At 38.6% G+C, this 144,179-nt stretch overlaps 5 protein-coding genes across 14 annotated transcripts in view; 3 read left to right on the top strand and 2 right to left on the bottom strand.

The window, feature by feature from the left end:
- FGF6 (fibroblast growth factor 6) overlaps positions 1-2,205 on the bottom strand; it is a gene marked incomplete at its 3' end in the record, with an annotated part of 3,583 nt that extends 1,378 nt beyond the window's left edge. Inside the window, exons 1-2 of the mRNA XM_084298289.1 lie at positions 1,825-2,205; positions 933-1,036 (exon numbers count right to left, since the gene is read on the bottom strand). Coding sequence (XP_084154415.1) covers positions 933-1,036; positions 1,825-2,164 — 444 coding nt within the window. The 5' untranslated portion in view covers positions 2,165-2,205. The remainder of the gene's footprint in view (positions 1-932; positions 1,037-1,824) is intronic.
- A 23,511-nt stretch (positions 2,206-25,716) lies between these two features.
- FERRY3 (FERRY endosomal RAB5 effector complex subunit 3) lies at positions 25,717-48,041 on the bottom strand. 7 transcript variants are annotated; one of them, XM_084285350.1, is made up of 14 exons: positions 47,965-48,041; positions 47,448-47,645; positions 47,025-47,170; positions 45,617-45,798; positions 42,553-42,652; positions 42,338-42,459; positions 40,832-40,938; positions 40,012-40,209; positions 36,350-36,478; positions 35,165-35,233; positions 33,423-33,625; positions 28,274-28,331; positions 26,980-27,047; positions 25,717-25,955 (listed from the first exon to the last, which is right to left on the bottom strand). In XM_084285350.1, the coding sequence occupies exons 2-14, from the start codon at positions 47,623-47,625 to the stop codon at positions 25,863-25,865; spliced, it is 1,653 nt and encodes a 550-aa protein (XP_084141476.1). In that variant the 5' UTR covers positions 47,626-47,645; positions 47,965-48,041; the 3' UTR covers positions 25,717-25,862. The 7 variants fall into 7 exon arrangements, with proteins under 7 accessions (XP_084141476.1, XP_084141478.1, XP_084141477.1 ...); XM_084285352.1 differs by having other exon boundaries at positions 36,371-36,478; XM_084285351.1 differs by lacking the exon at positions 47,965-48,041 and adding an exon at positions 47,860-47,905.
- Positions 48,042-48,076: 35 nt separating this feature from the next.
- RAD51AP1 (RAD51 associated protein 1) lies at positions 48,077-60,656 on the top strand. 4 transcript variants are annotated; one of them, XR_014618675.1, is made up of 10 exons: positions 48,077-48,116; positions 48,536-48,579; positions 50,021-50,162; positions 50,951-51,060; positions 51,382-51,462; positions 52,911-53,063; positions 54,380-54,535; positions 55,457-55,597; positions 56,519-58,128; positions 58,220-60,656. XR_014618675.1 is itself a non-coding variant. In XM_084291330.1 (9 exons), the coding sequence occupies exons 1-9, from the start codon at positions 48,085-48,087 to the stop codon at positions 56,644-56,646; spliced, it is 987 nt and encodes a 328-aa protein (XP_084147456.1). In that variant the 5' UTR covers positions 48,077-48,084; the 3' UTR covers positions 56,647-60,656. The 4 variants fall into 4 exon arrangements, 1 of the variants encoding a protein (XP_084147456.1); XR_014618676.1 differs by having other exon boundaries at positions 56,519-58,911; positions 59,861-60,656; XR_014618677.1 differs by having other exon boundaries at positions 56,519-57,664; positions 58,861-58,891.
- Positions 60,657-77,323: 16,667 nt separating this feature from the next.
- Positions 77,324-104,864, top strand: DYRK4 (dual specificity tyrosine phosphorylation regulated kinase 4; the record flags this gene model as incomplete). The annotated part of the gene is made up of 14 exons (XM_084290429.1): positions 77,324-77,347; positions 80,495-80,578; positions 81,850-81,999; positions 86,213-86,348; positions 88,049-88,212; positions 88,566-88,702; positions 91,840-91,980; positions 93,807-93,945; positions 96,262-96,343; positions 97,915-98,087; positions 99,238-99,298; positions 99,844-99,973; positions 104,015-104,169; positions 104,626-104,864. The coding sequence occupies 14 exons, from the start codon at positions 77,324-77,326 to the stop codon at positions 104,862-104,864; spliced, it is 1,815 nt and encodes a 604-aa protein (XP_084146555.1).
- Positions 104,865-108,423: 3,559 nt separating this feature from the next.
- Positions 108,424-129,579, top strand: LOC311218155 (putative DBH-like monooxygenase protein 2; the record flags this gene model as incomplete). The annotated part of the gene is made up of 15 exons (XM_084300670.1): positions 108,424-108,549; positions 113,057-113,269; positions 115,692-115,838; positions 116,799-116,960; positions 117,462-117,545; positions 118,744-118,911; positions 119,878-119,980; positions 120,313-120,479; positions 122,190-122,281; positions 124,641-124,737; positions 124,935-124,994; positions 125,865-125,995; positions 126,245-126,359; positions 127,089-127,217; positions 129,523-129,579. The coding sequence occupies 15 exons, from the start codon at positions 108,424-108,426 to the stop codon at positions 129,577-129,579; spliced, it is 1,851 nt and encodes a 616-aa protein (XP_084156796.1).
- Positions 129,580-144,179: the final 14,600 nt, after the last annotated feature.

The following is a 144,179-nucleotide window of genomic DNA, read 5'->3' as shown; positions in this document are numbered from 1 at the left end:
AAAAAAAAAAAAAAAAAAAAAGGTGAGTTCTGTCAGTACAATTCATTATTGTGAGATGAGCTGGTTTGCTTATTGCCCAGAGTCAGACTCTTTCAAATGAGCTTCCTGACAGGTACCTTTTCTACTCCGTGTTGAGACTGAGGACGCCTTGCTCAGGTCTCAGAGATTAAATTGCATTTAAAAAGCATAGCTAGCACTTTCTGGAGGAAGATGATTGTGATGATGTTTCGGTATGACTTGCATACCATTATTACTAGCTATTACTGTTTCTTCGTTCCTTGGGATTGATCCCACAAAACCGATCCTTAAAATAGCCCCAGTCACATATGTGGGCGTTGTAGGGTAGACTTCCTATTTATTCTCCATGCTGTGTTTGTTTTTAGTAGGGAGAGGCATGTTGTCATGATTTTACTAACAGCAGCTAGCACTGATATAGCTCTAATTCTCTCTCTCTTACATGCTTATGTATGCACATGATCACATACACACACTTTAGGTTCTAGCAGTTTTTCCAAAGCACACCCTTTCATTTTAAGTGTAATGAAGTGTTGGCATCAGTAGGATTCACTCTTACTACAACGTTTGCAGTGCTGAGCCCTTAGAAGAAGGTATCTAATTAATCTGTACTATTTGCAAAATGCATTAATTTTCCTGGGGTGCTTTCTGTACAGTGTTATTGGAAAGCTTTAAAATAACAGTCCACCAACAGACACAACACTTGTTGCACTGAATAACACTGATGACTTCAGGCCGGGTACATTCCCTGTAATTGAAAGTCTGTTTTCTCTGCTTGAAAGTAGAGATTTTCAAGACGAAAAAATAAAACAAACAAAAAAACAAAACAGCAAAACTCAGGACCTTTTAAGTTTTTGTTTAAGTCTTGAATTATTTAATTTATTTTAATTATTAAAATTATTTGCACTTGTACTCACTGTTCCATACAGCTTCCCCTTGTTGTTCATTGCAATGAAGAGAGCACTTTTCACACCAAACAGGCTAACAACACCTCTCTCTACAGTGGATATTTCAAAGAGACCTAAAAAATAAGAAGTTAATAGAAACATTATCACAGAATTTGTAGCTAATCAAAGGCAAATCAGATATGACTACTTTAAAACCTTAATGAACATACCTTAATTTTTATTAGAACTATGTCCCTAGTTGGGCATAATAAAAGTACACAGAGAAAATGATGTTTTTTCTATATGCCAAAGGATCTTATAATAATTCTTCCAGAATCATATTCACATCATATAGAATCCTTTTGCTCTTGTATCTGTCAAATTCTCTTAGACTTTTTAATATGCAACTTATTTTTACATTACTGTTACTGTCTTCTATGAAAAAAATCAAGTCCAAAGGACTAAAGCTTTTCCTTTAATCTTATAGTTAAAGAACAACAGCCATAAGAGCAACTACACCAGGAACAGCAAGCCCCTTCCAGTACTGAGTGTCCCAAATGTAGGATTCCAAAATCATTCTTTGGCTCTGTGAGCTTGGTGACAACCTCCCAGATTCAAAAGGTAAATGAGAAGGTGAGGAGTGAGCAAATGCAGCAGAGAGAAAGTTTTCAACCTGTTTTGTCTTTTCTCATCTGTGCGGTAAAGCAAAGTAAAAATAAATTGTATCTAAATTTGTCTAAGCATTTGTGACATGTTTCAGCCTGTAGGTTTCTAATGTTTATTGATCCCAGAGACTTTTAAAAGGCAACAGATGTAGCACAGATTAACAATAACAAGTAATAACATTTGCATTCTATGAAGGGTAATTACTAGAGTTCACAGCAATTAAGTGACATCTATTTCATTTCTGGATGCAACTCACTGTATTGGTTTTCATTGTGAACTCCGCTTATCCTTCCGTCTGGGAGGATTTGAAGGTGAAACCCGATGCCCACGTTGCAATAAAGCCTCCGCTGCCTCTTGATTCCTAGCAAATAGTCACTCTCCCAGTTCACATCTGACTTCTCCCCTGACATCCCAGCAATGGACCTGGACAACAGAGATTGCCATCCTCTTTCCAGCAATGTGCCATTAGTTCTGCTTACAACTGGATATGTTGAAGCAATCCCAGCTAAAAAAAACAGGAGAATGAAAGCAGACAACGTCCGATGAATGCTGGCTTTGGAGAACATAGTGATGAGAAGTCTTTGTGCAGTGGTCATCCGGTTCACCTCCTGGGCACGTGGTCAGAATTAATGGCCCTAAAAATACCGCCCTTCTTGTTTTTCTCCCTTCAGCATGGTGGCAGAAGCTTATTTTTGGAAAGCAAATAGAGATTGCTGACATGAAACTAAAGCCTGAGAGCAGTTGAGTTGGAAGCAGAGACAGGCCAACAGGACTCAAACTGGTGGGGACCATGTTTTGGAGGTCCTGCTCTCTGGTGGGCAGCCTCGGCTGTATTTGATTGACCCATCTTTATAGTGCAGAGGCTGTCCCTCCCCACATCATCACTCTGACATCAACAGCTTGCCAGAGGTAAGCTTGCCATGGCTGTAACACTAACCTGCCGTCCTCCCAGGCTGGCTGGGGTTTGATGAGTGCTGTCATCCAAGACCAGAGGCAGGAGTGAGGTTTCATTGGCTGCGCAAAGCAAAGGAATCAAATTGGTTGGGCAGTCAGAGGCCTCGCAGGCAGCTTCCTTATTTAGAGAAGAAGGTGTAAAAACAGTCATGGACCTCATCAGAGAGCAATGAAAACTGTGCAGTCACTTCCTTAGCTGCATGATCGCTGGGTGTATATCAGGGTAGCTCAGCATTTGGGGAGAATTGGCTTGAAGTGGCTGTTTCTCTTTTAGTGCATGCCCAGCAAATCCAGGGCACCTCTTACGATAGCGGCCCATGCGCTAACAGCTTTTCTGTGCCTCTAAAAGGAGTGTTCCTGGTCTGTTAACACAGAGGTAAGCCATGTGAAAGGTGGGGCTTGTTCCTACCATTTATACTCAAACATGCTTCTGCTGTTTGCAGTTGCAGTTCTGCTAAGCTAGGCATGCAGGCACAAGCATTGAGCTTGCTGTTGCTGGTACCAAGGGGACATTGCTAATGTTCTTAAGTGTTTGTGGTTTCCACTGAGGTGACTGCCAAGTGATCCCATTTATATGGGAAGGACATGTCTTAATACAGTGAACAAACCTGGGATCTGTGCTGCTCTAGAATACATTTGCAGGTGTGCAATTGTATTTGCAAGACAAAGGCTTTGGCAATGCATTAAAGAGAGAGGGAAATGGCCACTCCTCCCTACCTTTTCACTGTCTCTTTTCCTCAAGCCCAAGTGCTCCTTTACTTTTATTATTTACTTTTGTAAATGACAAGCATCTTCATTTTCCTCTTCTTCCTCAGACTGCCTTACTTATTTCCCCTCATTTTGCACTATTGTTGTTTTCTTCTTTTCTTTCTTCTTTCAAGTCTAGCACATCAGTTTTTTATCTTAATTAGTTTCATGGAGCTTATTAATACACCAGGTGGTGGAAAATGGCTGAGATATCTGCAAATATTTTTGCCAATATGCCTGGCAGCTTTTCACAGCACAGAACTGTTGTGTTGTCCGTGTCATTTGAGATGCCTGCACGCTAGTAAGGAGAGTACCTGGAAGCGCAGTGGAACTGAGCACATCAGGCATGACACACAGTTTCACATTCACAGGGCTGTAATATGAGGCCATGGACACAGCAAACACTCAAGCAGAGGCACTGTGAGCAATGGGGAGGAGATGGTAGCCTTGAAGCAGGTGAGCAGATACATTCAGTGACGTGTGAAATACTGATTACTCTCTTGAGAGGAGCTCAGCTATAAAAAGACTGGGAATCACTGGACTAGTACCCCAGCTTGTGCCAGGTGGCATTTCAGAAGCTCTATGTCTTGGTCAAAGCAACATTCAGGGTATCTTCTGCCTTTTGTTCATGATGAATTTTTTTTTTTTTATCAATTTCTTTGCTGCTGTCTACTTTATCTCATGATTTTCCGCAGTGTGAACTGCATATATAATTTTTAGCAATTACCTGCATTTTTCACCCTCTCGGCACAGCTGCAGTGTCTCTGTGGGAGGCCAGTGCTGACAGGAAAAAAGGCTCATAGTTATAGGGATGTTACAGGGATGAAGCACCGACTTCCTAGATTGTTTTGTAGTGCAGTCTGAAGTCCTGCTCATTCCCAATGCATGTGACTCCAAGAGAAAAGCTGAATCTCTCAGAACCATCCCTGTCTCTAAAATAAGCATTGTAATATTCACTTCCCAAGTGTAGTTTTCTTCTCCCTAATAAATGTTTGAAGTGTAATTTTGCAGTTTGCTTGTGATCAGTGTCCTAAGAGGAAAAGCAGAATACAGCTGTCAATCATCAGGCAAAACAGCAGTTGGTGGTTTCACGGGTTGAGGGAGAAGGATGCAGAGCTGGCTTTCCATCGCCAGCTTTCAGTCACTTTTGACTTATTTGTCAGTTTTCTCACAGCAGGGCCAAGGCATGGGCTAAAACAGCTTCTCTAATTTTTCCTGGCGTATCTGCTACTGCCACTTTTGCTTGATCTGGAAACTAAAACAATAGCTAAAAATTGACACTTCACTGGGATGTCTGACAGTCCTCAGAGACAGAGTTTTGGTACCCAGCCTAAGACCAAATAGTGAATGGTGTGCAGCTGAGAGATGAGGTGTATACTATAGTCTTGTAGTACTTGGCAGTTCTGCATCAGAGCTGAAATGAGTCTTGAACCACCTCTCAGTCTGATCATAGCCAGCAGGTTGCTGAGTTTTGGTGTATTGGGAAAGGTGTCTGAAGACAAACTTTTGTGTAAGTTCTAGAGTTTCTGATTCAAATAATCCTTTTCTCCTTTACAATGTATTTTGTTGGGTTAAACTTTTCTTGGCCTGTGAATTAACTGTCTCCAGAAAATTGACTGAAATCTTTTTGATTTTTCAGATAGCACATTGTTCTGGCATCATGTGTCCTGCAGAATTTTCAAGGTGTCAAGGGAGGTAGCAGTAAAAAAATATAAAATAGAAATTTACAGTAAAATAAATCCCATGAACTCCATAATGGTAAAAATTTATCTCAGCAATCAACCTCTTCTTACTCAAAGTCGTAAGACCCAGGATGATGGGGGTTACCACCTAATTAAAGTAACAGGTTTTCATTGTCAGTATTTCAGTGCAATATTAAAATAAGGCCCCTCTGGAACACAGCAATACAGATCCACTTTCAGATAGTCTAGGAAAAGCCAGGCAGCTGAGCAGTAACGTGATACAGATTCAGAGCAAGTCTTTCAAAAATGCACGATGACCTAGGCTCCAGGGTTCCATTTTCAAATCTCTTAAAAGTCTCTCCCTATTTTAAGGCATGGAAGGAGCCGTCCCTCGTTCGGAAGCAGAGTCAGACTAAAATTGTTCACCTTGCCTGTGCTGAAGATCCAGGCTGGTGGTGGAACAGGGGAGGAAGGAGATTGCTGGGTCACAGATCGGACTGCTATGGCAGGGTATTGCAGGCTCTGGATATCTCACACAGGACTGTTAGCCCCAGTATGAACACAGAGCCCCATCAGACCATCTTCAGGCACAGGGGGTTTGCTGAAATGAGTTGGCCAGCATGGAGAGAATTGTAACAGAAATGCTATTATGAATGAAAGACATAAATCACAGAATGTGTGTATGAAAGCAAAACCAAAAGAAAATATAGCAAGGGTTATGAAAATGACTTGTATTGATACCCAAGGACCCAGCTAACAAAAATAAAACTGGTAAACCCTGGGTGTGTTGCTGACATTAAGATCAGACAGCCCACATTGGATAGGGCTACAGCACATGTGACTAATCAATAGAAGACCAGAATGCTGGTGGCAAGACAATGACAAAGAGGGCTATAGCACGCTGCATTTCTTCCCGTTATCCCACTGGGAAGGCAGATGTGTAGCCATTTATACCCAGAGTGAGTAAGCAAGAAAATAGACAGCAGCCTTGCATAAGACACTTAGAGGCTGAAGCAAACAAGCTTCTGAAACAAAAGTATCACCTTGTTACAGCTGCTGACTACTGAAGCATGTAAAAGGCATATTCAAAAACCAGTTTATCATCACCAGTCAAAGTGAAAGCAAGACATAGACTGAGGATGTAACAGCTAGCCTCCCTCATCTTCCATGTCACAAGCAGTGATCCTGTCCAGGACACTTGGACACATATGTCTTGGTGCATGTGAACATGTGGGTAGGAGAAAACTTAGAGATTTGTTTATAATAAATATCACCTTCCCATTCCACCACAAGGCCTCTCATTGAGGTTTTACATGCTACTTTCCTACAGACAGGTACAAATGACAGAACACCTTCCTGGCATTTTTTTCCGAGAAAGTAGAGGAAAAGATCCACTCCCAAAGGAAGCCATAGAAGAGTCAGAAATATATAAGTATTATAACTTACTGGGAAAATTTTGGTTTACAGATCATTCAAGATAAATTCATATTCATAATCCAAAGAGGGCATGTCAAACATAGATATGCCAAGCCGATTAGTATTTTTCTCCCAAGGCATTAGCACAGAAGTTAGTTCATAGGGACACAGAGTAACTTTGCTGTGTTTGCACACAGACAGAATTATGGGCAAATCTTGCTCTTTATGACATGAACACAAATTCCTTCTTGCAACAGAGTTGTTCTTCATGTACCATGATGTAACTTGCACCTTACCTTTATAGTTTTCCACACAAGAGCTGTCCTAGGCTTATCCTAGTTTAAAGCTTGGCATGGAAACCCAGAGCCTGGAAGACTTCTGGGAAAAGAAATTGTATTTCAACTTCTCCTCTGTTCTAGGGGCTGTGAGGAGAAGGTAGCCCACATAGGCTGCAGATGTGGTTGGTGTTGAGTAGGAAATGGAGTGGCCAAAGCAGCTGGTGATTGCACTGGCTCCCCTGTAGACCTCTTGCTGGTACAGCTTGGAGGACACTTGAAGATTTGTGACTGCTCTCTGGAAGCACAGGAAAAGACTTCTGTGATGCAGAGTTGTCAGTAAGAGATGTATTTTTGTGCAGCTGGCCTGGTCCTTCTCTACATTCCTGGGCACAATAAAATCCCACCACCAACAGCTTTGAGGTGGCTAAATCTGCCTCGCCATATCTTATAGAGATTGAAATGTCTTTCAGAAGACAGACCAGTGAATCTATGGTGAACCTTTTGCTTCCCAAGCCAGTGCTCTGCACACCAACCCACTGCCTCTCTCATCACCTCCTCAGCTGTTCCCACTCTGCAAGTACAGGCAGTCCGAGGGCAAAATGCTGAGCTTAAAAAAGTGACAGCCACCAGCCCCCACAGAGATCTCTTCAGTGTTATTTATTAGAAGAGCAGAATGATGTGGGACATGTTTAATTTGGTTTTAGTTTATTACACCCAGGGTTTTATCATTACAGCAGGAACAAGGACAGTGCAGGGATAGGGACACTAAATGGACCATTCAGGTAGCATCATCAATAGGAAAGCAAAAATAACAATTTTTTATTGGTGGTAGTGTTGATGTTTTGTACAAGAGGCCAAGTGACAAAGTCTTTGGGCTATTCCTGACTGTGGAAGCCATTCAGATGATTTGAAGTAATCCAGTTTTGAAGGTTGAAGGCAATTTCTTCCACGTGCCAGGTAAATGTGTCTTCCTTGTTTTGTGTTCCATTAGTTCAGGTGAGGGCTTTCTCTTGCATGTCAATTCTGTATCTCTTGGTCTTGATCCCTCATGTTTTGGGGAACAAATATGAATCATGGGGCCTTTGTGGGGCCATCTGAACTCTTTCCTGGTTTCTTGCAAGCTGGGCAACACTGAAGGTGTAAAGCTTGGAACCCAACTTTGATAATAGTTACAATTTGTTGCTGAATTTCACCAGGAAAGGAACCTGCCTTTGAGTTCTCCTCCTGCTTTCTTCCCTTTTTTTCCATTGTCATTGCCGTGTTGTTGGGGGGAGAAAAGGTACTCACCACATCTGAGGATTTCAAAATCCTGTAAGAAATACAGGTGTGTAACCCTTGTCATGTTGCTCATTCACAGGGGAAGGCTGAATTAGTTAGAGTGAGTCCTGGAAGGGGTCAAAATCCAGGGCCTCGAAGTGCAAGAGGAGAGCAGAAGAGAAACCCATTCTGGCAAGAGTTCCTGGGCCATTTTGGGTGAGCAACTGCTCTGTGTTCATATGTGGGTGTAAAGGTACCTACACTACAGTGAATCCATGTGCTCCAAGGGTCTAAGCTTGCAGTACATTCTGGGGGTGTCTAGTTAACACAGTCAAGGAGTGCAGAAACAGCTCACCAGCCAGGAGGTGTCTTCTCCAGGGTGAGCTGAAGCCTTCTCAGGACTCCACTACCTTCATTGACAAGGTCTTCATGTAACAGGAGCTGAGGCATGCACACATTGACACTTAAATGGAAGTTTTTTAATGTGGAGATGAATCCCCTCCCTGGTGCCCAGCAACCAGCCCAGGAACAGAGCAGCAGACAGACTGCAAGTAAATGTGTGTGAGCTGGTCACAACCAGGATATGTTGTGTTTGATCCAGCAGCATTTGCAGTGATGGTGTCTGCTTGGAAATCTTTTGCACTTTTCTCCCAACTGCACAGACATGTTTCTTCACTGAGCTCTGAAAAGCTATCTCAAGCCTATTATCTGAAGTCCTACAGAGTCTTCACACATACTTGTGTCAGGAGTGTGTCTCAGCCACAGGCTGCAGTGTACAGGATGCTCCGGGTATATTCAAAGACCACAGGACTTTGTTTTGTGCTACAGTATTTGCACATTCCCAGCTACATAAGAGTGGGTGGAGAGTTGCTGCACAGGGTGTCCCTTTAACATCCCTCTTTCTTCCAGATCTACACTTGGGTGAAATTTTCTAAGGGCATCAAAACTCCAGACTGATCTAAGTGACTCAGGCAGGGTTTCAGAAACCCCTGGCTTCTGGTGTCAGCTGCATGTGCTTTCCACATGATTAGGCCTCCTAGAGCTACCTAGCTATAAGGAGGTCAGGGACACAAGTCTCACCAGCCAACTCACAAATGGTGGCTCATGCTCTGAATATGTTGTGGAATAAGAGCAAGAAAAACAGATTCTCCAAGTTCTTTATGCTTCTGAAATTAAATCACAGCAGCCATGGGATGCCAGTTCCCTTTAACTGCCCCTCTTATGCCCTTGGCAGACTTTTCAGACTAAGCCTTACCCCACCCATGGAAGAAACTCCTTGTTTCTTCCTTAGGTGTTTCTTTTATTTGATCTCAGTGTTGTTCCACAGTGTTCCTATCATGTTATTGCATGTACAAAAAGAGCAATAATTTAATACCTCACATAAGGAGGAAATCTGGTGTGCCAGTGATATTACTAAGATCTTAACAAGTTTTCTCCTGCCCTTTCTCACTAAACTTTTCTCTGTTTCTCTGACCCCCTGAGTGAGTCACAGAGTCATTGAAACATGTATATTAGAAGGGACCTAGGGAGTCCGAGTTCAGCTTCCTGCTCTAAGTAGTACTAACTCCAATGCAAGAGCAGCCTGACCAGTCAAATACTTAACATTATTAGGCAGCAGCAAGAAGGGAAAGGAAGGCAGCAGCTGAGGAAGGCTGCAGCATGGGCTTGGTCTGTGCCTTCAGTGTTGTGCCAAGGATAAATAATTTTTCCTTATGACACACTGTCCTCAAAAATGTCCAAAAGATAGTAGATAGAATGCTCCGCCTTCAAGCTCTGGGAATATAAATCAGACAGCTGTCAGCTTGAACTATTTGATTGCTTGAAAACGTCATTTGTGCTGAAAGATGGAGCTAGTATTTTCCTTTCATGTTGTTCTTTATGTGAAGCTCTAAGAAATAAGAAAATGAAGGTAAGAGATCAAGGGATTTGTCCTTCTTTTTATTTCTTTGTTATTTAATATAAATTAATCAGTTCCTGGGACTAATTGAAAGGGGCCTGCACTTGAACTAGATCTATAGGAGTAACTGAAGATTTTTCATTCACTCTTTAAAAATGTGCATCTAAAACTATTTCTTGCTCTCCTCATCAGGGGTCTAGTAAAGCTCAAGACTGCATTCTTAGACAGCTATCTAGATGGGTAGCCAAAATTCAGCCACCAGAAATTCATCCAAACAGAAAGTTCATCAGCTAAATTGGGACATTTTGGAAGTGATCTATGCTCTGTCTGGTCAGATTTGCAGACTAAAACAAGCCAAATGAATTTTTCATGCACAATTGCAATAATTCAGTTTTTGTTCCTATAGCTCCTTTTCTGAACAGGAGATAGTGAACAGGATATCCTTTGGCTTCTCAACACAGGACAAATGGTACAGAAAAGAGGGTTCAAACTATGTCAGAGTCTGCTGAGAAGCTCAAAATTTGTATAGAACTTGAAAGGATCGGGAACGCACAATGGGAGAGTTGGTACGAGCCCTCACTGAGTTCAACTACGCAGATCAATATGATTGTAACACAGATGCTTTCATTGCCAAGGGTGAAGAAAGAAAAAGATTGATTTCATTGACGGGTGAAGAAAGAAAAAGACGAATCATCCTATGGTTTTGTAGAGAGAAGAGTGCTTTTGGTTGGCACTGCATGGGAAGTGCTCTGTGATAAGTAGGCCACTGTTTCTGTGAGATTTTCATTTTAGCTTCTTCCCAAGGCTCAAGCCAGTTGTTTGTTATAGAATTGCTAGCTATTCATTTAGGCCTATAACTAGATTCTAACTTGAACAATAAATTAGTCTGGTAAAGGTAAAGCTTTATTCTAGGCAGAAGCATGAGTGCTTGCACACAAAAAGCAAGGAGCAGGGAAAGTAAGCAAGGTCTCACTACTCATCCATTTGGTTAGCATGTGGCAGAACATTTGTTTATCTCATCTGAACTATTGTCCAGCAGAGCTCTTTATCCAGAGAACAGCTAAATGAAATGATGTTACTGAACTTTAAACAGGACTTACAAAAGAAGGAGTGGAAGACACTGAATTAGAATACAAGAATAGATTAAAAAATGAGCTACTGTAACACAGATTTTTTGTACATTTTGCATCATTAATAAAGAGTCAGATATACAGAACTTGCTATTATAGTCTTTGTAGGAATGGGATAATCAATTTTTACTCTGAATAAATCCTTACCCAATTATTACAGAGAATACCCAAGTTGGAAGGAACCCACAAGGATCATCAAGTCCAACATTTTTTTCAGAAGATTGATCTCTGAGAACAGGATCCATACAGCTCTCAGTGAAGGAAAAAAAAAAAGAGAGAAAGAGAGAGGGAGTATTAAAATTGTTGACTAGTAAGGAACAGGTAAAAGTTGTTATAATTTTGGAGATACCATGATGTAATCTCCAGGGACTTCCTTTCTACTGTTTAAGGCCCTGTAAATGGTAAGATTTAGTTCTACAAGGACACTTTGGTAGGAAAGATGAGAAGGTGGAAATAATTCTCTCTGGGAAGTGGAGAAGAAAGGAAAAGAGCAAAATCACATCCATTTGAGACAGAAAGGTGATGAAGTGGTATTTACATATACCAACATATCTGGAATGAATTTTGTGTGTATATGTGGATATTTGTTTTAGAAATAGTGGGAAGCATATCAGATCTGCAGGGGCATACAGGAAAAAAATATAAAAGGATGGAAGGTGGAGCAAACACTAATAAAACATTAGGCTGAACAGGTAGCTAATAGGTGTTGTGGCTTACATTATTAAGGACCAAAGACATGCAGCAGGTGGCTGGTATCAACCAGTAGATAACTCTGAGCAAGTTTCAATTCTTAAGTCTGTGGTCTTTGTTTCCTGTAGACCCTTGGACTGTTCATGCACCCAAAACTAGGCATATGCTACTGCAGATGGCTGAACTGGCCTGATTTACAGTAGTAAATGTAGGTACATGTAGAAGTAGTTTGAAGATCAGAGCATTAATGAGCAGAGGGTGCAAAATAAGCAGAGTCAGTGAACATTTCTTCAGTGTTAGATAAGACGTGATAGATATGGAGTGGCCTGTACCTCCACGGTATAAGAGGTTATAAAAGAAACATGGAAAAAAAAATGGAATTCAAAAAAGTAGAATTGGACCAGAATTTGAGCTCTGGTCATTCTCTGAGACCTATACCTCTCCTGTGGAGAGCTACTAGAATTGGATTCCATTGGTTTCTTCTTTGCTTGAAACAAACATTTATTACACACACGCAGCATTCAAATTTTGTGAATTCTCCATGGGATGACAGAATGATTTCATGGATAATATCCAGGACCCTATTCAAAAAGCATCTGTCTGAGAAAAATGGAAACGTTTTTACTTTGCTAGAAGGCTAAAGCTCAAAAAAGCTACAGATAGCTGAGCAGTTACCTTGATCCTTGGTATGTTGCCGACAACACCCTCAGCCTCTCCTTGAACATCAAGCGCTTCAGCCCCCTGCGAATCCTAGTGGTTTCCCATTGTACTCTCTCTAATCTGTTGACCTCTCTTTTGTGCTCAGACGCCCCAAACTGGATTTAGCACACCAGATGTGCCCTCACCAGTGCCAGTTACAGGGAAATAATTGTTTCCCTTGAACTCTAGGCTACATTCTTGCTAATGCAGTGGGGTATAGCTGTCCTTCCTCACCACAACTGCTGCCTCAAATTCGTCTTGCTCTCTACCAGGATCCCCAGCCCCTTCTAAAAGTGAAGCTGCACCCCCATCAGTCAGTGCCCAGACTATACTGTTGTGAGAAATTAGGTCTTGCCAGGGGGCAGGTCTTTTCATTTGTTAATGTTGAACTGCATGAGAGACCTGTCAATCCACTCCTCCACCTTTTCAGTGTCCTATCCTATTTGTATCAACTCTTACCATGCTTTGTTGTCAACTGCAAACATCTGAGTCAGTGAAAAGAAACTAACATGGTGCTAGTGGTGGATTCTTCTATTGATGTGTCATGTTGTTTATTTTCTCCAAATTAATGCATTGTGATTGAACACTATGTAGTACTCACAGGAAAGGAAAGGAAAGGAAAGGAAAGGAAAGGAAAGGAAAGGAAAGGAAAGGAAAGGAAAGGAAAGGAGAGGAGAGGAGAGGAGAGGAGAGGAGAGGAGAGGAGAGGAGAGGAGAGGAGAGGAGAGGAGAGGAGAGGAGAGGAGAGGAGAGGAGAGGAGAGGAGAGGAGAGGAGAGGAGAGGAGAGGAGAGGAGAGGAGAGGGAAGGGAAGGGAAGGGAAGGGAAGGGAAGGGAAGGGAAGGGAAGGGAAGGGAAGGGAAGGGAAGGGAAGGGAAGGGAAGGGAAGGGAAGGGAAGGGAAGGGAAGGGAAGGGAAGGGAAGGGAAGGGAAGGGAAGGGAAGGGAAGGAAAGGAAAGGAAAGGAAAGGAAAGGAAAGGAAAGGAAAGGAAAGGAAAGGAAAGGAAAGGAAAGGAAAGGAAAGGAAAGGAAAGGAAAGGAAAGGAAAGGAAAGGAAAGGAAAGGAAAGGAAAGGAAAGGAAAGGAAAGGAAAGGAAAGAAGTTTTTTTTTTTTTTCTCTTACTTTTAACATGTTATTTTTAATGTGCATTATTCTAGATGTATTGCTACTAAACCATGATTGTACTATACAGTTAGACTGACTGAAGCACAACCCAATGACAAGCTGAGATTAGTAAACCCAGAGTTTTAATCTGGTTGATTACCATAATCATCATGTAATATTCTTAAAGTCTACAAGTCCCATTTTTCAGAAAGGAAACCATTTATTTTTGTCAAAATATCCTCTGCTCCCAGTGCATTGAGGGTCCTAAATACAAGTACCATTTTTCACAGTGAAGCCTCAGAGTTTTTGAAGAGCTGGCTGTGAGTAATGGGAACATTGGTGCCATCTCTCCAAACAACATGCAGGTTTGCAAGGTTATCTGGCTCAAGACTGCCTCCTTGCTCACCTTGAAACGATCATTTCTGATACCTACTCTGATAAGAGTAGCAAATCTGAACATAAAATAAACGCTTTGTATTTCAGGCTGCAGCCACCTTGTTATATCTTTCTCAGGAGCCACAATGCAAGGTATTTGTTGTGATGGTTTTTAACATATGGAAGATCAAGATCAGATTCCTAAAATATTCTGAAAACCAGTTATAGCTTTAACACTGACTGTGGTTAAATATAAAACCCAAGCAATTTGTTCTATTAAAAAGCCGGAGTCTTATTTTTATCAAGCGATGTTATGAGGGCATGTTCTAAATCAGCCAGAAGCTCTTGAAGTTATAAGAGCTTCACTTTTGAAATTTTTAACAGCCCAGTTAAGTTGGTGTAGGTTCTTAGTGCATTTTGTCAGCACAGGATTCTTCCTCTGACACTGACCAGATCAGAGTAGCTCCAGAAGATTAAACATTTAAAGACACAGACAAGGGAAATACAAGAACTGAATTTAATTTTCCTCTGCAAAGATGATTCTCATTTGGACAGGGTCAGGTTATGGTGGGAAAACAGGACTAAGAAATAAAAACACACATTTAATGCATTCATACAACACCTCTCCTCTTGACATCCCTCTTCCTGCTATCATGCACTTTTCCATATGCATGAGCCCAGTTTAAGATTGTTCTAATAATGATGATATGCAACTATTCCAAGCATCTTTTAACAGAATGTGTATTCCATGCAGGATTAGAGAACAGTTTGTCTGATGCACACTAGACAGGCGGTATGGAGCAGGGTCAAGGCAAGCATGTAGCAGAGCTCTGAAATTTCCTTTTTGATCAAGCAAGTAGTCAGCATATGTTCGCAGCTGGAATGTGTGCTCAACTTACTTTAGTGAAGTTTCAGCACTGACCTTTTGCTGCATTCCTCCAGCAGCAGTAAAATGGTTCTGCTTAAGTAAACTGACATATACCAAGTGCAAGTCCAGCTGTCTCCTCCAGCCCACCATTTCTCCTACTGTTACAAAAAGCTTGAAGGCATGGGAATGCTGTCATATAATGTGTAATAACTAATCATGAAAATAGTGTTGTGTAAAATAATTGTGTTGATGGCACAATGAAAGCCTCTTATACATCTCCTGCTGAATCATGTTGCTGTGTCCAGCTTGACTGATCCCTAACTCTCTTTGGTTGTGTTTGCCACCTTTGTTCTTGTTCTGCTTGTTTTTAAGTGTCTAGGTCTGGCTTGTGTATGACTCTAAAGTAAAAATTAAGATAGTTTATGCAGCAAGTAGGTAATCAAGCAGGCACATATTACTCTGCAAAATGCTTTTTACAGAGAACAATTTCGTTCACAGAGCTTCTCATGACAGCAAGCACTGCCACTGGTGTGAACACTGCACAGGTGACAGCCAGATTTTGTTCTCTTGTTTCATTTGCACTGTGTGCAGGCCAAGACTTTCCCAGATGACTTGTTATTCCAATTACCCCTATTTTTGAGACATATTAAACTTTAGATGCATGGGCTTGGCTTTCAGAAAGTGCTGAATATCCCATTTGAAAGCCAGCCTGTTCAATCTGCCTTAGTTTGTGTACTCAGAAATGAAGACATTACCTGGCATTTGGATAGACAGGGAAGAGCTTTCCTTTATGTGCATTGGCTGAGGTTCCTGAAAGTCACATCTGAATGTGTCTTTCCCTATAAAAATGCAGCAAATTTAAAGGTGATAAGGAGCCAGCATGTACTGTATACAGCCTGCATTGTCACATTCTTGCTGACTTCTTTCTTTTCTTGCTGATTTCTTTCTTTTGGAAGCTGGTGAAAAATACTGATGAACAGCACTAGCAGTCAGGAAAGATTCAAAGATCTCTTTTTTCCCCCCTTCTCATAGGAATTAAGGTGCTGTCTCCATTACCCTCCTCAAATAAATATCTCAGCCTTGATCGAGTTTTCTTCCCACTGCCATGACATCAGCTGAAAGATTATCACCTCCTGCTGCTCCTTGCTGCTGCCTTTCACTCAAACTGTGGTGGGTCAGTTAACACAGGGCAACTGAGGGGCTCTTCTGACCCAATTCTTTCTGCCTACAGAGCTCAAATTGCATTTTGAGGAGCGTTTCACCCAGTGGAGGTAGAGATGGGGGTGGTGACCTTCAGCAGGGCAGGATGGCCAGCTGGTGGAAGTTACCCTTTCAGTGAGCAGGCAGAGAATGGAGAGAGTCCTGAGCTCCTCCAGTTTTCCAGCCTCCCTAGATCAAGCCTCCTTTCCTCCTGATGCATTCACTCAGGCCTGTGCCCACAAACCCTAAATTTGCTGCTGCAGCTCCTTGCCCCCAGGTCCAGCAGGGCTGAGTGTGTATTTCCAGCAGGCACACATGCACACAATTCAAACGTACATCTCTACATGGCTGATCCTACAGATCAGCTCAGACAGAAAACACAGCAGGCAAGGAAACACAATCAGTGCCAATGGGTTCATCCTGTTACCTTCTCAGACTGATTGGAGAGTGGAAAATATGTCATTATCAGGGGGTGTAGTGATAGGACAAGAAGTAATGGTTCTAAACTAAAAGAGGGTAAATTTAGATTAAACATTAGGAAGAAATTCTTCACTCAGAGGGTGGTGAGGCACTGGAACAGGTTGCCTAAAGACGTTGTGGATGCCTCATCCATGGAAGTGTTCAAAGCCAGGTTGAATGGGACTTTGAGCAACCTTGGTGTGGTTGGAGGTGTCCCTGCCTATGGCAGCGGGGTTGGAATTATGTAATCTTTGAGGTCCCTTCCAACCAAAACTAATCTATGATTTTACATGTATGTATGTATATGTATGCATGTATATGTACGTAATACAATATGTATCCTTCCAGTGGCTGATGTGCTCTTATACACACTATCTGTCCTGTAACTTCCCCACAATCTTGCATCTCTCCAGTGGCTGGCATTTGGACATATTAGCCCCACAGGCCTGCAAACCCACTTCAGCTACTTCCTTGCACACGTACAGAAACACATGCCTTATGGACATTGTTTCCCTGCAAATTATTTCCCACTGCCAGCCAGAAGTAAAATACATGTATGCTGTTGTTGTCTAAAGCATGATGTACAAAGATAAAGAATCAACATGATGGAAACTTCCTTTCTTCAAGCTCTTTCTATAGGAATAGTTGAAATGAGCTCTGCACATCTCAAATATTAAAAAATAAATAAGATGGTACCTTTAATTGCAATATAGGCATGAGATCATACTATCATAGAAATGTTTGTTGGAAGGGAACTCTGGAAGTCATCTAGTTTAACCTCCCACTTCAAGTGGGAGTGTTGCCAGCTCTAGAAAAGATCAAGTCGTGGCTGACCTTCATGCCATATTTCTAGCTGTAGAAAGATACCCATCTAACTTAACGTTTGAAGATTACTATAGGGCTAAGAATACTTCTCTGACTAAGGTGCTCTTTTGAATAAACTGGATGGTATCTGACCTTTTGCAGTGGATTTTTTTCTTCTATTTTTTTCCTTTTTTAATAACTGCACTTTCAGAGTTCAAATATTCATAGCTTTCCCTTTTTCTTCAAGGAACTAGATCTCATGAAAATTTGAATAGCATCTGAATAGCATTACTGATATGAATGCAACGTGTAAAAGTTTGTTCATTTTTTTGCTTTTTCATGAGGTTTACACTACCTACACCAATACACCATAAAAGGGAACGTAGTGAAGCATATACTTGAATGGTGAGGAGCTGTATATATTGTTACCAGAAAACCATGTGTCTACATGACCTTTAAGCATATTATGACATTCATCCAGCAAGCTTTTGCTGTGTATCTCCGTTTTGCATTGCTGAGTTTCATAACTCATAGTTTTAAAATGAAGGAGCTGAAAGGGGATATGTTCGCAAAATATGCCATGAGGCACTGGTGACACTGAGGTCTCCAGTCCAGATTTCGAGCTGTTAGATTTGGCTTCTAGACATCTTTTGTTTAGAAGAGTCACAAATATTTGATGTATTACACATTTTGCACCCATTCCTCTTACTTAACCACTGTGTGTTTCTAGAGCTATATTGGGAAGTGACATTCTGGCCTTATTGAAGTCAATACCAAAACTTTGTCAAAGTTCATCAAGGCAAGGATTTAACATTACTGTTGCATATGAAAGCCCTACATTTGACTTGAGCATGCAACTGAGTGGAGAAGACTAACTGCAAACTCAGCATGTACAATGCATCCAGCAAAGATCCATCATGTGAAGGCTTTGTGCTTTAGCTTTCCAAATTCTGTGGTTTCAGTGTAAACAGCTTTGATAGTGCTCTTTACAGAGGAACGAAATTTAAACAGATTTTCTAGGAATAGTCGGGTAAGATTGTTCTCTGACTTCATCACTCCACATTAAGTAAAGGCTACTTGAAAGTCTTCCCTTAGCATTTTGAGTCATCCTCTTGAACATAGTATTTTATTTTTTATATGCATTATTCAGCTGATCAGCAATCAGCAGAGAATTTTCATGTCTTCACAAGGTTTTTTTTAAGAGGGAAATTAATCTTAAATTAAACTCCCCTTTTAAATTCCCCTAGATTGTATTTCATGTATGTCAGAATTAAGACAGGCTCATGAACTGAACTGTAGTTAATCTGGTAGGTCAGAGATAATAGTCATGACAGCACAAATAAGCAATTCAGGTTCAAATCTTGCTCTTTCTAGGGGGAGAGAGAATGGCTGCTTAAGTACATGGTTTGACTGGAAGTCTCTTGCAAAGGTCTTGCTTCTGGTATGGGACTGCAATTATATGTAATTAGCTTAATTTGTCCTGTAGGTGCTACTATTCTTTTCTGAGGCCTTATCAGAGTTTGGACATGTTACTTACTCCACTGCAGGCCACAATGGCCTAAACACCAGTGATAGCTGTTGCTTTTTGCTACACAGGCATAAAGGCCAAGGTTGTGAGGAAAGTTTGGCTAGACTGAAATGTATTTATTAATAAAGGTATGCTATTTCTCTACTGAGAATTTTGATTTTGCTCTGGAGTCATTGGCTTTTCATTTTCACTAATTCCAGTGCCCTTTGAGTGAGTACTTTGGTGTCCCAGAACATGTAATGGACTCTACTGTCACAGAATGTGGTGTCCAGCAGACAGTGAATTAAACATTAGAAACAACCAACTAACCAACCAACCAACCAATCCAGAAGCAACAGGCAAGCTTCCTTCCTGCTCAGAGTACCTGCGATGTGGTTGACATGAATGTAAGGCTCATGAGAAGGCTGTGGAAATGAAGAATGGCCTCTAAGTTTCACAGAGAGAAAAATGCTCTTATCTCTGTATGACATCTAGTCCATTGGCTATGTGATTTTTAATGCCCAGGTGATTTTAAATAATTTTAACTTTTCTATAGCCTGATAGTATTCCCAGGCAGTAAAGTTTTCCTGGTAGGCTACATTTTGTCCTCAAATAATTTATTCTACCATTACCTGGCACACAGTATGTAGTTTCAGTGCCAAAAATGAACCCTTAAAGTCTGCTGCCTGTCTTCTGTGTGACTGTCAACTAAATATCATTCAATCACTTGAGTCCTCATTAAAAAAAAAAAAAAAAAAAATCAATTTAGTAGAATAATTTGCTTGACCCAAGCTTTACAAGGAGTAGATAATTTGACATGTAGGGAGTTTGACTTCCATGGGTCTACATCCATCACTTAGCTTTGCTTGCACACCATCATCTTGGTTGGGATTCATGATAACTTCCAGCTATCAAGTGACTCACAGGCAGGAAGGACACAGGACTTTGCCTTTCATGAGGACTCCAGGTAGTGCCCGTTATTAAAGGCAGAAATGAAGAATCAGTAGACTGATCTGCACAGCAATTCCATCTGCTGAAGCACAGCAGAAACTGACACTAGTAAAAGCATGTGCACCAAGGAAAGTTAAATATCCTGTATTTTTAGGTGGCACTTCCCTGAATTATTGTGAAGGTTTAGAAATCAAGTGAATCTTGGAGAGATGCAGCAATTGTCAACAATTTTTATCTGCATATTTTATCTCTTAACGGGAAAGTTCAGTAAACAGAGCTGAACAGGGCTACCTATCAACACAAGGGTGGTATGTACCATTTTCTATTTAGTAACATGAGTTTGCAAGACTTGCCCATGATTTATGGACTGCTTAAAAGAAAGAACAACTTCCACAGGCAGGGAGAATTGCCCAAAATTGCTAAAAACATATCCAAGATAACAACTGGTTGTCAGACAGTGGTTTCCAAACAACTACTCAACAGAAGCACTCACATCCTCTTGTATAGCTTGTCAAGCTTGAGGGAAAGCTCATGTCATTGACCCACTGCAATTTCCACCTTATATTGTTGAATGAGGAAAGATTCATTTCTCAAAAAAGGAGGCTTGGCTGGCTTGTGCTGGTAGGGTTTCCGCTTTGGAAATAGGCATGCAGAAGACTGATAATGTGGATGCTGCACACAAAGCATGGCGGAAGGAAGCGGGCCCCTGTTTGTGGAGTGATGCTATTTCTGCCTGGATTTAAAAGTGTTCATTGGAACAAAGTCGAAACAGTCACTATAAATTACTTGTATGAGTGAGTACAGAGCATTTTGGAGGATTATAATTTATGCCGGGCAGATGCTGTTATGGTTCAGTTTAAGGCACTTAAAATAAGACTTTTGGGAGCCAACCAAACCAGCTTCAAGTCTGGTAACTTCCCAGTTCAAGACACTAAATTTATACGTACAGGGTCCATTCCTGCACAAGGGCCATAAGCCCTGAACTCCTATTGAAACTACCAGGTTTCAAAGATGCTCTGACAATATTTGATGCAAATGAACTAATGCCCATTAGGAAAGAGCCAACAACGTCATGTAGCATGTGACTTTTCTTGTCTGAACCTGAATTAATCCAACTAAGTGATTTGCTCTCCAGCATTTTGTCTTTCACAGGAAGTATGTCTTGAAAGAGTGGGGAATTTTTCTCCATGGCATGCTTCTTCACACACATTTGAAATGAGCTGGCATATTCAGCCAACTGGGACCAGACAATATCTGCTGGATCCAGATGGTTATGCATGTGTTTCCCAAAGATGGAATGGCAGGAGGAAGAAATCGGTTTCATCTGAGCAGTCAGAAAGGCAGACATGAAGCCCCATTTTGGCCTCTCACAGGCAGCTTAAGAGTACATTTTAACATAACAGCATAGCTGCAGCCTCACGTCATTTTGTAAATTATAGTGGATGTCACTCCATTCACTGACAAATTTTTATAAATTATGAGACTGATGTCTAAGTTTTTTAGAAATATTACTTCCACAATTCTTATGTATTTTTCTTTGCTCAATTTTATCCCTGTAGGCTAAGTTAAAACCCTTCTTGGAATACGTAGTACAACCCCGCCTCCTCTTTAATCTTTGCACCCGTTAAATATTTACAGATGGTTTTCATATTCCCCTTCAGTTGTCATTTAGACAGTGTTACTCTGTATCTGCTCAAACTTAGCACCCTTGGAAGGGCACACAAGGCCAAATTCTGCTCTCAGTTGCATCTGTGTAATTTTGGAGTAAGTCAGTGAACTTTAGTAGACTTAATTTACACCAGGAAAACACAGAGCAGAGGGTGACTCCTAAATAAAGGTGACTGCTAAATAAAAACTAGGAAGAATATTAAAGTTAACATCATATCCAGGCCCTCCCTGGACTGCAGCAGCTTTTGTATGACAATAACTTTTGCTGTATTTCCAGTGATTGGAATGAAGATTTAGGAGACATGAACTGCAACAGCCATCTGAAAGATGTCAGTACCAACTATAGCTCTTCAAAGTGCAGATATAGTGCATTAGTAGATTAGTAGTCTGTTTTGAGTTATTTCATGATTTAGTGCTGCTAACTTTTTTTTTTTTTTTTTTATGTTGCAGATAATATTTAATACTAGTTATATCCATAGCTATATGTTACAAATATGACACAAGAACCTTGTTTTGTTCTGGCACTTATTTTCCCCAGGTGGTATTGATACTTATGCACACTAGAGAAAATTTATCAGACTTTTCTCAAAATTGTATAAGACTTGTTGAATGCACTGTTCCATGTCTATTCTGAAAGTCAAGAAACTGATGACACAAAACCCATGTATCACATACTTTAGTCATTTTCTGATTTAAAATAAATAAATATTAAAATATTATATTAAAATAAATAAATGAACATATATATAAATCTACATGGGGAGAATGTACCCAGAGGAAGATTGGCTTGCTAACTTGTTTTTTGTTTGTTTGTTTTTCATCCGTTGCTTATAGAGGTAATATCTGTAGGTTCACCTTTCTTTTCCCAGAATCTGGACTAATCTCCAGGACGTAATCTTGGAAAGAGCTTTGGAGGCTTCTTATGGGTTCCTCTATAACCTAAAGTCACCAGGGCAGCCTGGACCACGTGCAAAGTTAGTACATTCCAACTTGGAAATAAGTTGTAATTTATACGCCTGCTTCAGAAGATGAGACTCTACCATCCATGCTTAGCTGCTACCCATCTACAGAAATATTTGGGAATGTAAATTTTACCAGGAACTTAAAAGCACCACTTATGAGTATTCATAAATCAATCTTAATTTCAAGAATAACAAGCTCGTAGTCTATTGGTTATCTCTGAGCTGATTCACATCATCAGCTGGGTTGTCTTCACCACACATGCTCTCTGGGGCCCAATCTGGTTCATGTGGTGAGACTTCGACAAAGATCCTGACAAACATGGTCACTGTTTAAAGATTCCCACAAAATATAAAAGCACTTGCTTGCCCTGTTCAAGACTCAATTCATTTTTTGTTTATTAATATCATTTATTTATTACCTGTAGGAATTCAAAGTCACATTTCCTATCAAGCTACAGACTTCACCAATCTAGGGGTATTACCCCATTCTTCTTGTTGGAACTGTTTGTTGCTAAAAATGAGTAAGGTTCTTTTGCCAACAGAACGCAGCTTATGACAGATGAACTGAACCCACCTGCCTGATGCTGCTAACTGTAATTACAATGCTTCTTTGCCTTCAGGGTTTAGCTGAGCTTTCCAAAGTATTGAACTATTGTAGAAGGAAAGACCTCTGATGTAATTCTTATCCCTCTGGGCAGTACCAACACTTACATCTCTAGCAGTGTAAAAAATATATATATTTTACAGAAGTGTAAAAGAAGTCTGGTCTGAATTACAACTCTAAATCTGTTCCTCAACTGCCTGCATTCTTTGCCTTGATTGTCATCAGTGATCTTGTAAGCAAACTGCTCCAGATTGTATAGCTGAAGACAATGGATATGAAAGTCAGCTAGGGATGTTCTTGACAAACTAAGACTTTAAACCTCGGTTCAGATTTTGCTAAGGGTATCTGCAGTTTATTTCAACCACCATAAGCACATTCAAATACCTGTACAATATCATGTCTTCCACATTTCTCTTCAAAGCAATTTACTTAATACAAGCACAGCCACATACACAATTTTATACATCTTTAAGGTATTCAGCACTGTCATCCTTCCAAGGAATGCTGCTGTGCATATACAAATAGAAAACCTCATGCTGATTGAGTCATTTTCCTCTTAATCTCAAATAGCTTCTCACAGCCCCAGTAGCATTTCTCAGATGGCTTTATTTCATAAATTGCAGTCTGTATACTACTGGTCTGTACAGTTGCCAGGTACAGATCAAATAGAAAGGACAGCCGAGGTCATCTCAGCTCTGTATTCTGTTTTTCTACAAAGAATGACAGCTAAAACTTGCTGTTAACACTACTTCCTGGAAACAGATATGAAAAGCAGGAATAATAGATGATGTATCAAGAATTCTTTTGACAAAGTCTGGCAAGCCCATTCAGTGCTTATTAGGGCCAAGCTTCAGAACAAGTTAATCATAAATAATAGTTTAGTACCATTTCTTCCCTTTATACTTTCCAAAACCTCACCCCTGGAGTTTATTTGCTCATTTTTGTATCAAAGAGGAACTGGTTATTAGGGTGAAAAGCTCATATATAATCCACTATCTGAGGACTGAAAAAACACAGCCTCAAAAAATGAAAGGCAGCAGGACTTACCACAAAAAGTAAATAATTATTTTTTTTTTGACATTATTTGCAGTTTTACACAAGTGTTACTAAATTAGATATGTCCTGAGGTTTTGTCATAATAAAAGTATTTGTGTGGTATTTTTATTAAAAGTCTGAAAGTATCAGACAGATAACTTGTTCAAGGATTTTTGGTGTTCCACGGGTTACTTCGTGGTAGATGTACTGACTGGGGGGGCAGGGGGAGGAGGCAATTATGTAACACACATCTCTCTTATAAAACAGATCAAGTCTTACAACTTAAAAAAAGGAGTATTTGTGCTACCACATCTTTCACAAACAGAATCTTGGTTAGAGCACTTGATTTTCTAGGACTAGAGTTTAACTTCATCTTAGGAGTAGCAATGAGCTTTAACAGGATTAATCCAGATCATTCTAGATTAATTTACATCCTTCTATTCTGGAACACCAAACAAGGTCACATTGCTTTCATGATTCTTCTTTAGAAGCTGCTGGCACAGGAAAAGAAAGCATTTGACAGTTCAGCAATAGATAGTTGCTGTGTCACTTAGGTGGATTCTGTACAGCATGAAGGATTCAGTAAAAGTATTAACTTCAGAGTTTATGCCATTTATAAACATCACGAGCTTATTAATATTGATTCTCCAAGAATTTTAAATTATAGTTATAATTCATATTTAATTTTTATATAAATTATAGCTATAATTTTTAAATTAGAGTTTCCCCAATACAAAGCTTTACACTCTTCGCATTCATCAAACTAAATAAAACAATAATAAAGTCACAATGAAGCTAGTAAATCATCTAATTTTTAGCTGGTTTTCAAGCGCAAAACTTGGGCAATCTCTAGAAATATATAGAGTCAAACCCATCTCTGCCAGGATCCCAGTGTATCCTACAGAACAGAACTGTGGGCTTCTAAAAGCTCCCTGGGACTTTCACTACCTCAGCTACTTTCTCGTGAGCCTAACTCTTCTGGGAACACCGAGAATACCAGCTTCAGACAGGACTTTCCCTGTGACTGGTCTCTACACTGATTGCTTACAGCCTCTTGTGCCCACAGACATGTTCAAAAAGCTTGACTGTCCAAGATGGGATAAAAGCAGTTTCTTTCCTAGTTTCCCATCACTAGGAGGCAGAAGGTTATGAGATTTGAGTGGATTCAAGTTTGGCCTAAGAAATTTCACACAAGCATCTTGATTACTGATAAAGACCCTTTAGCGATAAAACATTTTGACAATAAGCAGCAAAATATACCTGTGCAACAGATTTCAGAACATTATAACGTTCCTACTAAGTTGTACATGAGACTTGTCAATGTGAAATCTTCAAAGAAAGCAGAAAGATAACATAGTAAAAAGGTAGTAATTAAAAGAACACCTAATCATTTTCACAGATACATTAGCTTGATTCTTTTTCAATACTTCCAGTGGTTTACAAAATGCAATATGGTAAAGGATTCTCTCACGTTTTTCATTTTATTACAGTTAATTGGTAAAACGAGGCATTATTACATTTTATTTTGCAGTCACTGTGAGCTTGGAAAGACAACTGAGAATAATTTTGATATAATTTGTCAAAGGAGACATGTAACATCTTTTTCTTTTTTCCTTTAAATGTCACCAAGCCAATTCAGAAAATGTTTCTAAAACTAAGTAATCTGAAGCCCCTCACTCCCCCCGATCCTAATTCTACCGTAAGTCTTATTCCTACCAAACTATGTGAATCATTTCTGTGGATTACATAAGACTAGTTACATTTCATGTCTTTCAGAAAAAGATGAGGAATTCAACATAAATGCTGTGCTGAAACAGAGAGAGACAAAAATAAAATGCTAACAACCAAATGCAGACAGCATGTATCTTTTATTAAGATGACATTATTCTTGAAATTGCAACAAATGCCAACTCAGGGTCATCAGGCCTTGGAAAAGAGACATTTCCATAAAGAATCTCCATAGCTTCTTCCTCTGTCAACAAGGTATGTCTTACTGCTGCACAGAATTCAGTGCTTAGAGGTTAGAGTCAATGTAGAGGACACTCGGAAGATTTGGGGAAGCATGTTACTCAGTTGGTAAAACATTTCCTCAGAAATTGTCTGGGGGGAGGAGAGAAAAAGAAAACAATAAAGAGATACACCAGTAAGCTTTAGCTTTTTGCTGTAGTTTGGAAGAACTAAATCTGTTTAAACTATGTTTTTTAACATTTAAAAGAGTGTTGCAGTTTTTCAGAAGGCCAAGAAGATTGTTTTCAAAATGTACATTATAATTCTATTTAATTCAATCAAAAGAAAAAGATTGACCTAAAAATCATGTTTGTATATTTATGGGATATATCTCTTTCCAGTACATTTCCTGTTCTAATAATTGATCAGTTCTGGTAAGCAGAATCAGGACAGTGCTGTTCATTATCTACAGGACTTCTGCTGTCTGAATTCCAACGTTAGAGTCATCTTCAATTTATTTATTCTTTGCTTCCTCCTTGCTCAGCAGTTTAGTACTTTGTCAACAAGTATTTGCTATTTCTTTCATACCACAATTCTGATTTTTTACAGAACTTCTAGCACCACTTTTTAGAATAAAAACAAACCAAAAAAATAACAGCACAAAAACCGCCTCAGTGTTGGTCACATTTGCAAAATTTCCTGTTTCTGCAAATCAGTTAGAACTCCAAGTTAAATCATTCCAGAATCTTTATTACAATTAACTTGAAACATCTAGAGTAATCAATTGTTTTGTGGAAGCATGACTGAACTCAGTACATTGCAATTTTCCAAGATGCTCAACAGTATGACTAACAAAAAACTAACGTTATATAATGCAATGTTAGTCCCAACTCTTCAGAGAAAATAGGAGAAAAAGAAAGAGTATCTTCTTTTAAGGTTATGTATTAACCATTCATAAAGGTGAACTTCCCAGTTTGCATTTTCAGCATCCTCAGAAGATATTACAGGATACCCAAAAATATAAAACCCTTTTATTCCTGTTTTGTAAGCAAGGGATGAAACTAACAGCAATTAGGTTTAAGCTCAAACTAAAAAACAGGGCACAAATCTAGATCTGCTGACATTTAACTTCTTGTTCCCAGTCTCCCAGTTTAGATACAAACTTGATTTAACCTACCTGCGGTACCAAGAATTGTACAGTCCGAGAAATTCCTCCATCCCATGAAGCCATTTCCATCATGAAACCTAAAAACCAGCACTCATATTATATTCATTATATATGTACACTCCTCCCTCAATTACACTGTTATCAAGCAATGAGGAAGTTTTCACATACAATTAGGATTTTAACCGCCTTAACTAGGGATATCGTTAGTCACATTTAAATCAGGCTTGACTGATCAACTGACTGAAATCTGATTTAACTGGAAAATCTAATGAGGAATTATTGAGAAAATTGGAATACCCTTAAAGAGCAAAATAACCAGGTCTATGGTACAGCAGAGTACTAGCCAGCGGAAGTGAGAACTTTCTCCGAATATGATTATTAGGAGTTTTTTCAATAGCTTGCTTTCATTGAGAAGCAGCTTTTTTCTTTTGCTCTGATGTGATCACATCCAGATGAATGAGTGCAAGACAATATCCAGTTGCCAAAAGGGTTTTGGCCATCTGGCAGGAACAGAAACTACTTGGACTTACTTACATAGAAAATGCTTAATGCTCAGTGCTCAACTTATCATCATTTGGCATTTTTATGCTAGCATTTCCTAACTATAACCAATGAACTACAAGGTCCACAGAAATACATTAGTGACAAATAAAGATGCTTGGAAAAATACTTGTATAATGAAAATGGTTACATGGATGATATTTCATTGTGAACCGCTGAAGTTCACAACAGCAAGAGGTTTCTTAAGTAGGTGGTAGAAAGAACATAACTACTAGCATTTTAAATACTCTAAATGACTGTTGCGAGTGTTTAAGTGCAGGACACAAGAATGCAGTAAGCAGTAACACAGTTGGGAAATATAGGAAATGACAGTCAAATCATGATGACTTTCAAGCAAAAAGGCGAATTAGCGTATAAACTAGCATTGAAAATGTATAGGGAATTGTCACTGAGGAAATTAAAATACAACAGACACTGGGAAGTATACTGTAGAGAACCACCTTCTCCTGCCCTCCTTCAGAGATTGCTCAAATGCAGTAAGGGCTTTTTCTTTCACTGTCTTTGTAACAGTTGTGAAGATACTTTCAAAACACTTTTAGTTTCCATTCTAGTGTGAGATTATTTCCTGATGCTTAAAATAGTCCCACAATAATAGTTAATATTTTTAAAGAGAAAGCATAAGTGTTTTAACAAGTAGTAAGTTACTAAAATGACTTGTTTTGGGGAAAACATACAGCTTGACTTAAGACTGGATGTCATCAAATGCAACACTGGAAATGAGCTGAAGCATTTACTAACATACCTTTAACACACTTGAACACAAGCTCTGCTCTCTTTAAGCACCATGGAATGGTCATTTCCTAAAAATAAATAAATAAATGAAAAAGGTCCAATGCCCATGGATCTACCATCAAGAGAAAAAAGGAAAATTATTAAAAATAATAAGTTATTACCACAAAACCATATTTTCCCACCAGGTATCCAAGCAGCATTACAGGCCATGATGAGGGATTCAGTTTTCTGAAGTACTCTAGACAGGTGGTGTGTGTATACGTGTATGGATACATAAACACACGACCCATATATACAAATATATTTTTTATATATATATTTATATACATGTATATGAGACCATAAAAGCACAGCCACTGCTTATTGGTATGAGAGCCTAGTGTCTGAACAGCCTATATATTTTTGAGATCTTGAAAAACAAACACACACCACCATACTGTTGATAATAATCCTATTAATGTCACTGGAAAATGGGTCTACTTAATTCCTCTGTGGAACTTCAGAAAAATGTGCAATAACCAATTGTAACTATCAGATTTGTGCTTCAGTTAGCTGAAGAGAGGCTCCTGACCATGTCTTAACAGCAGTAGCTGATGATTAACAGCTATTTTTGATGACTCTGGTTTAGGCTTATTGGCATACCCATACACCTTCAGTAAAATATCTCTAATACTGAAATTGGTAGAAATAATTTTATCCTAGAGGTGCATTTTTATTAAGAACTAAAACAAACAAAATCCGGCTTCATCCGATGGGACAGGTTTCAGATATGACCAGACAGCAAATTCTTACCTGAAGTTAAACACCAAGATGGTATATGAAAAGCACCTGTATAAACTACCTTACTGTATGGCAAACAGGCCCTGGTCTAAAGAATTTAAGTAACAGTTCAAATGCATTAGTACATCAAGCATTCTTCAGCTGTAAACTATAAAATGAATTATATTAAGATGAACATTCCTAGTTAGAGGCAGAAGGAATGTCATTGTAAACACTTCTCAGGAAGAAAATAAAATTTGTTCTGATGTGCCCTCCAACATCAAAAAGTGCACTTTCTAGTATGAACATAGGAATATACACATGGAATCAAATTTATCATTCCATGTACCTTTTAAAATTTATGCTTTACATAATTTTGTATTCAGTAAAGCCAGCATTTATTTTGCTATGTCAAGCAGTGTGCAAGCTGTCATTTTCAAAAAGCTTAATTTCAGGATTTAACAAGATTATTTGAGAAGCAAGGTTGTCCAAGAATGCTGACTGATAATGTTGAGTCAATATATTGAATGTCTCTACACTAAGCAACAACTAAAAGCTTAATTTTTTTCTTAGGTGGGAGCATCTCCCTATATTCTCCCATACCTGAAATAGTAACAGCCTTATAGTAACATAAAAACAGCCTAAGTTAGAATAACTTTACAGACGTTTTTTTTTTTTCATGAGGTAAATTCTTGCATCAATAGATGCTGCTTTTAGACTATACAACATGTGAATCAGAAACAACAATATTGGACAATTTATTTTTTTTATTTTCTAACCTTTCTGGAAGAAATAGCTGGTCTTTGTTATAATTTATCTGCCCACATTTGCATTCTGTCACAAGCAATGTAGGAGTTTATTGCTACTTTTGATCACTGTTTTGGCTTAGGTTAAAAATGAATACCTAAAAAGAACGGTCCTGTCGCTCTGAAGGCAACTTACGAGCACATTATATAATCAATAAAAGAAACTAGCCTTAAAAGGACTGATTGAGACAGCAGGATATGACTCTACTCCTCAGACTATTTCAGAGAAACATAGATGTTAAATCTTGTGGTCACTCAAGGAAATAACAGGTTGAATCTACAATGTCAGTGCATGCAAGCCACAAGAACAGAGAATGACGCAGTAATGATTTGATTTTAATTCATCTTTAAAAACTTAAGTTATCATGATCTTGACACGTTGTCAGGACTTTTCCCTATATGTAAATTAAGTAACAGTTGTGGAAATTAATAGCCAGATAAGTGCCAATTCAAAACACAGCACAGGAGACAGGAAAATAACAAACACCCCATCAGATATGGTAAGTTTTCATTAACAGCATTCTAGCAAGTAAAAAAAGCGCCTGTGACTTTTGGTTTCTATTCACTACAGAAAGCACACACCATTCCTTTTCAGGATGAATAGATCTTTTGTTAGATTAACATTCCTTTAGCTGATAAAAATAAAAAAGGCCAATCACTGAAATTTGTGACAGAGTCACTGCATGGAGTTGCTGCTTTTTTGAATCTAGAAGACCATCCTTAAGTCTCTGCAGAACCGTGTCATAACCAGGTAATGAAAACACTAAGTCCATACACTTCTTATGGGACAAAGGTTTCAAACCGAAATTCAATGGTTAATTTCAGTAAGTTAAGAATTAGCAAGGTGTTTATTTAAAGTATATCTATGCATGTTTCACGGTATGAAACAGTAAGAGAAAAACTGAAGGTTAATACATTCTTTGATAATCTCTCTACAAGTATAAATGACATTCACAAATATTTGCTGCACACCTTATATTCCCTTAATATCAACTTTTTTCAAACATTTTTTTTCTTAACTTATCATCACATAGGCAGCTGCCTGAGAGCTCTCAAGAGGTCTGTTTTCTTCCACATTGCTATATGGATGGCAGCATACGATACCCCTTATGTTGAAACTACCAAGGAAGTATGCCAACTCCAGCATTTTTAATGATTCCATGTAACCATTTCATTCCCCAGTTCAGTTTATGTTAGATTCAGTGCAATGATCAGACATTAGGACCTCAGTTGTCCTAAATTTGAACTTGTCTATTTTTGTCTTTCTCAAATATCAAACACAGTTTCCTTCCTTTACTGAAATTAATGATCAGAACAGGAAAAAAGAAAAAACAACAAACACAAAACTGTTGTTGTTGTTGTTGAAGTAACAAGAGAAAACAAGGAAAACAGAATTCTTTATTTTTTTTCTTGGGGGAGAGGGCCAGGAGGAAAGAGTAGCTTAATACGAAGGCTAAATGATAACAAAGGGTAACAGCTTCACTGAGACTGATACACTCATCATTTTTGTGGGGTTATAAACACTACTCTTCCATCCATAAAAGAAAACCTTTGGGAAATACACAAAGCAAACTCATGATGAATGCTTGCCACAGCGAAGCACGCAAACATCTCTGCAGCTGTGCTCCTGGTTAACCACTTTACAAAAATGTTTTTTTATGTAGGTGGTAAACGCAGATTCAAAACTGGAGCTGCTGAAGGCACCAAGTTCAGGTTAACCTTCGGAAATCTGTTGTTATTCACTCTTCCCTCAACAACAAGTTACAGACTTGTGTGTTTCAAATGAGGTCAGCCAGCTGCAAAACACCGTAATAAGTGATGCTGCTAATGCAATTCATGCAGTTCAGTTTTGGCTCAGTCTATGCTTATCATACAGGTCACTTTCAGCTTACTCCACAGATACTTAAAAAGCTTAATATTAAAGATGAATCATTTTACCAGGACTTTTAAGAATTCAGCATCAGACAAGTAGATGGTTCTTCAGTTTCACACATTTCAGCAACAACACCTTTCTAAAAGCATGGTGAACACCTGGTCTCGTGCTCTATTTGTATTTTAAACATGTTATTTTTAGCTTTCATTGTATGTATGTATTTCAAAGGGAAAAAAAAAAAAGGTTAATGGGGTCACTTGCCAACTTGATTAAGAGAAGAGCTCTATAAACTCCTGAAACACAGTAATTGGGTCCCATTAATAACTCAGGTTGCTGTCCTGCAAGTTGATTACTTGCATTTGCATACAAAAAGTGTTAATACCAAAGATGTAAAAATATATTTCTGAAATAAAATCTATTACTAAAAGTTCACATTTTGAGGCACATCCTTTAGAATCTTCATTATTGGATATTTTTAACATTGCTTGAACTGTATAGACCCCTATCTTGCAAAAGGGATCCAGTTCTACATGGTGTTCAGATAAAATTATGTAAAAAAAAAAAAAAACAACAACAACAAAAAAAGTTATTCCACCTATTAAAAGCAATCCAATGATGAGCCTCTTTCTTGCTATGAGTCAGGCACTTTCAAAGGAGAGGCAGTCTTGAAATTGGTGCCAATTTTTTTAAAAGAAAAACAACAACATAACAGATTGCAAGTAAACATATGCAAAGATATAATTAATAGCAGTGTTATCTTATTCTCCTAATTTCTTTTAGTTTGTAAGTTTGTCACCTAAGGAAGTGTGGCATGTGGCTGTACTTTCTGTCTGCTGGATCTCTCCCCACCTCCATTTTCTTCCCTGCCAGTTATCTTTTGAAGCTGATCTGACAGAGGAAAGATTGTAAATGGTATTAAATTATAAGTTTACTATGCACTGTAAAAAAAAATACAGTTGAGTAAGAGAAAAGTTCTACACACTAGTGTCCCACTGAAGAAAAAAATACAGCAGTTCTGCAGAATAAGCACACTTATGTCACCAATGGATGTGACATATCACTTGAGTCTCAGCAGTATGCTACTTCTTCTCCAGCTGGTATGTGGGGGGCTCTGGGGCAGAAACTAAACATGCAAGTAATTAGGGCATGAAGAAGGAGACCATTCAGAGCAAAGGTAAAATTCTGTTACTGCTGCACAGGGCTGAGGTGATAAAGAATGGTGTTTAGGGGTACAGAATTCAAATTTTCTAAGAAAACAGGCTTTGCTAGTTCTGCTGCTCATAAAAAGTTAGTTTTAATTTTTTCTAGCTAGAAGCAATTATAATTTGCATCTGCTATTACTATTATATCAGCATCTTACAAACTATAGTTTCTAAGCAAGAACTGCTGCCACAAAACATCTTTTTAACATCTAAATATGTAGTCCTATCACCTCTTTCATTAATACCTCTGTAACCGTGCACTGAGCTGGATCAAGGAGAGATGGAAATAAAAATGAAGAGGTTCAGCTGACTGAAAAGCTTATAACTGATTCAGTTCCTTAACTCACGTCACTATACAGATACCAATGGTAGCACAATGATGTGGCAGGAGCATGTAACTAGGATAAATTGCTCCATTTGTCTTAAACAAGACTGAGACATATCCTTTCCAGAAAAAATAAATAAATAATTGTTGCACCTTAGAAGCTAAGAAGAAAACAAAACTTTAAATTTACTTACTTCTGACATATCATGTACCAACAGGAGAGGAATGCTAATGGTAGTAATGTCATGCGTGCAGCAAACTTTGAGAATGTTTCTGAGTCCCATGATCGCAGGATCCCGAGCAGTTATGTTTCCAGATCTTACATTATCATCCACACAAAGGTGAAACGCAACATGAATTTCAGAAAGATTTGAATGGCGTGTTATGTAGAATTCCCCTACAGAATTACATAAACCAAAAAGGCAAGGTATCACAGTAGTGACCTATACTGAAACACAATTGTTATGAAATGTAAGAATAGGGTCAGTAAGTTAAGACAAAAGGTAATACAAGCAGACAACAGATCAGAACACGTACATAAGGAGATACATAAAAGTTAGAAACGAACTGATCTAAAATTTCTTGGAGTATGATTGTTTTACATTCATCCTACACACACTTCCCTGCTTTGATGAGTTTCACAAGCATCAGGGACACCTGGTGTAATAAGATGTAACAGTGCCAGAACAAGCGGATACGATCTATATATAGCATGAAACAAAAAAGCAAACACAGAGGAGGTGTAATACTCAAAATATATAATGTAAGCACTGAATTGCAGACAGATGTGGGAGGCGGAAATACCAAAAATGGATGCATTAAAATAAAGTATGCAAAAAGTCTGTGGAAAAGGATAGTGGGTTATGCAATAACAGATACATTCTAGAAGACAGAGGTATAAACGATCTTTAGAATTTAAAACAATTCATAACAATGGGAAGATTAGTTACAAAGCTGCTTTCAAGAAGACATCTTGCCAGAGAGATTTTTAGGCTTAGTTTTCATTTATCAAAGATAAAGAAGCAGTAAATGGGCAGTGAAATGCAGGTCTCTGCACCTTACCTTTCTGCTGGAGAGCAAAACATCTATACTGGAGTCAACAAAAAAGCAGGTATACAATACCACTACTGTTCCAGTCAACAGATAAGCATCTTCCTTCAAACCTATTTTCACTGGCAATTCCAGTTAAGACTTCCTTTGCACTGGATTATCTGAAGAATGGGTATGTACTCCTTCCTGATGATGGCTAAGGTAATCCCCAGCAATGTCCATCTAATAATAATGATACGCTTGCCACTGCAGCAAGATTTTACTGGGATTTATCTATTAAGGATCAAAGCGGATTTATAATCCACTTATATGACCAAGATCTAAGACAATCTTGAAAGCAATTTTAAGAAGCCCTCCTATTACCCATGGGTTGTATGAATTTGTCTCCTTCCCCTACACCTCCAACTGTGCATTCATCTTCAAACTCCACAGCAGCTTTCCATGGTAAAAATCAGAGATTCCCTCTTTTAGGGAAATGCATTTTTACATTCTCAAAGTTAAAATACATTCTAAAATGCTTTACTGGATCAGCACAGTGACATATATAGTTATTTTCACAAAGTTATTTGATATTATTTATGTTTCATTTTTTTTCCCAGAATCCTCAGAGATCTTTTTATCTCCCCTCAAACTCTGAAGAGAAATTTTAGGCATAGAGAAGTGATTTGCCCCACAGTCATATGACGTGGTGGCAAAGCTGGGAATAGAAACCAGATGTCCTGACACCCAGTTCTCTGCCTTAGCCACAAGAACATCCTTCTCCTCTGATTGAGGTCAACTTAGGTTTAGTTTATAATTTATGTTCTGAATTTAGAGCTAAAAATGTGCATCTATAAAACAAAATTTCTTCTAAGAAGAGGGGGGAAACCTCTTCAGTGGAACTCACCTGGTAAAATATTTGACTGGTTTCGTTCAATATTCTTGGATTTGTCTTCAGTTCCACTTTCTTTATTTCCTGTATATAAACAAATACCACAAATATGAAACATAACATGTATTAATCATGCTTTGTCATATAAAATGTACTGAGATGATATCCAGCTTGAATTTTCACCATAAAGTTGGATAAATGTGAGGGTTGGACAAGAATTGCTTCTGCCGACTTCAATAAACGCTGAACCGATTATGAAATCATAAATGAACTTATCAAATCATAAGCTTTCTTTTTTGATCATCCTATGATACCTCTTTACTCAGACAAATGGAAACACAATGTTCTCAAATGGAATGCTAAACTTTCTGAATTACCCTCACAACTGCATAGTACCTTGCTATTGCTTTTTAAATAATGCATATATTTAAAGCAAGTTTGTTTCTGGTATTGCAAGGAAAATTTTAACAGAAATTTACATAAATCACCAATATAAAAACAGCTTTCAGAATTCTCCTTAAGACTACAGCAATATGCAGATTCCTAAGAAACCTTGTTTCGCCATGTACTCTTATGAATCTATTCATGTTACTGATGTATTTAAACCACACAAGTAGTTCTCTGCAAGAAAAACAAAGCTTCATGATGTACAAGTACTGCCTTAACACCATGTGGTCAGAAAATTTCTATGCCATTTGTAAAAATAACTGCGAAGTAAACCATTCACAAGGATTTGGTCAATACTAAAGAGTATACACATATAGTCAATTTATTACTCCATTTTTAGTACTTATTTATATGGAGGGGAATAAGTTGTAACACATCTGCAATTTTTAAGGCTTTGACTTTCATTTTCTATATAAATACAAGTCAGGTAAGTCCATGTTGTCACCAGCAGTTTAAGCTGCAGAGGAAAGTATAATTACCCTACATATTTCCCATGCTGCTAAAGTGTGATCAGAACTTAAGGACTTTTTTTCTCTAAATTTATGTCTATTATGGAATCAAAGACATCATGTGGACATACTGTCAGTGAACACAGGATTTCATGCAGATCTCTCTGAGTTAACTGACAAACCAGAACATCACATTTTATTGATTTGTAGATATGAAGAAGAGTGAAATCAAGTCACCCCTAACCATAAACATTCTACTGACCACTATGCTATTTCAAGGAAAGTAATTTTGGTTGTCACTGACCATGATGTCTTTTCGACTTACTGCTACGCTGTGCTCTGGCCTTAAGTACAACCTTCTGGACAATTTCAAGTTGTTCTTGAATTCCAGGAAAATGAAAATCCGTGCATTCTTGGCAAACAGTTGCAAAATCTAGGAAAAAAATAAAGATTTAAATCCACGTCATAAGGATGTGCTTAGTAACATTACATAATGCTGTTGTACAGTTTAAGCAAAGACAGATACAACAGCAAAACTAAAACAAAACAAACAAAAAAGCCCTGCTGCATTTCACCTTAAGTCCTAAAAAAAGCATTACATCAGAAACAAAGTTGTTTTTTTTTTTTTTAAATAAATGAATTCCTTGGAAAAAAACAACTTGAAACAGTGCTGTTATTCTTCAGACAAAATAATCCATGCAAAAAATAAACCTGAAAATAACAGCAAGAATCACAGGATCACAGAATTCTAGGTGTTGTAAAGGACCTCAAGAGATCATTGGGTCCACACCCCCCTGCCAAAGCAGGTAAAACATACATGCATTAAATGTTACCATCCTTAAAGTGTTGATGCCTTATTAATAACAGTCCCTTGATCTGTGATGCTTTATTGAAGCATATATAGTAGATATTTCCAAGAGCAGCTATGGCACCCCAGTGTGTTTTGCAAAACAAGAGCTATTACATTCATAAACAGCATATCTGGAAAGTTGGGATTACAGTTGTTTCCTCTTAGTTCTCAAAACAGAGATCTGAAAGCTAAAGAAAAGTGCCATCAGCTGAAAAGAGCTGCCAGTTTATTTTCCTGATAAGCAGTGTCAGACTTGGAAAAATTAAATTAATAATTAGGATCATAACATACTGCCCCTGTAATGCATATTCTAAGCGCAGTATCCTGATGTCCAGCCTTTTCTCCGTTTTTAAAAAATGCATGGTTATCACTGCCAATGTTAAGTTAATGGCCGCCAAAACAAGCAATTATCAAGAAGATGAACTATACTAACCAATCGTGACTTACTTCTGAGGAACCTACCTGGATTAGATCCCAAAGTACTTAATGTATTTTGATTATCTGAGGATCACCATGTAACCTTGTGAACAGGCTATAACAGGAATAGGCAGGATATAAAGAAAACCTTAATATCCTTTATCTTTTTACATCCTCTGTATCATGAAGTCTATTTTCAAAATGCTTTATTAAGTTCTGGTTTCCAAAATCAAGGGAAGAAGCAGCTCATATTCTAAAAGATTGTGTTTTCTGTGTTTATCTTGATAAACTAAGGCCAGGAAATGTTTTATTTGAAACAAAAAAAAAGGAAAAGTCTCTTATTTAAATCAAAATTAAAGTTAGTTTTAGTTTACCATTTGAGTGTGCTATACCTACTTAAAATCTGAGTCATAGTAGACCTACAAAGTCCTAACGTAAGAGGCTCATGCTAGGTAATGCATAAATACAAAATACATGAGAAGACTATTCCTCTAGCTTACAAAAAGGAACCTGAATTAAATCTGGACATTGGAAGATCATAAAAAGTTCAACTTCCTGTTGAAAGCTGTTTTCCAGAGATGGGTCCAAGTCCAATTTCAAAGGTATATTTTACTAGTCATTGTTTAGATATCGTAAGAGATAGTGTACCCAGAAAACACTGCAGTCATGTTTTTCAGTCTTGCAAATACCTCACATATCCTGAACTTTGAGGCAAACTGAACCATCTTTGGATAATAGATTCACCAAAGACGCAACATCAAAATGTTTGTAAGACAACTGAGCTAGCAAAATATATACTAAACAAGAAGGACATTCACTAGGGTCCTCAAGATGGACCTAAACAAATTAGGTCAAACAAGTAAGTTGCAAGACTTTGTAGGACTGTACCCACTTTCCATTTAGCGTTTGCTGAGTGATTGGTCTTGCTCAAAACAACGCAAAATACTTGAATAAACAGCATACTCACATGAAGCTCATCTATATCAACCTAATCTCGAGATTAGAGAGTGATTCTAGTCCATTGCCAAACAACAGCTATTAGGTTTGTGTTTTTCCATTTTAGGACAGAAGCACTTCTACACTTTTGTAACCCAGAAATTTAGACTACACATGACATTACCGCCCTATTTAAACACCAACATAAACGTATTATTTAAATGTCTTCTATTATAACATTTTTTGCAAATGTTATGAACCTTTGAAGCCCCTAGCACATTTACATGTATTTTTCTTTAACAGGCCTTTTCGTACGGAGAATGGTTTCTGTGTAGTGCTCTTGCAACAGATTTAACAATTTTAAAGCAAATTTTCTTCTCAAAGGTATTTAGTACTGACCTTTGCCAGAAGGTATCACTCTCACCAGACAGTAGATATAAAGAAATGTACCCAAACCTCTGTTGCTGCCTCTAGTAGTTTGAGGTCTTACCACAACCAGATGTTCATTGGTGGTTTAAAGTAGCATATTTGATTCAGTTGGAGGAATAGAGACAATTTAAATGCAACATTTTAAAAAAGAATGGAGGCGCAGACAGCTGTGGAAAGTGCTCACAGTTAAGTTTGCCAAAGTCTGTTTGGAATTAAGAGGAATCAAAATTTACTAAGGATTATATTTTATAGATTATCCTATAGTCCCTTAGTTCCCCCCTCTACTTTCCCCTTTGCTGAGGCTGCAGTATCTAATTTTGTGTTTAGTGGTATTATCTATATGTCCATTTTCTCTTGATCATCTAAGATTTATGCACAAATTTTCACCGTTAATTTAAATATTTAAGCAGTAATAACAAAAAGCAATGGAAAATGAGTGCAAGAGTGAAATAATACTGTTAGAATTAAACTTGGAAACCATATACAGAACAAACAGAACTGGAATTTTAATAGATACACTTCCCTCTCCTTATTACAAGCCTGATTCCACACTATTTTCAGAGTGCACCAAAGCCTACTTTCCTCCCCTTTCCAAGAAAATGCATATTAGAATGATGAAAAGTAATACTGTCTCTAGTCAAAAAGACGTTTCATATGTAAATATTTAGGTATTAAATTTCAAGAGGAAGATGGCAAAGTCTACAAAGTTGTTCACAGAGAGCCTGGGTGGCCAAAATTCGAACAAGAACAAACACACGTGTCATTGGTTAGGCTTAGAACACCCTCACAGAGACCAGTTAATCAAAAGATGTGCACTTAAAATGTCTATTAATTAAACTTTCCAAGAGTAGGCAATTAATACTCCTATTATACTCCCATTGTTCCCTGTTAATGGAAGTTATGGTGATACAGATATTTAAAGTAAATGTATAAATATGCTACATGCTTATCAATTTTAAAACTTCAGTTTGAGAATTTAATTGTATGGCAAATTAACATTAGAGAGTTAGAAGACCCTACTGATTATCAGCTTGTGTAAGGCAGGCAAATTAACATTAAAGTGTCCACCCTAACACCTTACTTACTCAAATGCAAAACCTAGTACAGAGATAAAAGTTAACAGCATATCAGAGTTCAAGTTACTTAGCACAGCTCTGTCCCCCATTCTTATCCATTTCTTTTTGCTTTTCCTACCCTTCTGTAATACCACTTGCAAAACATTTACTCTAGTAAATTTTAATTTTACTGTGAATACTTTTTGTGAGAGAAGACAGCAAGTCTCAAAGAGCGATGCTGGCTTTCACTGACCTGATATACTTCATCAGAGGACTCACCTCTTTTGATGCCACTGTATGAACTGATACGATTATCTACCAGTAATACCAGGCCACAGAGGGAAGTTGAGTAGAGGGACATTGCGGTTTGAAGCCTGTGAAGCTTTACTCCACTTCGATGATTACGCTTATGTTTACAAAAATCCAGCATATCAGCTCTCAGTAATCTCAAGTTATGCATGGTCTTCAACTGAGCTCCTGTACCAGATATAAACGATAAAAACAGTATCATTAAATACAGTAGTATTTAATACAAACAGCAAAAGATGAAACTCATGATTATTATTAAACTGACCAAAATGTTCCCCTAAGCTTTGTGAAAAAGATATAAGGAAAGTATAACCAATAATACTTGCACAAAATAAGTTCTTAACCATATATGTAATTTATATGCATATCAGCAAATTACAAAATAAAGAGTACTTGAGTGCAGTCAAAACAGACAGCATAAGAAATCTCTACTACATAAACAATACTAAAAGAAAAAAAAATCAAGCATCCATTTTTCTGTTAATTTTTCTTGGGAACTCAATAAACACCCACATTTTAATTTATTAATCGCTATGTGTATTGATGTTAACATGTTTTTCTATATTAGTCACCTTGCTAAAGTGGATACAAATTTGTTTTTAAAATGTTTTCCATTGAGTATTTTTCAGGTAGGTAGACACTGTTTGATACAGTTTATGCTGTATTGTACTTCTCTCCCAAACTGGGAAAAAAAAATATATTATTAGTTAAGTACTGTAAATAAAACACGGTTAGATGCATAATTTATTAGTTACAATCTTTGGATTTACTGTGAGTTTATTTTACTTACCCAAGTGAATAGTAAAACTTTCTTCTAAAAGTCTTTGCTCTTCATAAATTCTTCCATTTCCTTCCACAGATTCTCTCAATTGACTGGGCTGAACCTTAATTTCATCACTAAAATAATGAGAAACCTACTGAAAAGTTTATTATACTAGCTTTTGCTGACAATGAACAACGTATTGCAAACTCTATCCAAAATTTCCTCAGCTAGTCTGTGGAAGCCAAGAAACTAAACCTATTTGAATGAACTCTACTCCTCTGAAGTTCTGCCTTTCTGGTACGTAACACTTCATCCTTATACCAGCAGGAAGAGTAAACTTCACTATTAGATTTACATCATCAGGCTTCTTTGTAAAGCATTTTGCGATTGAGCAATAAGAACCACAATACCTAGTTATAATGAAATGAACATATAAATAAATGGGAAAAAATCTCAGTCTATTTAGAACACAAAACTTTATTCATGAAGGTCCTGGATATAATATTCTTTCTACCTGCCTCCCCCCCCCCACACAAAATGGGAGGTTAAAATAAACAGTCAAGCTAAGTTTGCCACACTGTACAAGCTCAGAAGCTATGCAGTCCTAGGAACATATTCTGGGACTAACCTGAAAACTGCAAAAGACTTCCAAAACACAGAAATTCAGACACAATCGTGAGGAAAGTAGTGAGAAATCTACATCTATATTATCTTCTAACATATTTCCCCTCCTCTCTGTCTCTTCCCTCATGTTCCATACACTCTGCTTTCTTATACCTAAAGTGAACACTTAAGAGGAAGTGAAGTATTTTATACTTTATGTTCCACGTCATTTTCATCTTATCACTCACATCCATTTTAAGCAAAGGTGTCATTTTCCCCATAAATCCTTTCTGTATACATCTAAACAATCTACTCAGGCTCTTCTACTAATGAGACATGAAAAAGCACCAGGTTTTACTCCTTTCATTTTCCAAATAGTAACGAAGGTGGTAGACACTAATGATACAGCATAGGGCTCTCCTCAAGTTACAGATTTCAGTTTCCCTACTATATCCTCAATAAGAAAACAACTCTCACTATAAGTGGACAGACTGAAAGACTCCAAATATCTTAGCTGTACAGCGACGTCTATATAAAACATTAAAAAAAAGGCTTGTTATTCAAAATGTGTTACAGTTCTACCACTTATTAAACTTTAATTATTCTGTGTAATATAATTATGTGATAACAGAAAGCATTATGAAAAAGCGTTTAAAAAAAGACAATGTAAATAAGGCAAAACAGGAGGAAGCTCCATACTGCTCAGACTCTAATTCAGTGTATGAGAACATTTCTTTGTAGAGAACGGTTGTAAAATGTCACACAAAGAAAAAAGGTCTAAAAATGTAGATATTTAATTATGATGGTTTATTTGCCTTTGATTCTCTTGGATTATGTTGTTTAAGCAGCTATTTTGAAAGAAAGAGTACATAAAACCACGTCTTTTGAATTAATAGAGACAGCAGTAAACGTCACCACGGAACTAAATACCTGATTGAGCTATTGTTGGGATTCTTAAGGTCCTGGTGAAGTTTTATCACCCATTCCTGATATTCCTGTTTCTGGATAGCACTGGACTGTTTTAATTCATTGGTCCATTTGTTCTCCAAATCCTAACAAGAAGACAGACATAATTTGAATGTTTTGGGTTCTCTTTTTAAGCAATTATTTGCATAATGTGTTCTAGTTCAACGCATTAAGATTACCTGCTGAGATTCAAAATGCTGAGCCGCTAATGAATTTACATCTTGGTCTGTTAGAGATTTCCCTAGCTCCTGCATCACCTTATCCATTTCTGCTCCTTGTCTGAAAGGAAAGGAAATGCAGATTTACAAATAACATTTTCAATAAACCGGCAGAGGATGTGCCGTCAATGTGCGCTTGCAACCCAGAAAGCCAACAGTACCCTGGGCTTTCTCAAAAGAAGTATGGTCAGCAGGCTGAGGAAGGTGACTCTTCCCTTCTACTCTGCTGTCATGAGACCCCACCTGGAGCACTGTGCTTAGCTCTGGGACTTCCACCACAAGAAAGATATGGACCTGTTGGAGAGTCCAGAGGAGGGCCAAAGATAATCAGAGGGCTAGAACACCTCCCTTATGAAGGCAGACTGAGGGTGTTGGGGTTGTTCAGTCCAGAGAAGAGAAGGCTCCAGGGAAATAATACAGAAGCCTTCCAGTACTTTAAGGGAAAGCTGGGGAGGGCCTCTTTATCAGAAAGTGCACTGGTAAGACAAAAAGCAATGGTTCTAAAGTAAAAGAGGGTAGATTTAGCTTTAACATTAGGATGAAATTCTCTACTTTGCAGGTGGCAAGGCATTGGAACAGGTTGCCCAGAGAGTTTGTGGATACCCCATCCCTGGAAGCATTCAAGGCCAGGTTGGATGGGGCTTTGAGCAACCTGGTCTACTGGAAGTTGCCCCTGCCCATAGCAGGGAGATTGGAACTAGGTGATCTTTAAGGTCCCTTCCAACCCCAACCATTCCATGGTTCTATAGAAAATTCAGCAAATAGCTGAAAGATATGTCATGCAGTACTTTATCCTTCTGCTTTTTTTTTTTTGGAATCAGAATCCATACATTTCAAGTCTTTCTGCAGAGATGTCCACAAGATAAGACAGTTTCTCTAGATACTCTAATATCTGGATCACTTCACTGTCCTTATTATTTGAAGAATTTTAACTAATATGTGGTCTGAACTGTCCTTGCTGAAATTCAATTACTGTGTTTTTTGTCTATTTTTCTACCAGGACACAGAAAAATCAACAGCTCTTCTCAACAGAAGCATCCCTTTATGCAGGATGGACTGGGGGAGGGATCTAGAAGACCTTACAAGGGGAACATTCTGAAGAGTCTGATAGGGAGTAAAGTATATGACAGTGCAATGGATGAACTGCATTTTACAACAGCTATTTAGTCAGACACTTAATGCTGGCAATGTTAGAGCGGAGTTCTTTATTTTACTCCTTTGAGTTAACAATTTGATCCAAAAATAATGGAACAGTCACCAGACAAAGTAAAAAAAGCAGTAAGTTTTCAGTCCCAGAACCTGAAGAATAGTTTTCTTTTACTGAAAGCAATTACGAACTAAATCTCTCAACTTTTATGCTAAAAACATACATATTTTCAATTTATTTTCCATTTAAAAATATTTTCAATTTAAAATAGCTATTATTTTTAAAAAGCACGTCCTGTTGTGTTTTCTTTTTTCCTTTCCATTAAGAATTAGGAGTCCATAAGATGTATCAAATAAAATTTCTAGATACTAAAGCCTGTTAAGAACAAAAAGACCAATACAATTTTTTAACTCTTGCCCAGGCTAGATACCATAATCCAGAGACAACTGTTATTTTGAAATGGACTTACTCTATCCCTTGTTTTTTTTTGCCACCAAGCACAAATGATGCAGACATGGTAACCACCAGGACGTAGGCTAAACACACTTATTTTTAACAGCCAGATGAGTTTCCAAATCAAGCTACATTCGAAAAGGGGAGCTGTAATTGCTAGGCTGTCCTACTATCATCAATTCATCCAAATATCTCGTCTCTCCTTTGTCTTCCTCAGTGTCCCTGGCTTCATTTGTCTTTTTGTATTCACCCCACCTTTAACAATGAATCGATATACTTTAACAAAAACTTAGTAATTAATATCCACTAAACAAATTTGATGGTAAGGGATTCCAAATCAACTCCTGTGCAAACAGGACATTATCTTCACTCAAGTGGGTTAGTCTCAGCTGTCATCAAAATACAAACTTTCACAATTACAGCAAGCAGATACAATAAATTCCACTGAAGTCAATACACAGCTCTATCACACTGGAGCTGTACAAGATTACTGCTCTTAGTATTAAGTGCTCTTTTTTCTATATACATAGTTGAGAAGAGTCAGTATGCAGCAAAAACCATTATGCTTACATTACTGCAACTTTTATCCCCAGATTAGAGATATGCAAGATTCAGAAGTGTTAGAAAGAAACTACAAATATGTAAAATTCATTCTGGAAGTACACTAGAAAGAACCTATATAAACAGGTGTATACCGTAAGCTTAAAAACAAAGAGTACTACCCCTTAGAAAACACACCTACTAAGGATATTTTGGCATCTCACAAGCATTGCCAGGATTCGTTGCTAGTACCTATACTATACATTCGTGTCCATTTATTTTTTGGAACCTATTTAGTTCACCTGGGGGGTGGGGGGGAAAGAAAGTAAAACACACAATGCACGTGCTCCTCCTCGTGGACAAAGCAGCCACCTGCAGCTTTGCTAGCTTCCTGGGGAGACCACAGGGACTTTTACAAACTTCCTCCTTCAGAAGTTTCTGAATTAAAGTTTGTTCAAATCTTTTCCTCATCATTTCATCTTGTGGAACTTTCAATTTCTTATTTGAATTATATTACAATAAAGGCAAAGCATGATACATACTTAACCTAAGCACTCAAAACATCGATAGGAATGGAAATGAAACAGCAGTGGAAATTAAAATGGAATTTGAATGGAAAGTTTTAAAAAAAAAAAAATCAAACCTTGTACTAATCAGATGACCTTTGCTTGTATAATTTTCAGTGCCTGAGGAGAGTGGAAGATAGCTGAGCCTAACAATATAAATGAAGCATTATATGACTAAGTTTAAAGAGGGAAACACGACACTAAAATAGGGCTTTACACTGACAAATATAAATTGACAAGCATTATCATACAAGTTGTATACATCCATTAGTATGCACCTGTATTTTGTAAGACAACTGAAGAAAAGAATGCAGAATACCTTTCCCGAAGCTTTTTCAATTCCACATCTCTTTCACTTATTAATTCCGAGATGCTAACAAAATAATTGTGTTCCAGGTTTAACAGTGTTTCAGAAGCTGGAGAATGTATCAGATCATGATAAACATCTGCAAAATCTTCATCCCAGCTGGTTTCTTCAGGTTTTGCGTACTCTAATGTTGTCTAAAAATTATAAGAGAGAAGTCTTTAAAGTCACCATATAATATAAAACAATGATCTCTCATAATGGGGAGGCAAAACCAACTGGGCATTCACATTGATGCATGTCCTTCAACATACATGAATTATCTCCTTGATTTGAGCTGTCTGTATTCTGCTTTAGCTTTTATCATTTTCTCTCTTCTCATATTCTCTTTCAAAGCAACTAGCAGCAGAAGTATTATGGTTTTGCCAACAGTGAAGAATCATCAATTTTCACCACCAGCATGAAAAGAAGAATAATTTAGCACTTACTATTTTAAGTATTTAAGGTGCTGTCAAAAAAATAAATCTGCACAACATCATTTGCATTTGATGAAGTTTAGATAGGGTCCAAAACATCATCTGCGCAAAGAAAAACATCTTACTAGAAAGGAGGACCAAACTCTGATGTCACTACAATGTGATCAACAACAATGACTTAAGAAAAGCAATTTTTCATTAACAAAGAATGACTCAGAGATAGATGCCAGTTCAGCAGGCTCTTCTATACTGAAACGATCCTTGTATTTGCTGTGATTCCCACCAGATTCAGATGATAAATTTAGATGGTAACATTGAAGAAATGTCAAGAGATGATAAAATCATAATCCTTGCACTGAGGCAAGATTTTAAATAAATTTTTAAAGAGTTTGCCTAACCTATTCATAGTAACCTTCAGAGCAGAAGAGGGTAAACTCTTTCAATGATTTGAAACATTCCTGTGCTCACCCAATGCAGATTTTTCCTTCTTAAAGGTGAATTCATTTTTCTTCTTAGGCTAATTTCATTTTATTCATGTTCATCAAGGCATACAATTTGTTCACAGTTTTCTTTAGGAGACTTCATTCGTATTTTTGACGTTCTGGATGGGATCAACGCAAATCTTATTCTTTGAATCTAATGTATTATAACTCCTAGATCTAATTTTGTTTGACAGTCACTATCTATTTTACTTCTCCGTTTTGTTTTTTTTAACTGTACTAAATTTTTGCCAGTAATGAGGTAAATTCAGGAAAAAACTTACTGATAAGTTCCAGGGTGAATACCTAATAATCACTTTGGAATAAAAGGAAAAAAATCATAACAATTGTAAAAATGAATTTCCATGTAATTTTGTACTTTCACAGAATTGATTACGTCTGCATACATGTGCATACACATACACATAAATCAAATTCTGAACATTAATTTTTCAGCCTTAGTCTTACCTCTTTATAAGCTTTAGACCAAGCATCTGCCAGCTGGTTTATGTCTACTTTTCCTGATTTCACTGCTTCCAGAGCCATTTCAGCTTCTCTATCATAATCTTTTATAGTTTCCTCTTCTATGAACTTACTAAGAGATTGCTTCAGGTCTATTATAACAAACAGAGAATGGCCCATCAACAAAACCATCTAAGTGGAAGTATCAGCAATCAACTAGGAAACATAGATTTTTTTTTCTGAAAACCTTTTACTTAGGCACTTTCCTTCTAGTACTGATAGCCATTTTCTTAAATGTTTAGCTATTAAAAAAAAATAAAACATTTCTACTAAGTACCTTTCTTTTGGTTTCTTCAAGTGTGGTGTAAGGGATTTATGGGCATGAATATGTGACACTAAAAATTCAAAATTTAAAAATTCAAGTCTTACCATTTTCTATAAAACATGGCAGATTGTGCAGAAGCATTAGACGTCCATGCAGATGACTAACATTTTCTTGCACAGGAAATTTAAGGGGCACTGTCAGCACTAGATGCTGATTTCCAGCACTGAATTCGTACACATAGTCTCTCTCCCTAATGCAGACGTTTCCTTTATCAGGCTTCATCTTCGAGCTGATTTCCTGAACTAGCAATAAGACGTGCATGAGTTAAATTCTAGTAAAACCATAAACAAATATGCTAACAAAAAGCGTGTTCTGTTAACAATTAACAACTTCTAGTTTTTAAAACTTTAAAACCTGCATTTTTCACAAATATTAATCTCATTTTTGACAAACCCAGCCCCAGCCATTCTGCGATTTTAAACCAAGCCCAAGCCGCTTACCCCCACCACCACGTACCTCAAAGCCGAGCCGAGGCCGGGCCGAGCGGCCCCGCTCCCCGAGCCGCCCCCCGCCCGCCCCCGCCCCCAGCCCCCAGCCCCCAGCCCCCAGCCCCGGCCTCACCTCCGCGCCCCGCCGCCCCCCGCTGCCGAGCGGCCGGCGCCAGCTTCGCGTCCGCAGGCGCAGATTCGCCACCAGCCGCCCCGTGGCGAATGTGCGGGGCGGGGCGCGGGCGGTGTCGTCATGGCCGCGGGCACGGCGCGGCCGGTGCGGAGGTGAGGGCTGGGGGGGGGGGGCGTTTCCTAGAAAGCCGGCGGCCGTTGGCGGCCGTTACCCGCCCGTTACCCGCCCGCGGCTGAGGGGGCCCGGCCAGGGCCCCGACCCTTTGCTATAAGGGCAGCAAGGCCCTGGATCGGTTGCCCAGAGAAGCTGTGGGTGCCCCATCCGTGGAGGTGTTGAGGGCCAGGCTGGGTAACCTGGTCTGGTGGGAGGTGTCCCTGCAGGGCAGTGGGGCTGGGTGGCTTTAAGGCAGAGCTCAAACGCTTCTGTGGCTCTGTGGGTCTTAATAACGTTACAGTAAAACATCTGAACGCGCGTTATTTTTTTCCTTAAAATCTTGAGTTACCCGAAGTCAAGTATTAGCAAGTCAGGATTCTCACTCCCGAATGATTAACTCTCTGCGGTTTTGCCACAGGAGCAAGAAAGTTGTTGATTATTCGGAATTTGGTGAAGATGATGGTAAGTGATGTATTCTTGTATGTAACAAAAATGCCAAACACTAATGTCACTACCCAAAGCATCAGTGGAGTGTTTGTAATGAATCACTTCAGCAACAAGACCTACTGCTTTTAGTGGAAGTAAACTGTACACACTGTTAAAAGTCCTGATTCAACAGGAATATGATGACCGTAAGCCAGGATATACGAACAGTTTATTAGGGAGCTAGTGAATCCACTGTGTTATTGCAAGAATATTGTTTCTTTCCCTGTCTTAGTTTTCAGAGAGAATTGCTTGTTCCATGTCCTCCCAAAGATCAGTTCGCAGGACTGTAAACCAGAATATTGTCAGGAGTTGTGGATTGTCTGTACATAGACCTAACATTCCTATTGCAGCTCTGTACCTTGATGGGTTCTGGGTAAGAACTTAACAGTCAAATGTTGAGATTCATTGATAAGAAAAATAGATTGCAGGCTATTTATTTTCACGACAGTCCTTTCCTCTGAGCCCCAATTGGTGTCACATATTTTTGGTACTGAATTTGGGTTTCCTTACTTTCATGGATTTGGACTATGAATTTTTTGTTGCTATTGGTTTTTTGTTTTCCTGCTTGCTCTTCATCTGTTTGTGAGATGAACTGAATAGTGTGAAGTGATGGGAAGGAGAAGGTAAAGTAAATAATATTGATGGTCCCTTGCAAGTCCTGCAGGTTAATGCAGAGCTTTAATATTATGAGTTTAAATATGCATGACTTTTCTTAGTCTTTAAGTGACCGTTTGTAATATTTAAACAAAAGTTAAGTCACTTTTATTCTGTCCCTCATGGTTTGTTTTTGTTTGTTTGTTTGTTTCCTCAGAATTGATCATATATATATATATATGTATGTATGTATATGTTCTCTGGCATTTAGAGAGCACTGAAGACCATTATACTTTTTTCCTTATTTTGTACTGTGAACTGCAGTGTCTTCAGTTGGAAGAAAGGTGGTTTCTATGCCTTCTAATTTTCTTGGAAAACTGAAGAAAATATATTGTATTTGCTAAGAGGCAATATGAGAAAGCTAGAAAAAGGGAAGCAGGAACATTTCTAATGAACAGGAGTCGTTAATGGGAACAATTCACAAAACCTCAAGACTCTAAAACTGATTAATGACAATGATTGATATTATAAAAATTATTGTTCTGTATATGAAAAGGTGAAACTTTAGTTATTGAAATTCTGGTAACAAATGATCACCATTAAAACAGGTGTGAAAGAAGTCACATTAAATTTTCATTAAAAATACTTTTAAGAACAGTACTGTTACACTTTTTTTTTTTTTCTATTAGTGTTGATGTCAAAAAGGCTATGTTTGGTGTATTTTCAGTGTATGATGAAATTGGGTTGAGTGACTTCTTTTTGGCCACATGGAAGAATATATTGGAGGAAACCTAATTACTATTTGTTGTTATTTCTTAAATAGATGAAGACTTTGCATGTATAGCTGCACCTTTAAGCAAAAAATCCAGAACACAGCTGAAGGAACCAAAGAAGGAGAAAAAAGAGAAGCAAAAAATAACACACAAAGAATTAACTCAATTTCAAAAGCAGGCACCTAGTAAAAGGTGAGAAGTGTTGAAACGTGGTTAACTGTGTTTGAAAAAAGAAGCTGTATTTCAATAGTAGTATTTGTGGTGGTTTTTGTTGTTGTGTTTTTTTTTTTTTTTCCTAGAGTTTTAAACAGCTGAGAGTAAAAATACAACATATTAGTGTGGTAATTGTTTTCAGCTTTAATGGTGTAGTTGCAAAACAATGGTATAATAACTTTACATAGGGTCAGAAAAAGTTGCCTGAGGTCAGTAGTGAACTATGTCTATTGTTTTTTCCAGCTTTAAACTACAGCAATCTACCTGCATAGGTGCAGAAACAGATTTAGGTGTCTGATCTTGTCTTGATATTTCTACAATGCAAATTAATTGTAAGAATTCTATATTACTTAAGGGCTTGAATAACTGATAACTACAAAGACAAGTTTGACTCCTTAGAAAAAAACATATTTAAAGTTTAATAGAAAATAGAGAGTCAGTGCCAATAAAAAAAACTGATTATTTTGATGGTAAAGTATTGTATCAATGTTCTGTTTCAATGCAGTATTTCAAGCAAATGTTATTAGCCTTTCCTGTGATAATACCCGTTATTAGGTCTTATACATACAATGTTCCAACACCATCGTACTTTTAAGTATAGTGTGCTTTAAATATTAGTTTCTACTTTATTGAAGTCTCTTCAGGAAGTAATTCATAGTATGATGATAATTTCTTGACAAACACCGGAACTCAAAGTTTAGTAAGTCAGAGATAGATCTGTAACACTCATTTCATTGTATTATTACTTAGCCTGTTTGTTTTTTCAGAATATCCTTGGATGACAAACTCTATCAAAGAGATCTGGAAGTTGCCTTAGCCTTATCTGTCAAAGAAAAACCAACAAATATCCTTGAGGTGCAAAATTCAGAAGAACAAGGTTATTTTACAGTTCAATGCAACACTCTATTTATATGTAGCGAATTTTGACATGACTGAATTTATTTTGCAAAGAAATAGCTTGAAAGTCATGTTTTCTTCATAATGACATCTTGAAATAAATGAGAATTTCTAGCTTGTGCCTGTCTTCTTACATTCAAGTTTTTTTTTCTGTGAGAAAAGTAACTTTTCTATAAGACTTTTCAAATAGATTGTTTACAGACAGATAAAAATGCTCATTTCACTTCTTAATATCTTTACTTTTTAAAACATAATTTTCAAATATTATTGTTTAATATATTTTTTTAATTTTATTTTCTAGATCCTAAAACAGGTAAGAAAATTGATTCAGAAAATAGGAGACCTGTTTTTACCAACTGCAGTGTAGACAGTGAACTTTTAGGTAAGTTGTTCTCATATTATGTCTTTCCAAAAATAGCATTTAAATTTACATTTAAATATGTTTTTCTCTTATTTCTGATGGATTTTGTTTTTCACCTATGTGGAAAAAAATCTTACTTATTTTAAAATATTCTTAATTTTGAGGGATGCATTCATTTTTTTGTTAAAATGTCCTAAAATTGGAAAAACGCTGCTCCATTTAATGTGTCCAAAATGTCAAAGCAACAAGTAGATGTGACCAAAACATATGCTGTGCCACTGGGAGCTTTTTCATATTCCTGATTTTATTTTTGTGCTTCTCTACTTTCATTAGTTTGATTACAGATAAATACTGATAACTTTCATTCCTAGATAGAACAGTTTTGCCAGTTAAGTGGCATTGAGTACACCTGCAGCAAGTTTGCCAGCAACACCAAGCTGTGTGGTGTGGTTGGCACAGTGGAGAGAAGAGATGCCATACAGGGGGACCTTCACAGGCTCAAGAGTTGAGCCTGCGTGGACCTCATGGAGTTCAACAAGGATAAGTAGAAGGTGCTGCATCTGGGCTGGGGCAATCCCAAACACAAATACAGGCTGGGTGGAGAATGGATTGAGAGCAGCCCTGAGAAGGACCCGGGGGTGCTGGTGGATGAAGACAATGTGAGCCAGCAATGTATGCTTGCAGCCCAGAAAGCCAACTGTACTGCATCAAAAGAAGCATGGCCAGCAGGTCAGATGAGGTGACTCTCCCTCTCTACTCTGCTTTCATGAGACCCCACCTGGAGTACTGTGTTCAGCTCTCGGGCCTCCAGCACAAGGAAGACCTGCTGGAGTGAGTCCAGAGGAGGACCATGAGGCTGATCAGAGGGCCGGAGCACCTCTCCTGTGAGGAGAGTCTGAGAAAGTCAGAGTTATTCAGCGTTGAGAAGAGAAGGCTTTGGGAAGACATTACAGTGGCCTTCCAGTACTTTAAGGGGTGCTACAGAAAAGATGGGAAGGGACTCTTTTTCAGGGACTGTACTGATAGGACAAGAAATAGTGGTTTGAAGCTAAAAGAGGGTAGACTTAATGAGGTAGATATAATGAAGAAATTCTTCACTAAGGATGGTGAGGCACTGAAACAGATCGCCCGGAGAAGGTGTGGATGCCCCATGCCCAGAAGGTTTCAAGGCCAGGCTGGATGGGGCTTTGAGCAACCTGGTCTAATGGGAGGTATCCCTGCCCATGGCAGGGGGCTTGGAACTAGATGATGTTTAAGGTTCCTTCCAACCCAAACCATTCCATGATTGTGTGATTCTATAAAATGAGAACCATGTGAAAACGTGTAGATAACCTGCTAGTCTAACAGTGTACTTCGAAAACCAAAAACAAGTTCCTGGCCCTAAGACTCAAAACCTGCTTCTTTTTGACATAGAGAGAGAGCAGAGTTACTGTGAATTTGGATTAATTAGATCACCTTCTGTTTTTTAGGTCTTGATCAGGTTCTACACGATGACATACCTAGGAGTGGCTGTAGGCAAGGGACGGCAGCATCTAAAGCTCTGTCACATCAGAAGAAGTCACTGACCGTTGACAGTGATGACAGAGAGCATGATACTGACTCTGAGCAAGAGTCTGTACCAGGTAGGCTGTAGAAACCGTCTGCTTAAGAGTTCTTTTAATGTGATTACTTACACTGAGGTTATATATGCAGGAAAGTGTGTACTGCTTCTAATGTATCTTTCCTTCCCTCTTACCAAAGCATTATATTTTAATTGTAGTGCTTGTTTTTGCAGTTGTATTCTGAGGTTTGCATCAAAACTGAATCTGGAGAACTGTCAGGTGTTCAGTGCTTTCAGTACTGGCTTTCTTTAAGCTTATTGAAGACATAGCCTCCCTTCTTTCCTTCTTCCAATTCTCATCTGTCTGAAAACCTTTCTGCGTCTGATTGGATGCCAGTCTAGCCCATTGCTGTAATTCTGGTAGGAGCCAACTATTGAATGCCTAGAAAACGTGATAGACGCCTCTCTTTGTTATGCCCCAGTTGTTAACATGTCTCTATCCAACCTTTTGTCCTGTACTGCAAGTCTTATTGGAAAATACTTCCAAAATTACCAGTGGAAATATCTGGGGGATAGTCTAGATACTGCTGTCAGAAAGCTATTTCTAAGACTTGCCAGTGTCTGTTACTTTCTTAAATAATAAAGCTATAAGACTTATGCAGCTGAATTTTGACAAAGTATTTTTCCATTTTTTCCATATCTTCATATTTCCATTTTTTCCAAATTTCCATATTGCTTTCTACAACTACCTGAAAGGAAGCTGTGGGGAGCTGGGGGTTGGCCTCTTCTCACAGGTAACTTGTGACAGGACTAGAGGGAATGGCCTCAAATTGTGCTGGGGGTGGGGGTTAGGTTGGAAATTAGGAGACATTTCTTGGAAGGGGTTGACCAGGGAGGTGGTGAAGTCACCATCCCTAGGGGCGTTTGTTTAAGGAAAGGTTGGATGTGGTGCTTAGGGACTTGGTTTAGTGGGTGACAATGGTGGTAGGGGATGGTTGGACCAGATGATCTTGAAGATCTTTTCCAACCTTAATGATTCTATGATTACACATTAGAGCAAGAATATGTAAAAATTCGAAGAACTGTCAAATAATCTTAACTCTTTCATCTTGCACATGTGGGATATTTTTACTTGATAATTAAACAGTTTAAAGCATTATTATTTGCAGTTTATATCAGGGTGTGCTGACTTCCAAAAAAAAAAAAAAAAAAAAAAAATCTGTAAATACCGACTATATTATGACAGCTATTTCTTTCTCAGTTCATCATATAAATATGTGCAAAACTGTGTGCTTAAGATACACTGGTTCTTTACATTCAGAGTGAGATTAGAAGATCCTGGAGTAATAATAAATTATATTTCCTGTAAAGAGATGAAATCCCTTTTCGTTGCTATAGATGAGGAATCAGAAGACGATTCAGATTATAATGAAGATGATGATGAAGACTTTGCTATGGAAAAGAAGAAAACCAAGGGAAATAAAAAAGAAATCAAACAAAAGAGGCAGGGTGAAAAAGAAAAAAAGACTCCAACATCCAAGATTAATACTACAGGTAAGTTTCTACTAGGAATTTGAAATGAAAAGTTCCTTTTGTATACAAGAAACAATGTCTGTACCTTTGACAGGGTTTTTGTTTGATGCTTATCGTTGTTTTTCTTATTAAAAAACAAGTATTTTAAAAGACCTGAAGTAACAAATACGATTAGCTGACAAACTGACTTCAGAGTTATGATGAATAAGGCTATATGCAGAGTAAAAGGGAAATGGTGATGAGAAAAAAATCCAGGAAGAAAAAAGGCTTTATAGTAAACAAACATTGCTTACTATAAAAATAGTTTTTCTTTTTAAAACTAGCTTTTAATAAAAGGTTAAATAATATTATGTGATCTGAGGATTTTAAAAAATAAATGAATATAATATCAGGGCATGTTCTTGCATTTACATATATGAATCTTTAATTCAAGGGTAGCCAAACAATGCTAGTACTAATAACTGTTGGATGAAAGTGTTAAATATGCAACTTTTTCAGACTTAAGTTGTTCACTGTATTTACTTTCTTCTAAATAGCTTAAGAAAATTTTTACCCTTGTGTTCATCTTGTGTCTGATTTGATAACGTCTTTTAATTTCAATACTGAGTTTACAATACATAATTTAATCTTTAGTTTTATTTATGACAGGGAATAGTTTGCTTTGAATAGCTGACTGAAGAATCTTAGCTCTTAGCAATCTAGCATCTGGAACATCTTTAACAAGAAATTCTTGTAGTGCTTATTTACAAACTAGTATTGAAATTCCAGCATGTAACAGGCCTGACTGTTTAAATCTATATTGCTGTTTGGAAGACAAGGCATTACTAACATATTCGTTTCACTCAATTCAGAGAAGTCTTGCTGTAAAGGGATCTATCATCTTATACAGTGTGACAATTTCTCTGTAAAAGTATTATTCTAAGGCTGCTTTTATTTTCTAAGTATCGCCTGTAGTTCCTCCTTCACTGGTAACGGAACTAAAATCTGAGCCAACACAGATGTCCAGTTCTTCAGAACCAATTGGAAGGCCTTTACATGCATCAAGTCCTGTAACAGAGAAGAAGCCTAAATGGATACCACCAGGTACCTGTGAGATTGTAACTATAAAAAGATACATTGGTTGTTTTTAGTAAAGAATTCCAGACACTTAAAGCAGACAAACAAACAAACAGCATTTTGGAACAACTACTGCCCTCTTAAAATGCAAGGTATTCTTTTAACCTTAGGTTAAAAAAGAAAAAAAAAAAAAAAAACAAAAACAAACAAAACAAAACAAAACAAAAAAAGCTATCTTCATGCTTCTTTTCCTCTTACGGCATTATCCTTAACTCCTTTATGTGGGAAGGATAATGAAATATTTTCCAGAGTGTGAAGCAGATCTTAATCAAGAGATTGTCTTGTGGCCTCTTCTCTCTTATACCAGAGATAAAGAAAGCTCTTAATATGCTGTATTGTTATATATTCTAAACAAATAATAATAATGTGCTGAAGTGTTCTAACTGCTTTAGTAAAGCAAATACTTAAAAGCTTTAGGTTATCAGAATGTTTAAGCTGCTGCTGCTCAGTCTTAACTATTACTTTGTTTTTCCTTAATAGTTGATTTCCTTTAATGCACACATTAATTTTCTGTTTGACTTGTTTCTCTCAAGCCTTCTTTTGTCACTTGATTTTGTATTTGATTCTGTGATTGTCTGTGGTGCACCTGAAAATGCTCAGTAGACCAGGAACAATGTTTTTGTGCTTGTCCAGTGCCACATGGTGGTGTTTCTCTGTTGTGTTGCTTGTTACTTAAAACTGTGTGCCATACCTGCTGCACTGGCTCCCAAATAGATTGATTCCCTGCAAGTATGCTGATTTTCATGTGCTTTTGTGGTATGTTGTTCTATCCTTATTACAATGTCTTTATAATACTTTTTTGTTCTGCTTTGAATGCATAAAAAGACAGGAGTTAGGCTTTCTTTTCTTAAAACTGCTTACACCTTTTTGTTTTAAAATTATTTTCAGCTGCATCGGGAAGCACTAATAACATTGGGAAATATGCTTCGGTTAAGTCACCTACTCATGGTCTTAGACTTGGCCTCTCCAGACTAGCAAGAGTCAAACCACTGCATCCCAGCGCTACCAGTGGTTAACTGGTCATTGACAAGGTATCATGTGAAGAACTGTGTTCACAAAAGACTTTGGAAAGCATTTTGCTTATAAGTAGAGAGTAGAAAACCAGCGGGCAGCAAAAGCTTCGTGGCATCATCTGTTTTGCGGGACAGTTATTATGTACATTTCTAATACTACAGAGTTTTTATTCTGTAAAATGCAAGGCATCCCTAAGTGCTATTGAATAATATTATTTAATCATGGTGACATCTGATCTGGTCACCAGTTCTTTTATGGATTATACTCTGAGATAGTTTATAATAATTGTCATTCTTTTATCTGAATGTGGCAATAGTCAGAAATACTATGTAAATTATGGATTTTTATATCTCAAATGGATTGTTAGCACAAGTGAAAGTTACAGTTTAAAAAAATATTTATGGGAAGAGACATCACTTCTACCCCTTCATTCTTGGAAAGTTTCTCTTCACGCAAAATCTGTTAGTGTTTGCATAATTTATGTGTTTGTTAATTTTTTTTTAATATAGATATGAATGGTATTTAGAATGCTATAATAAAAAAAAAAGTTAAAATAAAATACTTTAATAAAACAAATTACTAAGACTAGATTATATAATTTTGAAGTTCATTTCCAAATTTTGGCTACAGTCCTGCAAATATTTTTGTGAGTGAAAAATTTACTTGAAGTCAATAACATTTCTTAAATTCAGACAATAAGGTTTTTGCTTTGGGCTCCTTGATCTTTGGTGAAGACTCTGATATCCTGCATATTTATTGAATTTTATAAAACTTGAAGTTACTGTTACTTTGTTATGACTGAGCTTTTAGACATAAATAGTCCACAAATGTAAATAATTTCCAGTGTAAGCATATTGGTTATTCCAGATGCCACAGTAGATGCTTTTGGTCCTGTATTACTTAAAGGATTTGGTCATGAACGAGTGTGTTGTATTCACATAACTGAAGATTCCAGGTTGTTCAACATACAAGATATTGTTAAAAGAATATATGGGCCTGTTGTTCACAGTAATTATGCAGGTAAAACCATGATGTTGCTTAGAGTAAAAATATGGTATGATACTAATTTTTAACTGTATAGTGTTTAAATGATTAAAACAAGATACTAACAAATACTTATGTATTAAAAATAATAGGCACGTTGCCTTATGGAAGGACTTAAAAAGAATCTGTGGATCAAAGTGCGTCTCTCAGAAACAAGGAAACTCATTGTTGTGACTTATAATTGCACTTTATCCACATTTTGGATGCCTGACTCCTGGCATGAAATCACATAACTATGAGTGAGTTAGGGCCTGGTAAACTGGACTAAGGGAGTTTAGGGATGGCATTTGCCTGATGTCTCTGGTGCCTGTCTGCCTCATTTGTGAGTTGTCTTTGCTTGCTAAAATGGTGCATCAGAAAAATAGAACTTTACAGCAGATTATCAGCAGATGAGCTTGAGACTTCTTTTTCAACTTTGGAAGCAGTACCCACAGGAAAAGGTAGGTATCTAAGAACAATGCTTGTGACAACTAGGAGGTGAACGTTGCGTTATTCCTCTCCTTGATTGACTTCTTGTGCTTATTTAACTAGCCCCCTTCTGAGATGTATGGTGGATAAGCAGCTGTAGCAGAACAGAGGAAGCATGGGGAGTCCAGGGCCCCAGGGTGGTTCAATGCAGCATCCCAATCTGCTACCCTCCACTCATGCTTCAGTCACTTTCTTTCCAGAAGAAAGAAATGATCACGCAAATGAACATCTGTATGGTCCCTCACTGCATCACAGTCAGCAGGTTTCTTTTTATTGAAATTAAACTGTCATTAATTGTTTTGCTTTTATGTTTTGTTTTGTTTTTCAGGATAAATTAAGATCTCATGATGTTATATGTTTTCCTGCTATGCAGGGAAATGTACATAACAATGGAAAATACTTCCTCAATATTAATGCTTTTGAAAGATATTCCTGCAATTAGTAGATTTAGGAATACCAGGTTTCACTGACCTTCCATTCATCCTGTTTTGGTATCTTTTGTTATTTTTTTCCATTAAACATACAGTTGAGACTTGTATAGCTCAGGTCTCGGTGTTGGCATTTTCATACTTTCAGAAATGACATAGCAGTCTGCCTTGGGTCCTTGGGACCTGTGGGTTTGTATGTGTTTCCAGTTCATGAGGATTTTCCAGTTGTTTCTATGCTTTTTTATATATATATATTTTTTTTTTCACTGAATGCAGGTTGGTCAAGTTCCATATAGGCAATTAGAGGAAAAAAAGTGCCTTTGCAAGGTAAAAGTTAAATGTTCCTATTTGTGTTTCAAGGCCACTCTGTACCCAACCTGAATAAAACAGGTCTTGCCAGTAGGTGGGATTATTTACAAAGATTTTCTTTTCTGTCCTGAGTTATTAAAGAGTATGGTCAGAAGTGGTCACATTGATTTGGATGCTGTAATTGTTACAATAACTAGTTTGGTCTTTTATTTGTTTGTACTCCTGGTAGTAACAGGAGTTGTTTGTGTTATTCCAGCTAGTTTCAGCCTTGGGAAACTTGCTTTTTTTTTTCTCTGAAAAGTACTTTTAATTTACAGTTGTCTTACTGCTCTAAATATTAAACAGCATTACACAGAAATCTATGTATCATTCCTCTAGCGGTTGCATGGTGGTGTGATGTGGAATGCATATGATTTCAGTTTGTAAAGCAATCAGAAAGATAGTGCATCCCTTAACAAGTCAGAGTCCAATTTTCACATATCTGCTCTTTCTGAAGTGAATCTGTATTAGTAACAGAGTGACAACATGGTTGTTAAAGAATAGATCACTACTTTTAGATGTAAACTTTGCTGCCAAGTCCTTCCAGTTGCAACTGACTTCAGTAGATAATCTGCCTGATCTAGAGATCACCTCTTACTTCAGAACAACAGTTCCTTTCAAGTGTTGATGGCAGCTCCAGATGTACTGTGTTCCTAGAGGTGGAATCAACAATAACATAGGTGAAAGCTGTCTGTGTGTTGCTGTGTGGTTCAGTTGCTATGACCACAGGAATGCAGGTTGGTCATGCAGAACAGGGCTGCATCACAGACACACTTCAGAATTCTGGCAGCCTGGAGACATTATGCTCCAAGACGGATAAATAAGCTTATTCTGAAACAAGCATTAAAGTTAAAAATGCCTAAAATTCAGGGACATAAAAGTGTGAAATTGCTCTGAATATTTATAAAGCATTTTTATGTACCTACAGACCTTCTATGTCATCAGTGCATTTCTCACTTCCTACTCTCTTTGAGAGTAGTGATAATGCCAGAAAAAAAGAGGAAGAAATTGCCAGGCAAGCAAGACCAGAATGAACCTACAAAGCAGCAGTTAAAGTTAAGTACTGCTGATTGGTGGTATAAATCTGTGTGTTGGGGTACAACTATTGCACCCGCTCATGCTTTGAGCCTCAAACTTTTGAGTCCTGTAAATCCTGTTTTTAGACGATGGTGGTTCACATGGAAGACATGTCTTGCTGTGTTAAGATCTATCAACAACAACATGACAATTAACATTGATGCTTTGGAGCAGAGCTCAGCCTTCCTGATGTGGATGAACACAGGATTTCAGAAGATGCTGAACAGGCTTGTTGTTCATGGGTGTTTGAAAACTCCAGCATCATAATGGAAACCGAGCTCTTAGATCTAGGCTCCTCATATATGTTCACTGACTTAAGCTTGCTCAAGAGCTCTCCATTTGCAATCTGTAAAGTACTTTCATCTGTTTTCTGTAGGAGTTTTGCTTTAATTAGATTAAAAGTGTGCTAAAGTAATCTTTATTGTGTATGTGAGGCCTGGATTTTGCAATGAATTTGAATTTGTGGCGTACAGAGAATAGTTGATGTAATGTGGTCAGAGGTAACTATTTCTATGGTGTTGAAATACCACAGTACAGAAAAGGAGTTAGACATTTTGATTTGGAAGAATAACATGTCTTCGTTAAAACACTGTATTTGGTTTTGAGAACATGTTTTTTCTTCATAGTGATTTTCTAGTCTGTGTACAAAGGTGAATAATTTAATGATATAAAATAATAAACAGCATTAAGAAAAATATAATTGTATACAATGACTTTGTTTTATTTATAATTGATGTTGGGGTTAGATAAAAAGTTGTAACTGATGAATAGTAAATTAAAGGAATAGTTTATATGAGTAATCTTTGTGAGAAAAGTTACATAGTTTTGGATATGCTTAGAGAAAATATTTTTCTACTGGGAAGTTCTTGAAAATAATGTGTTTAGGGTTTATTTCTATGCTTAGACTCAGCCCTGCACTGGACTTTTTGTATGTCTAATTTCACCAAAAGATATGTAAGAACTTGTAATAGAAACTACCTGTAAAATTTCACTTCCTGGGGATAAGAGGAGATTGCAGAAGAGATTCCGAGCAATGAATCCTCAGCATGGAAGCAGAATTCATTAATCCTATCCTGAGAGAGGCTTTCATTATTTCTGGGGGAAAAAAAAAAGATTCAGAAGTTCTCAACTTGTGGACAATTCATTATATGGTTCATTTCTGAAATTCAGCCCTCATTCTGCCTTGTCTGTATTGGCTATACTTAAATAGAACGTTTCACACATTATCTTTTGAGTAGATCAACAAGAAGGGTGGGTGAGCCATGGAATATAATAGGGAAACAACCCTTGTCTCATTAATTTTGTAATATGAACAAAAATGCCAAAATGTCATTTCCTGAGACCAATTGTATCAGGAATTCCATACAATCCTAAAGGTTGCTGTTGGTTAAACTGCTCTTGAATTTTAGGCAGGGGCTTTGAGTGTAATTTGGAAGATGCCCTATCTCTAAGGAGTTAAATATCACCTGTCTTTCATATTTGATCACTTCTATTGTTTCAGCTTTCTTTTACCAATTATATCAGTGCAAACCACAAAGATGAAAAACCAATTTTACCACTTCCTGTGATCCCCTGTGCAGAAACCTGCTCTTTGCATTATAAAATAGTTTGTCCCAGAGTTTCAAAGAACTGTTTGTTGGTCTGTCTCCACTCATGTGTGACATCATTCTTGTGAGAGGAAGTGAGAAGCTGTGAAAAAAACAGATCTTATTTGAATTAAGATTATTTTCTGCTGTGCTGAATCTTTCTACTCCCCATACACCCAATATTCAGGATGTGTGTACACATTTTAAACAAAGACTTTGGGCACATTTTTCCACACACGCTTGGTTAGTGGGATAATGAAAATCTGAAATTATATTTTCTTCTCTTTTTTCCTCCCCATTTTTTCTATAATTAGTTTTGGATATGAGTCTAATTTTTTAATAGCTAAAGATTAGTTTTTTCTGGCTTAACTGAATAATACCCTGAAAAGACTTACAAGCTTGACTAACTGGTAGTCTACAAAATCTATATCTTTCTTAGTATATATAAAATTCTCTCTATGTAGCGTCCAGGTATCTCAATCACCCAACCTCTTTTCCATGATTGTAGTCCTTGAGGCCAAGGTAATCATATTTATGGTGTCATTAAAAATTCCTAGACTCTTAAGAACAAAGAAATCATCTGAATATGAGGCAATAGAACTGATCAAACATGAAAGATGGATAATGTTTATCTGCATGAAGCATCTTATAAAGTAGAACCAAAGATAACAGAATTATCTTTCTCTTTCCTTTCATGAACAGATGAGAGAATTTACCTGGGTATCCCATAGCTTTCTACATCCAACAAATCTGTATGAATCTTGCTTTAATTATGGTAATTTTGAAGGATTTTGGAAAAATAGTTTAAATCCTGTTTCAACAGAAACTGTAAAAGATCAGTACATAGTCCTTAGCATACAAACAGAAGTTTGTAACAGCATACAGGAAATCAACATTAGAGGGCAGTACATTGTTATTATTTTAGTACAGTAGGGTTAACATCTGTGTTTCTAAAGCATATACTTATTAAACAGTCAAGACATGTGAACACCAGAGGACATGAATGGAAATAGTGCATAACAATAAATTTTTAAAAAGGGATATAACTAGACAGTCAGTGAGACTGAGGTAATTGTTGCCAGTGTTGTTAACTGTTCTTTAGATCTGCTGTAGATTTATTGACTGTAGTATTTCAGCAGAAAGCACAACAAGCATGAGAACGTTCAGATAAACACATCATACTTGCATCGGCAGTGACTGGCACCCCTCAGTTATCAACAGCCTACAATTAGATTTTTCCAGACTGGAGTCTTAGCAAAGTGGGATTCTAATGTAATTCCTGTAGTAAACATCAATGCACTGACTTGATGATGATCAATAAATCGTTCCTGTATTTGATGTCTATGATTCTTTGAAAATAAGTGTTTTTATATATATATATATATATATAAAAACAAAAAAACAAAACAAAAAAAACACACAACTATTATCACTAATTAAATAAAATATTACAGTACAGTATTGGTGCCCTAACGTGTAGTGCAGCCCTTTAAATGCATAATAGGTTTTACTGAACAGGAAAAAAAAGCAGCAATTGGCAGGCATTCTAAGGTTATATTGTACAACTATCTCTTTTAAATCCAAAATGAATAGAAAAACAAATACAAATTTAATAAGCGTTAATCATTTTAACTTCCATCGAAGTATATCAAGAATTCAATTTTAGTCTAATATTTTTCATAGATGAATTAATTCAGGAAATACCTACAATTACTTATAACTGAATGAAACAATTATATAAGTTTAAAATGTAATTATTTTCCAAATGTTTGGTATAATTTTCTGAAGCATAATAATTCAACCCCTACCTGGGAAGAAACATGGTGTGATTTATGAGTGGGGTCTGACTGATGCAGTTTCTCTGTCACCATTTCGTAGGAACAAACTTATCACTTACAAGTCAGAAAATGTAAGAAAAAGCAGATCTGTCATCTTCCCCAACGTAGTTACATCAGGAAAAGGAATGCAGCCAACACATCCACAGGTAAGAAAACTGTAGAACTCAGAAGTCAGAGGCATTAACTTACCAATAGTTCAAAATGCTATAGTGCTTCACTGTATTAAAATTAGGTAACAATAGGCAGCAATCAATCAGGGCTAGATGGTATATAATCAACCAAACCCTCCTTCTTTTTCTGTGTTCCTTATGAAGGCCAGTACAAATACGATCTTGTACTCGAAGCAGCGCAGGAAAATCTGACCTCCTGCACATTAAACCAAACCTTCCTCTAAGGAGTGGGAGAGCATCCCTAAGGTTGCAGGGTGTGCAGTACCAGCTTGGTTTGCTCAGTTTCTATTACATATTTGATTGCTGTGTCAAGAAGTTGCTTCTTTCCTGATTTTGCCTGCATAGGCTGTTCAGGAGAGAAAAGCAGCTGGATCCCACCTTCTTCTGCAGCCTGGTACCTCATATTCAGTGCATTGCACCTCCCATCTTCCTCTAACAGGAGGAGCTGCTGTTGTTATTCAGCCCTAATGTTAAAAAAAGGCATAACTTCTGTGACATAGCCAACATATTCTTGACCACCTACTGCTGTTGTTGGCAAAGATTGTCCAGACATTTCTGAGGTGTGTTGGTCTGTCTCCTTGCTGGCTGAAGGAGACCCTAAGGCTTATTGACTGGGGACCTGCTACTGTGGGTTCTCTGAGTGGAAACAAAAATTCATAGTCATAATGCAAGATTTTTAATCCCGATTCTCACATAATCCTCTCTTCTCCTCATGTTTTTTTTTTTTTTTTTTTTTTTTTCCTGATCCAGGCTTATACAAATAATACAAACAAAGTTGTCGTTCTATGTAATCGTTCATATATTTTAAACACCACTAGTAGGTAAACTGTGTTGTGCTGCATTACACATCTTGAATTACAAAGTGGATTGGAAGGATTTTGGTGAAGGACCAGAACAGTGATGATCCAATGTGATGGAAGTAGGTTTTTTTGTTTTGTTTTGTTTGTTTTGCTAAATGGCATTGAAAGCGAAGGAATCAGTGGTTGAGAAAATTGTAGAGGTGGCAATAGGATATGAGTGAGAGAAAAATTCAAAATGGTATAAATTTTGTACTAAATTTGACATGAAGGACAACTTCCTCATATCAATAGTTTCACAGGTGTCTAGAATCCTGAGAGTGCAGAATGGAGGCTTTGATCTTAAATGAGCTCTTTTAGTTAATGGCAGTATTCCTGATGTTGTCAATACATTCTTGTTCATAAGTCTTTAAATACAGAATTCATAGCTGATTTCACAATACCGTTGATTTCTGTTGAGTGATACTTGTGATTTTCACTTTTGCCAGATTAGTCAAGCCCTCCTGAATTATCCAAATTGTGATCATGATCATTCTAAGCAGTAAAAATCTCTGCTTTAGTGTTGACAATTATTCTTTTACTTATTGTCAGGATTTTGGTATTGTTTTTAATCTGCTGTTCTCATGTTCCTGGGGAAAATCAGTGATCCAATGAATTGGCTGCTGGAAGTATTAATGCTTGTTGAACCTTCCTATTGAATAGCTGCACCCTGTGGAATGTGAAAAGAACAGGATGTAAACTAGAGGTTAAACAAGTTCCTGCTACTTACAACAAGTTCTCTTGTGCCTTGTCTGGCTGCCCCCATCCATTTCATCTGCCTCTGTGACAGAGCCATACAGTGAGTGTTATGCAAACAGGATGGACTTACGGAAGAAGGTTCAGGTGTGGTCGTAAAGCAAAGGCAGAATTTACTAAGAGCTGGCTGAATTTAGGCCATCTGCAAAGGAACTGTAAATGTGAAGTGGGAAGTTTCTGGGAACGTTTAAATCAGTACGATACAGATTTAGCACTGAATAGTTTTGAAACCATCATTTAAAGAAAAAACATGATCTGTGTGGGATATATTTTCCATCTTTAATTTATATGCTTGTATACAGAAAGTCTGATTCTCCTCATTCATCAGCTTTGTGCATTGTATCTTCATTAGCCCCAGTGAAGCTATAATAAAAAATAAGTGATTATAGTTTTCACATTCTCTCCTGATCTATGTATGCTTTGGAACATGAGTGAGCTCATCTCCTCTGAGATCAGATCCTGCTCCCCTTTTTGGTTTGCTTTGATTCATAGTTCTTGCCAAAGAAATCTGGAGGCAGATTTTTCCAGCTGCTCTTGAAAGGGTGGGGATGTATGTTATTAAAGAGATGTGAAGCATTCTGTCCTTCACTTATCACAGCCAGCCTGTTCCGAAGTGGGAGCTGTGCCTAGCTCCCAAATTTTGATCTGTATAATTCCTGAGCTGTATTACCCATCATATACTGCAGTAACTCCTCTGTACACTCTTCATGTTTTCTGTGCATCTCCCTGTAAGGGGAAAAAGAGTTTATGACCAAATTTTAGTTTTGCTAACATGTAATATGACATATTACTGTTCTGATTATCATATTGCTACTCTGTTGTTGAATTTGCAGGGGATATCTTTGACAGAGGGTAAGAAAATGAGTGTTATTGTCCAAAAACGGAGACAACTGTGGTAATACCAGTAAAAAGATAGATAAGCACAACCTCTGTGTATATCATAGAATCATAGAATGGCTCAGGTAGGAAGGGATCTTAAATATCATCTAGTTCCAGCCCCCCTGCCATGGGCAGGGACACCTCTCACTAAACCAGGCTGCTCAAAGCCCCATCCAACTTGCCTTGAACACTTTCAGGGATGGGGCATCCACAACCTCTCTGGGCAATCCGTTTCAGTGCCTCACCACCCTCTGAATTAAAAATTTCCTCCTAACCTCTAATTTAAATCTATCCTCTTTTAGCTTAAAGTTATTCCATCTTGTTCTGTCATTATCTGATAGAGCAAAAAGTTGCTCTCTGTCTTTTTCATAAGCCCCCTTTTAGTATTGAAAAGCTGCAATGAAGTCACCCTAGAACCTTCTCTTCTTCAGGCTGAACAGCCCCAGCTCTCTCAGTCTTTCTTTATAGGAGAAGTGCACCAGCCATTTGATCATCTTTGTGGCCCTCCTCTGGACCTGTTCTAACAGATCCACATCCTTCTTGTGCTGGGTGCTCCGTACCGGGATGCAGCATTTGGAGTGAGGCCTCAAAAGGGCAGAGCAGAGGATGACAATCACCTCCCTCGACCTGCTGACCACTCCTCTCTTGATGCAGCCCAGGATGCAGTTGGCTTTCTGGGCTGTAAGTGCACACTGTAGGCTCATGTTGAGCTTTTTGTCCACCAGAACCCCCAAGTCCTTCTCTGCAGGGCTGCCCACAATGAGATCTTCTTCCAGTCTGTACTCATTTTGGGATTGCCCCAATTCATGTGCAGCGCCTTGAACTTGGACCTGTTGAATGTCCACGTGGTCCCACTTCTCAAGCTTGTCCAGGTCCCTTTGGATGGCATCCCTTCCTTCTGTTGTATCAACTACATCACTCAGCTTGGTGTCATCTGCAGACTTACTGAGGGTGCGCTCAATCCCTTCATCTATGTCATTGATAAAGATATTAAACAGTACTGGTCCCAGGACAGACTCCTGAGGGACACCACTCATCACTGGCCTCCACCTGGACATGGAGCCATTGACCACCACTCTCTGGGTGCAGCCTTCAAACTAATTCCTCATCCAATGAATGGTCCCCCCATCAAATCCATCTCTCTCCAATTTGGAGATGAGGATGTCTTGTGAGACTATGTCAAAGGCCTTGCAGAAGTCCAGTCCAGGTAGATGATATCAGTCAGTCTTTCCCTGTCAACTGATGCAGTTGTAAGCAGTGATATTGCAGTTGTGATACAGAAGTGTTTAGGTTGGAAGAAACCTCCTGAAATCATCTAGTTCAAATTAAAGTATTCATTGCACAGCAACATGTAACAGCTAATTTAATAGTTCTTCTTAGAAATCTCCCTAATATTCTGTGTCTTGATAATGTGCATTAAGATGGTATTACTAAAATATTTCCTCTAAATCATAGGGAAGCTTCTTAATTAGATATATATTTCTCCTGAAATACCACTGGGACATAGTTTCTAGCATATTCCTCATTTCCAAGAAAAAGTGAGGCAAAATGTGTACTTAATTTTTTCTTAAATTTAAGCTAACAGTAGCAATGCTTATGTGCTAGGTATGGACTTCTTGGCACACCATCTTTAGTACAGAGAGATTGAGATTGATGTATTAAAACTGAGCACGTGTACTGAGATACAGTACACATACTGGGAGGTAGCGGTCAACTGGTGGCTAGCAAACGTGGCGCCCATCTACAAGAGGGGCCAGAGGGTGGAGCTGGGAAACTACAGTCAGTCTGATTTTGGTGCTGGGGAAGCTCATGGAGCAGATTATCTTGAGTGCCATCACGCAATGCTTGTAGGGCAACAAGGCAATCAGGCCCAGTCAGAATGGGTTTATGAAAGGCAGGTCCTGCTTGATGAACCTGACCTCTTTCTGTGACAAAGTGACGTGCTTAGTGGATGTGGGAAAGGTTGGGGATGTGGTCTACCTTGACTTCAGTAAGGCTTTTGACACTGTTTCCCCCAGAATTTTCCTGAAGGAACTGGCTGCTCATGGCTTGGACTGGTATATGATTTGTTTTGTTAAAAACTGGCTGGATAGCTGGGCACAAAGAGTTGTGGTGAATGGAGTCAAATCCAGTTGGAGGCTAGTCACTAGTGGCATTCCCCAGGGCTCAGTATTGGGGCCAGTTCTCTTTAGTATCTTTATCAATGACCTGGATGAAGGGATCGAGTGAGAATTTGATAACAGCACACAAAATGCAGGCAGCAGCCTGAATCCCAGGGGTTTCCTGTGGTATCCAGGTACTGAAAAATCTCTCTCTAGGCTGGTGGTTGCCAGCTGATGACACACATCAACATCAGGGTGAATCAATATGGTCTCCCAGGCTTGCTCACTTTTCCCTTTTGTCAAATGTTGCCAGGAGCTGTTATCACCCTGAGGAGATGCAGCAGGGATGGTAGTGCTGCTACTATCGGAAACAGCTCAGACCCTTCTTGTGCCTTATGCCCCTTCATCCTCACACTACATTACCTACGTATGTCTGGCTGTAATCGTAGTGCTGTGCCTCCTTAGAGGCTCAGTGCTACTGCTGATCTGGGGAAGGAGTTGGACATGGACTCCTAAATGATCCACTGGATGCAGGAGGGACTGGATAGCAACAAACCACCCTGCTTATCGTGCACCAGCATTTCTGAAATGCCGAAGTGTCTTCATCATGTATGAAAATATGTTTTTGCCTTTAAATTCTGTAGCTAAATGTAGATACCTTGCAACATCTAAATGCAGATACCAGCAGTAGGTAGTCCAGCTTTCCTAAATTAGATCCCTGGGCTTCATGTACAGCCCTTGCAGGAAGGCAGAACGACTTGAAACATCCAGAGGGAGCAACTCAGAGCTAGTCAAAAGCAAACTGTAGGCAGAGGGATGTCCCCAGAAGCTGCATCTTGATTTTACATACTTCCGCATAATTATTAGATCTGCTTAGGAAGATCATCTTCTAAGGACGAACAGCATTTACAGTACACATATACAGTGTACCCTGGTTCCTCCTTCCATACAATTGCACCTTGTATTGCACCTTTATCTGCCTGCCTAACAGAATGAGAAATTTTATACAATTCCTGACTATATAACCTGTGTGTGTTTATTTCATTGTTTTTGTATATACAGTTCCTTGACCTCTCAAAGCAGCAGGAAATCCATCCACTGAGGCACAACTCTATCAATTATGGCAAGTAAGAAATTGCAGGAAATATTCAAAGTTAATGCCCAAGTGAAGTGCCCAGCTGTAAAGAAGTGTTGCAGCTGCTTGTCTGTATATAGGCTTGTCTATATATAGCCAAGGGTTTTGCTCCATACAGGTAGCCAGAAGAAGCAGAGGTGTAGTGAATGATACATACTAGCAGCGTGCAAGCAAAGACGGGGGAAGAGGTAAGGGAGTGGAGGCCTTAAATTGTTGAATGTATGCTTTTAATCTACAAATGATTTAATTGTAACCAACCATATCCTGGGCTGTATCAAAAGAAGCATGACAGCTGATCAAGGGAGGTAAAGCTCCTCCTCTACTCTGCTCTTGTGATACCCCACCTGGAGTACTGCATTCAGTTCTGGGGTGCCCGGCACAAGAAGGATGTGGACATATTAGAGCTAGTCCAGAGGAAGGCCATGGCGATGATCAAAGGGCTGAAGCACCTTTCCTATGAAGACAGGCTGAGGGAGTTGGGGTTGTTCAGCCTGGAGAAGAGGAGGCTCCAGGGAGAACTTATAGTGGACTTCCAGTATCTAAAGGGGGCCTACAGATGGGGAGGGACTCTGTCAGGGAGTGTAGGGATAGGACAAGGGGGGAATGGCTTTAAACTGAAAGAGGGAAGATTTAGATTCAATGTTAGGAAGAAATACATCACTCAGAGGGTGGCGAGGCACTGGAAGAGGTTGCCTAAAGAAGCTGTGGATGTCCCATCCCTGAAAGTGTTCAAGGCCAGGTTGGATGGGGCTTTGGGCAACCTGGTCTACTGGAAGGTGTCCCTGACTGTGGCAGGGGGCTGGAACTAGATGATGTTTAAGGTCCCTTCCAACGCAAACCATTCTATTATTCTGTGATTCTATGATCTTACTTCAGGCACCATCTGTATGAAGAAATTGTGTCTGATAGCAGTGGAAGAGGTGTGGCCTATGATTAGCAACAGGGTCCTAGAAACTTCTAGGGAGATAAATAAATTCATGATAAATAAATTGCAAGACTGACATTAAAATATTAGTCTAATGTATATTGGAAAGATATGGGAGAGCACGCAGTATCAGTGGCATTGTTGTTTGAATAGGCCTGAGGTCTAGTCAGTGGATATTATATCCATTATAAAGTGGGCAAACGTGTAAACACTGAAGGAGATGCGGTAACAGCAGAGAGCTCTGTGACTTAATTTCTAGGAAGGTGGTACTGTTCTCAAGGGACTGTGACACACATGGTTAGTCAGCAAATTGGGAAATGTGGACCGCAGCCTGCTCAGACTTCCGTTTGCTATATATACCCATTCAGTTATTCACAACTGCAAATCAAATTATGCCCTTGCAGGAGGTAAAAATTAAATTTACATACAGACTCAGCGCCTCTTAACATCTGTTATTTTCCTGCTGGCGTATTTGCTCTAGCAGTGTACTGATGTCAGGCCACTGCCATGCACCATGTATGTGCTGAGCAATAATAGGAGATGGTGCAGATTCACTTACTTGTCTCTACTCTCCTCCCAGATCAGTATGACTTTTTCAAGTGTTGAATGAGAGCCAATCTGACCTCTCCTAGAGAGAGGACAAATCATCAACCTATTGTAACCTATACAGAAGTGATCAGTTATTTGGCATCTTTTGATTGTGAGGTTCATAAGTGTTTGTGAAAACTAGGAGGAGCCATAACAAGTTTTCCAGTGCCTGAATGAAAGCTCACTTTTCTGTTTGCTTAGTTCATAGTGACTGTGGTTCAGGATCTGAGGAATCATCCATCTTTCTCTAGAGTTCACAAAAACTTATTTGGTTTGATTTCATACAGTTTCTCCATTTCCCATCCCTTTTTCTTGTCTGATTGGAAAGCTCTAAATTTGACTCCTAGAAGCAGAACACTTCACTGATGTGAACTGTAGCAGAATATGAAGGCAAAGGCAGAATTTGTTCATTATCGTCTTCATAGTGCAAGCTGTTCCTTTTTTTATTTTTATTGCGGAATCTCCCAAAACAAAACCTTTGCTGTTTCTCTGAAATCTTTCACAAGCTTTGAGATTGTTTTTGAGGAAGAGGTATGGTGTTTAGATCTTTATTTTTAATATTAAAACAGTTTGGGTTTTTGACTTCTTGGCATTTAGATTTTCTTTTCCACTTGTCTTTATTTAATCCCTCTCTTTCTCCTCCTCCCATGTTTTGTGTTTTGTTTTGTTGTGTTTTGTGTTTGTTTTTTTTTTTTCAAATTTACAAAGAAAATAAAAATTGATTAAGAAGAAAATGTAACTTCAGTGTCTCTGGGGTTCTGAATCTTATTTTCCATGAATAAACATGGAAACAAGGATCAAATAATATATAAAATTATAAACTTATAAGAAATGTAAATGGTATTAATTTCAGTGTTTTCCAAAAGGAGACTTAGAGTTTTCTCAACTTTATTCCAAACCCACTGTGGCTTTATTGTAATAAGTTTGTGTTGTTCTTCTGCTTTTTTAAATCTTTCTTTCACTTTGACAAAGATTTTGTTTGCATTTTTTGCTCTTTATGAAATACAAATTGCTTTATCATTCTTCAAGAAAAGTACAGAAAATAATGAATTGAGATTAAGTGTTAGTTATTCCCCCATGGAACCTGTCAGGAGTACAAAACTAGATTACAATATGCTGAATAAAGATCACTGAAGTATTTTCCCTTTGTATTCCAAGCAAAAGCCGCTCCTTCTGCAAGCGTTTGTTTTGCTGATGGAGTATCTAAAAGGTTGTTAGAGCCCACAGAGGATTAAAGCCTAAGCAGAAAAAGAGCTACCTAGAAATAGTCACTCCAAGATCACAAGTATTTTTGAGGGCTAAGAGGAAACCATGAGTGAAATGCATGGGGACATTCTTTGGACTTACAGTAAAACTCTATGAATTATACAAACTACCTTTGAATTACCTTCATTATAGAGTTTGTTTTTAGCAGAACTAAATCTGTGTCTGAGTCTTTGCGAAAGGAATTAAAAAAAAAAAGAAAAAAAAGAAAATGATGCACCTTGTGGTACCTCAAGGGACAGTTTTGCAATCATGCTGAGCCTAATTGATGAACATGTTGTGCTTGTGCTAGGTCCTCAAAGATTTCATAGCACGTCAGCAAATATGCTAATATTCTCAGTTTGGTTTAATATTACTTGGTTTGTGACAATGCTGTGGAACTGTGGTAAAACAACATGTGATTTAATTTCAGCAAGCTCACCCATGGAAATCATCAAACAGCCCATGCTATTACTGATACAGGGGCACCTGTATGGCAGGGTTGGATTAGACAAACAGTAACATCAGGTTTAAGTTACAAGAGAACAATTTAATGGAGACAGATTTAAAACATGGAGCTTTGTCATTATGGGGAGAGAAAGAAGCAGTGAAAACTGCTGTGATTTCAGCTTCTTCAATAACTCTTGTTTACGAATGAGAAGAAATAGAAGAATCCAGCCTAAGGTAATAATGGTTAGCATTTGCTTTTATTCTTAAAAGTATGTACATTTGTATGATATACCTCTTGTGTGGAATGATAAACAAATACTAGAAAACAGAAGACAGTTTGATCAATTATACTGTCTACTATCAATTCCATATATTTTTTTCAGGATTAATCATAATTTAATTTGTATGGAAAAGGGTAATTAACATGTCACTTTTTAATGAAAACATTAACATCATTAATGATGTGAAGTTAGTTAATGCTTACGTTTTTAAGTTGCAGGAGTATCTTACAGGTTTCTGCATAAATGTTAAAAGTGATTAACTTGTAGAATCTCAGAGTACTTAGGGTTCTGCAAAAGATTTCATACTAATCTTCTCATTTACATGAGAGGCTTTGTAGTTTATTACAAATTTTAACTTATATCCTATAAACAGCTAGTCTATTTCTTATTTTAGAGGGTGCTCTATAGAAAACTCCACTGATGGCACCATTTAGGAAGCCATCTAAATGTACAAGTGTGTACTTGAAATCAATGGCATTTGGGAAGGTGTTTAGTAAGTGCAATTATGAACTATACAAGGACTGGGAGATCTTGATTCCTCCACGCTACCATGCTAGCTTCTGCTTCACAAGAATAGACAGGTGTTTCCTGAACATTACCTGCAGACTGGTAGAAATAGCTGATGATCTTTCTTGAAAGAAAGATCTTGCAGGTCTTTCAGGGCTTCATAGGAAAGTGAAAAATACTTTTCCATCATGATAACGAACTTATTTTCCTATAATCTTTTTTTTTTTTTTTTTTTTTTTTTTTTTTTTTTTTTCCCCTGTGACTGCTCAATGTGTTTAGGAGCTACGTTTTGACTGTGTACCCCACTTGATTTAAATGAGCTTATCTGGTACATATCCAATTCCTGCTTCTCATGTGATTCCTCTTCGGCTTGTGAGTCCAGGAATAACCATATTTTCTGTTCTTGGAATAGTCCTAAGAACAGATTGGTGCTTTAGGAAAAAAAAATGTTTGAGCACTGATTTCGAGGCTAAGTTCTTTATTTGCCCAGTCTGTTTCCTAGAAATTATAATGTTGCTCCAGTCCTGGTGGCTTTAGACAGCCAAACAGTTGTTTGGAAAATCCCCATGTACCCAGATTCTATCTAAATTTGGTCATGGACCCTTGCTCTGATGTTAGAAATTATCTTTCAAAGTTTTGATAATTATGTCCTTAGCTACACAGTGCTTGATTTCCTCATATGTGATTGTTATTTATCTTCAGAGCTTTTTTACACCTGAATAGTATTATTAATTTGTTTCTCCTGTTTGCTAATAGCAGGAGCATATCCCAACCATGATAGGAATTATTAATAAGCTTTAGAGAAGCATCTTCATGGCAAATAGTTTAAATGTTAAAAAGGTGAATTTATCATTCACCAAGCTTTTGCACTCTTCTGTGGAAGACATACACTAAAGAAGTCAGAAATTGTGCAACTGTTTTTTCCATTTCCAGTAAATTTGCCCGCGTTGGTTCATCTGGTGCAATCTTTGCCCGAGTTTATGCACGCAAATCTTAAATCACCCATTCCCTTTTCACTGGTTAAGCAGTAGTGTTATTGACATAGTTCATATGCTTTATTACAACAAATAAAACAGGAATGATTTAGGAAACATTAACTGTATTTTCTGGCAACTCCAGTCACTTCAGGGACTTGTATTCACCGTACTTGCTTCAGTCTGCAGTGGCAGCATTTCACTTTCTCCATTGCAATGGTCAAGCGTTTATGTAAGCCACTGCATGGACCTGGACACAAAGGGTTCAGTTTGTTGCCCCCTTGTATCTTTTGTCTTTAGTCAAATCAGTGGAATGACTGTAGGCAAGTAAAATGTTTTCAAATCAAATTTAGGATTTGGTATCTCTTTTGTTTAGTGGTACTAGTTCTACAAGGTGCATTGCAGTGCAGGAGGTGCACAGTGAAGTGTATAAAGAGCAGAATTTATAAGATCTAATTTTAGTGATATAAAATTTGAGGTACCTGATCTACATTACTTGCATAATCTCCTTCTCAAGCCGAGCGAACAAAAAGTCAGAGGCACTTCCACAGGGACCTTTGTTTACCTTGAACATTTAGGCTAAGTTGGAATGAATCTTCTTCCCACTCCAAAATGCCTAGTCCGCCACAGGGCAAGTTCTTTAATTACTTTACCTTTAATATTATTCTATTTCACAGAGATGTTGCTGAACTTAATAGGATTGTAGTTAAGGGTTTGCCTATGTGATGATCACAGCCAATGATGGCATCCACGAGGACTTCATCTACTATTGAACTTAAGCCCTCTAGTAAACTGTCAGAAATGGGTATTTTGTTAATAGTTACACAGACAAAGACCATAAATATTTCCTTCAAACTTAACAAAAATGCTTTGTAATTTATAGCTGAAACATTTTATGCATATTTTTTTTTACTTCAGATGACTGCACTTTTAACTTTACTACCAAGTTCCGGTCATGAGAATCCTGGCAGGTTTCTTTCACTTTGACAGTGTTGTTGAGAAATGTAAGAGAAAACCTTACAGTAGTTTCTTGTGTTGAAAAATTATTTGGTCCTCTTCAGGCATGAGAAAGAATGATCCTAAAATTTGTTTTTATTCCTCCATGACTTGACACACACCCAAAAATAATTGAATATGCTTACAAGAATGTTATAAAATAAAATAAGGAAAATAGAAAACATTATGAGGAACAAAAATAAGGAAAATAGAGGACATTCTTAATGGGGGACAATTGAGTGTATGACCAGATACATCCTTTGCTCCCTTGTATGTAAATTATCCTAGGGATGTTAATAATTTCTTAATGAGTTAAGAGTCAAAACCTGAGATAGGACAATAAGGCCCAGAAGGTTGTTGAGCTATGCAAAGCTGTCTTACACATCTTTTAATAAACAACATGGCTGCACTGCAAACAAACCAGAGGGAATATGGTGTACAGCTTTCTCTTACATACCCTGCCTCTTATATCTAGCACTGCTGGTCATAAGAGCAGAGTGCCGTGAGTGTCAGTAGTGGTACTTCCCACCTGTGTAGTACATGTACTTGATATCCACAGTGGACTGGACTGATAGCTTCCAGCATCACAAATTTATGTTTTCACACCACATTAGCTAAATCCCTTCTTGTGAACCTTTGTGAAAGCTACTCAGAAATGGTTGATATACCTGTGGGAGACAATAGCTGGAGTGTAACTAGCTGTATGTGCACACACATTCCTGCTTGTCTGTGTATGTTTGTGTGGGAGTGATTTAGGTTGAACACACTTGATGCATATTCGTTCTGTTTCATTTGTATTCCAGCACATGGCATCTCCATGCATTCCTAGGGCTAAACCTGCACTGTTGGCATGACAGCCTATGATGTTATTTGGCTAGACAATGAGAAGTTGTTTTTCTTGTATGTGAGGTGTAATTCTGGGGAGGATTTGTTGACTGGAGAGCTCCAATTTGGGGAGAATGGAGAAGTAGAAGTGATAGAAATGAGAGTGATTTGCCTTTTAGGATGGTGCACCTCAACAATAGTATTATGCAAGGGCATTGCTTGGACCTCCATGACTGCAAAAGAATAGCTGTTTGTCCTTTGACAGCTCTGTGGAAAAACTCATCCAGAAGCATCAGCAAAGGTGGCTGTCTTCTAGAATAGCTTCTGTGGGTGAGCATGTATTTCTTCTTTGTAAAGCCTGATTTCTGAGTGAAAATAGAGCTATTCTGGGTTGTCGACAGATTTAGAACCGGCAGGGAACATGCCATTCCTTGACTGTATGAAGGAGGAGAGCACATGGTATTTTTCGGTCTTAGCTATTCCCATAAGATGTTGGGGAGATAGGATCACTTCCACCAGTGCTCCCCCTCAAATGCACTACACCCAAATGAGGTAAGGGAAAGACAGGATGGCAGCTAAGCTCTATCTCACTATTTATACCAAAATGAGAGCCTCGTTATCTCACAGGTCAGAGAAGCTCTGTACTGATGCTAACAAGAACCCCAGGCAAAGGTGCTACAGTTTGGTCTTCAGTAAATGAAACGTCATGACCAATGAGAAATGAGTCCTTGAGGTATTAATCTATTTTCATTTTCCAAGCTGACAGTCTCAGTGACTAGATTTAACTCAATGTATAGCAAGGTCTCTGCGACAAGCTTTGAAAAAATATGATTTCAAGTGGTTTTTGGTTTCGCAAGCACACGATCTCAGTAAGAAAGAACAGACTGAGACAGCAAGGAGAACAGCCAATCCTGTTATATTTGTCTTTCTTATTACTGACTTGCCATGATAAATATGGAAAATTATATTTGGCTAGAAGGAGGTTGAGAAAGGGAACAGATGGCCACCAAAAGAATACTAGAGCAGCTAATAGTCACTGGCATATTTCCGGGATAAAAATTTAAATTTAAATCTGAAGCCAAGCAGAAGGGTTTTTTTCTGATCAGGGTACTGTGTATGAAATTGAGCCTGCTCTGCTCTAACTAGATGAAGGTGGGCTTCCTGAAATGTGTTTTGCAAATGGAATAAACAGCCTCTGTCCTGCAATTAATGGCTCTTGCAGTTATGCTGACAGAAATAGTTGACAAGGTAAGGAAAATGTTTATTTTCCTGCTGTATTTTGAGTGAGCAAATATGTATTTGCTATGGCTTTTGAATATACTGCATGATTTAACATTATGTTGCATTCTGTGTATGTATTCTACAAGCTTAATTCGATTTTGATAGTGGGCAGGTGTCCATTTAATCAAGGAAACTATGGAGTCTACGTTTTATATAGTTATGTGTTTTATCATTTCTAAAATTCTAATACATTTCTGGTCAATTGAATACTGGAAAAAAAAAAAAAAGCTGACATATTGGGTATTCTGAAAAAGTGTCACACTTTCTGATTTTGCAGAATGGTTAATGCTCAGTGCCTCCTGTGATTGCAAATTAATTAGGTAGCGAATGGCGACACTGCTCTGTTTCTTGAGTGACAATTGGAATTAGCAAGGTAATAGCCAGTAATACATGATTTGAAGGGCTGGAATAGCAGGAGATTGTAGTTCAGGACTGCAGTGCACTATATGTATCTTAGTTGTAGGACAGGCCAAGTGCTATATGAGTACAACAGCCATGAGTGAAGTGGAATGGAATAGTAACAGTTGCTGCAGTTTTTCTTTAGAGTGCATCTGCCAGATTAAACCATGCACAACAGCTCAGCTGTAGTTCCCATTACTAAATGTACAGGATTTCACTAGAGCAGCAGCTGATGGGTCATTTGGATCAAGACTATCAAGTAAGTCACTGTGTGGACTTAAATCCATCTGCTCCCTTGTCAGGTACTGGCAGGACTGTTGTAGGCACAGATCAGTTTTTCCAGTGGTAAATGTGTATGCTATCTAACTGTTTATTTTATGAGGGTTGGTCAGCTATTGATTTTAAGGTGTTTTGAGTAAATTTCCCAAAGAGTACTGAAGAGCTCTACATCCTTAATAAGAAGGTTTAGAAAAAGAGAGGCAAAGAGAATCACAATTTTCTGCAATTAAAAAAAGGCACAGCCATGGGCTAATGGACTGATTTTGCTTTTGCAGTATTAAAGGAGAACTATCTATCTCAAAATTGTGCTAATCTTTTCTGTAGTAAATAGAAATTAAATAGATTCGGAATTCTGGCAGCATCATGACCTGGAGTTCACTCACTTGCTTCCTTAGCTCTTGCTGAGTTTTAATGTCATTTTGTGAGTTGATTAAGCTATGTTAGTAAATACAGTATATTTTGAAATTTATATTTAATAATATAGGCATCACTGCATAGCATTTTTAAATCACTGCTAAGAAATAAAATGCCATTTTAGAGTGAAGACTCTGCAGTCTGTACAGGTATGTGAAGTCAACTCTATCTTTATTTGCTTCTCAGTGATGACTTTCTCTTTAAAAGCCTGGTATTGTATTGACTTGTAGTCAGAAAAGCACACAGCATTTAAGAAACTCTTTCTAAATGGAATGTAATGTTTTCATCAGGTCCATAAACTGAAAAATAAAACTAGCTGGGAATAAAGTATGGATGAGGTGTGAGAAGAAATCTAGTATGTCCTGAAATCAATAGTTAAATGTATTAAGTTCTGGGTTGATACATCTGGTATAGTTACGAGTGTGGAATCCAGACTCATCTTCTTAATAAATCTGGTTCTGCACTGAAGTGCAGGATATGTAGTTTACATGCAAAGTGTTTGTATGTGAAAATGTTCTGGCAAATATTCATCTATTCAAATTCACTCTGGAAAATAGTGATCACAAGGATATTTGGAGCACCAGGAGAAGTATATTGTGCTCTAGGTAATTCATATGTAGGATGCAGTAATCCAGTGTTTCTCTTTGGGACAATTATTGTGTTTTGTTGTTGGGAAGTTTTGAACTTACGGTGTATGATTCTTCAGACAGTGAGTCTAAAGGAAAGTGGCATGGAGTCCCTTTCACTGTGGCTAGGCTGCATCATGGCAGGTGACTTATGGCCCATACAAAACACTAGCAATACTCCTCTCATATGCAGACTTATTTTCATGTGGACTTACTGAAGCCCACTACAAAGGCCTTTAAATAACAATCCTCTGGCACTGATCCTGGAACTGGATAGAATAAATGTCATTGCAAAGAGCAGTGACTTCTCTTCATCAGGTGCTCTGCACATTTAAGACTGTGTGACAGGTACAGGCCATGGAAGCCCTGGCTACAAAACAGGTAAAGAAGAATACAATGCTTTGTCGAAGTATGTTTAATCTTCAGCTTACATCCGTAAGACAATTTTGGATGCAAGTTATTTTTTTTTGAGACACTAAACTAAAGTTCCCTCCCATGCCTCCAAGTTCCTCTGCTTTTAGAGAAAATCCTGCTTTTCTACTACTTCAAGAATCCTATAGTGGAATTGTTGTGCCTACTTGGTTAAAGATGATTTTCTTGATTATGAATGGAATGACGTTATGCCTTACAGAGCCCAGAGACAAGGAAGCATATTTGACCAAACCTGGTGAGGTTCACTTGAGTCTATAGAGCAGAGCTCCAAGCTGCTATTGTGTTTCAATATCCAAATTATCTTACAGTTTCCTTCGATTCACTGCAGTCTCATATTGGACAGGAATGTACAGTACAATGCATTTTATGTTTGTAAGAAAACTGCATAAAGCACCAGCAGAATCTTAAAAATGACAAGCTACTTAGCGCTTTCCCCATGTTTCTTTTTCTATTATTGTAAAATTCTCTCTCCTTTGGAACCAATTGGATTTTTTTTCTTTATCTCAGTAAATTTAAACATTGATATGTGTTTTCTTTACCACAAGTTGAATTAGTATAATTCTGCTATTAACAATGGATGGGTTTACAATCTACCTTATGAGCCATTGTAAAGTTGTCCTTCCAAGCAGGCTCACTATATACTTTCAAGCACATATTTTTAAGGACGGCAAAGGCCCCCCTTCCCCTCTGTTGACCACATGGACACATCAAGCATGCTGAGAAGCACAATAGGCAAAGCAAGCTGTCTCTGCACCTGCCCACAAAACAGCTGTTCGACTGGGAGGGGAATTGCCGGAGAGTAGTGTGTTTTCAGCAGCTTTTGTGGTCCTCTCTCAAACACTGTTTTGGCACAGATATTGCCACAAAGGAAAGAAAAAGAAAAAAAGAAAAAAAAAAAAAAAAAAGCATTTTTTCCCAGAGTAATTATTATTATTATTAAAAAAGCATCATCTCATGTTTACAGTCTTCTCATGTGGATACATTTTCTCAGCCTCAGCTGACTGTTCAAGAGAGTGATCATCTGGCATCTAACAGAGTCTTCCATCAGGTAGGTAACTCTTCAGCTGACTTTAAAGAATACCTAAATGCTTGTTTCCTAAAAGATTCCACATAATAAATAAATCTGAGCATAGAAAAGTCCTGTATTCCCTGCCCTCTTCCATTTTCCCTATAGCTGTATGACTTTGTCCCAAGTGCCTGAGAGTATTTTGTTTTCTGCTAGCTGTTCAATAACATGTGAGGCATTTCTCCTGCCCACAGCCACTTTTGTTTCCTGAAGATGTAATGAAAAGTTCCCTGGAATCTCAGTTCTAAGGCTTTAAAGACTCTTCTATAATATTGGAAAAAAACTTACTTGTTCAAGATGGTTTGATAGAGAGCTTGTTTCTTTGCTTTTTGAGAAAAATATCAAACCTCTCTGTTGCTGTCAAAAGTTTGAAAAATATATTCTTTTCAGATCTATGTTGCAGATCTATTTCAAATCTTTTTTCTTTTCTTTTTTTTTTTAATGTTTGCCAAAGAAAACAGTCTACCTTGAATTTTTTCTTTGTTGATAAGAGGGTGATTTCTCTCATTCTAGATATCCAAGATATTAGAGGTCCTAACATTCATAGAACCACATACTTAAAAGACTGATTCTAGAAAACGAGTGTTATAGACATATTTTACAATAAGAAAAGGGACAAGTCTAAAGGAAAGACTAATCATACTGGAACTTTCAAATTATTATAAACATCTCATTTTCAATACAGTTTGCACAAAGCACGCCTTCTCATTAACAAATCAAATGTTAACAACGGTGCCTAGGCAAAGAGAACTGTATGGAAAATGAGGGGGGAAGGAAATGCTGAGAAAACAGAACAGGGAAGACCCTCTCAGTGACTCCTTTTCAGTCCCAATTTCTCTTCTGCCACCTGGGATAGCTAATGAAGTTTTTTACCATTTACATTTCGTGTCTATCCTACATACACTTTATTTTCCCCACTCCTGCGGCCTGGAGTGGCTGTTCAGTTTCCCAGCCCAACCACCTTTTCCACCTGAGGCACTCACTCCTCTGTTGCTGGATGCAGGTGTTCTTGTGGGGAAACTCGAATGCCCCAAAAGGTGCCAGACGGCCGGATTGCCTAGACAACCTCCTCCTGCATGTTAGAGCAAGTTGGAGCTGCTGGAGAGTATCTGCCCTTTTTGCTTTCACCGTTAGGTGTCAGAAGTGAACCATACACACCATTTCAAGGCTTTAAATACTTCTGTTTTTCGAAGCTGTTACACAGAATTGCCTGCTAGGATGTTATGTAATATTTACTTATGCTTTCTATTTAGAAAGTCAGTCACAGTGCTATTTCCTTCCCACATCTGGAAGGCCAAGCAAAGCATGGTTTGGTTGCAGACTCTGCAAACCCTCCCCCCCTTGAAAGCAGCCTGTGTCAGATAACAAATACCAGCTTGCAGAATGTGCTCCCCCCTCTTCAGGTGAGTTATAAAGTTCTTAAACATCTTGATTTTCATTAGCTAATCAGCTTCTCTCTAGTATTGCTAAGAAAGTGTCAGTGGAAAAATGTCATAAATGTATTTCTGGGGGAAAGAGATAAATAATTTAGAGCCTACATTTGCATCAGTTTCTGTTTTCAGTTACAGAAAAGAAAAAAAAAAAAGAAAAAGAAAAAGGAAGAACTATAAATAGTCAAACAGATAAATTGCTTATCAGCATGATCGTGTAAAGCTCCTGTGATTTTAATGGACATCTACACCTAACCTCATAGGAGCTGCCTGGGCTGTCTTCACTTTTGGTATTCCTTCTTCCATCTTCCCCCCGTCCTTGAGCTGTTGTGCTCCTCATACCTGGCATCTCTGCTTTTGTAGTAGTCAATATTGAAAAAGAAAGAAAAAAAAAAAAGGGGAGAAAAAAAAAAGCAGCAAGGCTAGATGCAAATACTGGAAGATGATTTTAAAATAAAACTTTTCACTCACACTAACACGTTCTTAATCCAAAACTCACAAGTATCAAGATGCATGTATCCCATCAGGACTTTTTGCAGTGACGTGATGGACAAGGACTGCCCACGGTTTGGTCTATATCACATCTACTGGGTTGTTCTTGTGCTGGCAGCCATGTGCTGGTTTTGGGATATGGCTTTTGTATCATGGCACCCAGACAGACTGATCTTTTGTGTCTCTATCCTGGTCCTCTTGTATGAGTTGTCAGGACTTTCTCAAAGGCTGAAGAATTATAAATATATTTATTTATATATAAAGAATAATAGCATAACTTAGGTTGGAAATGTCTTCTGGAAAACATCTAGCACAACCTCCCACTCCAACTAGATCAAGCTTGGAACTGGTTGCTCAGGGCCTTGCCAAGCTGTGTTCGGAGTATCTTCAAGGATAGATAGTCCACAGCTTTTTTGGGCAACCTCTTGCAATAGCAAACCACCAGTACAGTAAAAATGTTTTTCCTAATACCTAACGAACAATTCCCAAGTTGTGATTTGTATCCATTAGCCAGGTATCCATCTTGTCCTAAGACCACACACCCCTGAGAAGAGACTGGCTTTGCTTTCCCTATATCATCCTGGCAGGTAACTGTAGATAGCAATACAGCCAGTCCTGAAGCATCCTCTTCTGCAGACTGAACAAATGCATTTCCATCAGCCTCTCTTTGTACGTCATGTGGTCCAAGCTCCTAAACATTCCCTGGCCTCTCCCCTGAATTCACCCCAGTTGGTTGATGTCTTTCTTGTACTGGGGATCCCCAGCCTAGACTCAGCACTCTGTGTTGTTATGAATGCTGAAGAGAGGGGGGAGAATGACTTCCCTGCTGGCTATCCACTTGCTAATTCAACCCAGGATGTGTTTGGCCTCCTTTGCTGGAAGGGGCAGAGCATACTGCTGCCCCAAATTCAGTTTGTTCCCAGGACCTTCGCTGCAAAACTGTATCCTTTCAGTTGTCTCCTAACCTGTTCTATTACTAGGGAATATTCTGTTCTAGGTGCAGAACTTCGCATTTGTCTTCATTCAACTTCAGGAGATGCCCATTAGCCAATTTTTCCAGCCTGCTGGCCTTTCTTTGGATAGCATCCCTGATACGGCCTGCAGATTTCAGAGGGTGAATTCATCTATTGCCCACGTAATTGATGAACACAGTAAGACTGCTAGCTTTAGTATCAGTCCCTGAGGGTGGCTGCTGGTAAGCAATTACCGCTGATCACAGTCCTTGGAACCTGACCATCCATCCAATTCTTGACTCACATTACGATCTGTTTATCCATTCCAGATCTTACCATTTAGGACATAAGCGTACTGTGGGAGACAGTTACACAGGCTTTGCTGAAGTCAAAGTATACAGCATCCATTGCTTTCCCCCCATTTACCAAGACAGTCACTTCATCAGAGAAGGAAATCAGGTTGTTCAGACACAAATTCTTCACAATTTATTCTGCCAAATCCACATTGGCTGTTTCAAATAAGCTTTTTGTCTTTTATTTGGTTGGAAATGGCTTCCAGGAGGAATTGCTCCATAGCAGTCCCTGGGGTGAGGTAAGGCTGACCAACCTGTAGTTTCCTGAATCCTTCTTCTTGCCCTTTTTGAAGATGTGTGATGTTGGACTTTTCCACATTTTCAGGAACTGCCATGGCCTTCAAATATAATAGAGAGCAGCCTTTCAGTGACGTTGAGCTCTTTTTGCACATTCTCAAGTCCATCCCATCTGGTCCTGTAGACTTAGGTACATCCAGCTACTTATGTAGTCCTTAAATATCTTGAAATATCTTGATGTACTGCAGGTAGATGAGATTTTTCCACAAACTCTGCTCCTTGACTCAGGGACATAGCAGGCCTGAGGGCATAACTTACCAATGGAAAGCATCTAGTACCTTAGTCTCTTCCATGTCCTTAGTCACTTGGTCTCAAACACCACTGAGCAGTGCATTCATATTTCCTTTAGCCTTCCTTTTTGCTGATGGTGTACTTAGAGAAACATTCCTTGCTAATTGCAGATTCAACTGAGGTTTTGCTTTCCTAAACATCACTGTGTGCTTGTGTAGTGCCTCTTATATATGTCCCAGATAACCCATCCTTGTTTACACCTTTTTTGTACTCCTTACTGTGTTTGTACCTGATCAAATGCTCCGTTTCCATCCATTCTGGCCTTCATCCATGCTTGCTTAACTTTCTGCATGTCAGAATGGACTGTTCTTGTACTTCAAAGAGATCTACTCTGAAGATTTATGAACCCTTCTGGTTTCCTTTGCCCTCCAGGGCAGTCTTCCATAGGATTATAAGAAGATCCATGAACAGTTCAAAAGGTACTTTTCTGAACATCAACGTTTGTGGTTCTGCTGTTTGTCTCACTCATGTCTCTCAGGATTTTGAACTCCACAATCATACGGTCACTGCAGCCAAACTGCCCTTTCTTTGACCTTTATATAATCAGTCAGTTGAGATGAGCAATGCTGCTTGAGAACAGCAGGTCCAGCAGAGCATCTCAGATCATCTACATTAAATCCACAGTCCATAAATCTCCTGGATAGCTATTGCTATCTCAACAAATGTTTAGGTGACTGAACTTGCCCATGAGTATCAGAGCCTTTTAAGTTATGAAAACTCTTCCTTGATGTACCTAATTAAAAGCCCTGCTAAGCATGGTTAGCAAAGCTATTTGCAAAGGTAATCTTGCCCTGCTTCATCAGTTGGATTCTGTTTCTTCTCAGCAGTCCTTGTTCCTCATCCTGTGTGCATAGAAGACAAATCACTCCCTGTAGCTTCAGCCAGGTATTTATGCACTGAATGTATCCTCTCTAGCTGAGTCTTTTCCATTCATTGAAGGGATTGAGAACATAGCTTGGGACCCCACACCTTCTATTCTTATCCCAGAGCACACTATTTTCTGTCTTTTTATCTGTCTTCCTTTTATATCCAACCCTCCATCATGTCCTTCTGACTTGATTCTGTAGGCTGTCCTGTTCTGGAAGGCCTGTGAACTGCATGTGCTGGAATCTTGAAGACCTGCTGATATAGATAGCATCTTTATATCATTTCTTACACCACTTGTTCCTTCTAGTGCTTCCACACCCATACGAGCCCATTCATTCCTCATTCCTACCAATCTGGATATTTGTATTGCAATTGTGTAGGTGTGCAGACCCACACTGCTGTCTCTGCAATGCTGCAGGCTGCACAAGCAGTCTGATGGATTCTAGCACAACTCTACTCAATGTGTCCATACAGAAATCAGAGATAGAAAATGCCTATTTGACTATCTTTGCTGCACTTCATACCAGGAAGACCGTACTCAGATCTATCCTAGCTCATAAAAGATAGGCAGCTTAATCAAGCCATGGTGGTTTCTAGCATTTATACAATGTAAGTACCCATATATTGAATGAACATGGAAAATGAACTTTATTCTTTTATTTAGAAATTTATCCTTCTGTGGTCCAACAGTGCTATAGGCAGAATTTTGGGGTATTCAGTGAGTTCTTGTTTCCAAGCATATGTGTTCTATCTCAGCACAAAATTGACAAAGATCACTCAAGAAATCCAGCTCTTGTAGTCCTGTCTTTAGGAATGTAGTAGGTTGGGGTTTTGTTGTTGCTGTTTTGTTTTTGTTTTTCACAATTGTAGATAGCTGAATATTCATGAAAATATTTGAAAATAAATTTACTTTTTTTTTTCTTTGCTTGTCAGGAAAATGGAATTATAAGTAAGTTTCCGCAATTTAACCTTCTAAATAGTCATTCTGAAAATGATACCAGAGCTCAGAGAAAATCATCAGAACTGGAAAACACCAGCACCAGTGTCAAGCTGCCTATGACTGCTTCAGGTAGACTCTAAGAGAGCATGCTAAAAAGACTAGAGTGACAGGTTGTGTGTATAGATAGTGAGTGTATGCAACCAGGATACTCACTGATGAGAGGTCCTTTGCTAAATGTTCCATGAAATATTTAATAAACAATTTGAAGGGCAGGAATATGGATGGGCTTGTTGATCCCTAACAATTCTACTTGCAGTGTGAGAATGCAATAAATGGAATATGAAAATGAATAGACTAACACAAATACATAAACAAGAAATTTATACATTATAAAACTGAACTTGTATTTGTCAAAGATTTATGACAGATCATGAAGCAGTATTCTATTATGGTGATAAAACACTTTTCCCACTTGCTTGTAACTGTGTCACATTTTATTTATGTGGGCTAAATTGCATTTTGGTATTCCTCAGATGTAGAAGATTTCTGGATGAGTAGACCTATTTTTACGAACAGTGCTGGGAAAAAAAAATGTAGTGGCCTCTTGTCTTCAAATGATTTAACATCACTGCATTAATGGATGGAAATCTGCTAGTGTTTAACAAAACACCCGTGTGCATGCCTAGAGAACACATTGATTTATAATCTCTGTTTATTTGTCTAGATTTAAATGATATAAAAGGGGGTGTAGGTAGAAATTTTTCTGTACAGGTAGAATCAGGATTAGTAGAACAGCAGATGTGGGTCCCACTTAATTCCCAACCTCATGCATTTGAACTTGATATTTTTTGTTAGAAAAACAAGTACTTAAAAGCTTTGGTTAACTAAAGCTTACTGCCATTTCATAAATATGTCAATCCAATCAATAAAAAGCATACAGTTCTTCATGTAATCTGTGAAGCTTACTGAAACAGATAGACAACAGATGGGATTTTCAAAAACATCTGGGTATGTGACTTTGCTCAAAATCAAATGATTTTTACCTCAGCTCTCAAAATCTTGCTGAGAGATAATGAATGTTTCGTTGAACATAGAACAGTAGGTCAGAAAAGAAAGAAAAAGAAACATAATTTTGTACAAAATGTCAACGTAGAATCATAGAAATTATGGTTGGAAGGAAACTCTAGCAGCCATCTACTCAACCTCATTTTCAAACAGATATGCTTTACTCTAAAATTTTCCACTGTTAAAGCAATTTGCCATTGACAATGTATTTAGCCACAGCTTGAGTACTGTATTCAGCTCTGGGGCCACCAGTATAAGAAGGACATGGACCAATAGCAAGTCATAAGCAGGTCCAGAGGAGGGCCACAAGGATGATCATGGGGCTGGAGCACCTGTCCCATGAGGGAGTTGTGATCGTTCAGCATGGAGAAGAGAATGCTCTGGGGAGACCTTATAGCAGCTTTCCAATACCTACAGGAATACTGGAGAGGAACTCTTCATCAAGGACTGTAGTGATACAACTAGGAATAATGATTTTAAACTGAAAGAGGGTAGGTTTAGATTAGACATTAGAAATAAGTTATTTATTCAGAGGGTGGTGAGGCACTGGCATAGGTTGCCCAGGGAAGTTTTGGATGCCCCACCCCTGGAAGTGTTCAAGGCCAGGCTGGATGGGGCTTTGAGCAACTTGATCTGGTGGGAGGTGCCCCTGCCCATGGCAGGGGGTTTGGAATTGTGTGATTTTTAAGGTCCTTTCCAACCCAAACTATTTTGTGATTTTGCGATTCTGATTTTTGTTCTTATTTTCTTGTTTTCTAATTTAGAAGCCTTGAAAAATTTTAGAAACCAGTTAACAGTCTATGAACAAAAAGAAATTTTCAATTATCCAGAGCTATGGTTTCTTGGGCTGGAAGCTAAAAAGATCGAAGGTTTACCTGAAGCCCAGAATAATAGTTGTTATGATGATGAGAATGGTTCTTACCTGAAGGTAAGTGGAAACATTACGGTATTCACTTTCAGGTCAATAAGTTTGTAGTGACTGTCGACTCTTAAGGGATCAATGTGAGATAAATGTTGTTTCCTGAAGGTAAATATTCCCATAGCAAAAACATCAGTAATAATCATGGTAAAGCTTAGAAGAGAATCCTAAAGAGATAACCGCTTTTCCTCAGGCTTGATGCAAGGTGGGTGGATTAATGAACCACGCACTTGTTATTTTTCTCTCTTACAGTTGCTTAATGTAGACATCACTTGCTACAAAGCCAGCCTCTTTCATGAACTACTTTAAAGCATGATCTTTGCCTTGCTGTTTGAATCTGAACTATTTGTTTTCTTTTGAAGGTTTTACATGACCATATTGCATATCGATATGAAGTGTTGGAGGTCATTGGAAAAGGGTCATTTGGGCAGGTGGCTAAATGCCTGGATCATAAAACCAATGAATTAGTGGCACTGAAAATAATAAGGAATAAGAAAAGGTGAGACATCCATTGAATTTAAACCAATACAATCAGCTCTTTATTATATAGGCAGTGACAAACTGAGATAATGTGAACAAAGCAAAACCAAGCCTCCAGTACCACAGGTTTTCATTAAACACACTCAGAACAGAGTGAAGAAGGGTTAAGTCAGGGTCTCAGAACTGGCCTGAGCCCAGTGGAGACACAGTCTATGAAAGCAGCCACAGTTTTTCCATACTTACAAAGAGGTCTCTTATCTGTGGCACAGTTAATACACAGCACAGGTAACCAGCCCAGTACAACTGTTTTCTGAGAGCCTACTTTCCTACAAGACCTCAAAACACCAAGAATAGTCTGGGGGGCTTCAGTCGCTCATTTTAGTATGGAAAATTCTGCGCTATGTTCCTAAGAAACATCTTCTCATTTATGTGACAGATTATAATTTTGTCAGTTGAGTTTAGTGTTAACTGAAGTCAAAGGAGCAGATGAGAAACAGAATCATAAAATTATTCAGGTTGGAAAAGACCTCTAAGATCATCAAGTCCAATGGTTAGCCTAGCACTGCCAAATCTACCACTAAACCATGTAACTAAGCACCACATCTACGTGTATTTCGAATACCTCTATGGCTGGTAACTCAACTACTTCACTGGGCAACCTGTTCCAATGTCACACAACCTTTTCAGTGCAGATTTTTTTCCTAATATCCAACTTAAATCTCCCCTAGCACAACTTGAGGCCATTTCCTCTTGTCCTATCACTTGTTGCTTGGGAGGAGAGACTGACCCCTACCTTGCTACAATCTCCTTAGAGGTAGTTGTAGAGAGAGAGAAGGTCTCCCCTGAGCCTCCTTTTCCCTAGGCTGAATAACTCCAGTTCTCTCAGCCACTCCTCCTAAGGCTTGTTCTCTAGACCCTTCACCAGCTTTGTTGTCCTACTTTGGATACACTCCAGCACCTTAATGTCCTTCCTGTAGTGAGGGGCCCAAAACTAAACACAGTAATTCAGGTGCAGTCTCACCAGTGCTGAGCACAGAGGGACAATCCCTTCCTCCGCCATGCTGGCCACGCTGTTTCTGATAGAAGCCAGGATGGCATTGGTCTTCTGGGCTACCTGGGCACAATGCTGGCTCATGTTCAGCCTGCTGTCAGCCAGCACCCTCGATCCTTTTCTGCTGGGCAGTCTTCTAGCCACTCTTCCCCCAACCTGTAGCGCTGCTTGGGGTAGGTGTACCCCAAGTGCAGGACCCATCATGTGGCCTTGTTGAACTTCATACAGTTGTCTCAGTGCATCAGTCCAGTCTATCCAGATCCCTCTGTAGAGCCTTCATACCCTCAGGCAGATCAGTACTCATGCCCAACTTGTTGTCATCTGCAAACTTACTGAGGGTGCACTCGATCCCCTCATCCAGATCATTGATAAAGATATTGAAGAGAACTGACCCCAGTGCTGAGCCCTGGGGGACACCACTAATGACCAGCCTCCAGCTGGATTTAACTCCATTCATCACGACTCTTTGGGCCTTGCCACCCAGACAGATTTTTACCCAGCAAAGCCTATGCCCATCCAAGCCATGAGCAGTCAGTTTCTCCAGAAGAAAGCTGTGAGCAAGTGTCAAAAGCTTTGCTAAACTCTAGGTATAAAACATCCACAGCCTTTTCCTCATCCACTTAGCACATCACCTTGTCATAGAAGGAGATCAGGTTCATCAAGCAGAACCTGCCTTTTGTAAACCCATGCTGACTGGGCCTGATCACCTGTTAGTCTTGTGTGTGCTGCATGCTGGCACTCAAGATGATCTGCTCTATGAGCTTCACCAGCACCTAACAGGCCTGTATTTCCCTGAGTCCTCTTTCCAGCCCATCTTGTAGATGGGCATCACATTTGCTAGCCACCAGTCAATTGAGACCTCCTCTGAAAGACAGGACTGCTGATAAATGATGGAAAGTGGCTTGGTGAGCACTTCTGCCAACTCCTTCATTACCCATGGGTAGATGCCATTTGGCCCCATAGAACTGGGTACATCTAAATGGTGTTGCAGGTCACTAACCATTTCCTCTTGGATTATGAGGGCTTTATTCTGCTCCCCATCCCTATGTACCACTTCAGGGGATTGGATACCCAGAGAACAAATGGTCCTACTACTAAAGACTGTGGCAAAGAAGCCATTAAGTACCTCAGCCTTTTCCTCATCTTTTGTTACTGTTTCCCCCTACGTCCAGTAAAGGATGGAGATTCTCCTTAGTCCTCCTTTTTTTGTTTATGTGTTTTTAAAAACATTTTTTATTTTCCTTTATGGCAGATGCCAGATTGAGCTTAGGTTGAGGTTTAGCCCTTCTAATTTTCTTCCTGCACAACCTCACAACGTCATGATAGTCTTCCTGAGTGGCTTGCCCCTTCTTCCAAAGGTCATAAACACTCTTTCTCTTCCTGAGCTCTAGCCAAAGGTTTCTGTTCAGCCATGCTGTCTTTCTTCCTCGTGGGCTTGTCCTCTGGTACATGGGGACAGTCTGCTCCTGTGCCTTTAGGATTTCTGTCTTGGAGAGTGTCCAGCCTTCCTGGACTCCTTTGCCCTTCAAGACTGGCTCACAAGGGACTCCACCAACCAGTCTCCTAAAGAGTTTACCCTCTCGAAGTCCAAGCTGGCAGTTCTTCTAACCTCCTCCTTGCTTTTCCAAGAACCAAAAAGTTCATTAAATTATGCTATTGACTCCATGACTCCAGGAAGAGCTGTATTCAGAGCTTCAACTGTTAAGTTTTTTTCCCTCAGTGAACACCGAGAGTAAAGACGTTCTTCAAAACTGACAGTCTCACTGTGCTATGTGTGAAATATTGCTCTGTTTGAGTAAATGTAAACATTCCTATGGATTTTGAAAGCATCAGGTTTTTACTCTGGATGTTTGTTTGAAACTATTTTTCTTTATTTTTTTTCAGACAATTCAAAATATCTACTCTTAAGTGCTATCTAAGACTGGTATATTTAGACTAGGAAACAACAGTGAATCAAATTTAAAGTAGTTAACAGTGAATGGTGAATTTTTAATTGTCTCACACATTGAGTTTATAGTAAAATTGTGGTGTTTGCAGTGTTTGTATTGCAATAAACTTAGATTGAGTTAATGATTCATCCATTTGGATGCCATATGATATTGCAGATTTCACAGCCAGGCTTTGGTGGAAGTTAAGATCCTTGATGCTCTTCTGAAGAAGGACAAAGATGATACTCACAATATTATCCACATGAAGGAATACTTCTACTTTCGCAATCACTTCTGTATTTCATTTGAACTGCTGGGGTAAAGTGTATTTTCCTTTACATAAATCTTAAGGGGCATTGTAGATCTTGTGCCTTATGAGCTTCCATTTTAATGCCTTCTTAGGAAGAATGTGTATCTCTCAATGTTCCAAGAAAGGAATACTGTCTAAATTCGAACTGCATAGCTGAGTCTTTGATCAGCAAAGATGAAATGAAAAAGGCCCCCTCAGACCTTATATAGACAATGACATGATCTATTCCTTATCTTCTGTGCTATGTATTGAAGTGTTCTTCTCTGAGACACCTATAAGTAAAATTGTGAGTTCAGAACTGGTAAACTTCAGGGTGTAGAAGCATGAATTATGTTAAATTATTATAAAATATTGCTTTATGTGAATGTATGCTGCAGGACACACCTCAGGTGGAATTTTGGATAAACTTCAAGGAAGTCAGACCATTTTATTCACCAGCCTCCTTATAATCAGGGCATCAAATTATAATTATGTTTACCTATAATTTCCCATTTCTTCAAGTAACAGCCCAGTTGCTGCATGTATCATAGCACTTGCTGAATTTTCATCATCCTATGGAAGTCTTGATCTCAAATACACCTAAATTAATTGTAATTAATTGCTGCTTGTAAGTCTGTCAGTCAGACACACAGGAAAAGAGTTGACTACTTGTCTCCAGGGAAGACATGGATGAGTCTTTTCAGAAAGCTGCTATGGAAAATTCACAGGAAAACATTCATGGTATAGTCAACATATGCAGCTTTTTACAGAAGAGTAGCAGACTCTGACTGTCATAAAAAGTATTTGCCCGATAAATTCTTGAATGCTTCTAAAATGTAATGAAAAACCCTTAATTTGTGAACTTTGTGCTCCATCAAGTCCTGGTAACTTTATTTACTTCCAAAGGAATGAGCCTTGTCTGAACTAGTGGACATGCAAGTGGGGAAGGCAGAAAGCTACAGCTGGTGTATGCCCTTGACGTGACATGGGAGCTGGGGTCTCCCAGGGCTGTGGAGGCTCCTGAAAGGAGTCTGTGAGCATCAGAGGCTCCCCATGTCCATCGTGACAGGGCCTGGTGCCTACCTGGTGCAGTAGGTACCAGAAACACCAGAAACAGTCCAGGCATTGGGTACCTTTCTGGGGATGGGCCAAAGCTGTTCTGGGCCATGGGTCCATAGGCTGGGCCTTGGGGAGCTGGAGCCCGGCCCTGTTGTTGGCCTCACTGGGGCAGTGGTCGGCAGCTATGGTGCTGACATGGGGTCCCAGGCTTGGTGCTTGTGGCACCCTCAAGCTCTCAGGGCACTGTTCACATGAGCAAACACTAGTCATATCATTTAATGCAGTACCGTAAGGCGCTAAGATATGATGATGACAAGAGGGATTTAAGAACCTAACAAGACCTGAATTTATGGGTTATTTATCTAGAATAATTTAATACTAATTAAAGACTTTTTAGACAAAATGGATTTATACAAGGTGCCAAAACAAAGATAAATGAGAGAGAAAAGAGACAATGTTTTTTTTCCTTTCAATTCCTAAATGATTGTTTTATTTGATGTAAATCAGCACAATTGCATAACAGCATGGAGTTTAGTAAGCAAGCATGTCTATGGACATTATGTCCTCATTAGATCTGAAGATTCAAGGAGATGTTTATGCATATTATATACAGAACATCATTCTCAAGGAGGAAATTACTTAGGTCATTTTATTCTTCATGAGTCTCCTCCCTCAGGTAGGGAGACAGACAAAATACTTTCTTAATGCACTCTAAATTATTCATGCTGTTAAAAATAAGTTCTCTAATCTTTTTTCTGCTTTCTGCCTTCTTCTTCCAACCCCACAATCCTCACAGAATAAATTTGTATGAGTTGATCAAAAAGAACAATTTCCAAGGTTTCAGTCTGTCTTTAATTCGACACTTCACTCAGTGTGTGCTGAGATGTTTACAAGTGCTCTACCAGGAAAGAATCATTCACTGTGATCTGAAACCTGTAAGTACTGTCATTTCCTAATGTGTTATTCTGCACAGAATCTTATTTTTTTTATTGATTGAGAGGAACACTCAGTAGAATCATTAAAATTTAGTAGGATATTTGTCCAGAAGCTAAAATTTCTCTCAGATGTTATTAGTACTAGGGTTAAGTGATTCTTTCTGTTGATTCAGTTTCTTTACTACAGTTTATATGTGGTTTTGTGGCTGCCAAAATATGTGCAAAAATGGATAAAATGCAGGTAATGGCTTTTTGCTTAGAGACAGAAAAAGGTATTTGTGAAATTAAATAATTCAATATGAGGAGCATTATAATATAAATTACTCTCAAAGTAGCCTGTTTCCGGTTAATCCTGTTGCATATTTAATTTCATATGTGTAACTATAAAATTAAGTATTCTAGTAAGTAACAAAACAATTTTATAATACAGTATTCAAGATGCTTACATATTTCTGGAGGAATATCTGCGATCCAATTCCTGCTGTTATATCTGCTAAGCATTCAAGCTAGATGAAACATTTCCATTCTCCTTAAGCCCCAGTCTTAACTCTCTCTCTCTCTCTCTTTTTTTTCTTTTTAATTCTTAAGAATTTTTTATTCTGTTCTTAAGAAAATTCTTTAGTATTTTTAATCTTTTAATTTCAGGTAAACCATTCTCTTGATTTTTTTTCCAATCATCAAATGAACCAATAAATAAATAAATCATCTCTCAAGTAAAAATGCTAAGGATGGAATTCTGCTCTCACTATGCGTAATGTAATCTAACTCAGAACTCCAAAAAGTCAAGTACTGTCTGTACCCGCTGTCTTGCTGACATCTTTAGCAGACCGGTTTACAGTGAGAAGTGAGGCTTGCAAGATAGTCAAAATATTGTAATCTGAAACAATTGCCCTAACAGGAAATCTCTTCCCAGACAGCCACTGCCATGAAATAAGGTTACCAATATCAATGAGTATAGTCTGCATTTAAATAGAGTGATATTAGTGAATACTTAATGGTTTAACTGAAGGAGAATTTTGTTCTCATTCTTTAAGTATGGTTTCATGACTTGAATTTTTGTTACCTGAAGCTCACGTGTGTTATTACATCTGCCTCCTATGATATTTCTCAATGTGAGTTAGGGCACAGAATTGCTGTGGACTTCATGCTAGGTAAGTAATGGCCCCAGAACCTGATTTTGCCATTAATCAGTTTCTTTGCATTGTGCGGGATTCAGTATTAGAGAATGAATGCTACCATGAGCATGGAAGCATAGCTAGCTGCAGAGAGAGGTTACATCCTGTAACAGGACCAAGACCATCTGGGTTGGGGAAGTGAGTCCTTGTCTTGACTTTCATCAGTATCAGCATCTTCCTCCTATCTCCTATTTTTATGAATCTAATAGCACAAGAAACTATTTTGTCACTAGTTGACAACAATCTGGGAACTGTTCAGTCCTTCAAAACTTTGACGCAAAATTGGTATAAAACTTGTTGATAAACGTAGCTATCTCTCTGCTGAGAAGTGGAAAAGACCGTATGATCAGAAAGAAAATCAAAGGAAATTCTTGATCTCAAGAGATTTTTAGCAAGGGTAGAATTCAACTATCCAGCAGAGAGCTAATAGGCTATGTTTCCTCATTGATGCAGATATTCCTGAGCTAGTTGTATAGGAATCACTTTTCAAGTTAGAACTGTAGGCACACAGTACTACTCTATCAGCACCCAGCTAATATGTCGATAGGACTGTAACATTGTAATTCATTGCTACTTTGATATCTCCACACCACACTATTGTGAGGTGGAAAGAGAGAGGCTTACAGAGTATGGTGAAGGTTGAAAGAAATAAAGGGAAGATATGTGAATTACAACTTGTTCATGGGGCAAAGGCTTTCTGTGTTTACAAAAATAATGGTTCTAGTTAGATCATCATGTGACCAGATACAGTTCGCCTTTTACTAAGTTAATAACAATGGGTTTGCAGGGGCTCATTCTGCTCACACAGCAAGTAGTCTCACTGGCTGGTGCCTTGATAACACCACACACTGTGCAGTGCAGTGGCTTGGAATGTATGTCAAGGACCAGTGTGCCTGCCTAGCTAACCTTCAAACTCTGTCCATTTACAAATCTCCCCTCTGCTTTTGCACACATTCCTGGATGTGGTTGCCTACTCATGTTAGCAAATGCGTTCTCAGGGAAGATGAAATTTTAAGCTTTTGTTATGCAGATAAATGTAGACCTGATATATGTTGTTTCTTTACCCAAGTGTTCACTAACCTAATGGGGTGTTAACCTTTTTTTTTTTTTTTTTTTTTTCCTGTGATTTTTCCCCCTTTAGGAGAACATATTATTATATCACAAAGGCCAAGGTTCAGTTAAAGTTATTGATTTTGGATCAAGCTGCTATGAACACCAAAGAGGTTTGCAGAAAAGTCAAGTTGATGTAATTTTCTTAATAAGTTTTCTTAATTTTTAATAATGTGGGAAAAGCTAATTCTTTGATTGATCTAATATGGTTGCCTATGTCCCTAACCAAAATCTGACAAGCTGTTCAGCCATTGGTGGTGGAACATATGCTTGTAGGAAATAAATAAGCTATTACCATGTTTCTTCTTTGTCCCAAGCCTAATCAGCCCTCTACTGCTGTTGAACTTAGAATTGCATTTGCAAAAATGGTTAGCTGAAATGGGCCTATCCAGATAATCCCAGTTACATGATTTAACAAATAGTTTGTAGGATCAGGATAGGTCCAGAGATCCTTTCCCAGTGGAAAGATTAAAAAACGGGCACTTTTTGGATGAATACAATGAGGTAGGAAACAGAAAAGAAAAACAGAAAGAAATCTAGACTACATTTTAAAACCAAAACTAGTCTTGAATTGCTCCTTTATTTTCCTATGAAAGTTTGATATATAAACTGAACCAAACATGTTCATTTATATTTTGGGATTCAGCCCATTAGATTTGCATCACAGTTTTGTAGGAGCAGGTAATCATTTTAGGTTTTCCCGTATTTGAATAAAATATAATCTGAAGACACAGCCTAAAATGTTTGCAGATAGTAACAAATTGAAACATAAACATCAGTAGAAAGAAAGAAGGATCATGACTGAGACTCTGTCAGCTGAAACAAGACTCAGTGCAACCTTCAAATTGGTACAGGATTAAAGAGTATAAAACAAAAAAAATCAGTTATTTATTTGTGATAAAATGACAGAAAAACAGCCAACAATTATACAGTTGGCCAAATGCACAGATTACCACCATGGTGCTCTTTATCTGCACAGATTTGGTGAAATCGCATGTTGTGCAGAACTAACTTTTCAGGGCACTTTCCTTCCAGAAAGATTTCAAATATATGGGAATGTAAAGAACTGCAAAAATATAAACAAAGTGACAATCAGGTTGATAAGAATAAGGAAATAACAGTGCTTGTATACTGTAATAGTTTTCATTTGTTTGAACTGACAAGAGGCAAAAGGATAAATCTACTCATTAGGAGTCCAAACTTGGAATGTGATTTTTGATAGTTGCTGTGAGGCTATAGTTCAGACAATAATGCATGAACAGGGGAATCAGAAGGCAACAGGAGATATTCCCTAGATATCAGTAGAAAAAAGTATTTCCTATAGTGTAAGATTGTGATAACGAAGAACCCTTGATTCATTCAAGGGGAAGACCTGCAAGTATGAAAGAGAACAGAATAAGCTGAATCACAACATTAGAAGAAGAGTTTCTTTTAGTAAAACCTATTGAAGTATGATTTCAAATAAAATAGTGCTAAACATATTGCTCATTGATTTCAGAATGGGATAAGGGAAGGTTTTCAGAGCCTGTGTGAGCAGTCCATTAATGGGAGCTAGTAGTTAGAGTAGATATATGGTGCTTGAACATAGATATCACTTTTCCTGTGGAATCTGGAATCCACATTTCTGTCTCAATTACAATATTTTGCTTCTTGTCAATTTTTTATTTTTATTTTTTTGTTGCAGTGTACACGTATGTTCAGAGCCGGTTTTATCGCTCACCTGAAGTGATTCTTGGTCATCCTTATGCCATGGCTGTTGATATGTGGAGCTTAGGCTGTATCATGGCTGAACTTTACACAGGCTACCCACTGTTTCCAGGGGAAAATGAGGTTGACCAACTTGCTTGCATCATGGAGGTAACTTCTGGGATTGTATTTTGAATTACATACTCACTTGATAAACTGTGCTGCCAGCAACAAAAATAAATTTCAAGAAATGAAGAAGTATAATTGATGAAGAGACAGCCTTTTAGAGAGCGGTTTATTGCAGCCACAAGACACTTTGAAAGGATAGGTTCTAACAAGAAATTGTTATTTCTATTTCTTGTGCTAAACGCTTCTTTGTACGTTCACTGTCTCGCTTCTGAAGGAAACACATTTTAATCTACTCAGAATTTGTACAGAGAAGCTACCACAGAAGTATATCTAGGGGGAAGGAAAAGCAATACAAATTATATAACAGGCTCCTCTTCTCTCAGAGATCACAGAACTGACAGTCAAGTGAAATCTGTCAAGGTCTTTAGTCCAAGCTCCTTCTGAGAGTGAGATTTTTGCTGATCAGTCAGCTGTGGCTTTGTCTAGCAAATCTTGAAAACCTCAAAGTCTGGAGTTTCTACCACCTGTCTGCATGAGCTGTTAAAATGCTGCTCTATTCTCCCGGTGAAAAAGTTTTTCCTCATAGTCACCCTGAACTTCTCAAGCTACAGTTTGTGGATGTTGCCCCTTCTTATACTGGCTGCCTACCAAAGAGTTTGGCTCTGTCATCTTTGTAACTGTTTCAGGAATGTAGTGATACATGTATATCCTACCTCAGATCATCTACCAAATGTTAGAGTAGGTGCAAAGCTGACCCATGAAAGCGGCTGCATACCAACCACTACACTGCAATCTGATGTTGAACTCAGCCCCAAATTCTCATCCTTCTAGTGCCATGTCAGTTTGTGCAAGATTTTTCAACAGCAGCATCTCTCTCTTTGGCTTCCTACAATGTATTTTATTAACAGAAATGCTAGTTCTTAGAGCCCTCTGTGGATGAAGATCCTGATGTCAACTTTTATGAGAAGACATTTTCTATGTGCAGATAACTTTAAGGGAATCCATTAATTTCTTCCAAAATAAAATGTATAAAAGCAAATGGCTTGTAGACATTTCATAGTAAGTTGCTACATTCAGCTTCTTTTCAAATGGCGTTAGGTGAAATATCACATCTCTCCTGATGGCTGTTGTGTATGTTTATGAAATGAGCAGTAACTCCATGTATTTTTTTTATTTTTTTTTTGTATTGAAGGTTTTGGGTCTTCCACCAGCTGATTTTATCCAGGCTGCATCAAGGAAGCGAACATTCTTTGGTAACTGATTCTGTTTGTTTTTCCTTGCTGGACTCCTCTGCTCATTAATCACTGATAGAGCACTGGTAGAAAGTAGGGTTAGAAGAACTTAAGCTGCTTCTTAGCTGACAAAACTTCCTTCAGAAAGAGGTATTGAGGTAAAGCAAATTGATAACATTAGGCCTACAAATGAATGTGTTCCTGTGTTCTTCATCTTTTATGGGCCTCATATTGCCAAGCTGAGAGAGAAGAAATTGGGAAATCCATTCCATTGTTACGTCTTAAAAGATGTTATTTCAGAAAGGAACACAGGGTTGGGGAAACTAATTTAGACTAAGTTAACTTCTCTGGATATCATGTGGTTTTGGAAAAAATTAACAAGACACTTAGTGTAAGATGCAATCTCTAGGATGTAACCAGTATTGTTTGCCACAATGCTGACAGATAATCAGTTGAACAGGACAAAGCTGGAGTTAGTGGTATGGATGCGTACTGTTTTTGCAACTCTTAAAGTTTTGGTCAAGATTTTTAATGTGATTTTTTTGATCATGTTTTTATTTTTTAAGATTCCAAAGGTTTTCCTAAATCCATAACCAACAGCAAGGGAAAAAAGAGATGCCCAGACTCAAAGGATTTAAGCACAGTGTTGAAAACTCATGATGCTGGTTTCTTGGACTTTCTGAAAGGATGTCTAATGTGAGTTCATAGTTCTGATTTACATGCAGCAGACTGGTTTTGAACTTGCTTTCAATGTCTTGTGCCTTTAAAATCTTTGTATCTGTTTGTTGGCTTTTGTGTGTGTGTTTTTGTTTGTTTATTTTGCCCTTCATGGTATTGTTAGGGTAGCTATTACAGATACTCACAGCTTATTGCAGTGAAAAATAATTGCACAAAAAGACTCAGTGTAAGGGACTAGTTCAAGCTACGTTTAAAAAAAATGTCATGTCTAAAAACATCTCTCCTTCCTCTGATGTTGCAGACTAAACTTTAAAAGCAACATTTTTTGTCTATTTAGACCTTTTGTATTTCATCCTTTCTGTTTTATCTAAAATAAAGGTTCATTCTTCTATGGAGGGTATTGGGGTCATTCAGCTTGGAGAAGAAAAGACTCTGGGGAGACTTTATAGCAGTCTTCCAGTACATAAATGGGACCTACAGGAAAGCTGGGGATGGACTTTTTGTCAGGAAGTACATTGATAGGACAAGGAATAGTGGTTTTAAACTAAAAAGTTAGATTTTGATTAGATATTTGGAATAAATTCTTTCCTATGAGGGTGATGAGGCACTGGAACAAGTTGCCCAGAGAAGCTGTGGATGCCCCATCCGTGAAAGGGTTCAAGGCCAGATTGGATGGAGCTTTGGACAACCTGGTCTTATGAAAGGGGTCCCTGACCATGGCAGGTGGGTTGGAACTGGATGGTCTTGAGGTCCCTTCCAACCCAACCCATTTTATGGCTGTGATTCTATGATTCAGATTAACACAAATAATGATAACGCACTGCCCCAAGGCAGTGCATATTTGCAAATCAAAGTTTGGTTTTGTACTTAAATCAGCCTCCTACTCTGGTGGGAATAAAGTCTTCCAAAATTTCCTCCAGTGGGAGATATATTGGGAGCTAACTTAGCTGACTTGAATTTCTTGATCATATTTTCTGTGCTAGGTCTTGGAAATGGCAATCAGATGATATGTTATGGCATATGTATGAAAATAGTTCTGCTTCTTTGAATATCTGCTTGCAACGATCTCACTGTCAGTATGTATGTTCCATGGGTGAGATTAGACTTTTTGGTTATAATATGCTATAGACATCCCCCGTTGCACAGGATAAAAGGGCAAAGTATATTCAAGCATGTCTCCATTCCAGAATCAATAGTATTGTTTGCTTGTTCACTTCTTTCTTGACTGTGGTAGTTAGTGTGGAGAATTGCTTAGCATATTTACTGGAGTGTTACCTTGTATTCTGCATGCTGATTTTTTTTCATTACCATAGTTATACTTACTTCTCATCGATGGCAACACAATGTACGTTTCAAGAATGATCTGATCTGAAGTATCAGATAGACCATATTTTTTCCATTCTTAAGATTGAAATAAAGTTTTATAAATCAGTCAATCTCAGAATGCAAGAAGAGTCTAATATGTCTCAGGTCCTGTCATTTCTAAGATAATATGTTGACTTCACTCCAGTCAAGAATTTTGTTACTATAGGGCAAGTAGTATACAAATGTTTTCTTAAAGGAAATTGATGACTGGCACAATTTTCTAAAATGCTAGACACAAATAACATGGAAATGTTTACAGTCTTCACAGAAGTTAGGAATCAGACAGATTCTCTATGCCATGAACTTTTTACATAGTACCACAGAATAATTTAGGTAGGAAGAGACCTCTGGAAGTCCTTGGAAGTAGCAGGGCAAGTCCAAGCAGGGCAAACTTGGATCAGGTTGCTCAGAACCTCGTCCTGTTAGGTTCTGAGTATCTCCAGAGAGGGAGAATCCACAGCCTGTGGCAATCTGTTCCAAATACAAAGCACTCTCATGTTGAGAGCATCAATGGCAAGGAGTCTTTGTGTTTGTGTGGGGGAAGGGAGAAATATTTCAGTGTCAGCAGCATATCATCTGTCTTCACGAAGTCATTGGGACTTTTTTATAAAAGAGGTATTGTTGGGAAGGCAAGCTATTTCATGGCTCAAGTACGATCATGGCTTTTCCAAAGAGGTCAGGTTACTAAGCATTTTACATGGTGAGACTCCATGATATGAGGTGTCATTTTACGAATAGTTAAAATGAAATCTGTTGGGAGGTGGTTACTAATGAAGTTTTACTCATCCATTGAACGAGAAAACTGAGCATAGAGGAACAAACTTGTGTCTGGTTGCCTTAAATATTTACCTCTTATTATAGGTAGAGTAAGCTTTTGTTCTAATTTTTACTGAAGTGTAATGGCAGCAGAAGCTGGTTCCATGCCTTTTGCAGTGCTACCTCTGCCTTATGCAAGGCTAGTATTTTGTGCCTTGTTTAACATTGTAAAATTCTTTCTAGCAGTTATGGGTTATTTTCCTAGAGAAATCCAACCTAGTTTGCAGTTACCTCTTCTCGTGTGTCTTGCACAAGAAGATTGCTTTTAATGTTCTCTGTTTGCTAAAGCTGTATGAATCATTGAATCATTTTGGTTTGCTGGTTGAATCATAAAATTTAGAAACAATTTCAGTGAAGCAAAGACACCTGTAAGCAAGTAATTTCAGGTCACAAAAAAAACATTTATGCTGCAGTTTTTGTTGTTATTGTTGTTTGTTTGTTTTAATTTTCATAGGTTTGAAATGAAAGCTCATTTGGTGACAGAAAGAATTGATCTATTTGGTGTTTTGAAGTTGTCAATCTGTGTTTTTCCAAAGCAGCTTTGTACATTTGCCATGACCTCACAGATAGTTTTGTTCAACTTGAGACTGAAAAAGAATTCAGTCAGCTCTTGTGATGGCAAGAGCATCTTTTTTTTTTTCTACTTCATTTCTGTACAGTTCTAAACAGCATTGATATTGGGCAAATCAGAATGAAATACCCTGCAACTAATGTAGAGATTTGTGACATAAATATTAGGATTGTTATGAATGCAGTGTGAATGGAAATGTATGCTTGCTTAAGCACTGGAGTAAACAGCACAATGAGGGCCCAAAGAATTGTGCATATTAATAACAAATGATACCATTCCCAGGACACTGGTCTCCCTTGTAAAGCTGGGAAGTGCAGTGTTTGTGTTACAGCCAGGACAGTCAGGAAGCCTGCATTCTGGTGATACCACAGCACAGGTGACCAGCAGTGAAAAATCTGAAAGGTTGCAGAATATCACCCACACCATTAACTTTCCTGTTAGTCAAAAGCAAACAAAACAGATACATATTCCAAATCTACAAGTGAAAACAGACGATGAGTAGTTACCTTGCACAACATTCCAACACTTATGGAGATCAAAGTCGGAAAGGTTCTTATGTGGAGGACAATGCCTAAATGCCAGGTGACTTCTAAAGGATATGAAAGGTCTGTCCAAGGACTATTTCACTGTCACCAGTCAAGAACAACCCCAGAGGTGTGGTGAAGACTCAGTAGATGTCATCTCTTGTCATCTGTGTGACACACAAGTGATATCGGCCAGAACACTTGGTATTTGTGAGTGTGTAGATGTGAAAACTGTGTGAATTAAACCTGTGAGAGAATGAATGTGAGAAGGTAAAATAAAATTAGGAATTTTGTAAAAATATCACCTTCCATTTCCATAATAAGATCTCTCATGAATTTGTTAAACTAATTCTCCACATTAGTTTCAGATGCAGCTAAATTAGAGAAGATTTATCTTTTAATGAATTACCCTATGTCTGATTTGTGTTCACATTCTTGGAGCTTGCATTGACAGAATGTGAAAACTTTGAAACAAATATTCAGTTGGGTCCCTACCCTAATAACACTATAAACTGCACATTTTTGTATTTAAAAATATCTAGATGCTACAGATTAAAGCAAAGATGAGATCAGCAAAGCACATAGTGCTGAAGTAAGTAAAAAGTTTTTAGCAAGTAGAAAGATGGAGAAGATCAAGTAAGATTTTTCTTTATTTTCCATTAAAATTCTTTTGTTTCAAAAAATGGCCTCATGGCATGACTTTCAAATACTGAACCTCTTGGCTTAAACTAACTTTCAGTTATAGCTACTGTTGAATAACTTTTTGCCTACTGTGGATTTAAGGTGGGAACCTGCTCAGCGCATGACTCCAGATGAAGCAATGAAACATGCATGGATCCAGGAACCAAAAATATGCAGAGCAAAACAGAAAATGCAGGTTTCAAGGAAGCTGAGTGATGGCTCTTTCTCTACACCAGGAAAGAAAAAAGAGAATATCCGTAAGCATGTCTACCTGGAAAACTAACTGCATTTATATTGGTGTTTGGTATTTCTTTATATTTCGTAGCATCTGACCGATGTAAGGTGAGGTGATAGTACACACTATGCAGATAATGAACAGTCACTGGAATCTAGTGAATATAGCAACTATTTCTTACCTCTACAGAAATAGATCTGCCCACTACTTATTTTTTGTAGTGGCTTCCAGCAAGAAGACTGGTAGCACTAAAGGTTCACAGAGAAAGCTTTTCCCTGTTCACAGCAAAATAGTTATGGTATCTGACACCATACCATAGTGCACTTCACTTTCAGAGCAAAAGAATGCAGCAGTGGTTGTTGTGAGATCACAACAGAAATTTTCAATTGATTTTTTCTGAGTTTGTAGTGATCGTGTGTTTAGCTGCTGCTGATAATCCACAGTCTCACCCTATCATTTTATTTATTTATTATTACAGAAAATATCTGGAAAGATACAGCTGACAATGTGAAAAGTGAACTGGGTGAAAGACTGACTCTCACTGTGCCCTCCACAGGAACAACAGAAAATGATGTACAGAATGACACAATGAAACATGCTATCCCAGAGAAACTTTTGAATACTGAAATAGAAAAGCCAGTCAAAAACGATCAAGCAGAACACAGTGGTGAAACAGCTCTTCCAAAAAATTCTTTCTTTTTCCCACCAATTAAATAATGCAGAGTATAAGTAATGATTGGTTCAGTTGCATACCTGGTGTATTTTGTAGGTACTTGTACTCAGGAACATAAGCTGTATCTGTCTGAACATGGACTGTGCATATTGTAGGTTTATTTAATGTTCATTTTACTTTGAAATAGTCCAGGAAAAAAAAAAAAAAGAATTTGAAAAACATTCATTTTCCTCACCTCCATCCTTGCTATGTTCAGAGATACTTTACAACTAGCAGCAATAAAATGGAGACTGTAGAGACAGAGTGGCTTGTTCGTGATGTCATAACAGACTTCTGAATTTTAGGTTTTCCTGAAGCTAAAAGAACAAATGTATTGACTAAAGGATCTGAATCCTTTCACTTACATCAGCATAACTAAGGAATAATTCACAGGTAGGCTTGCTGGATTTACTTCTGTATAAAAAATAGAAATCAAACACAGCATCTCCACTTTCCTCCTTCTCTATCTCATCTTTTTTTGTGTGAAGCACTAGATGGAAGCCATTGTCACACTTTTGTAGCAGACTTAGGAATGTAAATTATGTTCTTTTGCTCTTCCACAACAACAGAGGGTGGTATTTCATGCCCATTTCTGCAGGGACTTCACTCAATACTCATATTAACGAGAAAAAGGAATTAAAGCAAGCTGTTTAGATTCATGGGAATTGTTCTCCATAGGAACTTAATAGTCCAGAAAAAAAAAAAAAAAAAAGAAACAGAAACAAACAAAATCCACGAGATTTCTAGGAACCCTATGATTTCTATGCTCAATTTAAACATTAATCTCTTTGGCACACACCTCGTTATGACTCATTTACCTTACTGTGGCTTATGGATAGTACTGCAAAATATGAAAGCACATCGTGAGGAAATTGTCATACAAAATGCAGCTGCTGCTGTAACAGTGCAAAATAGTAGTCCCAAGAGAGCTAGGTGATTGTTGGTGTTAAGAGTTACCATAACAGCAAACTCCCGCAGGCCCTATGTGCAAAAGAAAAACCCAGAGAACATGAAAATGCTCCCTACACAGTTCTAATACAACAATGAATAAACAAGGCATCTGATAGGGTCCAGAGGCGACTGCGTTACAAGAGCCCTACTGTAGGTGTGCTGCCAAATATAAAGTTAATGGAAACAGTCATCTCAGAGAAAATGGGCTGCACAATAAAAAGTGACCATTCATGTGGGTTTCAGGCAAGTCCTGGGACTCAGGACTGCACAGCTGGAAGATAAGTGACCCAACAGGGCAACAGCCCATTATTGGGTGTAATTGAGTGATTAAGTGTCTTGGTATTCTGGCAGTAAAATGTCATTCTGCTGTGATTCAGATGTTACTGACAAGCAGGCCAACTTGCAGTACCAGAATTGTCTGTATCTCTGGCTTCAGAGAGACTCCTGTTCAGCTGAACTCTCCTGAAGACTATAAAAAGCTTCTATTCTTCCATGGAAGAATATGCCAGAAAAAGTGAATTCTCTTGTGCACTGCATTTATTTCTGTGATTACACAATACCCAAAGAGGGTGAGTATCAAGTGGGAGGTACACAGAGCCCTTACCATGTTTCATGGAGAAGGAATCCCGCCCCTGATGGGAATGGAGCTAGACTCATCAGCAGTTTTAGGGAATATTCAGATAGGTTTTTGCAGATATTTGGAAAATAGTTTGGATATTTCTTGAAAGTAACACAGAAGATGAGAAGCAAAAGGTTTCCGTTTAAGGGCAAGGGTTCTTTGTGGACTAAGAACAGCAAGAGTACTTATCCCGATATCATGTAACATAAAAGGTCAGATTCTTATCTCCTTGGAAAAAGAAATTGTACAGTTTCTATTCAGTTGCTGTTCCTTCTACAGCTCTGTTGTGGTATGTTCACTTGATGACTGTTTAGGCTGCTCCAAGTTAAAATATCTGTTTTCTCACAATTTTGCACTTGTGTATTTGTCTGCTCTACCTTAGAGACAAGGTTTTGGGGTCTTTTATACCAGCCTGCTTTTGATAGTATTGTTTAGTGATAATGAAGCTGAAAACTCAGTCTAATGCATGGGTTCACGTGCTGGAGCTGCAGTTTCTTCCATTAATTCACAATTAATACATTTCAATAGCTTTTTGTAGTAAGCAGCGTCATATTGCTTCTCTTGGCACATGTTTGTGTTTTTTCAAGACATTCAGAGCATATAGAAACAAAGCCGCCAGAGACTGAAATTCAGTGTGATTATCCTATTCACAGTAGGCAGCTAGATGGCATTTTACTGTAGCTAACTGGCTCTTCTGTATTTTGTCTTCCCTTCTTTGCTGACCTGCTGTTATTTTTTAATTCCTTCAGCCTCCACAGTGATTTCCACCTTCCAAGTATTTCTTAATAAGGCCTCTTTTAGATAACTGTTGGATTATTTATTTATTTATTTATTTATTTTTCAGATATGACAGAAATACATAGAAATGCCTTGGTAGGAAGATCTAGTCCTCAGATATCATCACCGCTTTCACAATCTTCTGCAGAAAAAAAAAAAAAAAAAAGAAAAAAAAAAAGCAGATCCATCAGATACAGGTAGCATCCAGTTCTTTAAGCTGTAAAAGGAAAGTCAAAATACTGAGAACATTCCTCTGACTTCTGCTCTGTTTGATCTACCTGCAGACTGATACCACTGAGTTTAAGAGAAGTTGCAGGAACCAGCACTGTTGCAGAAGTTGGTATTTAAAGGATGTAGGACACAAATCTGTAGGAAATCAAGCTGTGAAAATATAGGTGCTCATTGAACAAGTGAGGTGTATTCCTTCTCTCCCTGAAACCTCATTTAGAAAACGTCTGTGAAAACTAATGATAATACATGCACCTTGGCTCTGCTGCTTTTCTGGAATTTAATGCATTTTGGGGAAAAAAAAAAAAAAAAATGCACCCCATTGCCCCTCCTAGGAGGCTAAGTGTAATTGCTGTAAGTCAAACAGTCACTGCCAGAGCCAAGATCAGACAAGACCAAACCGTGCGGATCCTCACTTCCGTGCGCTTCTCTTACTCGTGTGGGATCCTGAAGTTGGTTCTTTTATTCGGGGTTGATAAAGTTGTCATCAGCGGCAATGCTGAAACACTGCAGCCCCAGCTGGAGTAACGCAGAAGTGCAGCTGTTCACGAGGTGATGCCTGTCTGCTCGTTTGGGGTCGTTCGCTAATGTTCTGATGCCATCTAGCGTTACAAAAGGCTGCGTGTATTCTGTTTCGAGTGCATTGCTAATGGCTCTTTAATGCCCAATAAAAAAAGTAATAAGCTCATCAAGAACAAATCTCATAGAACAAAGGGTGACAGTGATAAGGTCTCTCTTTAGATCTAGAATGTTGTAGCCTAACCTGGGCACAGAGAGTGTTTTAGAGCCACACCTCAACTCAAATAACAAGAAAAACACATTATTTTATATACAGGTAGGGCTGAGCTATGTGGAACATTATCTCTACCTCAAAGTAAGGAAAAAAAAAAAAAAAAAAAAGGCCTAAGTTTAGTAATTGTTTTACTGAATCAATGCAGCCAGGACAGGATATGCAGGAACAGCAATTTGATTTCCTGACTGCGTACACCATGCTAAGACCTACTGACATTACCTTTGGAGATGACCGGAGGGGACAAGATGGCTACCAACAATGTGAAGCAATTGCTTTTCCTGAGCATCTCAGCAGTAACAAAATACCTACTTTACAAGCTGTAGTAAGTTTATCCACACTCAGAGAACTGAGCCACTGCCTGTCAGTCAGGATTTTCCCTATTCTTCCACACCCACTACCCATCCCAGCTCTGTTTCCCCACAGGTCATGGGACTAGAGGAACCCTGCACAACCTCTGCAGCTGCAAAAGCCATCCAGAGAAAAAAAGTCTACTACACATAGTCCTAATGTTCTCTAAAGGAAACCTAATAGTGGATCCTCAGTGATGGCTTGCTTAATTATATTGTAAATTAAGCAACCTATTTGTCTTCCCATAGTTATGTTCTCTCCTCTATACCATTGGGAAAAATCAAGAACCTGGGTGTAGGGTGGGACGTGTCAGGCATTTTCCTCTACAAACAACCAGAGGAGAGGTCAACTGCAATCTGTGTACTGGCAGGAGAGAGGGAAGACTCAGCAGTTGGGTCAAGGGGAAAGCTTGAGGGAGAAAATCATTGGGTGGGAACAACAGCAAGGTGACCCCTCACCCTGTCTCCCTGAGAAGCAGCAGTCCAGTTCTTCCAGAGCCAAGGACAGGAGAAGAATGGCAGGTCCCTTTTCTGAGGCATTTAGTGCTCAGCTCTTTTATCATCCAGGTCATTGTGTATCTTATTTGCCCCAAGAATGAGTCACTGGGAAAGTCTGAACCCAAGGAGAACAGACCAAGATGTTTTGTTTGTTTGCTTGCTTTTAATACTGTTACTTTTGGTGCTCCCATTACTGAATTCCTTCTCAGACTCCATCTTGACACCTCTTAGTTCAAACATGTTACTAATTTCTGGCTGTCCACCCACGTGGGAAGCTTGTACTAGTAAACTATTGTGTGAACCTTCTACCTGGGTCTGCCCAGAGTCATGGATTGCCAGTCTCTGATGACTGTAGTGTGTGACTGTTTGGGGGTTCATGCTGGAAGGGACAGGAAACAAAGTGGCAGGGGCTGAAATGGCTCTAGGGAGAGATGAGAAAATATACTTAAAAGCTGGGAGGAGGAGGAATCAGATTGGGATGAGATGAGGTGGTCCTAAGTTCTGGAGGCCACATTCATCTATGTTGATGAAAGACAAGCAGAAGAAGCAACCAAGTCTTTGTTCTCCTGAGAAACATTTTATACATTGAGCTAATAGGAATCAATCAACTACCACTACAGTAGATGTGTCTACCTCCAAATGGGGAAAGGTCTCCCTCCCCACCTCTCCCATCAGAAGCTTTGGGGAATGGAGCAACTTACACAGCTTAGCATGAGGCTTGGGCAGAGACACTGGAAATAATGCAGCCACTCAGGAACATGGGGATTTCACTGACCCAAGATGTCAAGGCAATCATGAGGAACCTGAGAGGAACCATTGGGAAAAACCCCTTTCCTCTAAGGACCTGCCCATTGCAGTCAATATTCTTACTGTACATTGAGTTTCATGAAAATGCAGTGCAACATCACTTACTTCCTCTCCTTTCTGTGTGTCTCCATCTGCCACATAAGACAGATCCTCAGAAGTACTGTTGTGCCCTGTGGTTCTGACCCTCCTCATTCTTTTCACACTTGGCTCCTGCATGAGCACTTAGTTTTTCTAAAGGAAGGGTTATCTTATTTCCTCTGTCATTTTATAATCATCTTTGGCATGTGGCTCACTGCTAATCTGTGGTATTTTACTGTTCCTGAATATCTCTCCCATGTCCCTTAGTAGTGGTGTGCAAACACCACATCCTGTTTCATCAAAGAAACCATGCAATTCTAATCCTTGTCACACAGCTAAGCCACCCCTCTTTGTAATCCTGGGATAACCATGTCTTCCAGCAGTGTATCAGTTCCATCCCCTAATACCTTACTCCTCTCAGTGTAAAAAAGGGATTTTCTGCTTAGAAGAATAGAGAACTAGCAATGATGAAAATTTCTCACACCAGCAGGTCTGCAGAGCATCCTCATTGTAGCTGTGTATATTCCCTTCCCTTTTTCCCTCCCTCTACTTCATTAACTCTTGTCTTGGGTTCTCCCCACATGAGGGCTGAAGTCCCTCAGTTTTGACACCCTGTGATATCCTATCCTTTTGTCCTACTATATTATCACAGCCCTCAGTCCTGGCTGGTGTCCCTAGAACAGTGTGCTGGGCCTCTCTGGAGCAGAGAAGCTTTAAAATGTTGGCATTGTACTACATAATTCATAAAAGAAACCGCAAATGTACTTGCTGCCTACAGCAAGACTGTCAACAATGTAAGTGGGCATCCAAGAAATCTGTATGCAATGTGATCTGTTTAAATCCTATCCCTGAAGATCAGATTAGATATCTCTCCTTCTCTGTTACTCATTTGTCCTGCAAGCACTTGTCTCAGCAGAATAATACAAATGGGCTTTTCTAGGCTTTCCTAGCACATAAGTCAGAATGAACTACAACCTTCTTCAAAATCCATAGACTCGGGCTATGTTTTGTAGTGCATTATGCAACTAGACAAATTGTAAATGAGATTCACAAGGCAATTCCTGGCAGAACTGGTTGGAAGCCTGCTGAGGCTATTTGTTTTTCTTATCAGTACTCCGAATTCTCCCGGAAACCATGTTAAGATACATGAAAGACAGGGAGGTGAGTGGAGATAGCCAACATGGCTTCACAAAGGGCTAGTCAGGTTTGACTAATTTGGTGGCCTTCTAAGACAGAATGACAACATTGGTGGACAAGAACAATGGCTGTCATCTACATTAACTTGTGCAAAGTTTTTGATATGGTCCCACCAAACACCCTTGACTGTAAATTGGAGAGAAAAGGATTTGATGGATGGATTATTCAGTGAATAAAGAATTGGCTGGAGGGTTATACTCAAGGAGCTGCAGTCAATGGTTCAATATGAAGGTGAAGAACTCTGAGAAGTGGTATCCCTCAGGTGTCTGTACTAGGACCGGTACTGTTTAATGTTTCCATCAGTGACATGGACAGTGGGATTTAGTGCATTTTAGCAAGTTTTCAGATGACACCAAGCTGAACGCTGCGGATGATACTACAAAGGGAAGGGATGCCATCCAGAGGAACCTTGATAGACTTGAAAAGTGGGCCCATGTGAATCTCATGAAGTTCAACAAGGCCAAATACAATGTCCTGCACCTGGGTCAGGGCAATCCCAATCATCAGTACAGACTGGGTGATGAATGGGTTAAGAGAAGTCCTGTAGGGAAGGACTTGGGGGTTCTGGTGGGTGAAAAACTCTGCATGAGCCAACAATGTTCTCTTGCAGCCCAGAAGACCGATTTATCCTAGGTTGCATCAAAATAAACATTCCCAGCAGGTTGAGGGATGTGATTCTCCCCTTCTACTCTACTCTCATGAGACCCCACCTGGAATACTGCATTCAGCTCTGGGCGTCCCTGCACAAGAAGGACATGGACCTGTTGGACCAAGTCAAGAGGAGGGCCACAAGGATGATAAAAGGGCTGAAGCACCTCTCCTGTGAAGAGAGGCTGAGAGGGTTTGGGTTGTTCAACCTAGAGAAGAGAAGTCTCTGGGGATACCTTATTGTGGCCTTCCAGTACTTAAAAGGGGGCTCACAAGAAAGGTAGGGAGGGACTCTCTGCCAAAGGAGTGTAGTGATAGGACAAGTGACCAGTAATGTTTTTAAACTGAAGGAGTAGATTTAGATTAAATATAAGGAAGAAATTCCTCACTATGAGGGTGACGAGGAACTGGGACAGGTTGCCCAGAGAAGTTGTGTAAGTCTTCACCCTGGAAGTGTTCAGGTTAGATGGGGCTTTGAGGAGCCTTATCTAGTGGAAGATGTCTCTACTAATGGCAGGGGGGCTAGAACTGGATGATCTTTAAGGGACCTTAGTTTGCTTTTAACCCATACAATTTTATGATTCTATGATAGGGCCTTTTGTCCATATAGCCCCAGTCCAGATTGCTACTGCAGGATAGCTTCTTTACATTGCTACTGCAGGATAGCTTCTTTATATAGCTTCACCATAGCTTCCTCTGATAAACTAGGAACTAAAGCTCACCAGCCTCTTCCCCACAAACTTTCCAATAATTATTGCACCAGGCAATAAGGTAGCACAGTCAGGGTTCATTTCAGCATTTGCAAGGAAAGACACGTAGTCAGAAGAGTCCTTTTTCGTTCGTGAAAAGAGGCATCATTCACCTATTCTAAGGAGTACTGGGTAAAACAAAAACTTTTTTTTTTTTTTTTTTTGGCTGTGTGGTACAAACCAGCTCTTTAAAATGTTGTAATATGTACATGGGATGGACTAGTATGGTTTCACAGAGGCAGGGTGCCAGGACATATTACGTAAGATGTTGATCTTTCTTAAATGTTAAATTGGATATAAAACAGCCGGTTTCCACTTCCCCTTTCTGGCAACAGGCCAGCCTCACGTAATTCCATATAAGATGGGCCCCTCACAGCAGAATAGCTGCTCAGGGTATCAACAGAACACAGAAATTGCAGCAGTCCTGTGGATAATGTCTGTTCCCTTCTCAAGAATAAAGGGCATGTTCTTTCTCTTGTTCCTCACATGGTTTTGTTCTGGTCAGCCTGCACCTCCACTCTTACGTTTCTCTGTCTACCTGGATCCTTTAAACATGGTATACCTTCGTTGGGACCATGATGAACAGGAGATGATGACTTTTGAGCTGCAGGTTCACACAACTGGCTGGGTGGCGTTTGGATTCAGCCCTCATGGAGAGTTGCCTGGATCTGACATTGTGATTGGAGGTGTCTTCCCTAATGGCAGCATCTACTTCTCTGTAAGTTGAAAAGCCTTCTGAAAAGTCTTCTTCTGCACCCCTCTTTGCCAAGGGCCACGTTATCAGTGTGTTGTCTTGAGAGCATATGGGCTTAACCGACTAAAGCTAGCTATCTGGGACCATTTTAGATGCTATAGTAGCCTCTGACTGAAAGAGTCCAAAAGGTCCCAGGTCTTCTGCAGGTCCTGTATCATGGCTGCTATCCCCATGCAGCTACCTCACATACACTATGATATCCCAGATGGCACTAGATGTTGTTGTTAGGCAAATAAACTGATCCCATCTGTGAGTCAAAACCACAGCTATAACCAATTAGATTTGATCAAAGCAGTCACCTACCGTGAAAGTAGAAAAGGCTGCTGGGAGAGTTACTTCAGACAGGATTCTGATGTGAAATTCCTCTGTTTTTCCTCACTTTCAAAGGTTTTTAACTTTTTCAAAGGTTAAATAAAATTCAAGAAAATTATGGTTTGTTTACTACAGATGTTGAGCGGATGGGGAGGAGAACAGCTTTTCACATTTCTCTGCCATTTATGCATTCAGCTGTCTTGATTTTGTGGAGGAGCTCATAGCCTATCAGAATTGTGTTCTAGCTTTGCAAAGTGGAAGAGACCTCCTTGGAGCCTAGCTTTGACCTGAGTATTGTGAATGGGAGTCCTCCTACCAAAGTAAAGTTGTTAGAGAGGCAGTCATCTGGATTGAACTAGCTTTCTGAGTTTCTTCTGGAGTAAGTGGAGAGATGTGTTCACCTCCACAGGTGGCTTCTTCCTGACAGTGTTAAATGCTCCAGTAGGAATAGGATAGAACACCCTTGGGGCTTGATGATTTTTTCCATTGACTGTAAAGGCAATAACTAAGGTTAGATGCCTGATGTTAAGGCAGCTGAACTGCAGATGAAGAAAATACCCATTAGGGTGCTAAACGCAAAAACACTGTGTTTGTTTGTTTGAAAGAGAAATAGTTTAGTATTATCCATACACAGGAAAAGAAGAAGGTACACCGATTAAATATTTGCAATTCAAAGTGGTTTTAGTTTGCTCAGACATTTTATTTTACCTATTCACATAACAGCAAAATGTGTTTTGCATGAAATGTGTCTACATTTTCTAAAGTCAGTGAACTTTGGAGGAGGTGAGGTAGCTAGCTTCACTTATAGTCTAGTTGTTTGCAAAACTGCTCTTGTAATACTGAGTTTTAAATCTTCTTTTGATTGTGACACAATGAATTATGGGGGTAAATGAAACTACAGGAGGGAAATAATATGGACAACTTAGAAGAAACTGTTGCTTGTACTTTGTTTAAGAGTAATTACAATAATAATAATAATTTAGGGTAAAATGAAAGCATTTAACAACTCCTAAAATGTACACCCTAAAATAAGAAATTGAAGTATTCAGTTTCAAAATTATTAATATTAAACTTTCCATAATATTCAGATTAAATATTTAACATTTTCATAGTTTCTCTGCCTTGGTAGCTGGAATTCTTTGCTTAAATTAGAAAATCACTTCAGTCCCACAGACATCCTACTTTTTATCAGCTTTACTACATATAAGAAAATATGTCCCAATGATTTAAATCTGGAGACATTATAGTAAGCAAGCACATTACTGAACACAAAAATCTACATGTGTTGTAGGATGTGTGTCATTTCTCCTGAACCCATGAAACAGACTGTGGAAAAATTTGCTAGTTAACATAAATGGCATTTATGTGGAGCTTTCTCTTTGTGTTCTTCCCTTAATCCTTTTTCTTGTATCCTTGTTTTTGTTTTAATCCCCTTTTTTACTTCAACCATGCCAAACTCATTATCTGAATAATGACCAATGGGTGGGAAAACTACCCCAAAAAATGTTGGATTTCTGTTTGTTGTTGTTACAGCTGTTCACTGCTTTTCTCTCTCTCTTTTTTTTTTTTTTTTTTTTTTTTTGATATATTTAATTTTACATATTTTTTCAAAGTACTTCACTTGCAAAATACTTATCTTTAAATTGTGATCTTAGAAGCTTTGGTATGCCCCAAATATTTCATATCTAAACTATCCCTGTTTTTCAGCAGGGCTTGCTTTACCTCCCAGTTCCTGTGTAACTTAGCCAAATGTGCTAAAATACCCTGGTATGCAGGAGGAGACACCCTCTGTCAGGGAGTAGGGAAGATCCTCTAGGACCCATCCTATCCAGGCCATCCTCTGGGCAATGGGACACCAGGGGCTTCTCTTCCCTTGAGAAGCTGGATGTAGCAGGACTGGATGGGAGTTATCTTTGATTTATTTGTGGAAATCGGTGGTGAAAGCAGGGGAGATTTTTTGGTGAAAGATAGACTTAGATTATTCAGGTACCACCAACAGTAATTAGAAACATGGCTTCCTGGAGTGTAGGAAGTTTTCTCCTCTCTATGGCTTCTACCACTCTTCCTTTTCCAGGATTTTCATGTGGTAGATGATGCAGCCCTTGAGGAAGATGATAGCCAGGACTACCAACTGCTGTCAGTGACAGAGAACGAAACCTCTACCACCATGCTGTTCAAGCGCCACCTCCAGACGTGTGACTCAAATGACTTGGATATCACAGTAAGGAAGGGGACTGGTCAAACAACAAACCAAACCAAACTGCTCTCGTGTCCCACTGTAGTCCCAGTTTCTCTGGATAAGATCTGAGAATAACAAGATTTTCTCACAACAGTAAAGTTACAGGAATATGAAGAAAAATATGGTATCATATGGTCACATTTATAATGCCCATTTCACCCATTGATATGTTTTATATTTTCTTACAATGTTTTCCATCAAATAATTGTGATGATGTAAGTCTCAGTGTTTTCTTAAGCTTGAATACAAGTTTAGACTACGCAAAAATGTTTGTCCAGAGGTAAGTGTATATTCAACATTTTTCCAGAGTTCAAATACACGCTCAAAAAAATAGTTACATTCCTTTGAAGTGACAGACCTTCCTAATTACCTTCACTAATTGGAAGGAATATAATCCCATTCTAAATGGTAAGAATGTTCAGACTTCCAAGGCTACTGCTGTTCTTGCATGGTGGGGCAGATCCAGGCAGGAATGTATGCTCAGTGTTAGCTGCTAATGGAGAATCATGGTACTACAGTTTTGTTAGCATTTTTTTGTTAAGTCTTGTAGCAATTCTTAGTAAAAGTTTCTGAAGCCAGCACCCTTTATTTGTAAGGAAAAAAAAAAGTGTGTGTGTGTATATATATATATATAGATACATATACACACACAAATATACAAATATATGTATATATTGTTTTTGTGCCTGGACAAGGCAAATTTTATGTGTTATAGTGATTAGTTTCTGTTGTGTGTTCTGATATGTTGCCCGATTGCCCATGTGTAATCTACATACCAAACATTCACGTTTATAATACAGGTGACTTTTAACTGCAGATGGTTAGTATTGTATTGGATTTTAATATGTGTGCAGCAGTATAATGCAGATGGTGTGGGTGAATTACATGTTTATCGTTGATGGGAATGAATTAAGATTTTCCAATGAAACACTCTTATTACAGATGGACACAGCACGTCTCATTACTGCATTTGGCACCGATGACACAGTACAACTCTTTAAGGGCCAAAAATTTTCTAAATCTCTTTTCTTGATGAGATACAGAAGTCCATCCAACTCAACTGACCCTAAAATATTCTTCACCTATGACCTGAGGCTGGACAACGTAAGTATTGGACAAAAAAGTTAGCTCCCAGGCTCAATGTCTAAGCTGTGCTTGCTCAGAGTTGTGGATAGGTGAACTGGAATGCTGGAGCAGGCTACCTGGGATGTGTTAGAGGAGGAGGACAGACTTACTCAGAAAAGAAATGATATATGTATGTGCTGTGCTTGAGACTCTAGACATACAGGAATTAAAAATTATTGATTGAACAGGTTAATTGTTAAGACTTGGTGGTGCTGACCACTGTATTTTCTCTTCACCAGAATGGAGTTTTATCTTCTTGAACCTTCATTCAAGAATCATTTCACTGATTGCTACCAGAACCCCATTAGTCTCTTGCTAACTGCATCACCTTTCTCTCCATCCTGACTGGAGGAACAGGGTCCAGTTCTGTTTTTTTTGTTCTCTTTGCACAGCCTTCTTTTGGCTTCTCCACTTTCCTGCACATGTTATTGTGTTGCCAGAGGAATCTTCAGGTGACTTGTGTGTCTGCTTCTTTTACAGTTTGCTGTTCCCATTGAAGAAACCAAATATGCCTGTACTTTTCTTCCACTGCCCAGGGTTAAGCAGAAACACCACATCTACAAGGTAAACTGGGGAAAAAACAGGACAGAACAGACTTGTTCCTTCAATTATGCTTGCAAGTCTGTCCCTTACAGCATTTTTAGCATAAATCAGGGAGCATTCCATGTGTCCTTCACTGCCATTGGGATGAGCCAGTTAATTTGTCTGGATTGCGTAAAAAGATTCTCTGCCTCATTTCTAACCTTGGAATTATCTTTGTCTTTATGTACATCACACCTGAAGAAATCTTCCTACAAGTCTGATTCTCTCAGTGTAATGAACTCAGGCCAAGATACCTATCAGTATCTTTGAGAGCAAAGGGAGCCTGCAGAATTTTCTGTATTTGAAATAAATTCAAGGACTTTTCCTTTTGTTCTTGGAAATTTCTAAGCATATCTATATAAAAGGCAAAATTAACACTTGAAGCAGTTTCAAGATTGGATACGAAAAGAAAAGATCATGAATTTACCAAACCTAGATTAATTCTCAAATTAAGATAATTTTTCTTTAATGTCACACAACCTTTTTTAATTTTGTAGGTTTTGAAGGTTTAAAAAAGAGATGTTCCAATGTATTAATGTAGAATTTCAGAACGAAGAATTTACATGGACTGGAAAAGTGAGAATTTAAAGGACAAAAAGACAAGCCGACAAAACAAACTCATGAGTTTTAGTCAGTTCTGGTGGTAACATCAGGATTTTGAGGCCTGATCTCACTGGTACTAATAAAACTTCAATGATTCATAAACAGATCCAGGTTATTTGCAGGTTTATTTTAAACTATCTTGATTATAGTTGTGTTGGCACAACTGAGGGGTCAGCAAGTTACAGTGAACCTAGATTAAGCATCCAAGGTCAAGGTTCTTTATCTTGCTATTCAGCCAGTAAAGTGGTTCATGAGGTAAACTAGTTATATTTCTAGTCTGGAATCCCACTGCCCAAAATAGTAGGGCAAATAGACATCCCTATAATTCTGATTAAAGAAACGTGCTTTAGAGGAAAATGCAATTAAATTCCGAAAAACATGGACTCTGCTGGATGTGTATTGAAATTAGTAGATAAACCATCATCTAGTTTGCCATTCATCTTGTGAATCTGACTTTCTGTTCCCCCAAGCTGTGGTTAGCTGTTCTTCCTTGTTGCTTGAGAAATAAATATTTTAGGAATGAAAATAACTTTTTTTTTTTTTTTTTTTTTTTTTTGTCTCTTTATCTTGCTTACAGTTTGAGCCTGTAATAACTCCCCACAACATAACTTTAGTTCATCATATTCTGGTTTACGCCTGTGGCAATGCCAGCGTTTTACCAAGTGGCATAGATGACTGCTATGGAGCCAATCCAGATTTTGCCCTGTGCTCTCAGGTGGTTGTGGGCTGGGCTGTTGGAGGAGAGGTGAGTCTGTCATTCCCTTCCTTATTTCTTGTTGTGAATAGTGGTAACCCTTTTTGTCATCTTATCCAGTAACACCTCACTGTCCTGCAGAGCCAGTCAAATTGGAGGTCTCTCATTTTATTCTCACTCAAGTCATCTGTGGCATCAGTTGAAGATGTTGATTTCTACATAGCTGTTGATACATGGAGTGTATGTGCATGTTATTATCATACAGGCATTGAACAGTTATTATATGTCAAATAGTAAGGCTTTAATTCTGACCTTTTGATAATGTTGACATTAATGTAACAAAACTCTCCTTGGACTAATCTTGCATAAGAGAAAGGAGTGTAACTACTCGCTGCCTTCATTCCTACTGGCTCCACTTGTTTTTCAGCATAATAAAATTAAAAGTTCAGTGAAACTGGTGCAATGGATGAATGGTTTAGTTAATACCCAGGGTTACACAAATTATAGCATCTATATTGTGATGGTTACTTCACTTCTCAGAGCAAAATGTATTTTGTGGTTCTATGGTATGGATGTACATAGGGAGGAAAAGATGTAGGAGATGAATTTTAGACAAAACACATTAATTTTATTTAGATTTCAAATTATGCAGTGCCAATGCTGATGTGAAATTCAATGCAAGAATTTATACTTTATATAAATATCCTATAAAATATAGTAACAAAATAAAAATGAAACCAAGCAAAAGAATAATGGAAAAATAAATTTTGAAAAGCCTTCCTTATTGCAATTCAGAAGAAAAAAATAATTAGAACAGGAATAATTTTTGACAACATTTTGCTTTTTAATGAAGTCTAAAAAAATATTCAATATTCACAGATGCAAGAAAATCAAAACTTTATTTTTCTAAGTTTCCATATTTTGACTCTGTCCAAAAACAGAAAAAAAATAAAAAATAAAAAGAGAGAGAAGAGTTAAAATTACTCATTACTTCATGTAACCTTATTTCTCCACAAGTCTTATCAATTTCCAGATGATGCTGCATATTCCATCGGAACACCTTGGGACCCTCAGTATGTCCGACTGGAAATCCATTACAGCAATTTTGACTTGGTATCAGGTGGGTAATGTTGGGTAGTTGCCTGACAAAGAACAGCAGCAGGATAGTAGTCTCAGACCTCACCTACATACCAATTAAGAACCAGTTACTGAGTGAAATTCTTCCATGTATTGATCAGTACAATCTTCAGACAGTAAGAGGAAACTGAGAGGTGCTGAGAGTCAAGCAGTGACTATCTGGGTATTGAGGGGACTGGGGATGTGGACCTGGGAGCTGAGAAAGGTGAGGATTCAGACATACACAGAATGGATGGAAAACTATGGAAATGGGTCATGTAAACCAGAGATGTTTCTAGAGTCATTGCTGAAGGAGTGGTTATTTTTATTTTAAAGGTTTGATCGACAGCTCAGGGGTACGAATCTACTATACACCAGAGGTACGAAAGTATGATGTGGGGATACTGCAAACAGGCATCTTCACCTTCCCTGTGCATTTCATTCCTCCTGGAGCAGAATCCTACAGATCTTATGGCCTTTGCAATTCAAGCCAGTTTGATGAAGTGAGTGTGGGGGAAAGACATTAAATCCTTCTTGATTTTTTTTGATCTTTCTCACTTTGGTCTTTCATCTTGCTCTAGACATGTCCAAAAGCCATTTGGTGCAGGGTGCCATCTTGCCTTTCATTTCTGCATGTTGTAAAATGAATAATTTTCTAGCAAAACTGCTCGGAAGAGACCCAGGGTTTGGCCCAAGAGCATTGGCAGAGCTGTGCAAGCATGTCAAAATCATGGCTCAAGTAACCATTCACATCATCTAAGTGAATGGTGTGTGTGTGTGTGTGTGTAAACAAAGAATGTAAAGCTCCCCAAGACCCCAAGGGAGTCTGTTCCACTACATGTGAGAATTTTGTCCTACCACAGGCATGTGGTACTGGTGCAGGAAGGCGTGTGCTGGGCTGGGAGGATGTGGTACAGTCTCTCAGGTCAAGAAGATACCTCTAGGGCAGAGAGCTCACATCCCTCTAAAAACTGCCATGGGGTTGCTTAAAACAGTCAATTCCAGTGGACTGTGGGATCCAGAGGATTTACCACCTCCAGGACTACTAGATACCCCTTTCACTGCTCCTAATCCCAGCTGAGGCTGGGGGCAAACTCCAAAAATACAGACATCCTCCACTCCACCCCACCCACCCAAACACACATGACCAGAGAGTGGTCTCAGCTGGCCGCCAACAGATCAACATAGACAGGAGTACAGTACCTTTATGGGTACCCCATGGGTGAGCACAGACATGGGGGTACCCTTGTGAGCACACAAATGACCCAGTTCTGTTCCTGCTATCTGGCAAATCAAGGTTAAAATTCACTAGAGAAACACGTACATACTCTCATGCAGCTTTCACCGGTACTCGTACTACTGGGTCACTCCAATTTCTGGTTCACACTGTAAGTCCTTCCAGCATCTGTGCCCAGACCTAGGCCCCTTTTATGCAGTGTCTTGCAGGTACCTTGGGTCTTACATATGTGTAGTACAGAAGGCACACTCACACAGAAAATAATTAGCAATAGAGTGTAACAAGTTAGTATATATAGACTGCAGAGGTCAAGTACCAGGCTTGGCCAGCCTAGTACACTGACCTTAACTCTACTTAAGTAAATTTGGACTCTTTCCTTCCTCTCCCCGTTGTCCTACATTTGTTACTATTTCCCTACCTTTGAAAATTTCCCTAAACATCCCATAACGTATTTTGCACATTCCCACAATCCACTTACAACATCCCATAAATTTTACTTTTAATTGAGTGATTTTACATTTTTACAATTTTAAAAGTTTTACGATTTTAACTGCACATCCTATAAGAGGTTTGCTCCTTCATATGAGCTCTGAGGTAACCTTGGTTTTCTTCTTCTCACCAATTATTACGATTCTCTTTGAAACTTTTCTGGTTTACACTTTGGTCATTCTCTTAATAGCCCATTGATTGTTCAGTCTTATATATAAATATACTTACAGTACCCAGCTTGAGAAATCACAGACTCAGACACCTATTATAAAGTACCTAAAGTGAAATTTTCAGAAAGGCTCACCAGAACCTTTCTACAGTAACAACCTACATGAGGAGACAAGCTAAACCTTGTTGTTTGTTTGTTTGTTTTTTTAAATGCTAAGTTTAGAGAGGTTCACTCAAGCTTTTGACTTGATGGACAGGCTTGAATGTGTATTGCAAAGCTCTGACTGTAAGACATGACCCACTTTTTTTTGGACTGCAGATGAATGGGACACCAGTTCCAGATCTGCACGTCTTTGCCTACTTGCTTCACACTCATCTGGCTGGCAGAGGAGTGAAGGTTGCCCAATACAGGTAAGAGACATATTCTTGCCCTTGCCATGGGCTCAGTCACTGACTCTTGGGTCAGAGCAGGCAAGAATCCTGCTCCTGGGGTCATTTCCATTCTGAAGGTGCAGGAGACTCCATAGAGCCTGAACTGTAGTGCCAACAACTAGCTCTGAAAAGAAGTTCAGTGAAGAGTGAAAGAGTAGGACTGCATGTCCTGTCAAACAAAATAGCCCCAGGCAGTGAGTTCAAGCACTGCACTGCTGCTCTTCTACACTGGTCAGCTGCAACAAGGTGCTCTGAAATGTCTGGACCTGCTTGCCAGACTCACCCCAAGGCTATATAGTTGCGTTTCTGTGGCTTGCATGTACCAGTTCCCGTGGGCTGTATAGGCAAAATTCTAGTGGGTTTGGTTTCCTTTACCACCCTCCCACTCTAAAGATTTCATCTCCCCTATGCACTGTCTGATCACACCACAAGCCATGAGGCGTGAACTCTCACTTTAGGCTCTGAAAATAGCAAATCATGGTCTGCAGCATATTGTTTCAACACTACTTCTACCAATTTAAATTTATAAATAAATAAATAAACTGAAGGGGGAGGGAAGAAAAAAGTTGTGCTTTAGGCCAAAAAGACGTAACAGAGGTCCAAGTGCTTGGTAGCATAGGTATGAACGCTTTCTCTTCCTTAGGTTTCTAATTTCAGAACAACCCAGTATGACCATCATGTTTCAGACTTTACAGGTAGTCAGGCACTTAGACTTAGACTATTTAGCCTGAGAACAACCCGTGACCCTATGCTGCTTAGCCATATGGGTGTAGCTCAAGACATTCCAGCAACGTTATAATATTAGAGTGCTCACTGTGACAGCTTCAAGGTAAAGTTCTCTGTCTATACAGCATCACTGATGCATCTGGGATGTGATGTGGGTCCCATTGGAATGCTAAGAAGTTTTGGCATTGCTTGGTCTTCACGTGGCTGTGCTCTCACACTAAATTCCCAGACCTCTCTGTCTAGAGAGTTCATAGGATCATAGAACAATTTGGGTTGGAAGAGACCCTAAAGATCATCCAGTTCCTACGCCCCTGCCATGGGCAGAAACACCTCCCACTAGACCAGGTTGATCAAAACCCCATCCAACCTGACCGTAAACACTTCCAGGAATTGGACATCAACAACCTCTCTGGGCAACCTGTTCCAGTGCCTCACCACTCTCATAGTGAATAATTTCTTCCTTATATATAATCTAAATCTAACTTCTTTTAGTTTAAAACCATTACTCCTTACCCTATTTGTTCAGTTCACTTAGGATGAACATATATATGAGAAATGACTCTTACAGATTTTACCATGTTAGAACCATGCCCTGAAATCACCTCAAGCACAAGTTCCAAAACAGAAAGTCAAGTGTTGAAACAATTTCTGAACAGATCTGATTCAGTCACAGTGAGCTGTGGGGGGTGATTATTTTTTTCTGGGATTTCCCCTGTAGGATGACTATGTTGTTCTCAGTTATTTGTCTAATTAGTGGAGCCCTCAGCCTGTTTGGAAGTTGGTCTTGGTAAATTATAGCAGATTGTGATTATTCTTGATAACAATTTAGGGACTTTCTGTGGTTGTCCCTGGCTGAAAGTTTTTCTCTGAAAGGTAGCTTTATTTTTCTGGAGCCTTTGACTCAGGGCTTTGGTAGCACAGGTCTCTCTCCTTTTTAGGTGTTTAGTTTCAAAATATCCTTATGTGCCAAAGCACCCATAGCAAGTGAAAGTGAGGAAGGTAAAGCTATGTTGTTTCAAATTATAGCAGTAGTTTGGGGCTCCTTCTCTTAATGTGAGTCGCATGATACACATAAACTGTGCGTTATGTGACAAAGCATCTTCTTTCTTATCATTTTGGAAGTACTCAGCAAGATCTAACGACTTGTAATGTTGATGGATTAACAATGCTCAAGCTGAGCAAAGACCACCTAAGGAGATGTAACATAAACCAGTTTAGAGATAACAAATAAAAATTAAAATATCAGTATAGAAATATCAAATTAATTTATTTTTGATGCACCTGCAAGGGAGGGTCTACAGAGCTTGCCAGCTCTAGTGTGCTAGGGTCAGAGAATCTTTCTTTTGGTGCTTTATATTACAGGTATTGGAGTTCTTAATTCTGGGATCCCAGAAAATTTTAGGAAAAAAAATTTTTTGAATTGTGTGTTTGGGACACACAAAATGTTTGGGACCGTCACTAAAAATGTGTTGTGTAAGTTATGTAAAAAAGAGATCAAGCATGATGTCTGGATGCGATTTTCCTTGGCTCCATTTATTTCATGCGGGAATCAGTTATTTCACACTCCCCTCTGCAAACATTATAACCATCTCCCCTTGTACATCTTTGCCAGGAATGAAAAACAGCTGGGGATCATCTGTGAGGACAACAAGTATGACTTCACCTTGCAGGAGATTCGGGACATGAAGGAAATCCTTGTAATCAAACCAGTACGTTCGTTCATTCCTCTTCTGGAATGTAGCTGTGGGGGAGCAAGCTGGGGAGATGGCATGCATCAGAGATGCTAGAATATGTTTACATATTCTGTCCTTCATTCCACTTCAGGCTTTGGCCTCTTTCCTGCATGTGGTTGTTGTCTGTGGTCTGTCTGTACAGCTCTGATGGAATGACCTACTGTGTTCTCTAGGGGGATGAAATCCTGGTCGAATGTAACTTTCAGACACTGGATCGGTCAGGGATTACTTTTGTAAGTTTCTTTTTCTACCTACCATTTTTCCATTGTTTTTAAAACTAGTTTAGCCCCATTAACGTCCTTTGGGCAAATTTAATATGGCACTGTCAAATGCTTTTAGTGCTAGACACAACATCAGACGTACCGAGGCATGCCTTGCAAGGTTGTGCTGTGGCTGTAGAGTAGCTCACCATTAAGACCCTCCTACTCTAGGCTTATGAGCAGATCCCAAAGATGTCTTGCACCTAATACCATACAAGCTAACCCTCGTCCAAAAAGTCATATGCAAGTAGAGAAACTTGCAGCCAAGTTGTTTTTCAATCACTGAACAACTTTATTTAGTGGACAGTTTGGGTCAAATACAGAAAGTGAACTAATCTGGCAGTTGGATCTTATTTAGACTTCTCAAAATATAAAGTAATTCTTTTTAACTTTTCTTGTTCAGATCTCAACCACTAGTTTAATTATACCCGTACACTTCTGCAGAACACAGCACATAAGCAATAATTGACATACTCTAGCTTCATAACTGACTTATTTCAGAGCACATACAATGTAGAGATCAAATATTATAGATATATCAGATATTTCCCTTAATGTTTCAGAAGAACTTTGCAAAGTTTCAGACTTTAAGATCCCCTAGATTGAAAGACAAATACGGTAGTCTTCTTGAAAGACAAAATAAGTAAGTTTAAGTTATAAAATTACAGAGCAGCCTATTTATTGAACTGCTGGGAGGATTCTTCAGTTTTAACTGACAATCAGATTCTTCTTTTTTCACCACACACAATCTGCATGATATGTAAACAAGAGTGCTTTCCTGAGGAGAAACTGTCTCCCCTTTGAATCTCAGTAGGCCTCTGAGTCATCCTTATGTCTTTGCAGGCTGGGCCAAGCACCATGAATGAGATGTGTCTCTCATTCCTCTTCTACTACCCTCGTAACAACATCTCCAGCTGTATGGGCTACCCTGACATTTTGTATGTTGCGCATGTACTCAAGCAGGAGGCCTCAGAGTGAGTCCTGAGTCAGCATGTTTCTGGAGGTAGCAGAGCAAAATGTAGCTATCAAGAATGGTAAATAGAAAAGAGAATGTAAATGGAATGGTCTTAGGGAAGATATACCCACATATCTGGATCTGTCAAGTTGAATTGCCTTGTTGCAGGAATTTATCAACTCCATCACCTTAAAAATCTCTTCTTTTTCCCCTTTCTCGTCACTGATTGTCTTCTCTACTTCCCCATTTCCCCTTACTCCCTCCTCAGTGTAGTGGAAGGAATGATGGCCATGGACTTTGTTGACTGGAACAACGAAACTGTCAAAATTGCAGAGAAAGCAGCCAAGGAGGCAGATCAAATAGTTGTGATTAAAACCATTAATGTAAGTCCCCCTTCTGCACTATTTCTGGTTGGTGTCACCTCTGAGATTCTGAGAGTTAAGCACAGCTGAAATACAGAGCCAACACACACCACTGTGAGCTTATCATAGCTTATCTACAGTTTATCTATTGGAACTGAAAGAGAGTACTTGAATTATGAAAGCCCGTCTCTTAGGCTGCAACTGCAAGCAACTGTCCAAGAGATGTTTAATAATCATTTACCATTGTTCTAAAAGAGTTAAATGTTCTTCAGTGGAAAAAAACAAAACAAAACAAAAACAAACAAATAAACAAACATTTTTGCATCTCAGTAATATACCAGTGCTTAACAGGTAATGCTACAGAAGGGTATTTTTGATGCAATAAAAAATAAAGTAATGCTGAAGATCCCTCAAGCAACATGGGAGTTAGGATGATCCAGAAAGCTCAATCTCATGGGACAAGGTTTTCTAGCCTTACTTCTCTAACTACATGTCAGCCTGATTTTACAGATAAATCGGGGGAAAAAATCTCTTTAACTGAGAAAGGATGTAAAATCCATCTTCTCCTCTCTCAGAGGGCTTCTCTTCTGTTCATGACTTTTTCTGAGATGACTAGTTACTCATCCAGACAACAAGAAATTTGACTAAAACATATCCAAAACTTACAGTGCTATCTGAATTTTTGTGGCTCCCAACTTATTTAAAAAGAGAAACTATAATTTTATTTTGCCTCTTTCCTTCCATCCCCAGGAAATCCAGAAAAATGAGAGTGGTCTCATCAGAGAAATTCATATTCCAGAGCGGGCTGTCTGTCACAATATTTTTGTACAACAGACACTGTCAGATCTGAGAGCTACTGCAAACCTTCGTTTGACCGCAGTACACAATTTTGAATCCTCAACCACCAAAGAATTTGTTTCACTTCCTCTTCTTTTTCTCACACAGCTGTTGTTTGCTTGGATTATTTTTTCCTCTGAGTATAGGAAGTGAGGGGCAGAATACTAGAACAAATCATTGGCCTGATGAAGAAGTCACTATAATTACCACGTGGTATCAGAGTATTCCAGCCCCAATGTGAACACGAGAAGATACTTAAATAATAGAATATTCTCTCCCTTTGGAAGAAATAGGTTCTGTGTGTATTGGCATTTATTTTATTTTCATGAAAAATACTTTCTATTGTAGTTTGTTCTAAATCAAAAAACAAACAAAAACAATGTACTATAATGCAGTAAAGACAGGAATATGATGTCAATTATTGAATAGCTGGTGAATAATTATTAAATCCAGAGCTTACATAGATGGGTTATGATCTATATTTGCTCACAGATATTTCAGTAATTGTTATCTAATCTCTAGTTATATACTCACAACCTGCACTTAGGTCAGTATAGAAAACTAGGCTCCTTAGTTATTAAAACATTTTAATTAATAATCCAAGTAATATATTTGAATGTAAAGCCAGTAGTGCCATATCCAGCATTAAAGTATGTATTCCTATGACTGTACACCAGGGAATTTATCTACTGATTGCCAGGTAATAATGAGGCAATGGCTGGGTGTTTATTGACTAATAGACCTGAAACATCATCAAAATGTGAAGACATAGAACAACTCAAGAATCCCATGCCTTGACATTAAATATATGCAAGTGTAATGGCTAATCTATCATGCTGAAGTTTTCCTGTTTTCCTTTCTAACTGTACATAGATATTTTCTTGCAGTGTGACACCTAAGGAACTGTGACTCTGAAATTAAATTTAGAACCTCTCCAACTTTAACCCTGTCATGATATTCTACAAAGCAGGCTAGGAATCCTCAAAGAAATATCATGAAAATATTCTTCACAAACCAAAATATGTTCATATAAAATATTATTAAAAATAAATAAATAAATAAAAAATAAAAGTTGATGTATTACTGGGAAAAGTGAAAAGCAGATATTCTCATTTCTAGTTTTTTCCTAAACATTCTTTTATCAGTAGAAATATTTTGGTTAAAAGAAGAGCTTTCTATATATAATGTTTAAGTGGAAAGGAGGTGAAGCTGATTTCTGAACCTGATGAAGTAAAGGTTGTTTTGTTTTTGTTGCATAGTATGTCCTGGGACAGACCATCATCCAGAACACAGATCTTTTATTAACAACTCAAATGTTCTACTATGGAAGACAAAAACATCATTTTAAACCAAAGGGACACCTGCTGCAGTGTGGTATCTGTAGCATATCAACACAGAACTTGGAGTTCTGCTGTAAGTTTTTACAGGCAAAAATTTTCCATAATGGTGTCAAATAGCATGATGTGAAGTGTAGCAGAAGAATGATATATTTGCCAAATCCTTCTAAATCATCTTTTTCTGTTAACAATAATTTCCCTTTTTACATGCAATGATATTTCTTCTTGTAAGGCAGAATTTCAAAAGCACCTTTCCTGTGAGTAATTTCCTACAGTTTATAGTTCCTAAAAAAAAATAAAAATAAAAAAAAAAATAATAAAAAAAAACATTTTACAGTAAAAAGAGAGAAACGAAACAGAAAACAACACAGCCATATTTTTTTTACTTTATTCAAGGTTTGCCTTTTCTTGCATGTTTCTTAAAAAGGTTACAAGACATTATGAATTAATGAGAAAATGAGCATCAGAAGAATGAGACACATCAAACTAAAGGATATAGGTCAAATGTGTTGGGTTGCTTTGCATGACTTCTTACTCATCTACTCATTTGTACATTAGCACTGGTCATTCAACATGAAGTCACGTACATGAATGACTTCACAGTAAGCAGGCTAACTTTTTAAGTGCAGCAATAGATGAATGAATCTGAAAGATTTCATGGCCAAACAGTAAGCTTCTCAGTTTCAGTAGGCTAAGCTCCTCAGTTCCAGTAGACTGAAGATGTATGCTGAGATGCCCTAGAGAAGACTGCAACAGCTTGATAGCATGCATAGGAACCCAAAATCATGTAAAATGGCCTGACCACATTTTGACTTCTGTAAACCGTATTTCAAGATGCCATTGCATCTGCAGTATGTTCAGACAGATTTATGCTGCTGAGAACACAACTGGTGGTAGAGGAGAACAACATCAAGAATAAATTTGAAATGTTTTTCAGTTTTCTGGTTCCAAGTTCCATTGGTCTCTGAACTGTATCCACATTTCCTGAAGCCATTTTTCTGTACTGATAGGTCAAGTTAACAGATGACATTCAAACAGGACAAGCTCTTCAGCTGCAAGTAAAATAGAGGTCCTTCAAAGGAAAAATAAATAAATAAATGAAAGGATAACAATGCAAACAGGGAATACAGCAGATCACGTCAGATAGTGTGGTCAGTTAATCCCAACTAGTACCTAAGCACACACCAGGTCCTTGCTCACTCCTCTCATCAGCAGGATGGAGAATAGGAAAGGTTAAAGTGAGAAAAACTTGTGGACCAAGATAAAAACAGTTAAACAAGTGAAGAAAACCAAACCAAACCAAAACAACAACAACAAAGTGATGCAAAGGTAATCACGCTCCATCTTCCACCAGCAGACTGATGCCTGATGAGTCCCCAAGCCATAGTTACTTTGGAAAAACTTCCCCCTCCATTTTTTATTGCTGAGCACAGCATCAGAAGGCATGGAATATCTCTTTGGTCAGTTTGGGTCATTTTTTCCAGATGTGTCCCCTCCCAGTTTCTTGCCCACCCTCAGACTCCTCACTTGTAGGGCACAGAGAGAAACAGAGAAGGCCTTCAGGCTGTGCAAGCACTGTTCAGACATGGCTAAGACATTGGTGTGTCACCAATTTGTGTCTTAGCCACAAATCTGAGGCACAGAATCACACTGCTACAAAGAGCATTAGCTCCATCCCAGCCAAACCAATCTGAACAGGAAGAACAGGTCAGACCACAAGATATCAAAAGAACACATACTTCCTCTGCGTGGTTTAGTAACTTTTCTAGAGTTTAACATAATTCACAAGCTGACAACCCATCATGAAAACAAATCTCTTTCTTTGGTCCATTCTCTTTGTACCATGTCTTTCACAGTCCTCTTCATGTTTTCTCTTTTATAGCCATGGGAAGAACAAGACTACCAGAAGAAATCTTTTCATGGTATATATTCATATGTGATTACTTATAAGACCCTCTTCTTATACTGGTACAACCTGCCATCAGGTCCTCTCTTCCTCACGTCCAAAAGTAGAGTTCAAGTTGACAACAGAAATAATCATGATTAATACTTCTTTTTTATGAGAGAGTGCATACTGTGGTTGATGTAATCTCTGATGTGTACACTGTTAGGGGAAGGATCATGGATTTGTTACTGTCAGTTGCCCAGGTTTGCTCAGACAGTTCTGGTGAAATACTTGTCATCACCAGGAGCAGCTATCATTAGCCAGTTTGATTCCTTGACTCTTCAGAGATCTCTACCCGTGGTAGCTCTCTGGTGGCGTCACTTTTTGGCTATGAGTATGGTATGTATTTCACCCTACAAGTCAGGTATACATAGACATTCCATGTCAACATCTCCTCTGGCACAAATTTCAGAATTACAGATTTGGTCACCATATTGACTCTTCCAAATTTCAAGTTTCATACTGGAAGTCTCCAACAAATTCTCTCCCTACACTCCCTAAAGCAGAGTTTTTTCTTATTTTGGCAATAATTCATATAGCAGGTAAAAACACTTTTTGACTTTAAAAGCAAGCAACAGAGTGGCAGCGTGTATTCCTTCTTCATTGGGCTGATGAATATTTAATAGCTAGTAATAATCTTACCTAAAACCGAAGCATGGGCAGAAAAAAAAAAGATTTGCTTTGAAGGTAAGTTCATGAGGAGAATCCCGGATTGCAAAAGATTCCAAGAGAATCATCCGGACATCCAGAGTCGTATCCCAAATAAAATATATTAGTGAGATCACTGTGTTCTTCTTAGTAATATCTTAATTCTCACAATTCTCACTTAGAAAATAATAATAATAACATCCCTCCCCTTCAAATTCCTATGGGAATATATCATATTTCTTCTCACTCACAGTGTAGCCAAATCATGGCGAGGCCAAAAGTACAGAGCTATCCATCCCTTGTACTTTAATGAGGGCAGGAGGTTTCTCCTGGCAGATCAATTTGCCTTCAGGGCATGATAGTAAATTTGGTATTTTCAGTTGCTAATTGCTGCTATGAACATTCCCTTTAAAAGTGATTCACAGCACAGTCCACATAATTGCTACCTCCTGTTCTAAAAAAGCATCAGTCATGTGGCGATTAAAAGCTTGGAAAGTCTGGGGATTGTTGTGTTTAGGCTAAACTTTTCTAGTTGATGTCTTTTCAAATTAACCACCCTTGGCCCTTCCTGAAACATGCTGGAGCCATCCCACTTTAGGAATCCCAATTTGCCTTCAGAAGTTACCCACAGAGGGGATGAACATGTTTGTGAGCTGCATAAAACCCACATTCCTCAGGACACAGGAATTCAGATGTTTCTGGATTTAAAAAGCTGTAGCCACAAGACAAAACCCTGAAGTGTGGTAGGCTCCTCTTTCAGCAGTATCACATACATTTCTCTACAGATCAGGAACAAATATATCATAATTTCAAATGTCTGCTTTTGAGAGCACTCCCTCCTGAACAACTCAGGGTTGCTCCCTATGATGTGCTGCAGGTCCACACTGAGAGCTTTACTCTGCTTCTCAGACCTCACTTCTGAATCTGTTCTGTTTTTCTCCTTCCCATTTCATCTAACAAAGTCTGCCTTTTCAAAATACAAGGGGAAAAATTAGAATTTGAAAATGCTAACAGTGCCATAACCCCTTCTAGACAAAGGTCATCATATCAAGGCTTGCAACCTTACCCTTAACATGCTGCTATAAAAAGACCAGTTAAAATCAAACTTCCCCTATCACTATTAGCTTCTGTATGACAGAAGGAAGAAAGAACTTCCTCTTGAGGAAGCAGAGGAGGGTAGTTACAAGCCCATTACGGCAGAGAACAACTTTTCAACAGCAACAAAGGAAAAAAAAGAAGTGGGAATAAGAATGTCAGAAAATCTCATCTATGCTGACTTGAACTTGACTGAATCGAACAGGTCTAGGCTACAGAAGGACATCAATGTCCAAGGTAGGTCAATCTGTCTGCACCGAGCTTTGTTTTATTCAACCTCCCTCACTTTCATTTTGAAAGAGGGTAGCACCAAAGCCCCAAAGGGGGTGATGGAAATATAGAGGGCAAAGCTGTGGAAAATTTGCAGGTGGGGTCAATTTTTAGTTTATTTTTTTAACCTGAATAAAGGGAATTTTTATAAGGTCTACTTCTCATTTTTTTGTTATAAGGTCTACTTTTCATTTGTCAAGGTGCAAATATGAAGGGGAGTTTCTTGTGTGGTATTAAGAGGTCCAATTTAAGAAATTACTCCATAGCTGAATGTTACTCGATCCTGATCCAGGTCTGTTCTTATGTAGCATACTATGATTCTTACAGCAAACTGATCAGAGGGTTGAGTTCCTAATGTTTCCACTGTTTGAAGCAGTCTCATGCATAGTACAATGCTTCTTGATGAGCATAGCAAGCATTGTTTTTTTTTTGTTTTTTTTTTTTTTTGTTTGTTTTGTTTTGTTTTGTTTTGTTTTTGTTTTTTCCCTCCTGGTCTTGCCGGTGCATGCTGCTTATTTAATAAATCAAGCATAAAATATTTCATGAACAGATTTGGTTTGATTTAGTACAATGATCTTGCAAAATTCTTACCTAAATCTTATCTTAGCAGTAAGAATTATTATGTAAATTTTTGCACTGTTTTTGCTACATCTGCATAATATTACATCCTAAAATTATAGACATTTTAGACTTCATCTCCATATTTCTTCCTTCCTTCCTTCCTTTTCTTTTTTTTTTTCCTCTTTCTCTGTTTGACATTACTATCTCTTGGCCAGAAACAGTAGTACCTATTTCTTGCCATCCTGCACCTGAATTTTGCATAAATTGTGATCCCTTGGCATCTATTTTAAGGTGGCTGAAGTGTCTAATGCTCCAAGAAACAGTGTTCCCATCACCTCTTTCAAAAGATTAACTCACAGCTAGATTGACATACAACCACAATAGAAGACACTTGATTGAAAGTTCCATTTTACTTATAATTTAATACATGTTCTCCTGCTTACAGCTTTTACACATTTTAAATAGCATTTTTATATTTCTTTCTGGAAATCCCGTATGAACTATTTTACTGTAAATGTTCATTTAATTTATGCACTGTATCTCCCAGTAAGTATAAATATCTTACACAAAGGAGCTTAGAAAATGTCTTCTCTATTCTTTTCCCTCTAGTTTGCTATTTTTGCTATGACAGCAGATTTCCTGGGATCAAATGCATTAATCTCAAAGGAATAAAATTAATTCTATAAGCAGAAGAATGCACTTACAATCATAGAAGATATTAATTCTGCATGGTGATATAAACAGTGGAGCTCAGTGCTGCATGTCAGGATGATTTTGAATATTTTATAAAATTGTAACATCGTAGTTGTTCTTTTCTACCTTATTTCTACACTTTCCTACCCTTCCTTCCTTCCCCACCTGCCTTCTTCCATTTATTATCTGCAAATGTTGGAGTAGTTCTCAGCTTTTCCTCACCATCTCTTTATTAAATAACCCCTTCCAATTCTGTACGAACTGTAGCTTTCAGGTCTGGTTCCTTATCGTAACCACTCTCACCACTCATCTTTGTATGTAAATTGGGTAAGACAGTCAGAGACCTTAGACCTTTTTTTCCACTTCTGTTTAGATTTAAAGCGTGTGTTCATGTTTCCTCTGTTACTGTCCACACTGAACTGATGATAAAACAGATCTTTTTTCTGCTTATAAAAAGTCCTTTATTGTTTGAATGCAATGGGCAAACATATTACTGTGTCAAAGTTAAACACTGTCACATGAATTGCATCAGTTGTTGCCATGTGTTTATAATTTCTCATAATTGCAGTTATTTTTATTACATTTAATTTGTTTCTCTTCTTTTTCTGTTCTCCATTATTTTTGCCTGCTTTCAGATTCTACATACGCAGAACTGAATGTGCAATCCCTAGACACAAGTGCTGTAGCTAGCTGTGCATCATCTGGTGAGTTTTCAGCTGTCTGCTAAACTGATATGAATTTAAACAATGTGAAGTGGGTAGTCCATTCCTTGTTTTCAAGAAATGAGGTGATATAAAACCACATGGAGACAGGAACATACACTTGACTGCTTTATGTAGCCAAAGTAAGGAGCAGCTGATGTGTTGTATTCTAAGCAACTAAACATTTGTTGGATTCACTGGCATAGGAACACAAGATTTATGGGCAGTATCAAGCAATCACATCGCCCAACCTCTATCTGCAATGGCAGTCAAAAGTGTACAACTACTGACGAGTAAGAAGAGGGTAAGCATATATACTATCTTCTTGTAATAACTTTCCCAAGCATCCAGCTACTCAAGGACTTCCTGAGGCAGACTTGTTTCTATCTGCTTACCGTTGGTGGATTTCTCTTTTATGAACTTGCCCAATCTCCCCTTGATTCCATACAAAGCCCTGATTTCTATAACATCCTTTGACAAGGAGATCCACAGTTCTTTTAGGTATGCAATGATGAACCAGCTGCTTTTGTCTATCCTAAGCTGGCCTACTATTACTGTATTACTATTTCGAGGCTGTGCAGGGACAAAATTAGGAAGGCCAAAGCTCATCTGGAGCTCAATCTGGCTACTGCTGTTAAAGATAACAAAAAATGTTTTTATAAATATATCAACACAAAAAGGAGGACTAAGGAGAATCTCCATCCTTTACTGGATGCGGGGGGAAACTTAGTTACAAGAGATGAGGAAAAGGCGGAGGTGCTTAATGCCTTCTTCTCCTCAGTCTTTAGCAGCATTACCGGTTGTTCTCTGGATACCCAGTACCCTGAGCTGGTGGAAGGGGATGTGGCCCTCACTATCCACGAAGAACTGGTTGGTGACCTGGTATGGCACTTGGATGTGCACAAGTCGATGGGGCCAGATGGGATCCACCCAAGGGTACTGAGAGAACTGGCAGAGGAGCTGGCCAAGCCACTGTCCATCATTTATCAGCAGTCCTGGCTATCGGGGGAGGTCCCAGTGGACTGGCGGCTAACAAACGTGACGCCCATCTACAAGATGGGCCAGAGGGCAGACCCGGGAAACTACAGGCCTGTCAGTTTGACCTCAGTGCCAGGGAAGCTCATGGAGCAGATCCTCTTGAAAGTCATCACGCAGCACTTACAGGGCAAGCCCAGATCAGGCCCAGTCAGCATGAGTTTATGAAAGGCAGGTCCTGCTTGACGAACCTGATCTCCTTCTATGACAAAGTGACGCGCTGGGTGGATGAGGGAAAGGCTGTGGATGTGGTCTACCTTGACTTCAGCAAGGCTTTTGACACCGTCTCCCACAGCATTCTCCTCAAGAAACTGGCTGCTCTTGGCTTGGACTGGCGCACGCTTCGTTGGGTTAGAAACTGGCTGGATAGCCAGGCCCAAAGAGTCGTGGTAAATGGAGTCAAGTCCAGTTGGAAGCCAGTCACTAGTGGCGTTCCCCAGGGCTCAGTGCTGGGGCCGGTCCTCTTTAATATCTTCATCGATGATCTGGACAAGGGCATTGAGTGCACCCTCAGTAAGTTTGCAGATGACACTAAGTTAGGTGCGTGTGTCGATCTGCTTGAGGGTAGGAAGGCTCTGCAGGAGGATCTGGATAGGCTGCACCGATGGGCTGAGGTCAACTGCATGAAGTTTAACAAGCCAAGTGCCGGGTCCTCCACCTGGGGTGCAACAACCCCAAGCAGAGCTACAGGCTGGGAGATGAGTGGTTGGAGAGCTGCCAGGCAGAGAAGGACCTGGGAGTGATGGTGGATAGTCGACTGAATATGAGCCAGCAGTGTGCTCAGGTGGCCAAGAAGGCCAACAGCATCCTGGCTTGCATAAGAAACAGTGTGACCAGCAGGGCTAGGGAGGTGATCGTCCCCCTGTACTCGGCTCTGGTGAGGCCGCACCTCGAGTGCTGTGTTGAGTTTTGGGCCCCTCGCTACAAGAAGGACATTGAGGTGCTTGAGCGGGTCCAGAGAAGGGCAACGAAGCTGGTGAGGGGCCTGGAGAACAAGTCCTACGAGGAGCGGCTGAGGGAGCTGGGCTTATTCAGCCTGGAGAAAAGGACGCTCAGGGGCGACCTTATTGCTCTGTACAGGTACCTTAAAGGAGGCTGTAGCAAGGTGGGGGTTGGCCTGTTCTCCCACATGCCTGGTGGCAGGACGAGGGGGAATGGGCTTAAGTTGCACCAGGGGAGTTTTAGGTTGGATGTTAGGAAGAACTTCTTTACCGAAAGGGTTGTTAGACATTGGAACAGGCTGCCCAGGGAAGTGGTGGAGTCACCATCCCTGGAAGTCTTTAAAAGACGTTTAGATGTAGAGCTTAGGGATATGGTTTAGTGGGGACTGTTAGTGTTAGGTCAGAGGTTGGACTTGATGATCTTGAGGTCTCTTCCAACCTAGAAATTCTGTGATTCTGTGATACATACTACAGTAAGCAGCTAAACCCAATCCAAGGTCTCCATGATATTCAGGATTTTATAGTGGGTACCATATTATAGTACCCACTAGGTTCCCTGGTACAGTCTCAGAACAAAGGAAAACACTTTACACTGAGGGTGGTCAAACAATGGAACAGGTTTCCCAGAGAGAGATTGTGGAGTCTCCATCTGTGGCGATAGTCAAAACCTGACCTCACAGTCCTGAGCAAGCTGCTCTACTTGAACCTGCTTGAGCAAGGGAGTTAAAGTAGGTGATCTGAAAAGGTCATTTCCAACTTAAATGATTCTGTTATTGTGTGATCAGCTGAAGTTCACAGATCTACTCTATTTATTTATTTATTTATTTATTTGTGGGTTTGGCTCACATTAGATGTGTTACCTTCTAATTCCTGGGTGCAAAGGTAGTTTTAAGAGAAGGATTACAAAACTGCATTAGTAATGCAGTTGTCTCACACCTAGCTTGTCTCGGGATTTTTTACTGCACCCAGTTGTGTATTTGGGCCATATTAAAGAAACTCTTCACAAAAAACTGTCCTGAAATGGGAGGTCCACCCAGTTATTATTCAGTCAACCCTGATGAAAAGGATTAATTTAGCTTCTCTGCTATAGCCTTATCTTCTGAATACTTCATGGATACCATACAATCCACTGGCCTACAAAGCTCCAAAAAGTTACCTTCTCTCATTGTATTTAAAGACAGGTTGAGTGGTAATTCTGATGGTTTTTGCTTCTCAAGTTCCTAGCTGTCTAATTATTTTTATATATGATTTTTATCTTCCCACCATTTATGATACTTTCTATTTATTTAATTTGGTGTTTACAGCTTTGTAAATTTGATGTTTACAGCTTTGTAAAGTTTAGCATCTGTTTCTAATAGCCTTGTCTGCTTCCTTTTATCTGTTCCCAGATCATTCTTAGTAAGTGGCTTATATTGTCCACATGCTGCCAGGATGTTATTCTTTAATAATATATGCTCTGCCTGTATTAATTTTATTATCTTCTAGCAGTACTTTTCAACTTCCTTTTTATAAGTGCCCTCTCCTTTATGTAGTTCCCCTATTTTCTCCATTAGCACTCTATTTTCCCTTTTGTAGTCTAGTACTCTGCTGTCCCTTTTCCTTCTATGCACTTTCCCATATACATACTGGGGTGCTCTTTGGTTAACAAACCACAAGTGTCCAGAACCACCTGGGAAGTATTAGCACATTCTTTCTGCATTCAGTAGGCAGATCTAGAAGACCACAGATCTCATGTAAGTTTTGTAACATCTTCCAGATATGTACAGTTATCTGATATTTGAGGCCATCTTGGATGACACAAAGCACAGATTCTTTGGTGATTGGGTGTTTTAGTCTAGGGCTGGACATTTTAGATCTTCTCATCTTATTTCTTAGTCTTCTAGTATATAGAATCATAGAATCACTTGAGCTGGAAAAGAATTCTAAGATAATCAAGTCTAGCTGTGACTCGGGCATTCGGTTTAAATTTCACCGAAGTGCCTATGAGTATAAGGACTGATCTGCATGCTGAGCCAGAGCTCAAGGGATTCCTAAAAGGAAAAACAAACAAATAAAAGCAGCTGTCAGCTTTAAAAAAAAGTCTGCATGAAAGATCAACCACAACAAAAAGATCATAGAGTCATAGTCATAGAATGGCTCGGGTTGGAAGGGACCTTAAAGATCATCTAGTTCCGACCCCCCTGCCACGGGCAGGGATGCCAACCACTAGAGATCAGGTTGCCCAGGGCCTCGTCCATCCTGGTCTTGAACATCTCCAGGGATGGGGCATTCACAGCTTCTCTGGGCAACCTGCTCCTGTGCCTCACCACCCTCTGAATGAATAATTTCCCTGTATTCACCTAGAAAACAAAACAATAGGTACTGATCAAATTAGGTAGGTTTTACTACCCCCAGTACTGTATTTCATCCTGTAAGGATCTCAGAGAGCTTTGCAAAAGGCAGCCGAGGGACAGTATTTCTAAAGAGAAGTGTGGATCATGGGATATAGCAGAAAATGAACTACCAAGTTTACAACTCACCCACTTTGCCCAGCAGGAACAAGTAGAAACAGAGGTGATTGACAGTGGGGTACAGCCAAATCTGCCTGGCCACACGCCCGTTCCAATAGCTCCCATAATAGTAATTGACCAATTTATCCACTTCTGGCATCCAAAACTGCTTCTGCATCTTCAGTTTGGCCTCTTTGAATTTACCTGGGTCCATTTCACTCCGGGGTTGCTGATTCTTTTTCAAAGACTGTTTTAAAAGCAGTTTAGTTTAATACTGTATTAAATATGACAGCTTTTTAATACTTTACTAATTCAACTAGTAATGAATATGCACGCGTGAAAATGAGGTTATCAGACAAAACAGACCAAGTATTGACTGCAGTTAGGGTGAAGACTTGGTTGGTCTCCTCCTTTACATAATGCTATTTACTTTAAAGGTCTAGGGATGATATAAGGAATAACCTACATTTGTTCTACAGTTCCCAGTGGTCAAACGGACATCACAAACTTCAAAGACAGCAGAAGTGGTGAGTAAAATACTCTAGCAGATACATGAAGGTCGAAGTGATGGAAAGCTCTCCTTTACCCTTTAATTCAGTGTCTGCTGAGTTCACACAGCTTCCAAACATATCATTTGACCCTCTCGAAGCTGCCTGTGCTCTGCAGTACCCACTGAGTTGGCAGAGTAATGACCGATGCAAGGATCTCCTTGAAGTGAATCCAAAAGCAAAAATACATAAAAAACTGTCAAAACATAAAGATGAGACACTTCAACACTTCTGAAAAAAGATGATATGGCAGGACCTTTGTTGGTAGGCTGATTGGGTTTTCCTTCACTAATATTTTGAGAGGGCAGGTAAGGATGCCAAAGAGCACTGAACTCTAGCATCAGGTACAGCAGAATTTAACATAGTATTCTAGGCAGTATCAGAAGGGTTCAGTTGAATACCTATGATAGGAAAGAAAAAAAAAAAAAAACAAAAACAACAGGTGTGCACAAGAAGAACAAACATCAGAGGGAAAAACTTTGACTAACTTGAAAGAGCTGTCTCAATATGAGACTGGAAAGGACATCTTTGAATGACGATGAAAGGTCCTACCACTGCTGTTTTCCTAATCCTTATTTTTTCTCTCTGTAGGTAAAAACTGTTGTTCCAGAACACATATTGGAATATTGATTGCTGTGATAATCCTCCTACTGATCATAGGGGTGGGGCTGACACTCCTGTGTAAGTTCAGCTAAAAATGTAATAACTGCAATTTTTTTGTGGCTCACCCAAAGAATAACATCTAAATCATGATGAGTAAAACCACGAGAAGCAGAAGGCTAGTTTGATGGTTTGGGACAGTAATTGTTGACAAACCATGGTCATAAGAGAAGTCTGTAAAGGAGTTGAATGGTTTTCCATTCTATGTTTCCAAAAGAAAAATTCCAAAAGAAAAAAAATCTGAAGCACAATCATCAGAACATACAATTTTAAACAGTAAATCAAATCAAATCAAATTAAAAAAATAAATCAAAAAATACATATTAAGAACAAATCAAATAAATACAAATTAATCTAATAAATAAAATAAATACAAAAAATGTTGAAAAAACAGAAAGTAAAAATGAAATAATAATGATATTATGGTGGTTACCCATGAGAATATTTCAGAGATAATCTTGTATAACATCACTAGGATGTCTATAACACCAGAAATCTTTAACTGAATATGAATGAAAGTACATTTGAAAGAGGTTCCTGAGTTTTAGGGAATTTAAAGGAATTGTTTTGCACTTTACATAATCTAAATGCCACCCCACTTCTTTTCTCTCATCTTATTTTTGAGTTTACTGCTGGAAAATGAAGTTCTTTCTTTTAATATTTTGTTCCTTTTACTGTTTGTCTCAGATGTGAAACCTGCATATCATGCTGAACCATGAACAGTGTGAACTATGCTGTTCTGCTACAAGTTTGTCAGAACTCTCTTGAATCCAATCTTTTTTTCTCATTTTATTATTTTATTTTATTTTATTTTATTTTATTTTATTTTATTTTTGTTTGTCTGTTTTCAATGAATTTATTGATTCTGGTTTCAAGTATAATAATTCTACCACTATAATATTTAGTCTATAGTTTCTTTACCGTGGTTATTAATACATTTTTTGTCCAACTCCAAATAACCTCAAAAATGCCTTTTTAAACTTTGTTAGCAACACGTTCTTGTTGTTCTTTGCATCCCTCACCAAGTTTAGTTCTGTCAGCCTTGACTTTCCTGATCCCATCCCTGCACATCCAGACAGCATTTCTGTGCTCTTCCCAGGGTACGTGGCCCTGTTTCCACTGTCTATGCACTTTCTTTTTTTGCCTAAGTTTGGCCAGCAGGTTCTTGTTCAACCATGTTGTTTTCCTACTTGCTTGATATATTGCATATGGAAATAGAGAGCTCTTGCTCTCTAAGGAAAATATCCTAAAATAGTTGCCAGCTCTGATCAGATCCCCTGTCCCTAAGGACCATGTCCTATGGGATCTCAGCCACTAATTCTGTGAAAATAAGGTTATTTGAGCTTGGGCATCTGCTTTAAAACCTACAGTGAAGACTGTTGTCTCATTGTGGTCTCAGGGTGCAACACTCTTTGGAAATCTGCTCCACAATATAGTACTACCATTTTTTTTCAGTGGAGGAGGAAATAGTGGAGGAGTAGATATTCTTTGTGGAATGATAGTGAGGATCAAAAAGGCCTAGAAGAGCTTTGACACTCTGTGGCAAAATGGTCAGCTATTTAAAACAGAAATTATTGTCATCTTATTTCCAGACCATCCAACCACAAGAAGCCCACAGGACAGAGAAACATTCTCCATAATCTATGATAAGGCACAAGGTAGGTAATCATCCATGGTTCAAAAGGCAGTTTCCAGGTACCTGTTGGATTGCTTTTTAGGAGGGGTTCTTGGTTCTGTTCAGAGGAAAAATAATAAAAATAATAAAATAATAAAAGTACTAATCTGACCAAAAAAAAAAAAAAAAAGTAACTAATAACTCAGAGAATATGCTCTCAAGTCCAAACAGCAATATTTTCATCTTTGAAAGTATGCTTGCTCAACACTACGTTATTGTTTCAGGGGGAGGAAGAAATGATTTACTCCCTTCATGCTAGTGCAGAGGAGCCTGTTGTCTAGATGAATGGACATTAATACAGTGGTCCTTTTGGTATCACAGCATAGTAGTGAGCATGCTGGATCAATGTGTATGTATTGTTTTCAAATACCACTTCGCTCTTAGCCTTTTAATTAAGTGCAATTTCTTTTTGATGTTTAAGGGCTGCTGAGTAACCAACAAAACTCTATTACACAGTCTCTGTCTCATTGAATTTTATCAACCTTTCCAAGTCTCATTCTCTGTCCTTCTGCTCCTAGCAACAGGGAGAAATATTCTTTCTTTCAGTAGCATCACTTTTGTCATATATTGAAACAGGCAAATAAGAGGTTTGAAAACCAAAAGCTGCTTTTTGCCTCAACCTTTTTTCTTTACTTCCTGAGGAGAGTTTTAAAAGACTGGATAATGTTGTCCATGATCCTACTTCTCTGCCTCATGCATAGAGACTAATGAGCTTGTACTAGCTACAGAGATTGGCAGGGATCCCTGGAGGGAAAATTATGAACAGAACCACAAGGGTACTTTTCTGGCTGTAATTTCCTTTTTTTTTTTTTTTTTTTTTTTTTTTTTTAATGGGATCATTTTATTTGTTTGAACATGGAATTTATTTTCCACATTTTTCCCTCCTATAGATTGCCCCCAACATTGGAAAAGAAATGGGGAAAAATGCTACTTCTTTTCTCGAACTACAGAAGGAAAAAACTGGACAGCTTTCCATGATGAATGTACTGGCATGCACTCAAAACTGGTGACCATTGACAACAAGAAAGAACTGGTGAGATCTAAATCCATGGATCTGAAACCCTGCTTCTAGGGTTGTTTGACCTGTATGCCAAAGATCTCGTGGGCTACTGGTGTCTTCTTATGTTACATGTCTCTGGGGACCTATAAACACTCACATACTCCAAGCACCTCTGTAAGGTAGAAAAAGCCATCACAGAAAGATGTATTTTGGCATCTTACCCTCTTAAAGTCTTGCATCTAGAAGCTTCTCTCCTCAAACATGTTCCCATGGGAAGGAACAAATTCTCTTCCTACATGATGTATGCCTTAAAGGGATTTAGCACACAAACCAAGACCAAATGAGTCAAACAGACATTTTTGGTCAGAGAAAAACTTTGAGAAAAAATGAAGACGCCTTCCCATCACAGTCAGAACAGAAAAATGTCTCCAGGTATTAAGTCACAGCTTTAATAGTATCAGGAGTTTATTATTTTATTTAGTCTGTTCCTAAGAAGCCTCAGGATGAGGGATGAGATTAAATAAGAATGAAATAATTCAGCCTCTGAAGCTGCACAAAGAGAAAGTGTAGCTAGATCCATACCGTTCTTTCTATGTTGGCTATTTAGTACTAAAATTTCTGTGCATTTCTAGTGAAGAAAATGTAATTTGGAAGTATTAGCATTGTGTTTTTTTTCCTTTCTAGGATTACCTTATTTCACAATCAATGAGTGATTACTACTTACTTGGTCTCCTGTACAATGAAAGCAAGAAGAAGTGGGAGTGGATTAACGGCAAAGAACACAGCACAGACATGTAAGCTTATTCCAGCAAATCACTGTGATGAATGTCTAGAAACTGTCACAAATGCTCCAGGGCCCACACAGTGTGCAAGCAGAAGTGGGGTTTTGAAGCATACTGATTCCTTGAGATTCTGGTGCTACAGTACATCCTAATGACAATTCAAAGGGAGCCAATGGCTGAATCAGTCATGTCAGATCAGGATGGCAATATAGGGCACAGCTATAGTTCTGCTGGCAAAGGAGGTATCTGACTAAATGGAGTTCAGTGAAGGGAGGAAGGATACACCAGGCAGATATAAAAGGGACTGTGATCTTAGCATCATTGAATGGAGCATACTGAAGAAGAGAAAGGTGTCTTCATGGCAAAGCATAGTCCATATACTTCTATTGAGGATGGGTGAAAAAAAAAATAAGGAGCTGGGAGGGAGACTCTCCAATGAGGCAGTCTCCATTACAATTGACAAAGACATAGGCTGCAAGGCAAGGTGACACACTGTCTTTCATGTAAATGATACTATTCACTGCTATTGCATCTAACTGAGTCAGGAATGAAACTAAATCTGACTTTCTCTCCCTGTTCAGATTTGATATAACAGGACCTCGTGACTACTTGTGCACTGTTGTT

The sequence above is a fragment of the Netta rufina genome (assembly GCF_964035555.1).
Source record: "Netta rufina genome assembly, chromosome: 1".
Lineage (NCBI taxonomy): Eukaryota > Metazoa > Chordata > Aves > Anseriformes > Anatidae > Netta > Netta rufina.
Note: the sequence above shows the minus strand (reverse complement) of the source record. Positions and strands in the feature narration are given on the sequence as shown.

Coding starts and splice junctions, on each gene's coding strand:
- FERRY3 (XM_084285350.1), bottom strand. CDS start 47,625: ATGAAGCCTGATAAAGGAAACGTCTGCATTAGGGAGAGAGACTATGTG. Junction 45,799..47,024: donor GGTCTAAAGCTTATAAAGAG/GTAAGACTAAGG, acceptor TATAATTTTTAG/ACAACATTAGAGTACGCAAA. Junction 35,234..36,349: donor TAAGTCGAAAAGACATCATG/GTCAGTGACAAC, acceptor GTTTATATACAG/GAAATAAAGAAAGTGGAACT.
- RAD51AP1 (XM_084291330.1), top strand. CDS start 48,085: ATGGCCGCGGGCACGGCGCGGCCGGTGCGGAG. Junction 53,064..54,379: donor TGAGCAAGAGTCTGTACCAG/GTAGGCTGTAGA, acceptor TCGTTGCTATAG/ATGAGGAATCAGAAGACGAT. Junction 54,536..55,456: donor ATCCAAGATTAATACTACAG/GTAAGTTTCTAC, acceptor TTATTTTCTAAG/TATCGCCTGTAGTTCCTCCT.